Raw genomic sequence first — 144,179 nt, forward strand, 5'->3', positions numbered from 1 at the left:
ATGTTTTCCTTCACGTACGCGCTTTAAGTATAAGAACCCACAGTATTCATCGTTCAATCCATTCTGCAAAGAATAAAAAAAGAAGATGGCTTCTAACCAAATGGACAAAATACAAACATTACAAGACGTTTTAGACAACTTAGGAATGATGGAGCAGATGTTGATAAGACTGGTTGAAGACCATTATTCCTATAGTCCCCATCGTGTAAAGATGGAAATTAATAACTTAAAAAAGGTAAAGGACAAGATTAGTGGTGTCATGAAAGAGATAAAGGAGGAGAAGGAGGATGAAGAGGAAAGAATAAGAATAAGCAAATGGAACGAAAAGATTGAAAAAGAAGAAGAAAATGAGAAGAGGAAGAAAGAAGAGGAGGAAGAGAAGAAGAAAGAAGAGCAGGAGAAAAAAAAGGAAGAAAAGAAGAGAAAGAGTATTGGAGATAAAATAAGAACTTGGTGGAGAAAAAGAAGAAACTAGAAGCAGAAGAAAACCCAAAGGCCCTTTTCAGGGCCAGCCATATTTCTCGAAAAGAGATAGCCTTTCCATTGCCTACCCCTTTTCTAAATTTAAATTTAAATTTAAATTTAAAAAAAACTTTTTTAAAAAAAATTTTAAAAAATCCCATATTCAACTCCCCTTGTCCCTAGACAAACCCAAACTCTATTCCCATGTTAATTTCCCTTGTCCCTAGACAGACCCAAACTCTATGTTAAATTCCCATTGTCCCTAAAGTGACCCACGATTTTTCTCCATGTTAAATTTCCATTGTCCCTAAAGTGTCCCAGGGGTCTTTTTAATGCTAAGTCCCATTGTCCCTAATGTATCCCACTTAACTACTATTGTAAATTCATTCAATGACATTTTAGATTATATCATTGCATACATCAAGACTATTAATACATTAGCACATTTAAGACTACTTGTACCTCAGCACTTTCGAGACTACTGTTCCTTGTTGAATTTCACTAACTTGGTGATTTTGCTTTCTTTATGTTAGATAGTTTAAAATCTAAAGTATTAGCAATCCCAGTTAGTGGCACACTTAATGGTAGCCAGTTCGTTTCCTTGCAGATTGACAGCTATTTCATCAACTATGGCCCATATTTTTCACAGCTGTACGCTTTCGTCCTGTGCCGTCGATCAGAGCAATACTGAATATTAACATGGCGGTACCTGAAATCTAAAATTAATCCTATTATCTTGGTCTGTAGTTCCTGCGTCGACAATGTCGGTTAGAACTGGCCCCTACCTCTCTTTGACCAGAGACAAAGATGATTTGGCACCAGTTATCTTGTGGGTGGTATAGCATAGGTACCGGCATATTTAAAAGTGTTGTTCTTGCTTATCTAACAAGAGCTGCTGGTCCTTGTCACGCATGTTGATGTGAGAGACAAAGAGCATGTCAGCGGAATTCCACCGCTCCAGAAAGGTACCCCAGCCGAGGAAGGTGTTTAAGGCAAAGTCACATCTCATTGAGCCCTTTCGAACTGGAGACACATCACAGTTAAAGGCCTAGTTCTTGGCACGGTAGTCTAGTTCCACCTCTTGGTAGTAGCCATCGAGTTCTGCGGTGAACACAGCCCGTCATAGTCCTGGAGGGCAGAGACACTGATTGTACCCATGTCACTTCCAGCGACCTGAGGAGGATCTCGAAGATGTGATCAGGGAATGTCCAGATCTCGTCCCAGATGATGACCTGCGGAATGGACTTTTCTCCAATGCGTTATTGGGTCCACTCCGCACATTCGCAGCCATTTCAACGAAAGAAGCTATGATAGTTTTGTGAAATGGCGCGATACGCATCTATTTTGCGAGTCCAAGGGTCGGGGTGAGAAATAGAATATCAGCCACAGTTATGTTGGGAAAGACGGTGCGTTGCTAATGAAAGCAGATGACTCAGTACCCTGGCATGAGCAGCTGTGTGGCACTGTCAAGAGGGATAAGAAACGTTTGCTCCTCAACACGCCGCTGTCCCCATTTTCAGTTTTCTGTTTCAGCGCTGTAGACTTTACTCTGGAGGGCAGCACACTTGATACAGTAAAGCTTTTCAGTGAAGTAGGACTTAACATCCACACGCTTTGCTAATTGCATGGGCTAGATGTGGCTGAACTTTCACTGTCTTGGTGAGAAACCAATGTAGCATGCTAATAAGGCTGATGCCCACGTACCCTGGCATGGACGCTCGAAGATGTATGTAATGCGGCTACGTGCAATCGTAGTACGCGATGAGGTCTCCTGCAGATGCCTTGTCATAACTAACCAGAGCATTGGTCTCGTGGCAGCTGCTTGGTCTGTTGCCAGTCGGCGCGTCGTCAGCCTGCAACTATTGGCACTGTCAGCTGTGAACGTGCCGATGATAATGTGTCCTATTTCTTCGTCGTCCGGCAGCCCGATCTTTCGTTACCTTTTGTAAGAGATGATATCCTTGGCCATCTTAAGATTGTGAGCACCCAAGTATGAACCGTAAATATCAGCAGCGCGATGGGGGTTTGCAGCAACGTTTCTTTCTTGGTTTGCATTAGTGACAGTAAAACTAACAGGGATGACTGAGTGGATTCCGGGGACTAAGTCACACGATCGCGCTTGTGCAAACCCCGTTAAGTCTGTTTCAACTGTTAACCAGTTAACAGCTACACGCGTCATTTCATGGAATAGGTGGTCAAACTAAGCAAAATTAGGGACACAATTTTCCACAACAGAAAGTTGACGGGGCAACAGGCATCCATGTCAAGGTATGCAACCTATAGTTGCTAACACGTCCTTCAGTATGGTGGCAAGCGTGAGCTTTCAGCGAGTTCGTTCTCTAGCTGCGCTAACCGTGGGGGACAATTTTGAAAATACCTTTGTTGCCACCTCTTTGGCAACATCTGTGTACTTATTGCAGATCCTGAAGATCGTCTCATGTTTCGGTAAAGTTCTTAAACACCGACGATCTGCTATCATGAACCGGTTCACGAGCTTGGGGTCCAGCTGTTTACTCTCTCGAACACCCATTACGCATACAGCCATTGGTTCGTCTCTTGGCATCCTTTGAAAGGCCTTCAAAAGTCGTTCTCGCAGCATTTCTTTCATTTCTTCAGACATTAGTTTACCATGGATTTTCTATTTCAAGTGAATTCTCGTCAACTGAATTGTTACATTTCTTCCACATTTGCAATAAACAATTTTCTCTTCTCATGACGTTCTTATCCTTATTTTCCTTCTGCCTTCTTTTTATTTGAATATCTTTTGCATACTATCCATCCGGCTTTCTGTTATTATAATTTATCTCTAAATTCTTTCACGTTGCACTTTGAACATCTAATTTGCAAGATTAACACAGTGACCTTTCAACGAAAGATATTAGATCCTATTGGCTCGTGCTACAAACCATGACTGAAAGTGACTGCTATGTAATTGGAAGTGTCTACCTGAAATTACTTATTAGTGACTTCAGTGATTCAAACAGACGCTTAGTGCCTACCTAAGCAACTAACTTTCTCCTAGGTTAAATAAGGTAGGCGTGTCACAATGAGGCCCTTGAAAAGTAAACAGAGAGCATTATTATATAACAAGAGTTGAAAACTGTTGTTGAGAACAGTTTTGCCAATGCCGTAAAAAAAGCACAACGGAGGAGGCCTAAATTTACAATCAAAAAATTAAAGTTTCAAAGAGACACAATATTAAATAAATAAAAATAGAAGGAATGTTTCTAAAAAATAATTATCATTTGAGGTAACACAATTAGAAAAAAGTGAGCAACTATTTATAATACAGCTGAAAAACATCGAAGGCAAAATATTGTTTTGCATAGCAATATTGTACGTTTAAATTTTGCCCATGATTATAGATTGAAAAGGTCGTTCGAAAACAATATATTACATAGCTAACCTTTGTCCTTTATCTAGATTATACTTTAAAATAATGATCATTTATAAACAACACGTTTACATAGGTCCAGTGGGATGAATATAGGATTTAGATAAACAAAATTATTAATTCCTTCTTTGATATCAATCCTTGTGGAATCAGCTAGTTCTGTTCAGATTTAATTTGAGAGGAATAATTTATTTAAATTATTCATTGGAATTACAATGTGCTCATTACTTTTTGGACTAAAACACTAATTTGGGATATTTGTGAATTCAATTAAAGGCATTCAGGATTATATCAATTGGTACATCGTCACATTAAAGACCTGGAATTAATTCAGAACACTGAATACTTTTGGATAAAACTTTTATGACTATTCGAGACTTAATTCACAATACTGCAAGATCAGTTTAAAGTTTCACATTCTATGCTAGGGATATACATTATTTGTTGATATTGTTGGTGTTCGTTTTGGTTCATCTGTTACTTAGTTTAAGACGATAGGGTCGTACAAATGTAGTCTCCAACATGTAATCATATAAATTTTCACACTCCTAAAATGTCGTAGGTTTACTTGAACTTATAATACTTTAAGCGTAGTATTACTCTCTCACGGCATAATTCTGTCCATTTATTGTTCTAACTGAAAAGCTTGAGAGAAACAATACAACTAACCTGATGTATAGAGTAACGTTTAAAACAATATTAATTGTTGCATGTATATATATCTAAAACCAATTCAGTAAAAAATAGGTTCGCAATCAAATTTGTATATTAAAGAGATTCTTACATCACTTGTGCCAATAGTACACAAGTTAAAACCTGCTAAAATGCTTGTGATTTTTAGTGCTCATTTATTTGCGTGGATTTCGCTAGTGTGTACAATCTTTGCTGTCTTGCTCAAAGTCCATTGTATATTGCATTTCGTGCTGCATTGAACCTATGTATGAACTGAATCTTTAACAGTTTGGTTTGTATGATATTCCTGTGACTTTGTCTGGAACAATTGCGATTGTTACTAGTACGTTTTGTCTATCTATCGGTGAAAGAGCCAACTTAGATTTTGTAGTGGTTACTGGTACTCCGTAAATGTTCTTTGCGCATGATGAACTTCCGTCTGCATATGTAGCTGCTTCATCGCTTTAGTTTGTAATGCTCTTTTATATTAATTGTACTTTATATCTTTTTTTCCTTGTATGCTTTGCAAAACTTTAAATGCAGTCGTCCAGTGTATGCATTCTTGTTGATAATAATAATGTGACCTACAATGGCGTGTGCATTAATTCAACCTTGGAACACTTTTTTCAGGTCAAAGTCCATCTGCCATCAGGTTGTCGAGTATGAACTAAAACAAAAGGAATTATTTACAACTCGTAATATCCGTTATTGATGCTTTGCTGACTCCACTAGTTTAATCAAACCATGTTATAGGTAAAGTAAAAACAGTGTAATGTTATATGAGAAATTGTATTGATAATGTTTTCTTTTTTATTTTGCTTTCTGTGTTGCTATTGGTATTTCAGAGCATAATTGGTAAGCTATGCTATACATTAGCTGTAAGCTTGAGTGCGCCTTTGTAGTACATTGATTGATTGATTGGATTTACGTCGCGTGCGCCCAGAAGGGCGTGTGCGACGGGTTTATTCCCGCACAGCGGGATGCTAAATGTTCCTGGGGGAAGGAATTAGTGCCACATCCCCCAGGCTTTTATGTGCTCAAGGAGCACTGCTACTTTAGCCTTCAAGTCGTAGGACTATATGTCTCTAACGACCTGAATGAAGGGCTTTCATGAGTGGGAATGGGCCCAACACACACTCATGTTAACAATGAGTTGATTTCAGTTCGTATTTTCTGTACTAGGTGTCGATCCAAGCAGTATGTAACGCCCGTTGCGATTGGTCGCAATGATGACGTCACATCGGGACGCCTAGCATTAGGCGGGTGGAAACTGTTCCACATTTCCGCCGTTATACGATGTCCGAGAGAGGCAAGAGAGCAAGGAACTCGGCAAGCCAGCCATGGATGTCGTGCACTCCCAAGAACGTCAGTCCGTACTTAGTCAAATTTAGCCTAGTTGTACTAATGGACAATAAAAAATGCCAACAATGTGTTAGCCACCTGTGCAATTGTGTCAAATCAAAACAAGTTGTAAAATTTGCCTACGTCCTAACAGTCATAAAAATTCTAGTACATAGTGTACGTTGTAGATGCCCTACACATTTTTAATAACTAATATGTTTGAGCGACATGTAAAAAGCTTGGTCTGTGTCAGGTCACAAAAGGTTTGAATTTTGAACCGGTGGATTGACGGATTAAGTTAGAGTGCATAATGGTTTTATCGAAACGGGATACCAAGCCAAAATGGTTCCCTGGGTAAGAGGCAGTATTGGTAGCCCTTAGAATGGCTTTTTCTAGCAGAAGTTCCCCGTTTTTCTTCTGCTTCTTTACATATTTCCACAGTCCTTTTTCCTCTCAGGTAATTTCTAGGAAATGGTAGCTGTGTAGCGTAAAATTGTAGTTAGCTGCTTCTACTAGCTGCTGGACTGGGTAGTTCTTGTAGGCCTCTTGATAGAATTATGTAAGGATTCTGACAACATAGTGCCACTCGCTATTCATTTATTTTTGCTTTTATTTATGTTAGGTGTTTCATGCGCGCGTTGCACGCTTGTGTCCCACTGAGGCAAAGGAGGTAGTGACCAGGAAGGCAGGCGACCATCTGCAGGCATGAGTCCGCTCATTCCAGGGTACTGGTCAAAATGGATGTACTGGCACGAATTTTGAGTTTTGGTTCTTGTGTCTGAAATTGTTCTAAGATGAGCTAGATTACATTGGATGGAAAACTCTGTGCTGCTGTCTTTCATGTTAGGGCTAGGAAGAGAGCAGAGAAGTGTTTCTTTTTTTTTATAATAAATATTTTTGTTTATTTTTTAAGGATATATTTGGGATTTAAGAACACGGGAAACTTTGCTGAGTACTGAGGTCCCTAGGGACATGTAAAAAGCGCCCGTCTGTCTATGTATATTAATCTGGTTTTAGAGTGTATTTGGGTGGGTTATGTATGTTTTACAGGTTGTTATTTTTAAGCTAGAGGGACACCCTTGCTGAGTACTCAGGTCCTCCAGGACCTGTCAAAGGTGCCCATCTGCTAGTGGAAATTTATTTTTAAGTGAGGTCGGGTTGTTTATTTTATGATTTTAGGGTGTTTTATATTTTTTCTGTTAGCTTGGATGTGTCTATGAATTTACATATGTTTTGGTAGGTCATATTTATGTTGGGGTTGTTATTTTTAAGGAAATCTGGGTAAGTGGTACATTCCTTTGAAGTGTTAACATTTTGCGTAGTAAATGTATAATGCCCGATCAAATTGTCGATTCTGAATTGAGTTAGATTCAATGAAATCGTTTTTCAATTTTTCCAGTATTCTTATTTCGACAGTGTAAATATTTGAAATGTTAAATAATCATCTTCAAAAGCTCCATGTAAAATACGGTGAGATCACATCTAAATGCTTCATGGTAAATGAGTTAATAATATTTTGTTTGTTTCATTTTGTAGGTACAAACTATGCTATTTACTGCCCGAAGAGTTCAATCTTTTTCTGTGATCGGGTTGCACAAAGTTTCGATGTTGTATCTAAACAAACTCTTGTCAGGTTGTACTCTGGAGACTGAACAAAGTCAAACTTTGTACAGAGGGTGATGTTGTTTCTTAAGTCGTGTTGATCTTCTTGGTCTTCAGTATTAATTTTCACTAGGTTTCATCATTCATGGAGCTTCAAAAAAGATGCAACTTTTCTTCTAGACTAAATGTACAAGACACCTAAAACAGCAATACCATCGACAATTAGATAATGGATAATCCTTTTTGATTTACGTGAATTTGAGTGTTGTTTCACTGATGGTGGCATTCCCCGCCAGTGCAATGTGAGTCAAAGGCATACTTACAGTATCTGATAGTTATATTTTACTCTTGCTGTTCTTTTCTCTAACTCTCAGACGATACTACATAAAATTCACTTGACCATTTTCCATGTTGCTTCTCCTTCGGCTACGAGTATTTCTCGACTATTGGTGGTAATTTATTTTTGTAGTTTAATTGTCAAATGAAAGTCTGATTAATGCATCTTAAAAATCTTTATATCTTCACAAAGATAAACTTATACTGGTTTTTCCCCATTCATGTGGCGTACCAGATGATTCTTTATCAAATAATTTTAGCTGATTATTTGGGTTCATCTTTCTGATTTTTGGCTGTATAGGTATGTTAAAATTGTACATCATATAAATATTGACCAGGAAAATTTGCACTTTTTGTTGGACTGATTGTTATATCTTCTTTCAATGAAATCCAAAAGAAATTTAATTGCCGTCGTTGCATCAATATTTGTTTTGTTTTTAGTACTTTTTTTTTGTTTTCAATCGCATAGACTCGGTTGTAGTCTTTTAACGCTGTACCTATGTTGCAGCTTTTTTTTTTTTTCAGATATAGTTAGAAGCAACTTCATATTTTTGTAATCATATCTATTTCTTTTGTAACGTCATTTACTATCATGCTGCGGCATTGTGCAGATTGCTGTCGCCATATAACGTTCTATATGTGAACCATTTTGCTGCTTATGGTGATTTGTATGTATTCTCTTTTTTCATTCTAATACTATAAAATATATGACAAGTTTTAACTCATTTATTTATATTGTACTATTTATATCAAGACCTGCCGTATTATATTAACGCAGCATCTTTGTAAACGTGAAAGGTTTCTTGCTCCTATTAATTATGTATCGTGCGTCCTCTGTTCATTTTAATGATGTGCAATTTATTTGCAGCTGTAAAACGATTCATCACACCGTTATCATTCTATGAGTATGTCCTTTATTTCGTTCATTGTTTTGGTCTTCAGGATCTTTTCAGCTCGTAGGTGTCATCTTGTTTGTCATTTACCTTTAGCGTTGATAATAAGCATTCCATCTATATCCTCTCCCTTCAAGCATGGCAGTTTCTAAACAACCGTGTGACCTAACTTTACTTGCTTGTCCTAAAGTATTTATTCAGTAATGCAAAGAAGGTAGCCTTATTCAGAACTTGTTTTGTACTTTGAAATTCTCTCTAATCTTAAATTTACGCATTTCAAATTTTATATGTTGTCAGATAAGCCAGTATATTTATACATACTTTTAATAAGCCCTGATTGACGTTCCCTCCAAAAACTGCATCCAACAGGAAAGGTAAAACGACCATACTGAGTGTGACTATCACAGAATGTTTAAGTTAGCTTTTGAAAAAATAATTGTATGACTAAGATACATCCAAAATTCTATACTGATGACAATCTGATGTGATTTATCAAGTGTGCATTTAATTTTAGAAACTTTCCAGATACCTGTAAGGCTTTCTTACCTGAGCATTGTTTGCTCGTAACCAAAGTTCATTTGAGATATATAAAGAAGGCTTATTTGTATACAATTCTCACATTTTTATTATGACGTTATCATGTGTTGCAAATAAGGAGCGAGTAGATAATACTCACCCTTTCCACATACGAGCCCAAAAGTATTTCGAGAAGACATATATCACTATTAAAATATACTTGTAACCATTGACATATATTCAAGAATGTGTGCCTGCCTCTGGTCATCCACATGGTTAATATAAAAGTCTTTTGTAGTGGAACCTTCTCGCTTGCTTGTATAATGTACAGGTAGGCTGCTCATTAAGCTATAATCTCTTGACAACAACATTGTTGCTACCATGTTAAATGCACGACATATTTATATCATCCCTGTCAGTTCAGTACAGTGTAGGTTTACGCCATTATTCATGCGTATTGGAATGCAAGTTAGTGTTGCACTTCACAAAGGCTTTGCTATCTGCTGTTTATCTTCATCGTCTGATCTCTCTATAAATTTCATTGACTGATTAATCTCACAGGAGTATCTCTAGTGATTTTCAACTTTGATTTTTAAAATTCTCTATTTTTAATATTCTCTATTTTTAATATTCTGCAAACAAGATTGGTCTATTTTCTTGATTACTTACTACGGAGAGCAATAACAATTTTTCATTCTAAATTTTCATTCTTTATTTACAAACCAACCATATAACTGGTTAATACATCACAAAATCACAAACGAAAAACTTTATATAAAAAATGGTAATACTAAATAAAAAATGCAGCAAAACAAGAACAAATGTATCATTCTTTATTTATTTCATGAGAGAGAGGGAGAGGGAGTAATCCATTCACATCAAGTCAAACTTAAAAATAAGTAAACAATATTTAAAAGATGCAATAAGTGCGATTAAAGATAATTATATGGTGGTACAGACAAAGAGACAGATAGATAGATTAAACTTAATACTGATTCCACTGCAATCATTAATCTGCATTAAAAAGTTAATACGCAACTTTTTCAATGTTATAATCGCTTTTTTGATGAAATAATTCAGCGCATCGGTAGGTATTGTATCTTCTCCCAAAATATACTTATTTCAGTTTACTTCGTATATCATTATATCCGTACAGTCTCTCTTTCTCTCTCTCTCTCTGTCTCTCTCTCTCTGTCTCTTAATAAATAAATAAATAAAAATTGATAATAATCTCTGCAGAGTGAAAATGCCCAAATATTGCCTGAAAATAAATACCGACCTGACTAGTTCCACTTTGGAGATGAAAGTACCAGCGTAAAACCGAACACAAAATAAAAACCTGAATATTATAATTACATTTGAATCTGTCTGTCTGTCTGTCTCTCTGTCTCTCTCTCTCTCTCTCACACACACACACACATGAAATAAATGAAGGATAATACATTTTTGCACGGCTGAAACATTTCCGAATTCACAAGAACTTAATGTTAACAACAAGTAACTTACTGAACATAATTACTATCCTGTGTAGTTTGTTCGTTTTCTTATATAGGTTACAAGCAACACAAGCAACACTGTTTTTCAGATGTGTATTCCATAGTCAATGAAATTAAAATGCTGCGTGTAGATCTCACTGCGTCGAGTCTGTTTGAAAGAGATAACATCCGAAATTCTTACCACACAGCGAACTCCTAAGTTTTCTTCTGTTTGCTGCAGTGGCCTAATTTTCTATGAGTTTCTTCAGAGACAGAGTATTTCATTCCCGTTTCAGTAAGGAATGGGTATAATTTTGTATTTGACAACAGAGAACAACGTTGTTGGTCCTTTTTATATGTATGTTTTTATAGAGATTTAATCATTGTCCCGTAATTTCCAGAGCATCCAAAGTCGTGTTAGAATAAAGTTATCAGTCTTTATTGTACCTGACTGGATGCGTAAAATTCCATAACACTTCATGTTGATGAAATATATACGTGTCAAGAATTGGATAACAAGCATGGGTCTAAAAGTCAAATACGAAACTAGTGATATATTTTACGGAGAGTAATAAATAAAGAATAGACTGACAGGCACTGAGTCGTGTTACTTTAACCTGCATATTGTTGCACGTTGGTTCCATCCTAGATGTTGTTTGTCAATAAAGGCGCCTCCTCTGAAAGTTATAGAAAATTATTGTAGACATCAAAGTATCCAAGCCTAAAGTCAGTTAGAAGCGTATACACATTTGTAATAATCCATAATAACTGCTTATGTATACACGAGATACGTTTATAACATGAATATTATACAAACCAATTTAAGTAAAACAAAAACAAAAAATGAATTAAAGAAATATAAGATAACGTCAAGATGGGTTGAAGGTGAAATCTGACTTGTATGCTTAAGTTTTCTGTCTTATTTATTACGCTCATTTAGCCGTTATGATCCAAACTTTGAATAATTGTTGAAAACATTTAGTCTGTGTGTGAAAGTGTGTGTGTGTGTGTGTGTGATTTGGATTTTGAACGTAGCTTTAACAAACTGTGGCAGTTTATAGTGATATCTAGCACTGGGACATCATGCCGCAGACATGTAGGATGATGTCCCATCCAGTCACATTATCCTGACACCAGGCCAACCAGTCCTAACACTGACCTGCTAATGCTGAGCGCCAAGCGAGGCAGCTGTTAGTACCATTTTTATAAGTCTTTGGTATGACTCAGCCGGGGTTCGAACCCAGGACCTCCCGCATCCGAGGCGGACGCTCTAACCATTAGGCCACCGGAGCGATCCATTTAGTCCGTAATTAGGGTATTGATATTATGAAAATTTGCACGAACAATTAAATTTCATATATGTAATGGGGCGATCAAATGTTATAGCTTGTAACTGGTCTAACCCTTTGAGAACATCAACATTTTTACAGGCCATGGGTTAAGTCTTCGCGTCTAAATACTATTAACACATCAGGTCCATACAGCAGATCCTCAATGAACCAAACAATGCTAAGTTTTCAAACCCTCTAGTAAAACCTTTAGCGACATCTAAAAGTAGTTTAACTTAAAAAGTGGCATCAAAACAGTTTTCTAAGGCACGTCACCTCTTTGAGCGAACTAGCGAATATTGCATACACACTTGGGGTGAAGAAATAACGTAAATGCCACGTTGTTTGTGGAACTGCGCTTCCCATGTCCTTATTAAATGGGTGGCAGGTACCAATTCTTAAAAATCGTCTGAACGTACTGCCAAAAGGTTCAATACATACTTCAGAAGACGGAAACGATATTGAACAGCTGCAATTCAAAACTGACATTGCTGTCTCAAAATACATTCTTTGGTATAAAAGTTAAAATATAATATATTGTGTACGTACCCTTGAAAATGGCCTCCACTTGGCTCATTTGATCCACATTAGAAGTCCGACACACTTCTAGAAGCTTCTTAACACTGCCGGCCTCAGTTCCATGGTTCTGCTTCCTCCATTCAATCAGAGCATAGTAACATTTTTCAGTGGCATTTCTACGATCTTCTTTGATGCGGTCTATTTGTGGATCTAGAAGACCAAGTTGTTTTGCTAGTACCCACCAATTACCTATATACCGCACAAGTTTGAATAACTCATTGTTGGTTGGAGCTCTTACTTTGGGTTTATCTTAAAGTAAAGAAGGATGTTTATTTAATAACACAAAAGAAAATCAATTCAAACAACAAATATAAATGACGATTTATATGGAGAGGAGTTCAAGCATTCCTAAATAGCGACAGCCACCACCCTCGCGGGGTATGACTGAAAGGACAATGAAAATATATGGTTTAAATTTTAGAAGAAAATAAACAGCTACTGTGCATCACGAAAAAAGTGTTTTATCAGTGTACGCCTAAAAGGATGTCTGTAATTAATTGTATGCAAAACATGAAATTAAATGATGGATTTTACTGATTTGCTTATTGGCACTTTGTTATATGTCTCTTAGAATAAATAACTTCACGTGTTCCCTTTTGAATAACTGGTATAAACTCGAGTGTCAATTAGGTACTAACTGCCAAGTGACACTGATCATTCTCATGGGGTCATCTGCGGATCTTATCATATATCTCAGGAGTGGAAGTATGAGGATTCTCTGAATATTTTCGACAATATTAATATCTAGACTCTGTGAGGGTCATGCCAAATAGTTAATGCCATCATCTGACTTCCAGTGATGAGTCCTCAGAGACTCATGGAATGTGTCAGTTTGACGGGGTGTTGTGTGTCCTCCAGTCAGATCTGACTGATTTAATTCACTAGTCAGATTCACCAAAAAGTATTCCTGTCTTTTATCCAGCAGGACACTGTCACCATTATTGTTTTTACACAATAAAACTTACACACAAACGGGAGGACAGGGGAAACCCACACCAAAAACACTTTTTGAAAAACAGGGTGTCACTTCTAAGTTCTAACCAGCCATATATACTGGGATGGAGCTATGAGGTGTCAACAACATGAACACCATGCATTCATGGCCAGCCATGTTTATTGAGGTTTTCCGCAGAACGACAGGTTCAAATATTTGTTCAAAAATGTATGTACTGCAAACTGAGCTTTTCCCATAGTGTTAGCAATACCTCGAATACTCGTGCCTTCCTTTTTACAGTGCAGGAGGAGGATGTTCACGTAAGGTGCCATTTCAAGCTATTTTATTGCTACACAATTGGTTTACTTACGGTACTTAGCAGACGACATATCGAGTTCCCGATGACCTTACCCGTATTATTACTATTTGCTTAGGTATGTGTTAGTGCTCAGCTAATCAATAGTACCCAGCAGTTGAGTATTATTGCCCAGCTTATAATCTATACAACGTAAATAGCGTTAATGTGCTGCAACACTATTGCCATGACGATCCACTATTTCTTTAACGTCTGTTTATCATGTCATACACTGTTTTATAATTATTATCGAAATATATATTTACATACGTGAACAAAAGAAAGTAACGACTAGTTTTAATGAAGCTCTTAATTTCTACAGCATCTACTTAATCTGTTTTCTCAGAATATTTATTCAAGTCTGTATTACTGATTGGAAATTAAATACTATGCTTAAAGTGTTCCATTAATCTGTAGTGCACAAAATTTATCAAGGTCATCCACGTAAATATTTTGTGTTGTACAAGGACCATAAAATAAGCAAATTAAATAAATAACATAAATTTGTTTTTTCTTCCGATAGTATATTAAAAATCATTTTATCTTAAACTCGCTTCAAAAGATCTCATATGTGACATCTTAATGGACAATGGAAGTAATCACTATTCCTATGAGACATCTTAATGGACAGTGGAGGTAATCACTATTACTATAAGACATCTTAATGGACAGTGGAAGTAATCACTATTACTATGAGACATCTTAATGGACAGTGGAAGTAATCACTATTCCTATGAGACATCTTAATGGACAGTGGAAGTAATCACTATTGCTATCAGACATCTTAATGGACAGATGAAGTAATCACTATTCCTATGAGACATCTTAATGTACAGTGGAAGTAGTCACTATTCCTATGAGACATCTAAACGGACAGTGGAGGTAATCACTATTCTCGTGAGACATCTTAATGGACAGTGGAAGTAATCACTATTCTTATGTATTAGCCATCACAATACGGTGATATAAAAGTACATAATACATTATGTCGACAATATCTTTGAAGAAAATATTACCAATTCCGAGTATGCTTTCTACGCTCTGGGGGTCTAGTTCAGCTTCAACACAAACATTAAGTAGATGCTGTACACCTCCTTTATCCTTCTTTTTATTCTTATTTGCCCACCAATGTAGAATTTCATAAGCGATATTTTCAGTTTGTCTTGGATACTTTCTTTCCAATTGTTTAAACATTTTCTCCGGCATTTCAAGAGCGTTACCCAATGCCCATGTATTGCTGGTCTCCCTGGCAATTTTTCGCATCTCCTTGTCTGTCAGGTGCCTTGTGTAGACATGGTCTTGAATCATATTCACCGTGAATGGGATGAGACAACCTAGTATTATTAAAAAGGTTCTAATAATAATATGACTACTGTGCAAAATTTAGCAAACGGACCACAAATGACACATGATTTGCCCATCTGATATTATCCTTGCCATGCTTTTGACCTTTGAGCGATGGAGCTACCTTTCATATACCTGACAAAACGTCTAGTTATGATGTATATGAGACACACGGTCTAGTTATGGTGTGTATGTGACAAAATGTCTAGTCGTGGTGTATATGTGACAAAATGTCTAGCTGTGGTGTATATGTGTGAAAGATTCAAGGTAATATAATCCGGAGATCGCGAATTACAGATCAGAGAAAAGGTCCCTCAGAAACAGGCCATAGTATTACATTTTCCTTTGCAGCAACATTGAACTCTGAAGCAGGTGGGCTGACTATGGTGACATGCGACACACAGACTATCATGATGTACATCTAGGTAATTTTATCTTATATCTAGGTAAAGAAAGGTATTTTTAAATTACCTTACGTACGTCAACAATTGCTGCTTGGATAATAAAAAGTGTAATAGAGTATTTACATTGACCTAAAGGTAGAGAACGTGAATAAGTTGCACAAAACTCCGCCTATTCTTGATGTATATCTGAATAATAAGGTGTCATGCTAATATCTTCATTGATCCACAGTTTGCAGACGAGACACGGGAAACAGGTAAGATGTACATTTCTTTCCCGTGTCCTTGATATTGAGGTACTAGGCACTACCGAAGTAAACAATAAGCTGCCGATGGGTAATATTTCATGAAACTATCTTCCTTGTTTATGAAGTTACAGTCCAGACACTGAAACAGAGCAGTTACATTTCCCTTACCTCTAGCCATTATATATATATATATATATATATATATATATATATATATATATATATATATATATATATATATATATAATTGGAGAGAGAGAGAGAGAGAGCAACCCGAATATCGAATCTCTCCCAGCTTGTAAGCTTGTAAGCAAGCATATGACGAACGGTCAGTGCCATACAATAATGCCCTCGATATATAACTAGAGCATTTTTCAGAGAAAATTCGATTTGAAGAACAAATTCATAAGAAGAATGAAATATTACATCATTCTGGTCTGACTGGTAATTTTATAGTCGCTTAGTGATTCAATAGATTTCATTAGTTCACATATTGTCTTTTGAGACAGCACGTCCGTTCTATGTCTTTATCGAAACGAATGTACTTATCCAGTCAACTGCGTACATTGGCAGTGAGCAACGTATGTATATGATGTTGAGACAAATTTAAAATATCACGTCTTGACTCAGATATATATGTTACGTCTCCTTGTATTCTGCATGACAATACCATTGTCAGGAACAATAAGTATGGGTATCAGACAAAGCACGTGCATACCGTTTAGCATCGATTACTATCAATTGAATGCTTTTAATACTTTAAAAACAGTGGTTCCCAGAGTGGGTGGTACCTCCCCCCCCCCCGGGGTGGGGTGGGGGCGGTTGGATTACCGGTTGGGGGGTTATGCTGAAATAATGCTTTTATAGGGTAAGGTAGGTTGCGCTGAGGATAACCACTGCTTGGGAACCATTGCTTTAGAGTACGTTTATCTTCTAACTTTCATGTTTAGGATAATCTAAATATATGTTCTCTTCACTTTACGTGTCGCACAATCACACACACACACACACACACACACACACACACAGAGTAAAGCATTCTCCTGTAGAGTCCAGGGATAGCACTTTCCTTTCTGTTTGTTTTGTGTATATATAATAATAATAATAATGAGGACTTTGTATAGTGCATAATCTTTAGAAGCTCTAAGCGCTTTACAACATTAGACAACACCTATAACATGAAAACATATGTGATGATATGATTACAGAAAACAAACACCACGAAATTAGAAAAAATAAAAATAATGCTGAAAATATTTAAGGTAGGAAACATTATTAGGTCTTTAAGTTTGTTCTTGCAGTCGAAATCAATGAGTTTTGAGAGCACTCCTGAATGGGATCACTGTGTCTTTGTGTCTAAGTTCAGTGGGCAATTCATTCCACGTTGCTGGGCCCTGGTATGCAAAAGAACGCTGTCCATATGACTTTGTTTTAATACTGGGAATAATGAGTATACGATCGTCAGAAGAGGAGCGTAAGTATCTTGCTGGTGTGTACACGTGGGTGAGGTTTGATAGGCATGTTGGACTAGAGTCCGACAGTGAAACGTAGCACAGAGAACAAATTTTGTGTTTGATTCTGGATCGAAATGGATAGCCAGTGTAGGGTACAGAGCAGCGGGGAGGTGTGCTTTGATCGTGGTACTCTAAGTATAATCCGAGCAGCTGTGTTTTGAACGGTTTGAAGTTTCTGGAACAGATATTGAGATGAACCAGACATAATTGAGTTACAATAGTTCAGTCTTGAAAGTACTAATGAACATACAAGTGTTTTAGTGGCATCAACTGAAAGATATTTGCGAACTGAGCTGATTTGTCTCAGCTCAAGATATGCAGCCTATCATATGTTCATGACATGTTGGTACAATGTGAGAGTACTGTCCAGAGTAACACCTAGGTTTCGTACTGATTGTGTGAATTTAATGTTGGTGTTGCTGATATTTATTGTTTGAGGTAAATTATGTGAATGAGAAAGTTTTTGTGTTGTGATGAGAATGGCCTCAGTTTTATCATCATTTATCTGCAGCTTGTTACATGTCATCCATGATTTCACATCAGAAATGCACTTCTCTACGCCTTGGATGGTAGCATCAACTTCAGTTGGGTGGCTAGATTTGTATATTTGGGTGTCATCAGCGTACAATTGGTGAGACACTGGATGATGATCTATGACACCTGAGAGCGACTGAGTGTATAGAATGAAGAGAACAGGTCCAAGAACAGACCCCTGTGAAACACCACAACATAGATCAACTGGGCTGGAGTCTATTCCATTTGCAGATACAATTTGTTTCCTGTTGACCAAATAGGACTTGAACCACATTAAGGCTATATCATGAATGCCAAATACATGCTGGAGACGGTGAAGTATTATATCATGGTCTATTGTGTCAAATGCTGCAGACAAATCTAGGAGGGTGAGGACTGTAATCTTTCCGCTATCCAAAGCAGAGAGAATGTCATTAACTACTTTTAGAAGAGTAGTTTCAGTAGGCCTACTGTGGCAAGGGCGATATGCAGATTGCACATTGCTAAAAAGACTGTTTGAATTCAGATGAGATACAAGCTGGGATAGAACAACCTTTGCTAAGATTTTTTATATGAATGGGAGATTAAAAACTGGGCGGTAGTTCTTTAAATCGTTATGGTCTAGTGTTGGTTTCTTCAGCAGAGGCTTTACAATGGCAGTTTTGAAAAATGACGGGAATTCCCCGGATGAGAGGGGGATATTGATAACATCAATTAGTGAAGGCAATACTGGATCTAAGCACTCAGTCAGTAGTGATGTTGGAATTGGATCAAGTTCACATTACTTTGGTGCACGCTTCATCAGGATTGTACGTACTAAATCCATAGAGACAGGTTCAAATGCTGCTAATGGTTGCCGCTCAAATTCTGTATCCCAACTGCATGGTGACGACGAGTCAAATGAAATTGTGGTGCCAAGCTTATCTCTTATGGTTTGTACTTTGTCACGGAAGAAATTTGCAAACATGTCCGGAAGGTCGACTGGAGAGAAGGTAATTGGAAGTGGTGTAGATTTGTTCCTGATATTAGCTTGTTAGTAATCTCGAAGAGCTCTGTGCAGCTGGAACTTTCCATGATCTTAGTACCGTAGTGGGCTGATTTCGTTGCATGGACTATATTTGTGACATTCTTCTTAGCGGCTTCATAGATTTGCTTATGAATATTGAGTCTGGTGGAAAGCCAAAGCCTCTCAGCTTTACGGCGGTCTCTTTTAGCAGTGCGAAGCTGGTCCCTAACACTGCTATACCATGGAGAACACTTTTGAATTGATACTCTGCACTTGGTAGCTGGGGCATGTTTGTCGAGCAATGAACGCAGGCAGTTATCGAGTTGTTCTGCTGTAGGAGGTAAGCAAGTTGTTAGGTTTGCTTGGATGTCGTGCATTAGTTTGGTTCTATGTATCATACGGAGGTTTCTCTTAGCAGCAGATAAAGGTGGAGGATTAAGGACTGATACGTCAAGATGGCATATAATGCAGAGGTGATATGATGCAAGGTCATGGGATACCAAGGAGGACCGTAGAATGTTATCATCAGGTCTATGAAGAATCCAGTCTAAAATGTGACCATGTTTATGGGTGGGTTGGTTAACTGACTGTTTGAGGTTGAAAACATTAATGGAATCTATGAGTTTTGATGTGTCTGGGTTTCCGGGACAGTCAAAGTGAAAGTTGAAATCTTTAGAATAATCAGGTTGCCACCTATCGAATTTCCATACTTCATGAGATTCGGAAACTGCTCTAAAAAGAGAGATTCAGCCAGCTTGTTTTTTCTATTAGGAGGAGGGAGGTATAGGCAGAAAAAATGGACTGACCTTTGCTCTAGTGTGAGTGTGGTTTGGACTAGTTCCAACGATGTGTGGTCGAAATTGAATGTTGTGGTGTGGTTAAGACGTTTGATCACGGAGTTCTTTGTGATGACAGCAATTCCACCTCCGCGAGAGTTACGGCGGAACGACTTTTGATGGAGTAACCAGTGGGTGTTAGATCCGCACACTTGGGCTCATCGCCAGATGTTTTAGCCATGTTTCTGTCAGAAAAAGACGTAAATATTCTGGTCGTTGATAAAATTAGCTATTTCTGTGCGCTTTTTCCGGTGGTCCTACTGACTGGGCATTAAATAATGCAATACGCAGAGGTATCTCTTGGATAGTTGATACAAAGGTTGACGAATTAATGGGGATTTGAATTAGGTTATCTAAATTAACGATCGAAATTATTTTAAATTGTTGAGCCGAAATAAGGGAGATAAATGGAATTATTACTAGTTAAGTGGGGCACCCTAGCGTCAAGGGGAATTAGCATTAAAAACACCCCTGGGCAACTCTAGCTTCAAGGGAAATTTAACATGGGGAAAAATCGTGGGCAACTCTAGCGTCAAGGGAAATTTAACATGGGGGAAAAATCGTGGGCTTGTCTAGCGTCAAGGGAAATTTAACATGGGGAAAAATCATGGGCCACTCTAACGTCAAGGGAAATTTAACATGGGAATAAATCGTGAGACTGTCTAGCGTCAAGGGGAATTTAACATATGGAAATTGAACATGGTGGGTCTGTATAGCGTCAAGGGGAATTGAACATGGTGGGATTGTCTAGGGACAATGATGGTAGAGGGTCAAAAACAACAGAGACAGAGACATACATACACTAGTACAAGCGTGAGATTTATATATAAAGCATTACCAAGACCTGAAATCTTGCTGGGGTGTTCAAAAATTTGCATAATTGTAATGATGCTATAAATAGCTATAATCAAGGAAATGTTCAACGACAAAATGGATGTGACTAAAAGTAACGCTAAAATGACGAAATTGTCCCAGAATTTAAAGGAAAATAAACATATCCCCGAAAATTAAGTTACAATGGCTTAGACTAAAATGGATAAAATTAGTAACTACTTACAATATCAACTTGTGTGACGATCGTGGAGAAACACCCATGTATCTATTTATAGCTATAATCAGCTAAAATTCCTATGAAATCCCACTATCTATTTATACTACAACTTGTGGGTTATTCCTTTGGAAAACCCCAGTATCTTTTTATAGCCTCAGCTTGAGTGACGTTCCTGTTTATGAACTCTAGTACATATGTATAGCTACAACCTGTGGAAATCCCCAAGTCCATATTTATAGTCTTAAAATTTCCAGCGTCAGTGACGTCACTGTACTGAACACTAAGGGATAAATGTCAACAGTGTTGCAAGTGGCTGACCTGAATACGCGCTACTGTAGGTAGGTAGGTTGAATGTATTTGATAGGCATAAAGGGAGTTTTATAGGGACAAACAGAGACCAATACACACACACACACACACATACACACACACATACACACACACGCACACCACAGAGGGAAGAAGAAAAAACAAACCCAAAATATACTATTCACATAAGGAAGAGGAAAAACCCAACAAATATACTATCCAGACGTTCTTACACTAACACACACACACACACACACACACACACACACACAACAGATCGAAGAATAAAACCAAAATTAAAATATACTATCCATACAAACTTACGCGAACGCATACAAACCCCAAATATACTATCCATACAACGTCGCATACAAACCCCAAATATACTATCCACACAAACGTACGCTAACGCGTACAAACCACAAATATACTATCCACACAAACATACGCGAACGCATACAAACCCAAAATATACTATTCCCACAGGGAAGAGGAAAAACCCAACAAATATACTATCCAGACGTTCTTACACACACACACACACACACACACACACACACACACACACACCAGATCGAAGAATAAAACCAAAATTAAAATATAGTATCCATACAAACGTACGCTAACGCGTACAAACCCCAAATATACTATCCATACAAACGTACGCGAACGCATACAACCCGCAAATGTACTATCCACACAACGCCGCTAACGCATACAAACCCCAAATATACTATCCACACAAACGTACGCGAACGCATACAAACCCCAAATATACTATCCATACAAACTTACGCTAACGCTTACAAACCCAAAATATACTATCCACACAAACGTACGCGAACGCATACAAACCCCAAATATACTATCCACACAACGTCGCTAACGCATACAAACCGCAAATATACTATCCACACAACGTCGCTAACGCGTACAAACCCCAAATATACTATCCACACAAACGTACACGAACGCATACAAACCCTAAATATACCATCCACACAATGTCGCTAACGCATACAAACCCCAAATATACTATCCACACTCGGGAGGAAGAAGAAAAAAAACAACCAAATATACGATCTACACAACGTACGCACACACACACACACACATACACATACACAAACACACACACACACACACCACAGAGGGAAGAAGAAAACCATTATACACTATCCACACGGAGTGAAGAAATAACCCTTTATATATACTATCAACAGACAGTGAAGAAAATAACCCATTATATTCCATCAACACAGAGTGAAGAAGAAAAAAGTTTTTGAAAGCACCTAAGCCCTCACCTGCAATGACCAACTCTGCCAAACACCTACACCCCACCCCCCACTCCCAATACTACAAAACCCATTTAACCCGTTGTTTTATGGCATCAGTGTGTGATTTAGGAAACATCAAGACACACAATGATGGATGAATAGACTGACTATTGTTTACCGACTTGCATGCCTAAAGAGCGTGCGTGAAGGAAAACATCCTTCCATTTCAATTCTAACTAAAACATGATCCAGAGGGATAGAGAGAGGTGAAAGAGCACAATTTCATAAAGTGTGAGTAAAAGCAAGACACGCCATCCTTATTATACAATGTCAAGACCAAGAGACAATTACGTTTTCTTTCTGGTCTATTCTCTTTTAGAAGGTAGTATGAAATTTCACATCAGGGCCAACGCATCGGCTCACATTGTCAATTTTTCCATTTCCATGTCTTCACTGGCACAAGTTCTTCCTCATCTTCAATTTCTTCTTCTTCTGAATCCCTCTTCTCTTTTCCGTCTTGTTTCTGTTTCTTCTCTTTTCTCGTAGGGCACTCTGAATCCCAGTGTCCTTTCTCGTGACAACGATATTAGGTATCTTGACTTTTGTCTCTCTTTCTTAGACAAAGCAGGTATTCTGGAGACAAATACCCATTTACCTTTGCAGATATAGCAAACTTCATCAGCACTTACACACTTTCGTATGACTCTCATCAAATCAACGACCAAAAGAGTAAGTTTTGTTGCCAATTTCGCCTGTGAATTATGCTTTCGTATGACTTTTAGCATATATTTGACCAGCAGGTCGATCTGTGCTGATTCTTCCATCTTCTTGATCGTTTGAGAGTGGAATGAATACTCTGACGCTAAGACACTCTCCCTATATACAGGGACCTGCTGCATATGAAACCTAGTCAAATGTAATTTTGCAATAAGATGAAACGATTTCATTGAGAAAGTAAAAGGCAATGACGTGCCGTGTCGGCTCACACAAGACCTGAAGTGTTAGCTCAAATCCGTGTCAGCGATTTCGAAGACGACATAACTGAGCTTTAATCAATGCTCTCCATTTGTGCCACAAAACCACGAGTCCTGATTCACGCCAAAAGAAATTTCGTTCGGTCCATAAAAAATAGTATCAAATCTGAGAAACGCAAAAACGAACTTCCAGAAAACTGAGAACGACGGCTTACACCTACAACGTGAAATGTATGAGTTCAAGTAGTGCGTAAAACTTAGTCAAATTAAATTTTTATAGTCAAGACGAAACGATCTCTTTTCGAAGAAAAAAGCAGACACCAAGCGACAATGGCGATCCGTGTCACACAACACTTTTCAAAATGTGTATTATTAGAGGTTTGTTCTAGCGATCTGCACGGTTAAATTAAATGTTGATGTATTTTACAATAAGACGGACACAATTTCCATGGGATCGCCCATGGTACCATTGTTCGTGCATTAGTTTAATTTTTTTAAATATTTTTTTTATATAAATCGCCTATAGGATAGACCCAGTAAAGCATGGCCATTCTCGTCACTGTGTGAATAGCTACTCAAGTCAATTCGAAGTGAACGCGGTAAGAAAATAAGTATAGCCAATGAAATGGATTACAACGGGTGATGCATTGTTTTGCTCTAAGACTGTGTGGCATAATAATCCCTACGCTCTTGCGTTGTTACCATTACAGTGGAGACAGACTGGAATGTGAACTTACAAGCCCTCTTTGTGTATTGTACCATTTCTTCTTACCACATCAAAATACTGAGTGTCACAGTATTGGTTCGCGTTTTCAAGCTGACCATTTTTTTTATATCTTACTTAAACATTTTAACATAAACACTCACACTCATATCGGTAGAGTCAGAACAGACGTGTTACAGTATTGAGGGGCATGTTATCTTTTTTTTCTTCAAACAAATAAATTTGGGGTTTGTATGAAGTAAAGAACCTAAAGTACAGTGAAACTCAAGGATGATGACACAATCTGTCTGTCTATTGATGCGTGTATTTACTTAAGAAGAAATATGACCTCTAAAACACAAAGAGATACGGCAAGCATGATTAGAATAAACACAACGATGTTTTCCTTCACGCCCGTGTAATTTAGAGTTTCAATCCTCTTTCAAGACAAAATTGGTCTCCTTTTGTAGGGCTTGAAATAAAAAAACTGAAAAATCTTTAAGCACTTTGCTATAGATAATTTCATCAACAGACTAAACAACATAAATACCGTCACAACACCAGAAATCCTTAAATCTTCTATCAAAAAGAAATGCATCAAAAAATCAAAGATTAACGATAACTAACCAATGAAACCGAATTTAACAAAGGCAATGACATGTGAAGAAATGTCTCTCACTTTGGAAAGGTAGGCGAATGTAATCTGTCATGCACCATCAACTTGAAAAAATTATAAACAGAGAGAAATCTGAATTCAAAATTCATTTTTTTTAAAAAAAATTGTTTCGTTTCTTTTTTCTTTTTTGGAACAAATCTAAGCACTAATATAGAATGGAAAAGGGAAAATGCACATAAAAGCTTTGATATTTCTGAAAAAATGAGGGGATATTCCTAACGTTTATAATCACCTATATATGCTTGGACTTGTCTGTGACTTATCCACAAAACAAGATGTACATATTTCTGGTCAAGCTGCAAGTGTGTGCGTGTTTTGGAAAATGGTTAAAAAAGGATATACAATTTTCTCGTGACACTTATAAAGTGAAGAGTCTGTGCAAGTGTCAAAAGCCAAAGTCATATAAGTTTTGTATTTTGTACGGCTTGTAAAGATTTCCACTTTAGAAAATGTGAAGTATCACAAGTTATTATCACAAACAGAAGTGGAACATAGGGGCTTGCAAGAAAGAAAATAACCCAGACATTTGGTGTCATCAAGAGTGCTAGAGACGGTACCCGAACATGCTTGCTTGCTTACTTGAATTAAAGTGATTTTCGCTCCAATGGAGCATGTATCACTGGTTTAATCACGCACCGCGTGATTTTTAATTACTCCCGGGGAAGGAAAGAGAGCCTCATCCCCCAGGCTTTTATGTACTCACAGACTACTTTTAAATTTAGCCACTCAAGGTGTAGGACTAACTAGTCCTTAACAACCTGACGGAAAGGCTTTAAACATGAGTGGGAATAGTCTCACCACACACTCATTTTTCTTAGTTGGTTTGAAATGCCTCAGGTGTCAACCCGAGCAGTATGTAAAGCCCGCTACGTTTGGTCGGTAGCGATAACGTCACATTAGGACACATGGGCGTGTGGCAGGTGGAAATCGGTCCACATTCTGCCACGTGTACGATGTCCGAGCGTGGTAAAGGAGGAAAAAAGGTGCTCAGCAAGCCAGCGATGGATGTTAAGTACTCCCCAAAACGCCAGCCCGTACTTATTTCAAATCAAGTCCCGTTTTTGCTAATTGAAAATAAAAAGTACCAATTATGTGTTTTCCACCTGTGCAATTTGTTCAAATCAACGAGTCTGTTAAATTTCCTACTTCCTAACGTATCTATCTAATATTAGTACTTAGTATACATAAACATAACCATACTGGTCTTATTTAAATTAATATGTCTAAGCGACATATACATGTTTTGTCACTGTTAGGTGTGACAAGTTAAGTTTTTTGCAGTGTTCCAATGGGTCAAGTTTCGAGAATAGTTTAGTCAAGGAGGGATACCAAGCCAAATATGGTTCCCTATTTAATGAAAGGCAATCTTTTGGAGCCCAAAAAAGGGCTGTTTTTTCTGCTAGAAGGTACCACGTCTCTCTTTCGCCCTCACGACCTTTCCCGCACTCCTAGTCTCATGATTCTTGATATGAGGAAATGCGTAGCCATGATGGGCGACAATGTAAGCAGCGGCTTCTACAAGTTGACTGAGAGGGTATCCAGTGTAGGCTTGTCTGTAGAATTGGGGGAGAACTCTGACCCCAAATCCCCATTGAGAAGGTCTTGGTTTAAAGGTGTCTAGAGATTTGTAGGCAACGTATTGTATGGCTCTTATACACTGTCTTGCTTTGTGGACGTCATACAATGCTTGATCTAGCCCCATTTCGTGTACTTCTCAACGAGGGTCAGCGTCCCCCTCCTCCTCCTCAACCGCCTCTATTTCCTCTTCTGGTTCTGATACTAATTCTTCAGTTGAGGTAGATAGTTTAAATCCGCTGCTGTGGTATCTGTCGCTGTTATTGTTGTTGTGGTTGTTATTTCAGCTGGGATTGCCTGTAGTATCGGAGAGAGAGAAGAACTTAGTGCCTCCGATAATTGAGTCTGAGTTTGCCATACCGTTTGTCTAACATAATTGGCCCTTTGTTCTGCCACCACTCTTTCCGGATTGGGTTGTTTGTTAGGTATAGTCGGCTGTTGACTAGATGTTATTTGTGGTCTCGAGGTGGGTGGAGTGCTAACTGGCTGGGTCTGCATTTCTTGCTTCCGCTACTGTTGCGTATATTTCTTCCCTCCACACCGAGTTCTGGGTCTAATTATTTTAATTTCGTTGTACCCGAACTTACATTATCCATATTATCACCAAAAAAAAAAAAAAACAACAAAAAAAAAAACAACGCACAGACCTAAAAGAAACACTCACTCAGTTTTTACTGACCATCACTATTTAAAAAAGATTTGATAGGCGACGGAAACGAAGGGCTTAGAGTCACACTTTCTAACCAAGATAAAGAAATCATGTGCTTATAGACTCACTTCTGTTTTTTTTCTTTTCTAACTGACTAACATATCATAGGCAATGGAATATTATTTCTTTTCGACAGTATGGGGTAGCCCTGAAATTTTTTTTTTTTTTTTTTTTTTGTGAACTTGAAGCTATGGCGATCTTTCAGGTTATAAGATGGCGGCCTCCTCTGACGACAGGCTTTCTCACAGGATAAGGTCTGCTTCTTCGGAAAGAGAAGAACTCTTTGGTATCGATACGACAGTCGACAAAGCCTCTGTCAGGTTCATGCTGCTGCAGCTGTTGCTGCTCTCTCTGCTGTTTATGAAGTCTGTACTTCTCCGTCCATTCTTCTTTCTCCTTCTTGATTTCCTCCTTGAAGAGCTCTTCTTTCAGGTCTTCAGTGACTTTCAACATTCTCACATTCTCTATCTCTTCAGGTCGCGATATCAGACTTGTCATGACCCTATGCAAATTCACATAGGGTTCGTACAACTTAGCTAGTCTGGAGCACATCTTCGTAGGAAGATGAGTCGACAATGGATGGGCAGACTGGAGACTACCCCGTTTTTATGGTCAAAGCGCGGAGGTGAAGGAAAACATCCCAACACGGTTTTCGAGTCGGACCGTTCAATGCGTATCATGAGAGGGACAGTAAGAAGTCAAAGACCATGAATCAGAATACCTATAGCCAAACAAATTACAAAGGCATTTTTTCTTTCTTCAAAGCACAACATTTTTTACTCAAAATCACTTAACACTAACAATAATTAAACAATATAACATCAAACATTTTTTCAAATACTAAACATTTTTTCAACTCGCACATTATTTTGGACAGGGCTGACAACGTTGTGAATAAAATTGTGATTTCCACTGTTGGAAGTCATTAAGCCATTGATTGACACTACGTTTCCTAGCTTGAGACAAAAGATAAGCATACTGGTCACAAAACCATCGATCTACTTTCACATCATTTCTTGAAGAAGAACGAGGATCAAAATGAGTCACTAAATGTTCTAAGGAATAGCCCAGGCTGCGATGATGCAGAAAATACACACAGTACTGTCCAAACACCAAGGAATCTGTGCCTTGTAATTTCACATTATTGAATCGGGTGGTCTGAGCATTTCTTCTCATAAAGTCGATGATATCGTCTTCCAAAGGGGACAATCCGTACGAATCGAAATATTCCACACATCCTTCTTGAGGAAAGTAGACGGCTACCCAGTGGGTTCCTGGGAGATGACTGTCGTCGGTGTTGATCACATAAGCTTGATGGTCTTGAGGTTTGCGATGAGGGAGTTCATCTTTTCGCACAGACGACAGGATTCCAAGAAGCCGTGTACGAACTGTAGTTCAAAAGGTAATAAAGTTCCCAGGTACCCATGTTTATTTCTTCTTCACAGGTAATGATAAGTGATCAATTCGATCCTGACCTTTTGCTTGAAAATGTCTGACAAGTAACCGTTTCTACGTCTCGTCTCCCAACTCTGATCCAAGAGAACTTCGATGCCATGGATCTCTTGAGTTGTTAATGGAGGAAAAGAATGTTCACGCTAGCCTTTATACCATTGTTGCAACACGTCTTCTTCCGAGATGAGACTCCAAGCTTCGTCCAGATATTCGTCCAATTTTTCTTCTTGACTCAACATCAGGCATTTATCGTGTTGAATTTGACTGGGATGATCGTTATGACACCCATAGCAATTTTTCTTGATCAATTCCTTCATTTTCTCTGCCAAGACTATAGCATAACAGGAAACTAAATGGGCTTCTTGTTCTGGCCATCTAAATTTCATCATGGTGACTTCTTCGTCTTTGTCTTTGGGTTTTCCTTCCTCAGGATCTTCACATTCCATGTCCAAAGAATCCCTACTATATAAACATTGATAAAAGTTTTCCATGACTTCTAATAGTCTAGAATGACTTCTCTCAAACTGTTGATTTCTATCGTATTGTCAAATTCAGCTTACAGGATGACGTACACCATATTATCTGCGCTTAGATTTTCTGCAAACTGAATTTCCACACGAATCTGGTCGGATTTTATAGGGTGGAACTATCCATCGTCGCTGTCTTGACTTACAATTCGTTAGAGAACCATTTTCGAAAATGGAGTTTCACTGTAACTTTCCCTTTGGTGAATGGAATATTTTGTCTCAGATCTCCTTTTATAGCAATGTTGACAGTGTCCAAATACGACTTACTGACGGGCAAATAATGAGGATGTACAAATTCGCGGTGTACGTGATAGGTGTTTCCACCTTCCTGGTCACTGGTCGTGGCACTATCCACTTTGAAAGGAATGACACGCAGTAACGGTACGGAGGTGTGTCCCACCACGTTGTACTCCACCACATCGGAATACACAAAGATCAAATTCAGTCCTTGGTTCAGTTCTACCGGGTTTCCAAAAGCTCTGTAAAAATCCATATTACTGTTGATCTTGGGGCTCAAATTGTTTGCGACCATTTCTGCATGTCCACCCAAAATTTCAAACAAACTACCATTGAAAATGAGGGACAATGTGTCCGTATCTTGAAATTTGATCATGAGACGATGAGCCACTTTATGGTACTCAATCTTCACACTTTTTTTGGCTCTGTTCAGTGCTTTGCCAAAGGCTAAGTTGAACCTGTCCGCAATAGTGTCCACCAAATGTTCACCACTAAAATAATAACCTGAAGGAATTTTCAAGGTGTAGATAATGAAGGATGGATTGCTGGCTGGTCTTGTGGCCCCTAAAATCCCGATTTTATTGATTTCTTCTTCCAATTGGGCATTCAGGATTTCCACCTCGAAAGTGTTTTGCTTTACGGTGATGTTTTTGATTTGTGTTCGGTGAATGATTTCCACCAAAGCCACTTCCTAATGGGCTTCGTGATCTAATTGGATTGTTTGAGGTAACTTGACCGTGTAACAGCACAACGTGTTGTTGGGAAACACCTCCATAGAACTGTCACTGGGTAAGGTTAAGTAAAATTGGTTGTTATTGTTCATAATTCCAGAGTTCTGTGACTGTCCGAGGGTTACTGGAAGTCAGAGGCGTGTCTCCGCCCAAAATGGGGTTGTTGTTGTTGTTGTTGTTAGAGTGGTGACTGACACTGGACGCAAGATTCCCGTTCTTCCCGTTCGAGGAGAATTTCAGGAAGGGATTGGGAAACAGGTAACCGATGCAACTGCTCAATAAAATGGTCCACAATTGTTTGTCTCCTTGTTGCAAACTCAAATTGGCAATGGCTGCCCCGATGACACAATACACCACGAAGATTTGGCAGAAAAAGACGATTTAGGCACACGTTCTCCACACCACACCCACAAGGGTTGTTTTTACAAATCTTGCAGAGAAGAACTGGGTGAAGGAGTGATCGCAGTAGCTGAATCTGTGTGAAAGGGCATGATGGTCACTTCTTTTTATAGTCGATGACTTGCGAAGCGTCGATCCAAGACTCAAAACTGGGTGGATATCCATTCCAACGTACTTTGACTTCTTTGACACGTCGTTTGCCCACTTTACGGGCTCTGCGTTCGAGAATGCCTTCGATGTCGTACACCTCTTCTTTTTTGGTGACACGACTTGATTTGAAATAAGTACGGGCTGGCGTTTTGGGGAGTACTTAACATCCATCGCTGGCTTGCTGAGCACCTTTTTTCCTCCTTTACCACGCTCGGACATCGTACACGTGGCAGAATGTGGACCGATTTCCACCTGCCACAGGCCCATGTGTCCTAATGTGGCGTTATCGCTACCGACCAAACGTAGCGGGCTTTACATACTGCTCGGGTTGACACCTGAGGCATTTCAAACCAACTAAGAAAAATGAGTGTGTGGTGAGACTATTCCCACTCATGTTTAAAGCCTTTCCGTCAGGTTGTTAAGGACTAGTTAGTCCTACACCTTGAGTGGCTAAATTTAAAAGTAGTCTGTGAGTACATAAAAGCCTGGGGGATGAGGCTCTCTTTCCTTCCCCGGGAGTAATTAAAAATCACGCGGTGCGTGATTAAACCAGTGATACATGCTCCATTGGAGCGAAAATCACTTTAATTCAAGTAAGCAAGCAAGCATGTTCGGGTACCGTCTCTAGCACTCTTGATGACACCAAATGTCTGGGTTATTTTCTTTCTTGCAAGCCCCTATGTTCCACTTCTGTTTGTGATAATAACTTGTGATACTTCACATTTTCTAAAGTGGAAATCTTTACAAGCCGTACAAAATACAAAACTTATATGACTTTGGCTTTTGACACTTGCACAGACTCTTCACTTTATAAGTGTCACGAGAAAATTGTATATCCAATTTTTACCATTTTCCAAAACACGCACACACTTGCAGCTTGACCAGAAATATGTACATCTTGCTTTGTGGATAAGTCACAGACAAGTCCAAGCATATATAGGTGATTATAAACGTTAGGAATATCCCCTCATTTTTTCAGAAATATCAAAGCTTTTATGTGCATTTTCCCTTTTCCATTCTATATTAGTGCTTAGATTTGTTCCAAAAAAGAAAAAAGAAACGAAACAATTTTTTTTAAAAAAAAATGAATTTTGAATTCAGATTTCTCTCTGTTTCTAATTTTTTCTAGTTGATGGTGCATGACAGATTACATTCGCCTACCTTTCCAAAGTGAGAGACATTTCTTCACATGTCATTGCCTTTGTTAAATTCGGTTTCATTGGTTAGTTATCGTTAATCTTTGATTTTTTGATGCATTTCTTTTTGATAGAAGATTTAAGGATTTCTGGTGTTGTGACGGTATTTATGTTGTTTAGTCTGTTGATGAAATTATCTATAGCAAAGTGCTTAAGATTTTTCAGTTTTTTTATTTCAAGCCCTACAAAAGGAGACCAATTTTGTCTTGAAAGAGGATTGAAACTCTAAATTACACGGGCGTGAAGGAAAACATCGTTGTGTTTATTCTAATCATGCTTGCCGTATCTCTTTGTGTTTTAGAGGTCATATTTCTTCTTAAGTAAATACACGCATCAATAGACAGACAGATTGTGTCATCATCCTTGAGTTTCACTGTACTTTAGGTTCTTTACTTCATACAAACCCCAAATTTATTAGTTTGAAGAAAAAAAAGATAACATGCCCCTCAATACTGTAACACGTCTGTTCTGACTCTACCGATATGAGTGTGAGTGTTTATGTTAAAATGTTTAAGTAAGATATAAAAAAATGGTCAGCTTGAAAACGCGAACCAATACTGTGACACTCAGTATTTTGATGTGGTAAGAAGAAATGGTACAATACACAAAGAGGGCTTGTAAGTTCACATTCCAGTCTGTCTCCACTGTAATGGTAACAACGCAAGAGCGTAGGGATTATTATGCCACACAGTCTTAGAGCAAAACAATGCATCACCCGCTGTAATCCATTTCATTGGCTATACTTATTTTCTTACCGCGTTCACTTCGAATTGACTTGAGTAGCTATTCACACAGTGACGAGAATGGCCATGCTTTACTGGGTCTATCCTATAGGCGATTTATATAAAAAAAATATTTAAAAAAGTTAAACTAATGCACGAACAATGGTACCATGGGCGATCCCATGGAAATTGTGTCCGTCTTATTGCAAAATACATCAACATTTAATTTAACCGTGCAGATCGCTAGAACAAACCTCTAATAATACACATTTTGAAAAGTGTTGTGTGACACGGATCGCCATTGTCGCTTGGTGTCTGCTTTTTTCTTCGAAAAGAGATCGTTTCGTCTTGACTATAAAAATTTAATTTGACTAAGTTTTACGCACTACTTGAACTCATACATTTCACGTTGTAGGTGTAAGCCGTCGTTCTCAGTTTTCTGGAAGTTCGTTTTTGCGTTTCTCAGATGTGATACTATTTTTTATGGACCGAACGAAATTTCTTTTGGCGTGAATCAGGACTCGTGGTTTTGTGGCACAAATGGAGAGCATTGATTAAAGCTCAGTTATGTCGTCTTCGAAATCGCTGACACGGATTTGAGCTAACACTTCAGGTCTTGTGTGAGGCGACACGGCACGTCATTGCCTTTTACTTTCTCAATGAAATCGTTTCATCTTATTGCAAAATTACATTTGACTAGGTTTCATACGCAGCAGGTCCCTGTATATAGGGAGAGTGTCTTAGCGTCAGAGTATTCATTCCACTCTCAAACGATCAAGAAGATGGAAGAGTCAGCACAGATCGACCTGCTGGTCAAATATATGCTAAAAGTCATACGAAAGCGTAATTCACAGGCGAAATTGGCAACAAAACTTACTCTTTTGGTCGTTGATTTGATTAGAGTCATACGAAAGTGTGTAAGTGCTGATGAAGTTTGCTATATCTGCAAAGGTAAATGGGTATTTGTCTCCAGAATACCTGCTTCGTCTAAGAAAGAGAGACAAAAGTCAAGATACCTAATATCGTTGTCATGAGAAAGGACACTGGGATTCAGAGTGCCCTACGAGAAAAGAGAAGAAACAGAAACAAGACGAAAAAGAGAAGAGGGATTCAGAAGAAGAAGAAATTGAAGATGAGGAAGAACTTGTGCCAGTGAAGACATGGAAATTGAAAAATTGACAATGTGAGCCGATGCGTTGGCCCTGATGTGAAATTTCATACTACCTTCTAAAAGAGAATAGACCAGAAAGAAAACGTAATTGTCTCTTGGTCTTGAAAATGTATCATAAGGAGGGCGTGTTTTGCTTTTACTCACACGTTATGAAATTGTGCTCTTTCACCTCTCTCTATCCCTCTGGATCATGTTTTAGTTAGAATTGAAATGGAAGGATGTTTTCCTTCACGCACACTCTTTAGGCATGCAAGTCGGTAAACAATAGTCAGTCTATTCATCCATCATTGTGTGTCTTGATGTTTCCTAAATCACACACTGATGCCATAAAACAACGGGTTAAATGGGTTTTGTAGTATTGGGAGTGGGGGGTGGGGTGTAGGTGTTTGGCAGAGTTGGTCATTGCAGGTGAGGGCTTAGGTGCTTTCAAAAAACTTTTTTCTTCTTCACTCTGTGTTGATGGAATATAATGGGTTATTTTCTTCACTGTCTGTTGATAGTATATATAAAGGGTTATTTCTTCACTCCGTGTGGATAGTGTATAATGGTTTTCTTCTTCCCTCTGTGGTGTGTGTGTGTTTGTGTGTGTGTGTGTGTGTATGTGTGTGTGTGTGTGCGTACGTTGTGTAGATCGTATATTTGGTTGTTTTTTTTTCTTCTTCCTCCCGAGTGTGGATAGTATATTTGGGGTTTGTATGCGTTAGCGACATTGTGTGGATGGTATATTTGGGGTTTGTATGCGTTCGTGTACGTTTGTGTGGATAGTATATTTGGGGTTTGTACGCGTTAGCGACGTTGTGTTGATATTATATTTGGGGTTTGTATGCGTTCGCGTACGTTTATGTGGATAGTATATTTTGGGTTTGTACGCGTTAACGACGTTGTGTGGATAGTATATTTGGGGTTTGTATGCGTTAGCGACGTTGTGTGGATAGTATATTTGAGGTTTGTATGCGTTAGCGTAAGTTTGTATGGATAGTATATTTGGGGTTTGTATGCGTTCGCGTACGTTTGTGTGGATAGTATATTTGGGGTTTGTATGCGTTAGCGACGTTGTGTGGATAGTGCATTTGCGGTTTGTATGCGTTCGCGTACGTTTGTATGGATAGTATATTTGGGGTTTGTACGCGTTAGCGTACGTTTGTATGGATACTATATTTTAATTTTGGTTTTATTCTTCGATCTGTTGTGTGTGTGTGTGTGTGCGTGAGTGTGTGTGTGTGTGTGTGTAAGAACGTCTGGATAGTATATTTGTTGGGTTTTTCCTCTTCCCTTTGTGAATAGTATATTTTGGGTTTGTATGCGTTCGCGTACGTTTGTGTGGATAGTATATTTGGGGTTTGTATGCGTTCGCGTAAGTTTGTATGGATAGTATATTTTAATTTTGGTTTTGTTCTTCGATCTGTTGTGTGTGTGTGTGTGTGTTAGTATAAGAACGTCTGGATAGTATATTTGTTGGGTTTTTCCTCTTCCCTATGTGAATAGTATATTTTGGGTTTGTTTTTTCTTCTTCCCTCTGTGGTGTGCGTGTGTGTGCATGTGTGTGTGTATGTGTGTGTGTGTGTATTGGTTTCTGTTTGTCCCTATAAAACTCCCTTTATGCCTATCAAATACATTCAACCTACCTACCTACAGTAGCGCGTATTCAGGTCAGCCACTTGCAACACTGTTGACATTTATCCCTTAGTGTTCAGTACAGTGACGTCACTGACGCTGGAAATTTTAAGACTATAAATATGGACTTGGGGATTTCCACAGGTTGTAGCTATACATATGTACTAGAGTTCATAAACAGGAACGTCACTCAAGCTGAGGCTATAAAAAGATACTGGGGTTTTCCAAAGGAATAACCCACAAGTTGTAGTATAAATAGATAGTGGGATTTCATAGGAATTTTAGCTGATTATAGCTATAAATAGATACATGGGTGTTTCTCCACGATCGTCACACAAGTTGATATTGTAAGTAGTTACTAATTTTATCCATTTTAGTCTAAACCATTGTAACTTAATTTTCGGGGATATGTTTATTTTTCTTTAAATTCTGGGACAATTTCGTCATTTTAGCGTTACTTTTAGTCACATCCATTTTGTCGTTGAGCATTTCCTTGATTATAGCTATCTATAGCATCATTACAATTATGCAAATTTTTGAACACCCCAGGAAGATTTCAGGTTTTGGTAATGCTTTATATATAAATCTCACGCTTGTACTAGTGTATGTATGTCTCTGTCTCTGTTATGTTTGACCCTCTACCATCATTGTCCCTAGACAATCCCACCATGTTCAATTCCCCTTGACGCTATACAGACCCACCATGTTCAATTTCCATATGTTAAATTCCTCTTGACGCTAGACAGTCCCACGATTTATTCCCATGTTAAATTTCCCTTGACGCTAGAGTGTCCCATGATTTTTCCCCATGTTAAATTTCCCTTGACTCTAGACAAGCCCACGATTTTTCCCCATGTTAAATTTCCTTGACGCTAGAGTTGCCCAGGGGTGTTTTTAATGCTAATTCCCCTTGACGCTAGGGTGCCCCACTTAACTACTATTATTCTTCCTGTTCTACGCCGGCCAGCTTTGAAACAACGTTTCTTTTTTCGCTTCTGTTTACATTTAGGTAATGATGAATGTAGTCCCAGTTCGTTTAGTCTAGAGCACAATGTAGTGTGGAGACCCAAGGAGTGATCATTTAAAGCAATTAATGATCGTCCATCATAGCATAAACGGGTTGACTGGCGAGTATCACGTGATAGCTGAATGTTCAAAAACAGTGGAGCAAGACAGCTGAGAAAAAGTCTAATTGTTCTCATTTGCAAAACAAGGAGATGAAGAAACACATACGAATTGAACAGCCAATACACAATGAACACAAAAACGTAGATGAAGACAGGCAACAAGCACAAATATCATGAAAACGGCACTAAAAAACGGAACAGCTGCTTCAAGCCGGTTAAGCGATAGCGGCCATCTTGTTTATCTATATATATAATTTGTATTGTGTGTTATCTTATCTCAATGATTATTTGTGCATCTATATTGCGCGATTGACCTAGGGCATACCTGACTACTCACATGTGTTTGTTTTCTTTCTATAAGCACCATATTACATAGCAAATATTTATATACGATCTCTGATCATATATTAAGATCTTTATTAATTGGAAGTAAACATGTGTTCAGATGTTGAGTTTAAGGTCTCGTTTTATTTAGAAATTACGAATGTTCTAGAAGCAAGCTGATTACCAATTTGTTTGGAAAATGGCTGTCATTCTGACTCTGTTATTGATTCTTTACTTTTAACATTAATATTGTTTACGTGATAATTACTCATTCCCAATTTCAGCATCATGATTTAAGTAATTACTTAAATTATTCATTGGAATTACAAAGTTATCATTTATTTAGGACTAAATCGCTCTCATGGAGTTATTGTGGATTTATTCACGGACATTTTGGACTGTATCATTGCGATAAATCAAGATTGTTTGCGCATTAGCACATTCCAGGTTATTTACATATCAGCACATTCAAAATTGGAATTCATTAGGAACACCGCTGGAAATCATGCGGAACACTCTATACTTTTGGACTTGTGATAGAAATTTTAGGACTATTTGGGATTTAACTCAAACAGTCGAACTTCTTTTTTAATTTTCACTTTTGTATTCAAAGGAAATAAATTATTTGTTACATTTTGCAAAACTTGTTGGCTTTTGCCTTTTACGTTACTTAGTTTAAGTCCAACGAGTCGTATATATATATATATATATATATATATATATATATATATATATATATATAGGAAATATTACTGGTGACCTATTCTTTATTAAAAATATTATTTTTTTAATTTCAAAAGTTTCACATGTAGTATAGATTCAACCCATAAAAATAATGTATGTTCTTGTTTGTATTTTTTCCCTCTCTTTTTTTTTGTTTAGCTCTCATAATAACACAGACAACATTGGATTGGAAATTAAATGTTGTTTCCTCTGTATCTGACACGTGTTTACTACATAAAGCAGCAGTGACCTAATTATTGTCAATATTGTACAATAACAACAAATTTAAATAAACAGAACTGTTGACAATGCATATAAGAAACGTGTATGCATATAAATATAAGTGCGCGCATGTGCACAGAGTAAATTTCAAAGCTTATTGGAGCTGCTAAAGGCATTTTAACTTAGTGTTTACCTTCTTGTTTTCTCTTCCGTCTGTATAAGAAGCACCCTAAACCTGGGGAGTAAAAATTAGGATGGAATTTTATCACAGATAATCGAAGTATTTGAAGCAAAAAATGTAAAACATTACAACGAAGCATGCTGGAACACACGAGTAAAAAGTACATTTGAAGAGTTCTCTAAATTCGTGGTGTAAAAGAGGACGTAACCAGTCAAAGAATATGTCTACAGACAACACACATTCCACTTCTTGTGTACTTAAGTTGCAAACATCGACAATTGCATTTAAAAGTTATATATATATATATATACAGGTCGGGATAAGACATGCCCACCTACATTTCAGGTGCTGCTTTAGGCATGTGTAACACAAAACAAATGATTCTAACAAGATGTTTTTTTTATATAATGAAGTAGAGGAATTTGTTCAAACCAGTTATAGTGTCATACAAACACAAGGAGAAACAATGAATTGCATCAAGCAATATAGTTGATTCTGTTCTTACTATTGGTGGTACATTTCATGACGAGGGTGTATGGCCCCGTATCATGTTTGAAACAAAGTCAAATACCAAGTAGATAATTAGGAAACTGACGATAATATTCAACTACAAAGCTTCGTGCTGGCCAGTCATAAAGGGCATATACTAATGCTTACATGATCTGATTACTGTTTTTCATTTTTAATGCAAAACACTAAAACATTATAAAATGCGACACTCTACTAATTAGAAATATCAGCTAGGAAATACACATATGTACGAATAGATATACAATTGAAAGCGATGCATATACATAGCAGCAAACCTTCAGTTCAGTATATATACCAGCATGTGTTTGCAATAGTTCGAAACAATTTGCTACAGCAACTGGTAAGATAACGATTCTTACACCATTTATGGACACTTCATCGTCCAATGGCTTTCCAGTCATGCTGTTATTGTTTAAGTTCAATCATTACAATACAGAAGTGATTTGGAGTAATTATGACAAACACATGGTAGCATATGGGTAGCAGAGAAACCCAAAACTGTTTAAACACCGAATTCATCCTCGATTTCAAACGACGTGAGAAGAGAGAAAAGATGGACTTTTCCAAAACACCAAACCGCTTAGTCAGAGAGTGCATACACCTTAAATACTCACTTATAGGTCGTGTCCAACTGCAAACTGCATAATGCGATGGCAGATGTGAGTCTATGCGGCCTTTTAGTAATAATCAGTAGAGCAAACAGCATAGTCCCTGTTCTGAGGGCACATCAGGGTCTATGCAGTTTACAATGTAATCTTACTTATAAGCAAGTAGATTAAACCCAAATACTGGTGACTTCCAAGGAAAATCTGACAGGATGCATTGGATAGGATATGCAATGTCGGGTTTTAAATCAGAATTTTCTTTTACATGCAAAAATATAAAAAGAAGAACAAACCCATTAAAACTAAATTTAATTAAACAAAAATATTAAGATCGTCCGCTTAAAATGTTACAATACCTATTAGGATGAAGAAAAGCAAAGGTACACCAACTGCTAATGGTACAACGTAGGGCTTCGAGTCGTCTCCTACATGTATTTTCAGGGTGGATGTGGTATAATCTGACGGAGAAATGGATGCTGAAATAATAATAATAATAATAATAATAATAATAATAATAATTTGTATTGTAGGAAACCGGTAGGAAACCGGCCCAAAATTACATCCAGTTTAAAATATGCGGTGCATCTTTTCATGGTAGACCTATATACATGGCACATTTTACTGTTTCGAGCGTTCTATTTTGTAATTCATTAGTATTCATGCATGTTGGTATTCCTAGATACTAGATATAGTCATGGGGTAGGTTATTATAGTTGTCTAGTTTGATACATGCCCACTTCCTTATCAAGGCAGGGAATAATAGTACTTTTTCTAATTTTCAATGCTTTACAAATAAACCTAGCTACATTTTGACATTAACAGATTATTTTTACTCATATGCGAAGAATTTTCGGATCTTTTCATTTCTGTCAGAATATAAATGTAAATATTTTCACCTTAGTCCAACATAAATAAGACATATCACAATAAAGTGATACCCGTTCTTTGCTACATATCAGACATATTCTATCTTCAAAGCCAATATATTCATATCTTCCTGTATTTGCTCTAATTGGTAAATGTCCTGCTCTTAACCAACCAGAAACGTTAACTAAGTAAGTCTCACCCAGATCATCTAAATATTTTGCCGTAAAAATTACATTTAATACACGTATAAAAACTTAATCTGTCCATTCCATTAATCTCATCAATCAGTTCTAGCATGAAATTATCTTTTCATCGCTGGCTAAATATTTTACTACTACTACTACTACCAAAAACAATAATAATATTTACAACAAGAAGCAGAATAAATAAATAAATAAATAAATAAATAAAATAGTCACAAAATGATGCCAAATATTGTCGTAGGCATACAAATGCTATTAAGCAACGTGACTCTGACAACAACCAATATCTGTTCAATTATTTTCATCTATGTTGTTTTAAGGTACTTTTCAAATCACATGTTATCATATTTTTTAATCAAGACAGAGAGATCAAGAGAGAGATCAAGAGTGAGATATCAATCAATCAATCAATCAGTCAATCAATCAATAAATCAATAGAGAGAGAGAGAGAGAGAGAGAAATGTGTGTGTGTGTTACCATTATTACTTGACACTGATACAGTAGCCGAATTCACATTGCTCCCTTGCCCTGGGTTTGTCTTTATTCTGTAAATATAGAGTAGAAGAAAATGCAATTCTTTGGAAGTCATATTCCGCCCCTACCCCTATCCCCCAATCAAACAAACTCTCTGATTTAATTTTGTACTTTTATTCATCCTTTGACATATCTCAGTACATTTGCTTTTTAGTTATAACAGATTCCATTTAATCGGAAATAAGTGTAAACTGTGATTTTGTGTTGTTGTAAGGAGGGAGAGACCTAGGACTGAATTTTTAAAATCATTTTACTTCTACAATGTTGTTGCCACAAACAGTGTTATTCAAGAAATTATTTTAGAATGTAAAACAACTGAAATAATAATGTGATATACACAAATACAGACACAATACTCTCCCTTATTTAACACAATGTTTGTGAGATGGTTGAGTCTCATATATAACACATTCGTATGCATTTAATGTCTTTTAGTCAAACTTTTCGGCACTGAAAACCCATTTTTCATTTGCAATAGGTCACACAAAAATGTAACTATTATTAAAACAGAGGCTGTGACCTAAGTACTCATTTCTGATAAAAATTTATGTAACCTGTCGAATAATGTTTGCAAAGAAGGAATCTATTCCATGAGTTAGGTAAATTTAGGTGATATTCGTGTAAGATCGTGTTTATTACTTAACAAACATTAGTCTTAAAGAGACACAAACTGATGAAATGATTTTAAAGTATATTTAGATGCATCACATATTACGCCTTTTCAGTCTCAATCAGAACGTTCTCGACCTTTTCGTCACCTTCCAGAAAAAGATTCAGAACGTAAATAGTGACCGGTGATTGTTTTACAGCCTTTTTGATTGCCTGTCATCAATAATAAGAACATAAGCTTAAGGCCTAAGAATCAATGACCTCTTCAATTTTTTCTTCATTCAAAAGTTATAAGAATAAAATTTAAAAAAATAAAATGCAGATAACTTATTGATTATTGAAAGGTTGCCGGCGTTATTTTCAATGCCTGTCTCCCATTTGGGGCATCTATTTTCACATATCTAAGCAGACGCATATTAATTTGGGAACTATTACTAATATTACATTGGAGATTCTTCCAGAGAGTCAGAGTTCAGCTCTCTTCGGAGAGAGAAGAGTGTTCCAATTGTTTGCAGTTTCAAAACTGCTTTGCAAATGACGTTATACGCAAAGCTACTGCATGCACAAAGCTTTTGACCAGGGCTCAGCCTTCTTTTTAAAAAGTCACTCATGTTATTTTAACTATGAACTTCTGATGTAAATATCGGTTTTACTATGACAGCGCTAATACTGATTACACATTTCATTTCGTACTTCAGCCGTTTCTTTTGGCAATTTCTTTTCCTCCAAAACAACTGTAAACCGATAAAATGCCTTTCTGCATATTTCTTGTACATTTCAAGACGTGGCGTTATCCAAGCTGTACTGATGGTGGTGGTGGTGGTGGTGGGGGGTGTAACCCATTGTAAGGAGTTTGAATGCAGAGTTTGAAACAGTCAGCAAATATAATAGACCGGTAAAAATCTCTGTCTTGGGATTGGTTAGTCAGTGATGTCATTTCCACAATGACTAGTTTGGTGGATTCACATCAGCTCTGTTCATACTTAGATAAAAACGCACGGAGATGCCATACTTTCACTAAGATAGTGGATTCTTGTACCTGTGGTCCCAGGAACACCGAAAGTGTGACGCAATTGTTGTCGAATATCAGAGGTCGGGAAACAGAAAAATCTCTACTTTTGATTGGGTTATAGTGTATGTCGACGTGATCATGCAGGTGAATTTACTCATCTTCAATTAAATATTAATTGTTGTTCTAAAATAAAAAATAATATAGTTTAAACAAAGTCTATTCATTCCTGGTTATTGAATGCTTTTTACCGTAACTGTCATCAAGAAATTTCCAGATGAAAGGTTTTGATCGCTATGGACTTTTACAGTGGTGGCCAGGTACTAAACTGGGTGAAGAAAAGAGCACGTCAGGTCTTATCGTCACAATGTAGAGTAGTACGAATTTTATTTTCAACATCCGTATCTTTCATTATGACATTACAGTGCCCGACATTCAATCCAGTTTTTCTGGATCACACCTTGGTGTAAAAGGACCACGTATTTTAACATTGGCTTGTGCCTTTTGCATATGTGTTTATTGGGGCGTGTAAATAATACCTTCCAAAGGAACATGAATTTAGGAGGATCCAAATAAAGTGAATAATCACCATCTAAAGGCACGTATAAGCAAATTCTAAACAATGAAACCCGTTACTGAAATAGTCGGTCCAGAACGTATATCTGATATGTATGAATTTTGCTACAGTCAGTGACGTCAATCACACAGATATGATACAATGCCCGGTAAGTTTAGAAACTACAATTACTGGTTGACAGCTTGACATCTACAGGTACGATATTTTTGTACTTTGTTTAAAGAGAGTGCCTGGTGTTCATCTGCAGTCTCATGAGTGCTGAAAATGTGATGTGGTTGTCCGCAAATGTGCAGTCTCATTCTGACCGTCGCCTCTTTCCGATGCGAGTTCAATTGCTGACAGTCTTAGTCATCGACTTTCAAATGTATCCAAACAACTTGTTGACCCAGTTTCTCCCTTATGTAACATTTAGGCTGATAGGATACATCCAAATACGTTTTTAATTTTGACTTTAAAAAATGTTTACCCATACAGCAGACACGGGGCTATACTTAGGGAAACGCCAAGTCAAAGACAACAACATAGCAAAGGAAGAAATGAAACACTGTATTCACCTGAGAAAAACGATCCTTTCGAAACAATTTCTTTTAAAAGAAAAAACAGAGCAATTAGTTTGTTAATAAGAAAATTATTCCTTCATTTATAAGAAGAGTACTTAATGAGATTAAATCTTATTGGATTACATTTGTAAGAGTTGTGTATAATCTAAGATGACTTGGAAGTTACTTTAGTGATACTTGCCGAATTGATAAGATTTTTGAGGACGAATATCCATTTATATACAACTGACATAGATCGTCATGATGGAAGACTGACGTTGCAAATAATTTTCAGCACGTTTGAAGTATAGGATACTTGCACGCATTGAATATTTAATGTAATTCCAACAAACATTGAAGAAAAATAAATGTAGAAATCTTTTTTGTATAACTTAAAAACTACTGCAGCTAGGATAAGAACAGCTAAAAATGGCCGCTGTTAAACGCACACCCCACACAGTGCGTCCCCTTCCTTACGAAGGAACCGCTCCGGTGGCCTATTGGTTAGAGCGTCCGCCTCGGATGCGGGAGGTCGTGGGTTCGATCCCCGGCCGAGTCATACCAAAGACTTACAAAAATGGTACTAACAGCTGCCTCGCTTGGCGCTCAGCATTAGGAGGTTAGTGTTAGGACTGGTCGGCCCGGTGTCAGGATAATGCGACTGGGTGGGACATCATGCTACATGTCTACGGCATGATGCCCCAGTGCTAGACATCACTATAAACTGCCACATTGCAGACATCGTAGCGATATGACTGAAAAATTGTTAAAGGTACGTTAAAAATCAAAATCACATCACATCACATACTTAGGAAGGCTAGCACTTTTGCCGTAACGACAATTCCATAAATTCCTTGCGAAAATGCCACCTGAAGAAAGATACTTGCCTTGATAACTGCGTCACACTGAGATAAGATTGTAATTGCTGCTAGTTTTCTCTGCAAAAGCTTTAGCGAAGAATAGGAAGATTTTGCCAAAATGTATTACAGTGTAGTAATGAAGCACAGGGCTTATGATGTTACAAAATATGAGGTGGCAGACGTTGCAGTATATGGATGACATCGCAGTGAAGTGCATATTCGTATTAAGCTTATGGATATGCCATTAAAGTTCGTTGCAAACATTGATTTTACAACTGAATAGCTGGCATTTAACATCAGTGTCTGTATGTATAAGGTTTAACATATCACATTTCTGGATATATAGTCACGATAAAAAAAATTCTAAAAATGTGAACATAAAAATTTAAAAAAGTAAATAAATTAAGGAGCACGAAAGCCATGGTGTGGTATAAATGTTTATAGCATTTTCTGTCTATATTATATGGTTTTATTAAGGAGAATTAAAGGTCCCTCTAAAGACATTGATCGACAAAGACTATACACGAGATATTTTGATTGTCATTATCATACTCTTACTGGAATAAAAATAAATAGTTCCAAACACTTCTTTTCAGGCTGTTCATATGAAACTAATTAGTATACCCTCTGTATAATTATTGAGTGATCTACTTTAAAAACGTTATTCCTGACCGTGAGAGGAGGTTTTGATATGAATCACTGTTTCTCGAGAAGATCTCAGAGTAAGGATATCTGTTCTTAACCAGTGGGGTATTGCTTAGGAAGTAAAACCAGTCGCTAATTTTTGTATGAAATATACTCCCATTATATTAATATTTTAAACAAATAGTTCTACAAAAGTGAATAAATAAATAAATAAATAAATAAACAAATAAACAAATACATGTTAGAAAGGAGCTTGCAATAACCAAAGCACTGAACACCGATATAAACTAGCTGGCCAAAGCAGGAATGAAAATATACTTTCGCTGTATTGGTAAAAACAAAGTAGTGACAAGTCGGAGGAAGACACAGAACTCATCATCATCATCATCATCATTGGCGACTCGGTCTCGAAAGACCATGCGAATAGCGCCCTTGGGGTGTTGTCTGTCTCTGTTGGCATCGTCTGCTGTGGCTGTGCAGGCCTATACGGGGTATTGCTTAGGAAGACACAGAACTACAAATAATTTAGCTGTTAACAAAAGCAACAGCTTACACCAGTACACCACCACACTTGATATCTGCAGAATAGCACCATTTTACTAAACAACAGGCGATATCAAAACTATTTTACCTTTAGCAGCACTGTTGCACTATGTTTACCTGTGGTACAACGGTTACACATACAAGTTAATATATAATTTATTATTAGCAAAATTTGTATACAATGATTGATGTATATTGATCAACACATTAAAAAGTGCTGACAAACTATACAAAATCAGGTATCTTACCCATAGTAGAATTGTCAATGAATAATGTGAGATTCAGTACCCCGGTTATCAGACTTGCCCGTTGTTCGATCAATGACCAATACAATTTACGTCTGAACTTTATTGAAGAATATTTTTAAAAAAATCCTCCACAATGTCAAGTTCATAAAAGAACGGATGGCCCAGAATAAGGAAGATTTGCAGTGTTAGGGATGCTTATCTAGGAGAACGTGAAATCAGTAGCTTTAGTTACAAGTATGACTGCAACTTGCATTTTATTTTATAACAATGTACAGTTATGATGAAGCACTTAAACAATAATTTGATGATCGATCTGTTTAATTACGTACTGAAAATGAAACAAAAAGATTATTGAAAGAAACGTATCAACATTTTGTTGACTCAAAAATGAGTCATAACGTAGCACTGAATTACTTTCCAGCAATTTTGTATTTTTTCAGGATCTTATTAAACACACACAAGTAGTGAATGGGGATACCCTAGGGACAATGGGAATTACCATTAAAAACACCCTTGGGTCAATCTGGGGACTATGTAAATTTAACATTAACCACACTGGGTCACTCTAGGGACAATGGAAATTTAACATGGGCAAAAACCCTGGGTCACTCTGGGGACAAGGGAATTTAACATTGGAGAAAGGAAATATTCATGCTAGGGACATTCTAGGGACAAAGGCATTCGAACAATGGAAATTTAACATGGGAGATATTGCTGGGTCACTCTAGGGACAATGGGAATTGAACATGGGGAATAGAGTTTGGGCCTGTATAGGGACAAGGGGAATTGAACATGGGATTTTTTTTTTAAAAGAAAAAATAAAAACATTTTTTAAAAAAGGGGTAGGCAATGGAAAGTCAATCTCTTTTCGAGAAATGTGGGTGGCCCTGAAAACGGCCTTTGGTTTTATGTTAATATTAACATAGACGGCATCTGTCACTTCTTCTTCTTCTTAAACTCCTTCTAACTGCAGGTCCATACACAAGTATCCTCTTGAGGCATCCTTGTCTTTCAATGTAAACTCTTCTCATCCATAGAATAGTATCTGTCCTATCGACAACTTGGACCGGACATACATGGGTATGTCCGTCCTGAACATCATTGTTGACACAAGGGTGGAAGATTGAACGTCGGTCCACATCTTGAGGCTCCGAGAACAGGTGAGTGATTACGCTGAACTGCGTTTATTTATAGGGAGAGGAAGGATTGAAACGGATTGAGTTCATTCACCAATCCAAACACGCGTGACAAAATTCAGTCAGCCCGCATCCAATCCGAAGAGAGCAGTCTGTGACATCACGTGGTCTATATAGATTCGCTAGCGCCTGTGTGCAGTCAATCTATGCGACAGTGATTCAACATGACGGAAACTCAGACAACGATTCACTGGGGTGCACCAGCAGTGGAGACCGCCCAAGGGAACCCGGACTTACTTTCAGAAGAGGTACATTGGGATTTTGTGGATTTTCTTACCTCGCAAGAATTTGTTCCGGAACCTTCGTCTCATTCTTCATTAGCGCAAGTGGAGAATTTTAGACAGAGACAGAAAGAAGAATTGGAGAAATTTATGCAACGACAAAAGGAAGCGGAACAAGCTTTTCTCCTACAGCAACAGCAACAGCAACAAGAAGAGGTAAGAAAAAAACAACAACAAGAAGAAGTAGCAGCAAAGAAACAAGAGGGTGAAAATCAAACGGCCACGGTACTGTTGGACATTTTAGCGGAGTTAAGAAGTCTGAAACAAATGTATCAGACTTCTTTATCACGACCGAAGAGAATACGACCTTCCCGAGCTAAACACGCCAACCCTGTGACTACGCCTACCGTACCACCCTTAGTGATTTCAACCTAATCATCATCATCAGAAGTAAGCCTCGGCCGTGGCAAAGGCTTAAGGCAGTTAAAGTTGATTGCTTAAACTCACCCCTACACCAAAAAAGGCCCTTTTCAGGGCCACCCACGTCTCTCGAAAAGAGATAGCCTTTCAATTTGCCAATAACTAAAAAATCAACAAAAAACCCATTTTACCCTTATAGTACGTGTCTGTGTATGAGTGCGTGAGTGTAGCTTCTTATTTAAAATCAAAACTTAAAGACACTTACCTTATATAATTAATGTATTCTTTTCTCCATAGTTACAATCCAATTCACAATTTACAACAGAACACTTTATAAATTACATTCACTTCTTCTGTTTCTTTTTTTTACTCTCTCTTTTTTTTTCAATTTCACAGTCTTTTCCTCCTCTTCCTCCTCACTTTCTTCCCTTCTTCTTTTCTTCTCCTGTTTCTTTTTCTTCACCTGGCTGCTTTCTTCCTCTGAAGAATCTCTCTCTTCTTATGAAGAATCCCTCTTTTCTTCTGACTCCTCTTGTTTCTTTTTTGGGCAATCTGGAGACCAATGTCCTTTTTCTTGACAATAATAACAGGTATCTTGACTTCTGTCTTTTCTAGCCCCTGTTTTTTTTTCTTTTTTGACGGTCTGGACACTCTGAAGACCAATGCCCTTTCTTCTGACAGATATAGCAAGTATCTTGACTTTTATGTCGAAAGGAAGGAGAGTAGTCCGTCGGCTGGTCTGAAGAGAATTTTCTAATAACCCCTCGCAAAGCTCTGATGAAACGTTCCATCTGGGTAGTTTCTCCAATCGTTGTGCTCGGTTTGAGAGTGAAATGAATAGTGAAAGGACAAGACACACACCCTTTTATATACGCTGGTTTGTCATGACTATAAATTAGTCTATGGTGTTTAAACTTGAGTCATTTGACGTTTTGCACTCAAGATGAAACGATCCTATTCATTCGAGAAGAAAGAAGAAGAAGGTAAGAGGCAGAAACGTGATCTATCGCCTCGTACCAGAGCTGAAGTCTTGGCACAAATTCATGCCAGTGATTTTGAAGAGGACATGAGTGAACCAGAATCCGAACCCTCTAAACCAAGTTCACCACCCTTAGTCAACCCTGAAAAGTACTATTCCATTCGAGAGACGGAAAAGCGCTCCTCTAGAAAATTTAGAACCACGGCTTACACCTACACAGTGCAGTTTAAAGATTTCAAGTCCGACGTACCATTGGAGAAAGCAGAAGGGTTTATCACCGAGATGTGGGATTCTTTGCTCACCGCACTCAAGCGACAATGTCAACCCAAAGAAGACGATCGCTTGACACTATCCATAGATCACGAGAGCTTGAAATCCCTTGTTTGGATCGAGTTTAGCAGACCCGCAGAACTAACCCCTTCCAAAGTCATGGACAAGATTCAACACGTACAACAATCTAATGATCAGTTTGACATCACCGATGGTAAAGCCACACTGAAAATGGTCCACGTCTCTCCTCCTCAAGGGACTGGACGCAAAAAGGTCTTATTGGTGGACGACCTTCGCACCACCAAAACAAGTCTCGTCCGAATTCACAATTCTCAAGACCAGATGTGTTTAGCCCGAGCCATCGTGGTGGGACGAACCTATGCCAACAAGAACGACACGGTAGAATGGAAAAGAGCCTGGGAGAATATTCGAAAATCGGACCAAGCCAAACAACGAAGTGAAGCAGAACTCCTGTTACAACACGCCGGCCTGTCCACAGACACACCCTGTGGGATTCCTGAGATGCAAAAATTGCAAGATGTCCTAGCTCCACTCTACACCTTGAAAGTGCACCCTCAAGAAATGTGCGGACCTCTGTTGTTTCGAGGGAAAGACTTTAAGGACGGAAAATACATTCATGTCTATTATCACGATGACCATTTCGATACCATTACCAGTATCACCGGATTCCTGGGATATGGTTATTATTGTGAGAAATGTGACTATGGCTATAACAATCGAGAGCAACACAAACATTGCGGATGGAAATGCCCAGGATGTTTGGCCTCTCCACCCTGTCTGAGCGAAGGACAAGAAAGAGTACATTGTCCTGCTTGTCTGCGCACGTTTGTCAGCCCTGCCTGTTACCAACAACATCTGAAGACCCAAGGTTCACAGCAGAAATGTGCTTGTCAACTCCTGAGATTGTGCTCTACGTGTGGACAAGGCCTACGTACCAACAGTACCAAGACACACGTATGTTCAGGAAAAAAAAATGTCACATTTGTCACCACATCGTGGACTTGGAACACCAATGCTACGTGCAAAAATACCAACCCCCACCAGAGAAAGAGGACGGTCACAAGAAGAAAGGCAATTTCATCTTTTTCGATTTCGAATGCATGCAAGAGACTGGCATTCACATTCCTAATTTCTGCGTGGCTCATCGAGCGTGCGAGAAGTGCATTCAGGAACCTATCTTCAGTCATTGTCCTCACTGCAGTAAGATTCCCGGAGGGCGTGAAAAAATCTTTCGAGGACCGAACACGTTAGCCGATTTTGCCCAATGGGTCTTAGACCCCATCGACAAGACGTGGAGCCAAGAGGACATCGAACGTTACGGAGACTGTCATCGTCATGCCACAGTGATGGCTCACAATTTCTTCGGATACGATGGACAGTTTCTTTTGAGATACTATACGGAACAAGGCACCGAACGTCGTAAAGTGACTTTGAACGGAGCCAAAATCATTTTCATGCAAATGGGAAAAGTGCAGTTTAAAGATTCGATGAGCTACTTGGCCATGCCTTTTGAGTCGAATGCATAAAACGTTTGGAATGACAGAAATGGCTAAAGGGTACTTTCCACACTTTTTCAATACGGAAGCCAATCAACACGCCGTTCTACCCCATTTACCTGAGGCTCACTATTACGACCCCGACAACATACGTACCGAACAACGAGAAGCTTTCTACGCTTGGTACCAGCATCACGCCTCGGACCCTTTCGACTTTCAGGAAGAAATGTTAAAGTATTGTCTTTCCGACGTGGACATTTTACGACGTTGCTGTGGAAAATTTCGAGAACTGTTCATGGAACACGGAGGGGTCGATCCTTTGAAAGAAGCTTGCACCATTGCCAAAGCGTGTTCCTTAGTGTATCGACAACGATTCATGCCTGAAAACACCGTGGCTGTCATCAGTCCTCAAACGACCCACTATGTCAAACGTCAATACTCGGTCAAAGCCCTACGTTGGTTACATTACTTGTGCGACAAGGAAGACAAGTGGATTCAGCATGCCCGCAACGGAGGGGGTGAAAAGACCATCGGAACGTATTCGGTCGATGGCTGGGACTTAGAAAACCCCAAGATCGTGTACGAGTTTAACGGTTGCTTATTTCACGGATGTCCCGTCTGTTACCCTGATCGTAGCACTAAAAATCAGTTTTTACAACGAGCCATGGAAGACTTGTACCAGGACACTTGTCAGCGACGCCTAAAGTTGGAACAGGAAGGATACCAAGTGGTGGAAATGTGGGAACACGAATACGATCACCGTATGAAAACCGATCCCGAGTTTAAACGCCTCGTGGAAAGTTACCAGTTCATGGACCCGCTGAACCCGAGGGATAGTTTGTACGGAGGAAGGACCAATGCCACCTGTTTGCTGTACCAAGCCGACGAAGAGAAAGGAGAAGAAATCAAATACTTGGACGTGTGTTCGCTGTATCCCTACGTGTGCAAATATTGTCACTTTCCTGCAGGGCACACGCAATTGCCGACGGAACACATCGACCTGGAAAACATTCGACAATACGAAGGCTTGATCAAGTGTAAAGTTTTGCCTCCCACGGACATGTACCATCCCGTCTTACCTCACCATTGCCAAGGCAAACTGATGTCTCCTTTGTGCCTCACTTGTGCCGAAACGTGCAACCAAGACCAACCTTGTCAGCACACCCAGGAAGAACGTGCCTTGACGGGAACCTGGATCAGCGTAGAATTGTTCAAAGCTCTGGACATGGGATACCAACTGTTAGAAGTGTACGAAATTTGCCACTTTCCCAAGACACAACAATACCACAAGGGTGACCCCAGTCAGAAAGGCATTTTCGCCGACTACGTGGATGCCTTTTTGAAACTGAAGCAAGAAGCCAGCGGCTATCCTTCCTGGTGTCACACTTCCGAAGACGAAAAGACATTCAAAGAGAAATACTATGAACAAGAAGGCATCACTTTAGACCACATCGAGAAAAACGAAGGCAGGCGGTCGTTTGCCAAAGTGATGTTAAATTGCTTGTGGGGTAAAATGGCATAACGACCGTGTTTACCAAGACGGAATATTTGACAGAATCTTCCCGCTACTTTCAGATGATTCACGACAAAACCAAATACATGAAACACGTGGACGTCGTTCACGAGGATTTGATCTTGGTCAATTACGAAGAAGATCTGGACTTTGTACAAGACGACCCCTTTGGAAATGTCATCATTGCGGCTTACGTGACAGCTCATGCTCGCTTAAAATTGTACGAAGCTTTAGAACTGTTAGGAGAACGTGTCCTGTACTTTGACACGGACAGTTGCATTTACATCCATCACCCGAGTCAACAGCACCCTGACATCGAAGGAGACCGTTTAGGAGCCTGGACAGACGAGCATTCCGACGACAAGATTCTAAGTTTCGTCAGTGGTGGTCCCAAAAATTACGGCTACGAATACCGGGACCCAGAAGGAGAAGTGCACACGACGTGTAAAGTGAAAGGATTGACTCTGAATTATCGTACCAGTCGTGTGGTCAACTTTGGGGTATTGAAAGAAGCCTTGCAATCGGGAGAAGATGAACACTTTAAAGTGACCACCTATCAACCGAACAAGATTGTACGTTTACCCACTCACCACATCGTCAGTCAACCCTTGGAAAAAGTCTATCAAATCGTGTACCAGAAGCGAGTGCGACTTTCCAATCATTTCACCTTACCGTATGGACACGTCAGTATTGGTCTGTATATAAAAAAGGAACCCTAGGCAAGATCGATAGTTCATTGTGACTACCAAGACCAAGTGAACAAGATGAATACTTTCAGAGAAACACAAAACAAGTTTAGAAAGGCACAATTCAAGTGTGGGGCTTCTGAAGTGGAATGCGATTGTGAGCCTTGTGACTTTTCAATCTGTGTTAGTGACGGTGCCAGAAGAACCCGTCACCCAGGACTGTCGTGGACAGGCCTGAAAGGCCCTTTCGGGAGGACACTTGTGTGACCTTACCCCCTCTAGAACTGGTCAGAACATTACCCAAAACATGTTGTACAGACACTTGTGTTTATTCCACTTTGATGGTTATCATGTGCCTTTTATCGTTGTACTTAAGCCTTTGGCTTTTATGTATTTTTTGTCTTTCGTATTCATGTTTAAAACATTCAATAAACGTGTTCTGAAAAAAAGTATATAAACTCTTGTCTTGTTTGTTTTCGTGTCACAAGTGACATTCCTGACACTATGGCTGCCTCTGCTGTCTCTGCTCCCTCTTCCTCTACTGTCAAAGTCATCGACGAACACTTAGATCGTGCCAGTTGGGAGGCTTTGTATCTTCGCCATCCCTTTAACATGCTCATTGCTGGACCTAGCGGTTCAGGCAAAACCGAATTCGTCAAACGTTTGATGGAACATAAATATCATTTGATCGATTGGCCCCCTCAGCGGATCGTGTGGTGTTACAAAGAGTGGCAATCGGCGTACAGCCTCTTGCGAGAAAGTCGAGGCGATTCCATCGTGTTTGTGGAAGGCATTCCTAAAGAAGACGACGGCATCGTCTCTGACTCCCGTCAAACCTATTTGGTCATTTTTGACGACATGTTAGGAGAAGACGAAGAAGAAACTAAACTGTGGTTCACGCGCAAAGGGCATCACCGTAATGCCAGTGTCGTTTACATCACCCAAAATGTGTTTCAACAAAGTAAAGCCCATCGCACCATCAGTCTCAATGCGCATTACGTGGTCTTGTTTAAAAGCCCTCGAGATAAATCGCAAGTGCAAGTCTTAGCCAAACAGTTAGGGACACCTTGGCTGACTCAGGCGTACGACAATGCCACTCAAACTCCACACGCCTATTTACTCGTCGATTTGAAACCTACGACCCCCGAGGTTTTGCGATTTCGTACCCACTTGTTTCACCACTGGTGCCAAGACGGAGGACCTGTCCTGTACACGTCTCCGTCCTCGACTTAATTTCACTCAACAAAAAAATCTATAAAAACCTCAGACCCTTTTCGTCTGTCTCACACACATTTTGAACATGACGTCCCTTCAGTCGCATCTTCCCGTCAAATTGATTCGTGCCTTGTATGGCATCAGTCGAGAAAAAAATCCACAAACACGAGCTCGTGTCTTAGAAGCTAGTCTCAAAGAAGTCTTACGATGGTTCACGGTGACGGCATGTCAATTACTCCAAGGAATCATTCAGATTCCTCATCAAATCAAACGCTTTTTTGATCGAAACAAAGTCGCTTTGACCCAACTGGCAGCTCCCCGCATCGACACTCAAACCAATAAACATCATTTTGAAACCTGGAGGTAGCGGTACTCTAGGAGGGGTCATCATTCGCTCTCTCTTAAGATGGGATCCTAATGCCCCCAAAGTTCTCCCCAAGAAAAAAGTCAAACGAAGCTCCAAGAAGAAGAAAAAGACCAGGTCCCCAAGGAGAACTTCTCCAGTGGCGGGACCCTCCTCTTACCAGACACAACCCCGGAAAAAGAAAAGAAGCCCCCAGAAAAAGAAAAGTCCACAGAAGAAAACTAGTCGCGAGAGAGGCACTTCGGCCAGGACGCAACTTTACACTCGCAAACCACGACCTGCCACGACGGTGACCGTGTCTCCGTCAGCCTCAAGTTCATCCACTTCTCCGTTGATGACACCAAGAACTGAAGAGTACTTGGAGACGTTGATCACACCAAGAACTTCTCCGTTGATGACCCCAAGAAGAACTTCCCCAGTGGCAGGACCCTCCAATTTAGTGGCAGTGGCTGCTGCTCACAAAGTACCTTCTCCCAAAATAAAAGTCCAAGAAAGATCGGGCATGTTACAAAGTTTACTGGATTTGTCCAAGCAAGAACTGGCTCGATTTAGTCCGTTACGTACCCCTGCACGACGTGTCATGCCTGTCCTCAAATTGATACGACGTAAAGACAATCAGTGGCGACGCGTTCCAGTATAAAAAAGGTGTGTGACCAAGTAGGGTATCAGTGTTTTTTGGTGCTCCTGAAGACTCAAAGATGTCACCCTCCAGAAAACATCCCTCTTCTAAACAACCCCAAGGAAAGAAAAGGAAAGGACTACCTCCTCGTTTAGTCAAACATGGGGACATGTTATCTGTCTTGTCCAAAGCTTCTCCACCCCTACGAAAAAACTCATTCAATCGGGCTCCAAAGAGGTCATCGATACCGTGTGCGAATGCTGTTTGAACATCTTGAAAGGCACGATCCCTTTTTCCAAACACCAGAAACAATGCTTAGAAGATTCCCATTCGTCAAAAGAAGAAGATGTTGGTCCAACATGGAGGCATTTTACCCCTCTTGTTAGGTCCCTTGCTGAAAGGAGTCTTGGGAACCATGTTGGGAGGACTGGTGGAAGCAAGATAAAAAGGCCCTCGGAAGTCCCAACATCTCAGAATCGACCCCTGACAACCCCATGGAAGGACGAAAACTAGCGTTAGTGCCTTACAAACGATGGATGGAATACCATCGTTGGCAAGAACAACGCACCCCGCATTTACCTCCCAATTCCCATTTGAGCGAGATGTCCCAGTCACAACACGAATTGCAGTCCTTGATGGATCGCCAAGATTTTTCCGAAACAGAAAAATCGCAAAAGTACGGTCAACTCTTGCAACGACTGCAACTCTTTCACCAGAAAGCTTTAGACGAAACAGCTCTACCCACTCTGAAAGATTTTAAGACCTTGATGAAAAGTCCAGCACCATCACCAGTACCAGTACCAGTACCACCAGTACCAGTGACCAAGACAGAAAAAGGAAAAGAAGAAGAAGAAGAAGGGTTTCAAACTCCACCAGAAAAAGTACGCAAGTTAACAACACCACCTACCTCCAGAATTGGATGGATTAAAAAGATGATGACACCCCTTCTTCATCACAAGAGAAAAAGAAAGTGAAGACAGAAGTGAAGACAGAAGTGAAACAAGAACCGATATCCCCCGCTCAGACATCCTCCTCTTCGACACCTATTGCCGGTCGCACACGCAAAGTATTGCAATCCAAGAAAATACTCCAAGAGAAAAAGAGTAGCATCCTCCAAGAGTGGGTGTCTTATTAACACACAAACACAAAAAAATGGAAAAAGTCTTAGCCAGCATTTACTACGATCCCTCGCATCCTGCAGGTTACGTAGGAGTTCAAAAATTGTATCGTGCTGCCAAAATGCGACTGAAAAGTCTCCGTTTACCTCAAGTGCAACGATGGTTACAAGAACAAGCTACCTACACTTTACACAAACCCATTCGACTCAAGTTTTCCAGAAGTCGCACCCAAGTGGAAGGCATCGATCATCAATGGCAAGCCGATTTAGCCGATGTCTCTCATTTGGCCAGCTACAATCGTGGCTACAAATATTTGTTTTGTGTCATCGACGTCTTTTCCAAATTTGCCTGGGTCGTACCCTTGACTTCCAAATCCAGCAGTGAGTTAGTGCGAGCCCTCCAACGGGTGTTGAAACAAAGCGGTCGTCACATTCTTCGATGGTAAACGGACAAAGGTACCGAATTTCTGAACCAAGCTTTCCAAAAAGAATTAAAGAAACGTGACATTCAGTTTTTTACCACCGAGAATCCTGAAACCAAAGCCAGCATCGTGGAACGTTTTCAACGCACTTTGAAAGAACGCATGTGGAAATATTTTACGCATCACCACACTCTGAAGTTCATCGACATCTTACCGCACCTGGTGCAAGCTTACAACCAATCTTACCTTCGAATCATTGGACGTGCCCCGCAAGAGGTGACTCCCGAGAACGAAGTGCTGGTGCCTGATAGCCTGTTTGGTACGTCCAAGACAAGTGCAGTCCCCAACAAAAGTGGAGTGTTGACCGTAGGAGATTGGGTACGCATTGGCAAAACCAAACGCACTTTCGACAAAGGTTACTTACCTAACTGGACTACCGAATTGTTTCGTGTCACTGAACGAGTGCATGGCCGTGATCCCACCGTCTATAAATTGGAAGACATGAACGGAGAAGTGCTCAAAGGAACGTTTTATTTGCCCGAGTTACAACGTGTCACCAAAAAAGAAGACGACGTGTACGACATCGAAAGCATTCTCGAACGCAGAACCCGTAAAGTAGGCAAACGACGTGTCAAAGAAGTCAAAGTACGTTGGAAAGGATATCCACCCAGTTTTGATTCTTGGATCGACGCTTCGCAAGAAATCGACTATAAAAAGAAGTGACCATCATGCCCTTTCACACAGACGCAGTTACGTCGACCACTCCTTCACCTAGTTCTTCTGTGCAAGATTTACAAAAACAACCCTTGTGGGTGTGGTGTGGAGAACGTGTGCCTAAAACGCAAATCGTCTTTTTCTGCCAAATCTTCGTGGTGTATTGTGTCATCGTGGCAGCCATTGCCAATTTGAGTTTGCAACAAGGAGACAAACAATTTTGGACCATTTTATTGAGCAGTTGCATCGGTTACCTGCTTCCCAATCCCTCCCTGAAATTCCATGGAAGTGTTTCCCCACAACACGTTGTGCTGTTACACGGCCAAATTACCTCAGGCCATCCCATTAGATCACGAAGCCCATTGGGAAGTGGCTTTGGTAGAAATGATTCACCCAACACAAATCAAAAACATCACTGAAACTCAAAACACTTTTGACGTCGAAATTCTGGACCCAACAGTGCAGCAAACCATGACGACCACTTCTCAACATAAATCACTTCCCAAGACCCCAATACTCCACAGCAGTGACACTTCTCCTCCTTTTTACTTTTATCACTTTAAAATTAACTCAGGCCATTATTTTAGTGGTCAACATCTGGTGGAGGCCATCGCTGACAAATTCTATGCAGCATTTGACAAAGTTCTGACCAAACTAAATAAACGTGTCACCATGGAGTACCACAAACAGTCTCACCGTCTACTCATCAAATTTGAAAGTGAGGATAGAAGTATACGTATTAAATTTTGCCCAGAATTGTATGACATTTTGGGTGGAGACCTCAATTTGGTCACGGATAAGCAGACCAAAAAGATTCACATCGCAAACATTGACAACAACGGGCATTTTGCGAGGTATTTTCGTTTCCCGGTAGAACTGAACCAGGGACTGAATTTAATCTTCGTGTACTCCGATGTGGTGGAGTACAACGTGGTGGGACATACCTCCGTGCCGTTACTGCGTATCATTCCTTTCAAAGTAAATTCTGCCACGGCTACTGACGAGGAAGGTGGAAACACTTACCACGTTCACCGAGAATTTGTACATCCTCACTATTTGCCTGTCAGCAAGACGTATTTGGACACGGTCAACATTGCTATAAAAGGAGATTTGGGACAAAATATTTCATTCACCAAAGGTAAAGTCACGGTGAAACTCCATTTTCGAAAACGGTTCTCTCACGATTCGTAAGTCATGTATCCAGTGTACCGAGGGGTTGCTCGACAGCGAGGACACGGTTTAGGAGATATGTTAAAATCGGCCTTTCGTTCGGTGTCCCCTGTGTTGAAACCGATGGTGACACGCGGATTGCACGCCTTGAAAGATGCGGCACTGACGCAAGGCAAAGAATTTCTCCAAAATGTCATCATCGACAAACAAAACACTAAAGAAGCTTTCATGAGGGCAGGCAAAAATGTCTTGCTGCCAACGGGTAAAGACCTTTTGGGCCAACGAGACACACCTATAAATGCCCTGCACGCTACCGAGTCAGGCATTCAGCAAGGACAAGGCAGAAAGAGACGACGAAGAAAACACCCTTTCACCAGACTTCACACGTCTAAAACTAGAAAGGCCAAGAAAAGAAGAACCGTTCGAGACTTAGACGTTTTCGATTATTGAGACACAGCAACAAAAAAATGATGCACCGAGAGTCATGTTCCTGTTCCATGTCGGAACTGGATCTGTTTGCCATGCCGCCCACAATGATGACCATGCAAGAATCCCAATGGGTGGAATTTCATCCCGTCTCCTCACTGACCGATTCTGCTCCCATCGAGTTTGAAATCAAGGGACAGCCCGAAGATTACATCGATCTGAATAGCAGTTACTTGTACTTGAAAGTCAAAGTTCTAGATAAGGATGGTAATGGAGTAGAAGACAGTGAGAATATAGCTCCCGTCAACAATTTCATGCATTCCTTGTTCAGCTCAGTGGACTTGTACTTGAATAACAAACTGGTCAGCAGCAGCATGGATACTTACCCTTATCGTGCCTACCTGGAAAATCTCTGGACGTACGGAATAGATGCCAAGAATACTCATCTCAATGCTTGTGTGCTATGGGAACCTGACGAAGCGGGCATGTTCGACAAAATAGATGAAAGCAATGACGGCTTTGAGGAAAGAGAAAAAAAAATCTTAAATAAGAACAGTTTAGAACTGATGGATCGTTTGTATTTGGACATGTGGTTGCAAGAGAAATATTTGCTGAACGGGGTAAATGTTCGCTTGAGACTGAATCGCAGCAGTGCCGCTTTCCATTTGTTGGCTGATACTGCTGCTGGCAATCCCAAAAGTCAAATCGAGGACGTCAAACTCTATGTACGACGCGTGGAAGTGTTACCCAAAGTGGGAAATGACATCAGTCAAACGTTAAGCAGAACGACCGCCAAGTATCCCATACGACGTGTGGAAGTGAAAACCTTCAAAATTCCCGCTAACCATCATTCCATGGTCGAAGATCATCCGTTTCAAGGACAGTTACCCAAGCGTTTAATCCTTGGTATGGTCCTGAATTCAGCCTTCAACGGAGCCTTCAAAGAAAATCCTTTCAACTTTCAACACTTCAACGTGAAGAAAATCGAAGTCAGTCGCGATGGCAAGACCTTGTGTACCAGACCTTTCGAACCTAACTTTTCTCCCAATAAAATGAATTACTTGAGATCGTACTTGTCCTTGTACGAAGCCACCGGACAGTTAGGAACCAACACCAGTCACGGCATTACGTACGAAGATTACGCAGGAGGCTATGCTTTGTGGGCTTTCGATTTCACTCCAGACCAGGGCAGCGACGAGGGACATTTCCACCCTATAAAATCTGGCCAGATTCGTGTGGAACTTCAGTTTACAGAACCACTGGACAAGACAGTGAACGTCATCCTGTATGCAGAATTCGATAATACGATAGAAATCAACAGTTTGAGAGAAGTCATTCTAGACTATTAGAAGCTATGGAAGACTGTTGTCCCTCTTTACCTAGTGGAGAAGCTTTGAAGATGGAATGTGAGGAGACCGTGGAAGAAGAATCCCAACACAAAGACGAAAAGGACATCGTGATCAAGTCGAGATGTCCAGAACAAGAACAGCAATTGGTCTCCTACTGTGCTACATACCTGGCAGACACAATTACGATATGGATGAAGCATGATTACTATGGATGTCAAAACATCAGTCAACGAATATCTGGACGAAGCTTGGAGTCTGTTTAAAAAAGACGTGTTACGTTGGTGGTATAAAGACTTGCGTGAACATTTCTGTCCTCCATTAACGACTCGAGACATCCATTACATCAAAGCCCTCTTTGACAAATTCAAAGAGAAAGTCGAGATCGAAATTGATCACTTATTATCAGCAAAAGAACATTTAGTGATTTATTTTGATCGTGATTTTTCTAGAAACGATGAGAAAGTAAATCGTTGATTTTGTGACTAGTATGCTTATTTTGTTGTCTTCAGCTAGGAAACGTAGTGTCCATCCATGACTCAATGACTTGCAACAGTGGAAATCACAATTTCATTCACAACGTTGCCAACCCTGTTTAAAGTAGAGTGTAAATTGAAAAAAATGTTTGTCATTTGAAAAAAATGTTTGATGTTATATTGTTGGATTATTGTTAAAAAATGTTAGAGTTGTTGGTTAATGTTAAGTGATTTTGAATAAAAAATGCTGTGTTTTGAAAAAAATGACTTTGTGGTTTGTTTGGCTATAAGAATGTTGATTTATGCTCTTTGACTTCTTACTATCCCTCTCATGACACTCATTGAACGTTGCGGCTCGAAAACCGTAGAGGGATGTTTTCCTTCACGTCCGCGCTTTCACTTTAAGAACCGGGACAGTTTCCAGTCTAACCATCCATTGTCGGCTCATCCTCCTACGAAGATGTGCTCCAAACTAGCTAAGCTAAACGAAGCCTACGTGAATTTGCACAGGGTCAGACACAGTCTGATACCGAAGCCAGAAGAGATAGAGAATGTGAGAATGCTAAAATCACTGAAGACCTGATAGAAGAGCTCTTCAGAGAAGAAGTGAACAGGGAGAAAGAAGAATGGGCAGAGAAGTACAGACTTCAGAAACAGCAGCAACAGCAACAACAACAACAGCAGCAGCAGGAACCTGAACCTGACAGAGGCTTTGTCGATTGTCGAATCGACACCAAAGAGTTCTTCTTCTCTTTCAGAAGAAGCAGACCTATCATCAGAAAGTCTATCCTCAGAGGACATCGCATTCTTAGAAACTAAAAGATTGCCATAGCAAACAAAAAAAAAAAACAAAAAAAAAAAAACAAAAAAAAAACAGCCCTTTTCAGGGCTACCCCAATACTCTAGAAAAGAAATAACAATCGATTTGCCAATGTGTGTAGGTAGAGTTGTGTAAATATAAACACTAACTCTTTTTTATAGTGAGAGGGTATGTGTTTGTATATAGGATTGTGTGTTTGTAAGTGCTCACGTACGTTTGTGTGGATAGTAGATTAAGATCATGTTTTTGACTGTTTGAGGTGTGGGGAGAGTAGATTTGGGGGTTTGATTGGATTGCTTTGCGTATGTGGATAGTATATTGAAGTGATTAATGAAATTTTTTTTAGAATAGTAATGGGTAGTATAAAAAAGTGAGTGAGTGTTTCTTTTAGGTCCGCACGTTGTTTTGGTCATGATCTAGGTAAGATCAATTTTGTTTTAGGGGATGTTTTCTTTCACGTCCGTGCTTTTACTATAAATTGAAACTCGCTGGGCAGTCTAGCTACCCTTGTTGATTGATGAAGAGAATGAATACCAGAATTGTAAAGCTTCTAGAACTCCAGATGCACCTGGAATATGCCAGGCGCCTGTTGAACGAACTGGCCGCGGAGGCCATTGTCGAAGAGGGAAGGATGAGAGAGGAGGAGGAAAGAAGAAAAAAAGAAGAGGAGGAAAAGGAGAGAAGAAATTTCAGAATACCAGAGACAGAAAATTGGGATTCTGAAGCCACATATCCCGCCTCTGCTCTTCCCCAAAAAAGAGTGAAAAGAGACTGGGGAAGAAGATGTGTGTGTGTGGCGCCAGGCCAGGAAGGTGCCAGCATTAGATAGGTGCATCTGGAGTTAAAAACCAACAGCCCTTTTCAGGGCTACCCCAATACTCTAGAAAAGAAATAACAATCGATTTGCCAATGTGTGTAGGTAGAGTAGTGTGAATATAAACACTGACTCTTTTTTCATAGTGTGAGTGTATGTGTTTGTGTGTTTGTGTTTGTGTTTGTAACCGATCACGTAAGTTTGTGTGAATAGTAGATTATGGGTTTGTTTATTGTTTCTTAGCGTATGTGGAGAGTATAGTTTGGGTTTTGTAACCGCTCACGTACGATTGTGTGAATTGTAGATTATGGATTTGTTTATTGTTTCTTAGCGTATGCGGAGAGAATAGTTTGGGTTTTGTAACCGCTCACGTACGATTGTGTGAATAGTAGATTATGGATTTGTTTATTGTTTCTTAGCGTATGTGGAGAGTATAGTTTGGGTTTTGTAACCGCTCACGTACGATTGTGTGGATAGTAGATTATGGATTTGTTTATTGTTTCTTAGCGTATGTGGAGAGTATAGTTTGGGTTTTGTAACCGCTCACGTACGATTGTGTGGATAGTAGATTATGGATTTGTTTATTGTTTCTTAGCGTATGTGGAGAGTATAGTTTGGGTTTTGTAACCACTCACGTACGATTGTGTGGATAGTAGATTATGGATTTGGTTTTAATGATTTGCGTGTGTAAATAGTAGATTTGGGGTTTGTTAAATGTTGCTTCACTTATGTGGATAGTATATTATATGAAATGAGAAAAGTAGGGGATGTTTTCCTTCACGTCCGCGCTTTCACTATAAGAACCCAAAAGGTTTGATGTTCAAACCATTCTACAAAGAATAAAAAAGAAGATGGAAGTGTCCCAACTGTTCAATGATTTAAGGCATGTTTATTTTTGGATGGTAGATGGTGAATATGGAGTTGAAAGGATTGAAAGAGATTGGAGGTTAAGAACCAGTGTGTACTATGTGAACGAACTAAAATTAGCCAGGGAGATGATAGAAGGATTAATTGAAGAAGAAGTGAAGAGACTGAGAGGGCTAATAAATCCCCCTTATGTCAGAGTGGGAACATTAAAAGAGGCCCTGGAGAAGGTAGAAGAAGTAAGAAGGTTTTTGGAAGAGATAGAAAAAAGGTCAGAGTGGCCCTTTGTCAAAAGGAGTGTTGAAAGATTGAAAAAAGGGGAAGAAAAGATGAGAAAGGTGATAGATGAAGAAGTGGAGAAAATAAAGGACAGGTGGGCAAAAGATAGAAAAGAAGAAGAAAATAGAAAGAAAAAGGAAGAACTAGAGAAACTGAACGCTAACTGGATAAAAATCCAACAGAAGTTCCGAGCCATGGGTCACCCGGACTGGATACCGGAAACAGAAAAGAAGAAAGGAATGATGGAAAAAATAAGAGGATGGCTACAGAAGTGGAGGAAATAAAAGAAGAAGATGATGATGAAACCAAAGACACTTTTCAGGGCCACCCACATTTCTCGAAAAGAGATTGACTTTCCATTGCCTACCCCCTTTTTTTTAAAAAAAAAAATCCCATGTTCAATTCCCCTTGTCCCTATACAGGCCCAAACTCTATTTCCCATCTTCAATTCCCATTGTCCCTAGAGTGACCCAGCAATATCTCCCATGTTAAATTTCCATTGTTCGAATGCCTTTGTCCCTAGAATGTCCCTAGCATGGATATTTCCTTTCTCCAATGTTAAATTCATTTGTCCCCAGAGTGACCCAGGGTTTTTTGCCCATGTTAAATTTCCATTGTCCCTAGAGTGACCCAGGGTGGTTAATGTTAAATTTACATAGTCCCCAGATTGACCCAAGGGTGTTTTTAATGGTAATTCCCATTGTCCCTAGGGTATCCCCATTCATTACTCACACACACACACACACACACACACACACACACAAGCACACACAAGTGTGGAAATAAGTATTAATTTTAGCAGTCCGTTTTCTACTAAAAAACTGGGCCTTTTATCTGAAATGTTGTATAACTTTCAGGCTCGATAAAAGTCTACGGTTTTCATTTATGATTTCGCAAAACAAAAATAATTCAATCATTTATGTTAATATTTGCTTCATACTTGTGGACGTGTCCTGTGATGACCAAAACAAAAGAATCATTTAGTATGGAAAAAGGCAACTTACTCAATGACAGCGCATTCGCCATTATCATCTGGGTACTCCATGCCTTCTGGGCACAGGCGCACACAGGAATAATCTGAAAAAAATACAGCATGTTTTGGTTTTGTGACTTACAGCCTCAGTCTAACTCCACAAAGAGGACACAAGCTCAAGTGACGATCTCATATCCTTTTATCACTACACTAGTTGTTCTCACGAGATTATAATTACAGTGCAATAAAGTTTGATGTATGCAAAAATGATTCCGTCCCCCACCACTTAAAAAAAAAAAATTGCTATCAGATGAGTACTGTCTTGTGCATGTAATTCTTAAATTAAAGAAATTCAGCTGATTAGAAATTAAAGCCTTGTACACTGAATGACTACTGTGCGCTCCAGTAAGTGCCCATTATTAATTCCGGACTCTAGAGACGACGACAACGAAGGGGGAGAAATACTCAAGGCAAAGATAAGGAGGTTGAGCAGTGGCGTCACTAGGGTTGGTGTCACCCAGTGCAGTACATCATGGTGTCACCCCCACGGACCCCCTTCCTGCAGAAAAATTCAAAAATTGTATAGACAGTCATTTTGGCGTCACCCTCTCCCCATCTAATGGAATCACCCGGTGCGGCCCGCACTCCCCGCAACCCCCCACCCCACCCCCAGTAACGCCACTGAGGTGGAGGAGGAAGGAAAATATAAAATGGAATCTTGTATATTTACTTTGAAGTCTTGTTCCTTCACACGGATGGTGTGAACATTGCACGTAGTCGTGGTTTTTGGAAAATCCCATGCTAACCCCTTGAGATGCGCGTAATGCGTAGTCTGACTCTACATAGTTCCGCTTATAGTCACACTTGCACATTCTATCGGTTGTCTCATTGCCTGGTAACCACTCCACCTCCCCTTCACCATTACAATCTGAGCGGTCATAAGCACATATTTTTACGATTGTATTGGACCACCTATGGCTTGGCTGGTAGATGTCCCGTGGACATTTCTCTATTCTCAGTTTTGAAATCTCGGTATCAAATACCATGTAGTATCCTGGTTCATAAAGGTAAGAACTTAATGTTAAGCCAACATTTTATATTTTTTAAACAATTGAGCACGAATTTATAAATAAGATTTTGATTTATTTAATATAAATTTTAATGTCAAATATAAGCAATTAAACAATAATAAATTCCTCGTAATTTTATTCCCCAACACACACACACACACGCACAAACACACACACACGCACAAACCCACACATATATATACACACACAAGCACACACAGAGAGTGACATATCTGCATTTGTTACAGAACATTATTATATAAATGTAATGTACATAACACGTGGTAACACATGTCTTACATAACACGAGGTAACGATCTTATTCTGTACAAAACATGTTGTAACTTAATTACACTGAATATAGCATGTTGTAACTTAATTACACTGAAGATAGCATGTTGTAACTTAATTACATTGAACATAGCATGTTGCAACTTAATTACACTGAACATAGCATGTTGTAACTTAATTACACTGAACATAGCATGTTGTAACTTAATTACACTGAACATAGCATGTTATAACTTATTAGTTTGTATATAAAATAAAGTTACATTTTCATACTGGATATACCATATGGTAACATAATTATTCTGTATACAACGTGTGATAACACAAGCAAACTGAACATAACATGTAGTAACATTTTTATGTGTTTAGGCTCTAATAAACAGTTACAAAGAAAAAGTGAAGACAACAAGCATTGTAAAATTTAACAAACAATTTCTAGAACATCGCAGAAGCTATTTACGTTTAAAGGTACGTAGTCCCAGTCAGCCTCGATGTCACTATTATCAATCACAGATTAAGAATGAATTAAGAAAGGGAGTTGTTTATTTGATTCTCAATCAAGGTCAGGAACTAGGTCAGCATTAGGTGTTTACGATTAAACAGTCATGTCAAACTAATTCCTGGAAAATATCAAATTCCAGTAAACACAGTTATATTACTTTAACATGTAATGAAATAAATAAAATAAAAAATTGAAAACTTACAAATAGACAATTAAATTAAATCAAATATAAATTAAGCCAAATATACATATCAACAATAAATATAGCATGCAATCTGATGGTAACATAATTTAGGGAAGAAAGAATCCTTGTCACAGATTGTATAAATTTGATATGCGTTAGAAACACATACAGTCAGTGAATACATACCTTCCTGAATATATACAGGTTTCATACATAATTCTTTATAAATTCCTTTGGTTGTTGTTGGTAGGCAGTGATACCAGTCCGTTGCAGTGCAGTTTAAATCAAACTCTCTAATATGTCTTTCCCATGTGTCAATGTACGAGCACGTTGTCTCTGTTAGGCGACCATTTGAGAGGCTTGCAAATAGTAGGAACTGAAAAATGTCACCAAGGATCGTTTTAGCAAGTAGATGTGTACGTACGGTAAAAGCATTTGAGTCGACAAAATATCAGGAGGAGATTAAAACAAATAAAAAAGACTTTTAGTTAGACAACGATGTATGATTAAACCAAGGATAATTTCAATGCGGACCCTAAATTAATTCAGCCATTATCCTGAGTGGCAAATCCTGACCAAGTTGACCACTTAAGGTATTTAGTGCACGATACACATACACGCAGAATTATGATAAGAGTCCTATGTCATAACGGTCATGGGGGTAATCTGAGGTAATTTTGTCACTTGGTGTGATTTTTGTCCTTCATGTTATTGCTTTGTTTTAAATTAAACTCATCTCAGCCACGTGTGGACTCTTCTGTCGAATAGTGCAATCTTTGGATTGATCTATATTTTATTTACATTTATTTTGATGAAGTTAGAGCTATATTTTTAAGTTGAAATGGAACAAAATGCTAACTTTGTATGTGAATCTTACTTAATTTCAGATAATGACTTTTCATATGTAAAAACCATACTATGGACATATCAGAATGAAAATAAAACGTTTCATGCAACATTTTGCATTTTTTTTTAAAAAGTTCTTCCTGTTGAATTTGAAGAATTAGTTTACATGAAAACTTTTTTAATTGAATGAAGTTGAATTTTAAGCAATTGGTGATTTCAAATTATGAACACACAAAAGTATTTTGTAATGAAGATCAATGCCTTCATTTATTATCTAATTGTTGTAGTCTATGACATCAGTTATGTCGGTATTTCTTTACTATTAGTGAAACTCTTGAGGACTGTTCATTAATTTTAATTTTCATAGCAAACTTTAAAACGGTTCGTTACATTTAAAGTTCACATGCATTAAATGGCTTTACCGCAACTCACCACGTAAGTGACTATATGATCCCAACTAAAGGTGTATGTTCGAAAAACGTAAAATTGAATTTCACAAAAATCCCAAGATGACAAGCCCTTCCAACTGAATGTAAACGTAAAGTACACAAAAAAAACTATAAAACGTAAAAATTGTCAAGATTGTGTAAATGTATATAACACAAAAGGTAAAGGTAATACATGTAAAATCCTTAAACAAATGATTAAAATGTCTTGTATAAACAACATTCCCTAAACAAGTCTACGATGGTGGTACGTCGTCATACAATTCCTCAAGGAGTTAACATCAAAATACGCCTGTCTTGCAGCCAAAATACGTCTGTCTTGCGGCCAAAACGCGTGTCTTTCAGCCAAGATACGTCTGTCTTGCAGCCAAGAATGACACACTCAACAACAATTCGCTCCACTGCCAGTGGATTCAAATATTTCCTATACAATATTTTTGGCGGTTAGATAGGTTCTTTCTGGGGTTGAAAATGGTGTATTTTAGCGATATTCACGAGTTGTCGAGTGTGTGTATGTGTGTGAATGTGTCTGTGCGTGTGCGTGATTATAAAGGCTAATCTCAGAAAGATCAGCTTTGAAGTGCCAAACTTTATACTGGTTCTGTTTCTCCATTCTATGTCGAGTTTGAAACGTAAATTTGTTAATGGTTATGCAGCTTTAGCATGATAGTGACTTAAGAGCGGAGAAGGCACATCAAGCTGAATGAAAACATCCCAGGAGTAAAGTATGATTAAGAAAATGAATCCTAATGAAAGACAATTTCTACCCCCAACTTTTCGTACGTATTGTTTGAAAGAAAAATACAATTTTCAGTACGCGAGTTTCATCCTAACATCGTGAGTAATGGCAATAGACAGGAATTTGATATTGTCATCAGATGTCTCAGATGTTTAAGATGTCTAAGATTCATATTATTATTATGTTACCACCATAACTAATCATAAGGTAAATAGGGTCAAAGGTCAAAAAGAGCAAATGCATGATATTTCATTTTTTAGGCTAAACTATGAGGTATACCAGTTTGTAAAATTGGTATTCCTGTATACTTTCTGAAGAAAAGACTCGGAATCTCGTGAGTTTCTATGATGGTCTTTATTTACATATTTTGTGACATATAACTGAAATTTCATATACTTGGGAAATGCCAATGTCACGAAATGTACTCAAAAATAGCACTTTTCATGAGTTCATAGATTCATTGCGTACAGGAATGCACGGTATTGCACATAATGAAGCATATTATAACGTAGCTAGGAGAGAGAGATTTCGACAAACTTTTCGATTTTCTGAAAGATATCATCAATCAGCATGGACAGTGAGGTACATGTTTCACTGAAGAGACACGCATATTTTATATCCATATTTCTATCTCGTTATTTACAGTGATGTTATGATAACATATTCCTATCTCGCAGCTTTTCGTGAGTATGCTCGATAGAAAAAATAATAATTTTCATGATAATGTGAGTATTAGGTGATTCTAGTTCAAAAACACACTTGTGCTAGTTTAGTTTGAAATCGAGCTTTGTCCTAAAATGTGCATGAACTGCAGCCCATTTTCTCACAACTGTTTTTTACGTTTTTAATAAAATGTTAATAGGGTGCTTTTGTGGAAATCGGCCGCTTTAAGGTCCACTAACCTCTACATTAAAACTAAATCCTGAACGTAGAATGACGAGTTAATGATTTTCACGCAATACGGAAATGGGGGTTACGGTGACTATACAGGTGGAATCATAGAAGGATTAACTTTCTCGTGACCATCTATTGCTAATTCGGTTAGATGTATGATACTAAGAGTTATGACGTTTTAATTTGGTTGTAAGCGGCTTCAGGATTGAAATGGTAAATCATCGATAAAAGCTTTAGCTGAAAACTGTTTAATACTTCATAAAGAATGGCATTGTCAGCGGTGAGTCTCGCAGTTGGGGATAATTGTACAGTCAACTCCACTTAACTGCACATCGGTTAACTGCACACTCCGGATAACTGCACGTAGCCACGCCGGTCCCGTTTTTTCCCAATGCTTTTCAATGGGAACAAACTTCTGATAACTGCACATCGCTTAAATGCACACTCCGGATAATAGCACGATAAATGTTCTGCCCGTGGCACATTATTCATTACAATTTTACTCCGGTTAACTGCACAATGTATAGTCAGGATCAGTTTATTGCCATTCCGCTGCTGTAGCGCTTCAAATAAGCCGACAATTAAGCCGGTAAATGCGACTTTGTAAATGATTGACATGTAAAGGACGCCATAGGTGGTAGATACATGTATATTCCCGCCCACCAGGGAGCAATAGCGTGGGAACAATCATATGTTGCAATAGATGACGGTCTTCACACAGAAGGTGAAATCGAAGACAACCATCGTTGCAGCTCTTACAGAGACAAAACAAGAAGAAAATGACGAAAGAAGTGATGACGCAGTAGATGACCAGGTTTCATCTAAAGTCGCTATTCAGTCACTCCAGAATTTACGCAGATTCATGGAACAGAGAGAATGTGAGCTGTTTGAACCGTTTTACAAAATAGAGTCGGCAATTCACCAACTTATTAGGAAAACTTGTGCATACATCAATTACCGATTTCTTTCGGAAATCGTCAATTTCATTGTGTTTGATTTAACAATATGACGTTAGTGCTGCTCATTGTAGACTCTTGTTTCATTTAAGTAAACGTTGAAAGAGTGGATTCTAATCATTTTTATACATTATTCTTCACCTATATTTGTGCCATGCTGATTTAAAGCTGTACTGTACCGTACTTCGGTTAACTGCACACTCCGTTTAACTGCACAGTCCTGTGATGGGCCCGAGGATGTGCAGTTGACCGGAGTTGACTGTATTGCACAAACTGGGGCCCCGGATGGCCTAGTGGTCTGAGGCGCTCGCCTTGAAAGACTAATGACATCCCATAGCTGTCTGCGTGGGTTCTAGTCTCGGCTTGACTAACGTCGATATGTTAGTAGCTTCCCATGGGTCGGTGGTTCTTCCCGGGGTTTTCCCGTGTTCTTCCTCCACCAAATATTAAATGGCGTGAACCTCCAACCACCCAAAACAAACAAGCAAAACCACGCGCAGAATGACCAATGACGTGTACTTTTTCAACAATTGGTATGTTAAGTATCTAATGTAATCTCTCTCTCTCTCTCTCTCTCTCTCTCTCTCTCAGGCCCCTTTTGCAAGCGGTGCACAGGTAATTGTCCTGATTGCTAACGACCGTAAAAGCCGTCTTCTTAGAAAGAGACAAAAGTATCTAGCTTATATCCAGATCAATCTATCAAAGGTATTTGACCGCCTAGTATAAAACCACTGCTTCTGAAACTATCGACATTAGGATTTTTGATACGCAGTGAAAGAAATCAAATCTAAAAGCAGGGACATATGGCAACGTAAAAAATCCTATCAGTTCTCGTTACAATATCTATTAGGGAATACATTACCAATTAATTACTGGACACATATTCTATCGCGTTTTAATACTATGTTGTGCGTTTTAATACTATGTTTTTCTACTACATTGATTACTGTGAATTAACTAGCTTGCTGGCGAAAATATACTAGACTGCGTTCAGCACGATTTCTTCGGAATGACCATGGAATCTGACTTTTTAATCTGTTAATGGAGATTTCAAAAGTCAATATAAAGCTAACCATACTATATTGTAAACCAGTGGCGCCATTTGAATTTTCTTTTTATTAAGTTGGGTGGGTGGGCAAGATGTAGTGGTCAGGTATATGTTTTAGAGGTGAAATCCGGGTAGGAGCGGCTTGCCCCTATGTGCGGGCGCCCATGTTGCAAACCATTGCCTTTGGGAAGATTTAATTTCACTTTTATTTACAATTTTATTGTAGAATTTATATTTTATCTTTATGGTTCATTTTTTCTGTAATAAGTAACATTTTATTTAGTAATTAGTATGTATATTAGTATGTGGTTTAAGATATTTTTCAGTTTTATCCATGAATATTATTATATTTTAAAGGCAAAGTCATGTAAATTCTACATGTTACCGTTTGCAGTAATCATTATTGTAGTTTTAATCAGTTTAACACGCTATATATATATATATATATATATATATATATATATATATATATATATATATATATGCGTGACGTAACATAGGTAAAAGACAGCGACGTATACCTTTTGGAGAAGAAAAATTATATTACTGTGGAAACAGCATACTTTATTGTGTGTGCGATGTTATGGTTCTCCTTGACTGACATCAAGCCAACCTGGATGAAGTGAACGGATATAATTCTTTGCCATATGTTACAATACAGTTTATTTCATCATTTAAAAGTTGCCTGCGAATCCCTGGGATCATCCATGTTCTGGTAGATACCCATCTACGACTGGTGAGCGTGACGTGGTTGCTGTGAAAATGGTAATTGATGAAGATGCTCGATACACAGTGGTATATATTTCGAGAATTAATTCATCAGAAGTTGTTAATATACCGAGGATTCATTTGGCCCTTAGAAAGGTTTGTGCAAAATGGGTTGCTGACGGCTGATAAAAAAAAAGACACGGGTTGAAATCAAACAGTAACTCACCAAAATATGAAAAGAGTGAGCATATCATTTGGAATTACATCAGGCAATGAAATAAAGATTGATTATTTTCAACCCGACTTTAGAAAAAATAATAAAGTTTGTAGGAAAAAGAGCGTAGGCAACAAATCAAAACAGTTTTATACACATTGTTTGTTCATTGTAACACGGGGCATTTTTATGCTTCCAAGGTTTTGCCAAGAGTTGTGGAATACTACCGAACCACTCGTCCGGGCACCGCTAACAGAAGTAGGCATCTACATCAAGACAACGCACAGGAGCATAAATCCGCCGTTGTGACAGACTTTTTCTGACGGAGTACAGAATCCAAATTTGCTTCATCTTCCACATAGCCTTGATTTTTTTTTATCCAAGTGAATTTTGGTTGAATCCCATTATCAGAGATTCGATGAGGGGCAGACGATTTGAAAGCCGCCAAGCGGTTGAAGTGCCCTTTTTCCAGTGTTTGAGCATGATACCGAAACGTGAATACAAAATGACATTTAGTAACTGGATAATCAGACTGAGAAAGTGTGTAGAGGTGTATGGGAAGTACTTCGAGAGGATGCACTGATGTACTGTTCCCTACTAAAAAGCTTGTTGTTCAGCACACTGATACTGTGAACTTTATAAATACCCCTCGTATGGAACATGAACTTATCATCAAAATTTAAACAGCCACATGAAATTGCATACAATATTGGCACATGCATTTTAGGTGTGTGTTTTTCTGTGCGTCTTTGTGTCTAAACATTATATAAGAAACTTATATTCCTGTGACAATGCTCAAAATGTTGTATATACATACAAATAACACCAAATGTACCCTGAAAAAAATGCACCATTTAACGCCTTGAAAAATAAACCTGACATGTTCATATTTTGAGCTCCTAAATCACATCTATGTGACCATTAATGAACAGTGGAGTAACCAGTTTCACGGTACGTTATATCCACGTTATGGATGATTGATGAACAAATGCAAGTAAAAGTGGCTTGCAAGAGATTCTGTGCCATGAAAAAAGCGACCTTACGTTATGAAAAGGTTTGGACGTTTTACGAAGAGATTTGCTTCGTAAACTCTGAGTCAATCTGTTTCTCAAAACCCGAGAGAGAGAGAGAGAGAGAGAGAGAGAGAGAGAGAGAGAGAGAGAAAATAAAGGAAGTTCAATCCTCTTGAAAGAGGTGTCTCATGTTGATGTTATAAATACAGCTACATGTTTGGGGCATGCGAGAGTACTCGGGATCGAGCTGTAAAGACAAAAGTCTGTCTGAGCTTCTGGCCAGCAAAACTTTATTGAAATACTCAACATATAAAATTACACTCTAATATCAATCTGCATAAGCTTACATTGCAGATACAAGAAATACATATAAACTACGATCTTCTTTCACTTACCAACATCATACATTGTATAATATCTGCCGTTTAGAATATCATACAGATAATTAAATATCGAATAAATTCACGATAGCAAAAGAATCTAAATTTCAATATTTCAGACCATTACCGTAATTGAAATATATTTCACTGAATTTATTCTAAAAAGTCAACATATTAAACTCTATCACTTAAAGAGTATTTTATTTCTAACTTAACTATTACTGAGTATGAAGTTGGTAGCAAACGTTGCTTTTACTATAATCAACAATATAATTATAAGTAAATATAAGTTCTTCAAACAATTAAACTTTCCGATACATTATATTAAATAATAGTAAAGAAATATTAAAATGATCTAATGTTTAAACATACTGATGTTAGGTTAACATCTTAACACTGACAATTCTTATAACACTAAAAAGTCTTATACTATGAAAAATTGTACATAGATCATAATCTTACTTGTAAAGACAAAAGTCTGTTTGAGCTTCTGGCCAGCAAAACTGTCACAGCCCGTGGCTGGGGCTTTATATACCAGTTTCTTAAGACAAAGACAAATATGGGTATGAGTCTTAGTTCTTTTGAGTTGGCCAGAATCTCAAAACGAGGCTTCGTAGTCTCTATAGATTATCGTCTGGGTCTATGTACATTATTACGTAGGTACTTCTGCAAGATCAGCGCATTTGCCCTCTAGAAAAATCTATGGAATCTGTCTAGTTCATCTATTTACGTAACCTAATGAATGTACTCTTTTTGTGCTGAGTCTGAGATACAAGTAATGTGTGTGTAAGACGGTTCGTACTTGATCATAATAGCGTAATCATTGTTGAATAGTAGTATATAATTGTAATACCGAAATAAATGGATTCAATCTCAATATATTTTAATAGAAATTTACTTTCAATATAATTTATCAACTTACGTTTAATACAATTAAGAGAAAATTTCAATCCTGTTAATTGTACTAAAAAATTCTGTCCTAATAGACGCATTACTAAGGTACGAGTGATGCATAAGATCTTTAATACCAAGGTTGAACTATAGTATTCGTTTACTCCTCTCCCCGCTACGCCGCGGGCAGTTAGTACCACCATTCCAATTTTAAAAACTAAAAGCACTACGAAGTTAGTTGTTTCATTCATCGATATATAATTCCTAACCCGATTTCCGCAAGGTGTTCTCTAACAGTGTCATCTTGTCCACGTTTCAATCCAAAAAGAGAATTTCTTTACTAACACAGCCTCCATATATGCTTTCTGGAGTCCACGCCTTCACACAACAGGGGCTGTAGTTCCTCGTCTTAGACAAGATCAGAATATTTCCGTAAATTTTCCGTGATTTCGGGAGTTACAGCCTTTGAAACGATTTACATTAGATTTGCACCGTTTTCCCGGTTTACTTTGGTCAGTCAAAACATATTAAAACTAGACATTAAAATATTGGATGAAGACGACGACAGCTTTTGCATTCTATGTATGCGTTGTCCAAGGAACCTCAGGCCCAACTGAGAATCGACTTTTCCAGAAACTCAAAAGGACAGTAAACAGACTGGTTGTTTGCACTGAAAACTCAACTTTGTTTTCATACAAACAGGAATACAGTGTAAGAAACCACCTGGCGACAGTCAGGTTAGAAATGTTAAATTGTTTAATGACATGGTTATGTTCTGTGCAATTTTGTACGTCTTGATGAGTTTCGTTTATGAAATCGCAAGAGGGTGGGCATGGGTGGGAATACAAACCGCCAGTGTGTGCGTGTGGGGTGTGTATGTAGATGAATACAATAGCCGTTTAAAGTCTAACAACTACAACTACAACGATGACAGTAACAACAGAAACAACACTAAAGACAACAATTGTAAAACAACAACATGGATACTGCTACAATTATTATTATTATTATTATTATTATTATTATTATTTAAATTACATGCAATTTTTGATTTGTAAAGTGTAAGTTGATATTGCCAAGTGGACTAGAAGTTTCACCTACGAAACCCTGAAGCCTTGGGATTTCGTTTATGAAATCGCAAGAGGGTGGGGATGGGTGGGAATACAAACCGCCAGTGTGTGCGTGTGGGGTGTGTATGTAGATGAATACAATATCCGTTTAAAGTCTAACAACTACAACTACAACGATGACAATAACAACAGAAACAACACGTTAAGTAAATACTTTCAAAATAATTAAATAAAATCCCAGTATCAGCGTACTGACAATGTTCCCGCTAGCTCCCTCCCCCCTTCCTCAATTCAACGCCTTATTGTAAAGTGAGTTTTAAAATAAAAACAACCCTTGGTTCTCGTCTATATTTAACCGCATTTAATATAAATACACAGTCAATTTTCTTCATTCACTGAATAAATGTAAAACTTACAACGTTGGTTACACGTATTAGGGTGAAGATATTCTTTACAGACGGCATGTTTAGTCCATCTGTCTTTCTTCTGAAAAGAAAGAATAGAGAAGGACAAACGTTAAGTAAATACTTTCAAAATAATTAAATAAAATCCCAGTAAGACTTGTATGTCGGAGTCTCAGAAACGTTTCAGGCTTTCAGTTTTGCTAATTAACCATAAACAAGGATGGTTTCTTTGGAGAAAGGTGTTATTCTTAAGGACTTTGGGGTGTCCTCAAACATGTTTGTAAATATAATATTAAGATAAAGAGATAGTATGCCACCCCCTAAACCCCTCCCCCAATATGCAAGAACAAACAAAGCAAGCAAAATTATTAGACCGCTGAAGAAAGGTTAAAAATGTCTCTTTTGATGAATGATTCTCCTCCCTAAGAAATATAATTTAGCGTCTACTAACACACGGAATTAACTAAATCTACTCTTGGAATATACTGCGATTAACACGTGAGCGCGCCGATGGTTCAGTGGATTGGTTGCCAGACTTGTGACCAGACTGGTGCCGATTCGAATGCATGCTATCATCTGATCAATGCAGTTCGGCTACCGTGATTCAAAGAGTTGCATCACATATTGTGTTTTATGATTTTGTGAAACCAGTGAAACGAAGGAGCGAAATGCCTTGAAATCCTTTCGCTTTTTAAAAGTATTTTAATTTTTACAACAATATAATATATGGAAAAGCCGTGCCATCCAGTTTTGTGACAATACTATCACGAGGGATAGGTGAAATCAAGAGGCGATAAGTTTAATTAGAAGTACGTTGCTGAAGATCTGTGTGATATTTTGTTTATATAATACTTAATGCAGTTTGAAATGATGATACTAGTCATTTAATTGATGCAACTGATTCAGTTATTGTCTAAAATGAGCACTGCTATTACATCAGCCGGAAAGTAAGTTTAACGATGGCGGCTTTGTCACGATTATACGGATTATACGGTGTTCAATGATAAATGTGGTTGAATCATCAATGTAATCAAACAAATTTGTCAGATATCATATTACTATATTTACCGCTACAAAAACAGTACAAGTGCAAAATTAACTGTGATGACACTCCCATGTGTTACGCAAAATGTTTGCTAGTAACACAGAACAATATAATATATGTTGGGGTTTGAACCGAGACAAGGAAATCCCAGTCAAGGGGTTATATTATTTGTCTCCCCACGATGCTATTGTGCTATCTAGAATATGTTATTTGATTTGATTGTTTGTAAAACGTTTCATGCTGTCACCCATTAATGTTGACAATGTTTCCCTTAGATTTACTGTTAATTTTATTTTTTGTTTGGAAGTTGAAATAAATTCATTAAATCTCAAGGATCTCTTAAAACATATACAAAGATAAACAGAACGCAAACCAGGCTTTCTGTTCGTGTCCTTATTTGTAATTTATAAGTTGATTTTGCCTCATTGTGCTTTGTTTAAAATGGCCAAATTTGGTGGTCGCTTATAAGAGAAATTGCCAGGATGCCAATTGTCCAGGTTAAATGGGCAGAAAATCGTCTGCTAGTGACCTTATCGGGAAGCATCTATAGTAAAGTCATTGGTCAAGCTGATTACGGACAATGCAAATAAATGCCACAGAAAGCTATGAAAAGACTTCAGTGTAATAACTCACTGTACAATGATTTTTGGATCTCAAACCTACTGTTAGGAAACGTAGATCTCAAAACCAGCGTCGCCACAGCAACGCTATGAATGGTAACACTTTAAATCATGGGAATCTCACTCGCGTTATTGAACAGACGGAAATGGTTTGGGAATGAATGTGTATGTTTGGGGATGAGTGTGTATGTTTGAGGATGAGTGTGTGTGTTTGGGTATGAGTGTGTATGTTTGGGGATGAGTGTTGCATGTTTGGGGATGAGAGTGTATGTTTGGGGATGAGTGTGTATGTTTGAGGATGAGTGTGTGTGTTTGGGTATGAGTGTGTATGTTTGGGGATGAGTGTGCATGTTTGGGGATGAGTGTGTGTGTTTTGGGTATGAGTGTGTGTGTTTGGGTATGAGTGTGCATGTTTGGGGATGAGTGTGCATGTTAAATTGAAATTTAAAGGCACATTTACGTTAGTAGATTAAAATAAACATAAACACTGTAATCTATAGCGGGACCGTTCATTATCTGTATTTTTATACGTTCAGAGTTTTATACAGGTCGTTGATCACGATTCATCGCCCAACATGTGGAATCCTATCAACACAAAAGACCACTCCTACCTAGAGTAAAACACAAAGCAAAGAAACTAAGAGCCGAACGTAAAATATACCAGGGCCTGATCAGGTTAACTATTGGGTGGGGTGGGGTGCGTGCTTTCCAAAATTTCACAGGGCCCTGACTTTCCTCGAAAAGGCCCCAGAGCAAACATCTACGTGCCTATATACTTGGAGGTGTGCATCATACCCATGAAACGTGCGCAATAATAAAACGATGGACAAATTTAAAACGACTGTACATTTGTATGTGTGTACGTTTTAGCCGGGGGTTTGGGTGGTCCGGAAATTCTAGACCCTTCCCCCCCCCCCATCTAGCCCTGAATATAATAACGATTGTTTTGGACGAATCTGAAATTGTTTCCTGACAATATAGGAGATGTAGACATTACACGACATAGACGTTCAATACATTTAGACAGGAACCATCAGTGAGCTGCTTTCCAAATGTTTGAGAAGAATGATACATAACAGATCTAGATTAGACAGAAGTGGGATTTTTTTTTTCCTTTCAGCAAGAACCAGGTATGTGTAAAAAGGTTTCAAACAGCGTCGTGACTTCAGCGACCTTGAATTAATTGTAGAGATTACTAAATAGCATTGATATCAACTGGAATGAACTTAAAATGTTAAGTATCGTATTTTCCATTATGTCCATTATGTACGTATATAAGTAGTGAAGTGGGGCGATATAGGGTCTATGGGAATTAGCATTAAAAACACCCCTGGGTCACTATAGGGTCTATGTAAATTTAACATGGACAAAATCCCTGGGTCGATATAGGGTCTATGAGGAATTAGCATTACAGACTTCCCTGGGTCTGTATAGGGTCTATGTAAATTTAACATTAATTACCCTGGGTCTGTATAGGGTCTATGTAAAATTGAAACAGGGAGGGGTCTCTATTTTTTAAAAAAAAAAAAAAGGGGGTAGGCAATTGAAAGTCTATCTCTTTTCGAGAGATGTGGGTGGCCCTGAAAACGGCCTTTGGTTTATGTTAATACACCCTTAACATAAAGAGCATCTGTGACATCTTCTTCTTTTTAAGCTTCGCCTCACTGTAGGGCCATAGATTAGTACTCTTTTGAGGCATCCTTGCCTCTCCACATAGACTCTTCGTATCCATAGGCTGGTGTCGGTCCTATGGACAACTGTCCACTTGGATCGGACATACATTGGTATGTCCGTCCTGAACATTATCGTTGACACAAGCGTTGAAGATTGCACATCGGTCCAGATGTTGAGGCGCCGAGAACAGGTGAATGAATGCAGTGAACTGCACTTATTTATAGGGAGAGAAAGGATTGAAACGGATCGAGTTCGTTGACCAATCCAAACACGCGCTACATAATTCAGTTAGCCCGCATCCAATCCGAAGAGAGCAGTCTGTGACGTCACGTGGTATATATAGATTTGCTAGCGCCTGTGCGCCGTCAATTCATGCAACAGTTATTCAACATGACGGAAACTCAGAAAACGATAAATTGGGGTGCACCAGCAGTGGAGACCACCCAAGGGAACCCGGACTTACTTTCAGATGAGGTAAATTGGGATTTTGTGGATTTTCTTACCTCGCAAGAATTTGTTCCGGAACCTTCGTCACCTTCTTCATTACCGCAAGTGGAGAATTTTAGACAGAGACAGAAAGAAGAATTGGAGAAATTTATACAACAGCAAAAGGAAGCGGAACAAGCTTTTCTTCTACAGCAACAACAGCAAGAAGAAGAGGTAAGAAAAAAAACAGCAACAAGAAGAAGCAGCAGCAAAGAAACAAGGGTGTGAAAATCAAACGGTCACGGTACTGTTAGACATTTTAGGGAGTTAAGAAGTCTGAAACAAATGTATCAGACTTCTTTATCACGACCAAAGAGAATACGACCTTCCCGAGCTAAACACTCCAACCCTGTGACTAAGCCTATCGTGCCACCCTTAGTGATTTCAACCAAATCATCATCAACAGTACGCAGTCCAGAAGTAGGCCTTGGCCGTGGCAAAGGCTTAAGACAGTTAAAGTTGATTTCTTAAACTCACCCCTACACCAAAAAAGGCTCTTTTCAGGGCCACCCACGTCTCTCGAAAAGAGATACACTTTCAATTGCCAATAACTAAAAAAAAAAAACATTTTACCCCCATATCACGTGTGTATGAGTGTGCGTGAGTGTAGGTTCTTATTTTAAAATCAAAACTCAAAGACACTTACGTTTTATAGACTTTCTATTCTGGTACAAGTTTTACAATTCAATTCACAATTCACAACAGAACACTTTAAAAAGTTCATACACTTCTTCTGTCTCATTGTTTAGTCTCTGTTTTTTCAATTTCTTCACAGTCACAGTCTTTTCCTCCTCTTCCTCCTCACTTTCTTCCCTTCTTCTTTTCTTCTCCTGTTTCTTTTTCTTCACCTGTCTTTTTTCTTCCTCTTCTTCCTCTGAAGAATCCCTCTCTTCTTCTGACTCTTCTTGTTTCTTTTTTGGGCAATCTGGAGACCAATGTCCTTTTTCTTGACAATAATAACAGGAATCTTGACTTTTGTCTTTTCTATCCCCTTTTTATTCTTTTTTGACGGTCTGGACACTCTGAAGACCAATGCCCTTTCTTCTGACAGATATAGCAAGTATCTTGACTTTTATCTCGAAAGGAAGGAGACTAGTGAGTCGGCTGGTCTGAAGAAAATTTTCTAATGACCCCTCGCAACGCTCTGATGAAATGTTCGATCTGTATAGTCTCTTCCATCGTTGTGCTCGGTTTGAGATTGAAATGAATAGTGAAAGGACAAGACACATACCCTTTATATACGCCGGTCTGCTAGGACTATAAATTAGTCCATGGTGTTTAAACTTTAGTCATTTGACGTTTTGCTATCAAGATGAAACGATCCAATTCATTTGAGAAGAAAGAAGAAGAAAGTAAGAGGCAGAAACGTGATCTATCGCCTCGTACCAGGGCTGAAGTCTTGGCACAGATTCATGCCAGTGATTTTGAAGAGGACATGAGTGAACCAGAATTCAAGCCCAGAGAGTCTTCCTCTAAACAAAGTTCACCACCCTTAGTCAACCCTGAAAAGTACTATTCCATTCGAGAGACAGAAAAATGCTCCTCTAGAAAATTTAGAACCACGGCTTACACGTACAGGGTGAAGTTTAAAAAATTCAAGTCAGACGTACCGTTAGAGAAAGCAGAAGGGTTCATCACCGAGATGTGGGATTCTTTGCTTACCACACTCAAGCGACAATGTCAAGCCGAAGAAGACGATCGCTTGAGACTTTCCGTACAACACGACGGCTTGAAATCCCCTGTTTGGATCGAGTTTAGCAGCCCTGCAGAATTGACCGCTTCCAAGGTCATGGACAAAATTCAACACGTACAACAATCCAATGACCAGTTTGACATCACCGACGGAAAAGCCACACTGTTTATGACCCACGTCTCTCCTCCTCAAGGGACCGGACAACGCAAAAAGATGTTATTGGTGAACGACCTTCGCAGCATTAAGCGTAGCCTCGTCCAAATTCACAATTCTCAAGACCAGATGTGTTTAGCCAGGGCTATCGTGGTCGGACGAACCTATGCCAACAAGAACGACACGGTAGAATGGAAAAGAGACTGGGAGAACATTCGACAATCGGACCGAGCCAAACAACGAAGTGAAGCAGAACTCCTGTTACAACACGCTGGCCTGTTAACAGACATACCCTGTGGCATTCCTGAGATGCAAACATTGCAAGATATTTTAGCTCCACGCTACACCTTGAAAGTGCACCCTCAAGAAATGCGTGGGCCTCTGTTGTTTAGAGGGAAAGACGTTAAGGATGGAAAATACATTCATGTCTATCATCACGATGACCATTTCGATACCATTACCACTATCACCGGATTCCTGGGATATGTTTATTATTGCGAGAAATGTGACTATGACTATAACAATCGAGAGCAACACAAGCATTGTGGATCGAAATGCTCAGCATATTTGGCCTCTCCACCCTGTCTGAGCGAAGGGCAAGAACCAGTGCATTGTTCAAATTGTCAGCGCACGTTTGTCAGCCCTGCCTGTTACCAGCAACATTTGAAGACGCAAGGTTCACAGAAGAAATGTGCTTGTCAACTGCTGAGATTGTGCCCTACGTGTGGCCAAGGCATAAGTACCAATAATGCCAAGGCACACGTATGTTCAGGAAAGAAAAAATGTCACATTTGTCACCACATCGTGGACTTGGAACATCAATGCTACGTGCAAAAATACCAATCCCAACCAGAGAAAGAGGATGGACACAAGAAGAAAGGCAATTTCATCTTTTTCGATTTCGAATGCATGCAAGAGACCGGTATTCACATTCCTAATTTCTGCGTGGCTCATCGAGCGTGCGAGAAGTGCATTCAGGAACCTATCTTCAGTCATTGCCCTCACTGCAGCAAGATTCCTGGAGGACGTGAAAAAATCTTTCGGGGACCGAACACGCTAGCCGATTTCGCCCGATGGGTCTTAGACTCCACCGACAAGACATGGAGCCAAGAGGATATCGAACGTTACGGAGATTGTCATCGTCATGCCACGGTGATGGCTCACAATTTCTCCGGATACGATGGACAGTTTCTTTTGAGGTACTATACGGAACAAGGCACCCAGCGTCCTAAAGTCACTTTGAACGGAGCCAAAATCATTTTCATGCAAGTGGGACAAGTACAGTTTAAAGATTCGATGAGTTACTTGGCCATGTATTTGAGTCGAATGCCTAAAACGTTTGGAATGACAGAAATGGCTAAAGGGTACTTTCCACACTTTTTCAATACGGAAGCCAATCAACACGCCGTTCTACCCCATTTGCCTGAGGCTCACTATTACGACCCCGACAACATGCGTACCGAACAACGAGAAGATTTCTACGCTTGGTACCATGCTCACGCCTCGGACCCTTTCGCCTTTCAGGAAGAAATGTTAAAGTATTGTCGTTCCGACGTGGACATTTTACGGCGTTGCTGTGGAAAATTTCTAGAACTGTTCATCGAACACGGAGGGGTCGATCCTTTAAAAGAAGCTTGCACCATTGCCAAAACGTGTTCCTTAGTGTACAGACAACGATTCATGCCTGAAAACACCGTGGCTGTCATCAGTCCTCAAACAACCAACTATGTCAAACGTCAATACTCGGTGAAAGCCCTACGCTGGTTACATTACTTGTGCGACAAGGAAGACAAGTTGATTCAGCATGCCCGCAACAGAGGGGGCGAAAAGATCATCGGAACGCATTCGGTCGATGGCTGGGACTTAGAAAACCCCAAGATCGTGTACGAGTTTAACGGTTGCTTATTTCACGGATGTCCCGTCTGTTACCCTGACCGTGGCACTAAAAATCAGTTTTTACAACGAACCATGGAAGACTTATACCAGGACACTTATCAGCGACGCCTAAAGTTAGAACAGGAAGGATACCAAGTGGTGGAAATGTGGGAACACGAATACGATCACCGTTTGAAAACCGATCCCGAGTTTAAACGCCTCGTGGAAAGCTACCAGTTCATGGACCCCCGAACCCGAGGGATAGTTTGTACGGAGGTAGAACCAATGCCACCTGTTTGCTGTACCAAGCCAAAGAAGAGAAAGGAGAAGAAATCAAATACTTGGACGTGTGTTCGCTGTATCCTTACGTGTGCAAATATTGTCGCTTTCCTGTAGGGCACCTGCAGTTCGCGGAACACATCGACCTGAAAAACATTCGACAGTACGAAGGCTTGATCAAGTGCAAAGTTTTGCCTCCCACGGACTTGTACCATCCCGTGTTACCTCACCATTGTCAAGGCAAACTGATGTTTCCTTTGTGCCGTACTTGTGCCGAAACGTGCAACCAAGATCAACCTTGTCATCACACCCAGGAAGAACGGGCCTTGACGGGGACGTTTGTCAGCGTAGAATTGTTCAAAGCTCTGGACATGGGATACCAACTGTTAGAAGTGTACGAAATTTGCCACTTTCCCAAGACACAACAATACCACAAGGGTGACCCCAGTCAGAAAGGCATTTTCGCAGACTACGTGGATGCCTTTTTGAAACTGAAGCAAGAAGCCAGTGGCTATCCTTCCTGGTGTCACACTCCCGAAGACCAAAAGACATTCAAAGAGAAATACTGGGCACAAGAAGGCATCACTTTAGATCACATAAAGAAAAACGAAGGCAGGCGATCGTTTGCCAAAGTGATGTTAAATTGCTTGTGGGGTAAAATGGCACAACGACCGTGTTTACCCAAGACGGTTTATTTGACAGAACCTTCCCGCTACTTCCAGATGATTCACGACAAAACCAAACTCATGAAACACGTGGACGTCGTTCGCGAGAATTTGATCTTGGTCAATTACGAAGAAGATCTGGACTTTGTACAAAACGACCCCTTTGGAAATGTCATCATTGCGGCTTACGTGACAGCTCATGCTCGCTTAAAATTGTACAAAGCTTTAGAACTATTAGGGGAACGTGTTTTGTACTTTGACACGGACAGTTGCATTTACATCCATCACCCGAGTCAACATCACCCTGACATCGAAGGAGACCATTTAGGAGCCTGGACAGACGAGCATCCCGACGACAAGATTCTACGTTTCGTCAGTGGTGGTCCAAAAAATTACGGCTACGAATACCGGGACAAACAAGGAGAAGTGCACGTGACTTTGGGGTATTGAAAGAAGCCTTGCAATCTGGAGAGGATGGAAACTTTAAAGTGACCACTCACCAACCCAACAAGATTGTACGTTTACCCACTCACCACATCGTCAGTCTACCCTTGGAAAAAGTCTATCAAATCGTGTACCAGAAGCGAGTGCGACTTCCCAATCATTTCACCGTATGGACACGTCGGTATTGGTCTGTATATAAAAAGGAACCCTAGGCAAGATCGATAGTTCATTGTGACTACCAAGACCAAGCGAACAAGATGAATACTTTCAGAGAAACACAAAACAAGTTCAGACGGGCACAATTCAAGTTTGGGGCTTCTGAAGTGGAATGCGATTGTGAGCCTTGCGATGGGAACGATGCTGTACGTTGTGACCTTAGCGATGCCGTAAAGCATCATGGGAACTTTGTTCTCACTGCCCCTATCATGAAAAGTGATGCTGTGCGTGTCAAACCTGATGGATGCGAAAGCGATGCCGCTCGTCCTCTTGGACACTTTACTGGGTTTCGTTTTAAAGGTGGATGTCCACCTCCACGTCTACCCCCCTACGGATGTCATCCAACCCTGAGAAAACTCATGTCCATGTCACCCAACCCTCATCGAAACGAACCTGTGAAAGACGAATATTCGTTTCCTGTGCGTTTGTCGGAATACTGCGACTTTGAAAATCGTCTTCAATCGTTCAAAGGAAAATGGCCTAAGTATCTGGGAGGACCGACCCCCGAAGAATTAGCCAGAGCCGGATTTTTCTACTTGGGCGAAGGGGATAAAGTCAAGTGCTTCATTTGCGGTGTGTCACTTCACCACTGGGAACCACAAGATTCGGCCTACCTAGAACATGTTCGATGGTCACCGAATTGTCATTACTTACCCTTAGTGGGACCGAGACATTGAAGTAACTTACCATGTCGTTGACGGAGAAGAAACCAGATTGGCTAGGAGTCAGATGTTGGACATCACCGAGACCAGTATTTAAACTCCATTTGAAAAGCGATATTGAATCATTACCTAAAGAACTGCAAGAGAAGATTTACAAGGAAGTTTGGCAGGGGCTTGCCAGAGTGAAATCTCAATGGGTGACTGTAGAACTTTTGTGCCGAGAAATTCACAAGAGGAAAGTGAAAAAGTCAATCAGTGTGTTAGATTGCTCTGGGTCAAGGGTGCATTCATCCTATTATATTACTCTAAACTGTTTACATCAAAAGAGTTCAATGAGATTCTTGAACGTTACCCTGAATGGCAGTGGTCAGAAATTACTGACTATGTGGATTACTTGCTCTAGGAGAAGATTGTGAATTGTACGGACTGACCTATTCATGGATACTTTACACGAGAACATTCGCACTTTGCCTGTGGAGTTGAGAGAACGCATTTACCGAGAACTGGTCAAAATACAAGTGAAATGTAAAGAACAGTTGCATCCGTTACGTCACCGGTGTTTAAACCACTGGTACCTGAATGCTATACAAGGACTGATTCAGTTGAAAGTGTTCCATTGGACAGACATTGATCAACGACCCCATGGTTTTAAAAAGGATTTGTTTGCTGTTGATGATTCGATCAACTACATTGTAAACTTACTGCATCGAATTTAAGAGGAAGAGTTAACGAATTACCAACATCTTTTACACAATGTCAACTTAGTGAAAGAGGAAACTTCTGAACGAATTGTAATGTGTAAATTAGTGATTAAACGATTTAAATTCGACATTGAAGTAAAACCATGTCTGTGCAAACGGTACATTTCTTGTGTCAGAAAGAGAATTTAGTATGACCTATTCATGGATACTTTACAAGAGAACATTCGTGCTTTGCATGTGGAGTTGAGAGAACGCATTTACCGAGAGCTGGTCAAAATACATGTCAAACGTAAAGAACAGTTGCATCCGTTACGTCACCAGATGTTTAACCACTGTTACCTGAATGGTATAAGAGAACTGATTCGTCAGAAATTGTTTCAGTGGTCAGACCTTGTTCAATACTTCCAAGCCACCGATGATCCATGTGTTGATAATTTTGGTTACTTCGAGATTCACCTAGTGCAACGCATTGAGGAAGACACGTTAAAGGATTACCAACATATTTTACGTGGAATCTATTTAGCGGAAGAGGAAACTTCTAATCGAAGTTTGAAGTTTAGGTTACAGTTTGGAGCATTTAGATTCCCCACTGGAGAACGAAGATCTCTGGGTAGAAAGTACGTGTATTGTTTCCGAAACAAAGAGAGTATAAAAACAGGCTGCCATGCCACGACTTTTATCACATGCGATTGAACAGATTCCGTGGAAGGAACTCAATGACCATATTCAAGCCGTGGATCATTACCATCGATTATTACAAGAACTGTATCCAATCACTTTGGGTCGACAAGTGGTGTGTGTCTTAGTGACTTGTTTTCTGGGATTTCGTTTGCCTGCCGATTCCTTGTGGACTCTTTACGAACAGTACTTACCACCCAGATGGCCTTAAATGGTCACGAAAGACTCCTTTTGCTCAAAGCCTTGCGTTTTCATCTGGATACTTCTCGACCTCTACGGGAAAAAAAGATTCGTCAACTTTTAGCTGCCCAAGACGTGTATGACGATGTGTGTGTAGCTTGTGACTTACACCCCCATTGGACAGATGTCCGTGACTGCACAAATGGGGGTTTTGAGGCTTGGACCCAAGAAGTGGCCCAGCATGCACGAGAGTTGTTCAAGGAAAAAAGTTACTTTTCAACCTGTGTTAGTGACGGTGCCAGAAGAAGAACCCGTCACCCAGGACAGGACTGTCGTGGACATGCCTGAAAGACCCTTTCGGGAGGACACTTGTGTGACCTTACCCCCTATAGAACTGGTCAGAACATTACCCAAAACATGTTGTACAGACACTTGTTTTTATTCCACGTTGATGATTATCATGTGCCTTTTATCGTTGTACTTAAGCCTTTGGCTTTTATGTATTTTTGTCTTTCGTGTTCATGTTTAAAACATTCAATAAACGTGTCCTGAAAAAGTATATAAACTCTTGTCTTGTCTGTTTTCGTGTCACAAGTGACATTCCCAACACTATGGCTACTTCTTCTGTCTCTGCTCCCTCTTCATCCACTGTCAAAGTCATCAACGAACACTTAGATCGTGCCAGTTGGGAGGCTTTGTATCTTCGCCATCCCTTTAACATGCTCATTGCTGGACCTAGCGGTTCAGGCAAAACCGAATTCGTCAAACTCTTGATCGAACATAAACATCATTTGATCGATCGTCCACCTCAACGCACCGTGTGGTGTTACAAAGAGTGGCAATCGGCGTACAGCCTCTTGCGAGAAAGTCAGGGTGATTCCATCGTGTTTGTGGAAGGCATTCCTAAAGAAGACAACGGCATCGTCTCTGACTCCCGTCAAACCAATTTGGTCATTTTCGACGACATGTTAGGAGAAGACGAACAAGAAATTAAACTGTGGTTCACGCGCAAAGGGCATCACCGTAATGCCAGTGTCGTTTACATCACCCAAAATTTGTTTCAACAAAGTAAATCCCATCGCACCATCATTCTCAATGCGCATTACGTGGTCTTGTTTAAAAGCCCTCGAGATAAATCGCAAGTGCAAGTCTGAGCTAAACAGTTAGGAACGCCTTGGCTGACTCAGGCGTACGACGATGCCACTCAAACTCCACACGCCTATTTACTCGTCGATTTGAAACCTACGACCCCCGATGATTTGCGATTTCGTACCCACTTGTTTCACCACTGGTGCCAAGACGGAGGGCCTGTCCTGTACACGTCTCCGTCCTCGACTTAACTTCACTCAACAAAAAAATCTGAAAAAACCTCAGACACTTTTCGTCTGGCTCACACATTTTGAACATGACGTCCCTTCAGTCGCATCTTCCCGTCAAATTGATTCGTGCCTTGTATGGCATCAGTCGAGAAAAAATCCACAAATACGAGCTCGTGTCTTAGAGGCTTGTCTCAAAGAAGTCTTACGATGGTTCACGGTGACAGCACGTCAATTACTACAAGGGATCATTCAGATTCCTCATCAAATCAAACGCTTTTTTGATCGAAACAAAGTCGCTTTGACCCAACTGGCCGCTCCTCGCATCGACACTCAAACCAAAAGACAAATCATTTTGAAACCTGGAGGAGCGGTACTCTAGGAAGGGTGATCATTCGTTCTCTCTTAAGATGGGATCCTAATGCTCCCAAACTTCTCCCCAAGAAAAGAGTCAAACGAAGCTCCAAGAAGAAAAAGAGCCACGTTGCCAAGACCAAGTCCCCAAGGAGATCAGTGTCTCCAAGAACTTCTCCAGTGGCGGGACCCTCCTCTTACCAGACACCACCCCGGAAAAAGAAAAGCCCCCAGAAAAAGAAACAGAGAAAAAGTCCCCAGAAAAAGGCGGTGACCGCGTCTCCGGTAGCCTCAGGTTCATTCACTTTCCGTTGATGACACCAAGAACTGAACAGTACTTGGAGACGTTGATCACACCAAGAACTTCTCCGTTGAGAACCCCAAGAACTTCCCCAGTGGCAGGACCCTCCAATTTAGCGGCAGTGGCCGCTGATCACAAAGTACCTTCTCCCAAAATCAAAGTCCAAGAGAGATCGGGCATGTTACAAAGTTTACTAGATTTGTCCAAGCAAGAACTGGCTCGATCTAGTCCGTTACGTACCCCTGCACGACGTGTCATGCCTGTCCTGAAGTTGATACGACGTGAGGACAATCAGTGGCGACGCGTTCCAGTATAAAAATAGGCCTGTGGCCAAGTAGGGGTATCAGTGTTTTTTGGTGCTGAAGACTCAAAGAATTCACCCTCCAAAAAACATCCCTCTTCTAAAACCCAAGGAAAGAAAAGGAAAGGACTGCCTCCCTGTGTAGTCAAACATGGGGACATGTTATCTGTCCTGTCCAAAGCTTCTCCACCCCTGCTAAATAAACTCATTCAATCAGCCTCCAAAGAGGTCATCGATACCGTGTGCGAATGTTGTTTGAACGTCTTGAAAGACACGATCCCTTTGTCCAAACACCAGAAACAATGCTTAGGCAAACATCGTCACGTTCTTCGCCAAATGGTTCAAAAGAAAATCCCCATTCGTCAAAAGAAGAAGATGTTGGTCCAACGTGGAGGAATATTACCCCTCTTGTTAGGCCCATTGCTGAAAGGAGTCCTGGGAACCATGTTGGGAGGACTGGTGGGAGCAAGATAAAAGGGACCTCTGAAGTCCCAAGATCTCAGAATCGACCCCTGACAACCCCATAGAAGGACGAAAACTAGCTTTAGTGCCTTACAAACGATGGATGGAATACCATCGTTGGCAAGAACAACGCACCCCGCATTTACCTCCCAATCCCAATTTGAGCGAGATGTCCCAGTTACAACACGAATTGCAGTCCTTGATGGATCGCCAAGATGTGTCCGAAACAGAAAAATCGGAAAAGTACGGTCAACTCTTGCAACGACTGCAACTCTTTCACCAGAAAGCCTCAGACGAAACAGCTCTTCCCACTCTGAAAGATTTTAAGACCTTGATGAAAAGTCCAGCACCATCACCTCTACAACCACCACCAGTGACCAAGACAGAAAAAGGAGATGAAGAAGGGTTTCAAACTCCTCCAGAAAAAGTCCGCAAGAAAAAAACACCACCTACCTCCAGAATTGGATGGATTAAAAAGATGATGACCACTCCTTCTTCATCAGAAGAGAAAAAGAAGGTGAAGACAGAAGTGAAACAAGAACCGATATCCTCTGTTCAGACATCCTCCTCCTCGACACCTATTGCCTGTCGCACACGCAAAGCATTGCAATCCAAGAAAATACCCCAAGAGAAAAAGAGTAGCATCCTCCAAGAATGGGTGTCTTATTAACAAACAAACAAACAAACAAAAACTTGAAAAAATGTTAGCCAGCATTTACTACGATCCCTCCCATCCTGCAGGTTACGCAGGAGTTCAAAAATTGTATCGTGCTGCCAAGACGCGACTGAAAAGTCTCCGTTTACCTCAAGTGCAACGATGGTTACAAGAACAAGCTACCAAAAATAATTAAAGAAACGTGACATTCATTTTTTTTACCACCGAGAATCCCGAAACCAAAGCCAGCATCGTGGAGCGTTTTCAACGCACTTTGAAAGAACGCATGTGGAAATATTTTACGCATCACCACACTCTGAAGTACATCGATATCTTACCGCACCTGGTACAAGCGTAGAACCAATCTTGCCATCAAAGCATTGGACGTGCCCCGCAAGAGGTGACTCCCGACAACGAAGTGTTGGTGTTTGAGCGCCTGTTTGGTACGTCCCTGACGAGGGCTGCCCCCAAGAAAAGTGGAGTGTTGGCCGTAGGAGATTGGGTACGCATTGGCAAAACCAAACGCACTTTCGACAAAGGTTACTTACCTAACTGGACGACCGAATTGTTTCGTGTCACTGGACGAGTGCATATCCGTCATCCCGCCGTCTATAAATTGGAAGACATGAACGGAGAAGTGCTCAAAGGAACGTTTTATTTGCCCGAGTTACATTACAACGTGTCACCAAAAAAGAAGACGACGTGTACGACATCGAAAGCATTCTCCAACGCAGAACCCGTAAAATGGGCAAACGACGTGTCAAAGAAGTGAAAGTACGTTGGAAAGGATATCCACCCAGTTTTGATTCTTGGATCGACGCTTCGCAAGTCATCGGCTATAAAAAGAAGTGACCATCATGCCCTTTCACACAGACGCAGCTACTACTGCTACCACTCCTTCACCCAGTTCTTCTCTGCAAGATTTACAAAAACAACCCTTGTGGGTGTGGTGTGGAGAACGTGTGCCTGAAACACAACTCGTCTTTTTCTGCCAAATCTTCGTAGTGTATTGTGTCATCGGGGCAGCCATCGCCAATTTGAGTTTGCAACAAGGAGACAAACAATTGTGGACCATTTTATTGAGCAGTTGCATCGGTTACCTGCTTCCCAATCCCTCCCTGAAATTCTCCTCGAACGGGAACAACGGGAACATTGTATTCAGTGCCAGTGTCACTCACCCCTCCAACAACAACAACAACCCCATTTTGGACGGAGACACGCCTCTGACGTCCAGTAACCCCTCGGACAGCCACAGAACTCTGGAATTATAAACAATAACAACCAATTTTACTTAACCTTACCCAGTGACAGTTCTATGGATTTGTTTCCCAAGTACACTTTGTCCTGTTACACGGCCAAATTACCTCAGGCCATCCAGTTAGATCACGAAGCCCATTGGGAAGTGGCTTTAGTAGAAACCATTCACCCAACCCAAGTCCTCAATGTCCTTCCCAATCAAAATTTTTTTGATGTGGAAGTTCATGACGAACCATTGCAACAGTACTTGGATACCTATGGCAAATATAACATAAAAATCCCTGGCACAAAATATCAAAAGTACACCACCTATCACTTGTCCATTCCCGCAGGCTATTATTTTAGTGGTCAACATTTGGTGAGCACCATAGCCTCCAGGTTTAATGTCGTGTTTATGAAAGCATTGGAGAGTGTCAATAAAAGAGTCACCATGGAATACCACAAAGTAGCTCGTCGCTTCTTGATGAAATTTCCTGAGGGGGGTAAAATCATGTCCATTTTATTTTGTCCTGAATTGTTTGACATGTTGGGCGGAGACATGAACATGGGGATGGCCATGCTCAAGAAAAACGAATTGCCAGTCATTTCCGACAACGATTCTTTTGCCAAGCTATTTCGTTCCCCAGTAGAACTGAACCAAGGACTGAATTTGATCTTTGTGTACTCCGATGTGTTGGAGTATAACGTGGTGGGACACACCTCTGTGCCGTTACTGCGTGTCATTCCTTTCAAAGTGGATTCTGTCACGAACGCTGACGAGGAAGGTGGAAACACTTACCACGTTCTCCGCGAATTTGTACATCCTCACTATTTGCCTGTCAGTAAGTCTTATTTGGACACGGTCAACATTGCTATAAAAGGAGATCTGGGACAAAATATTCCATTCACCAAAGGAAAAGTCACGGTGAAACTCCATTTTCGAAAACGGTTCTCTCACGACTCGTAAGTCATGTATCCAGTGTACCGAGGTGTTGCTCGACAGCGAGGACACGGTTTAAGAGATATGTTAAAATCGGCTTTTCGTTCGGTGGCTCCGGTGTTGAAACCGATGGTGACACGCGGATTGCACGCCTTGAACGACGCCGCAATGACGCAAGGCAAAGAAGTTCTCCAAAATGTCTTCATCGACAAACAAAACCCCAAAGAAGCCTTCTTGAGGGCAGGCAAAAATGTCGATTTCACTCCAGACCAAGGCAGCGACGAGAGACATTTCCACCCTATAAAATCTGGCCAGATTCGTGTGGAAATTCAGTTTACGAGTGCACTGTCCCCAGAGAACACAGTGAACATCATCCTGTATGCAGAAGTTGACAATACCATAGAAATCAACAGTTTGAGAGAAGTCATTCTAGATTATTAGAAGCTATGGAAGACTGTTATCCCTCTTTACCTAGTGGAGAAACTTCGAAGATGGAATGTGAGGAGACCGTGGAAGAAGAAGAAGTATCCCAAGCGAAGAAGTTATCATGATGAAGTCAAGATGGCCAGAACAAGAAGCCCATTTAGTGTCCTGTTTTGCTACAGTCCTGGCAGATATAATGAAAGAATTGATCAAGGAAGGGTGCTATGGATGTCACAACGATCATCCCAGTCAAACTAAACACGACAAATGTCTGATGATGAGTCAAGAAGAAAAATTGGACGAATATCTGGACAAAGCTTGGGGTCACATCGAGATAGAATTCGTGTTGAACGAATAGAATAAAGGCTTCGATAAACATTCTTCTCCTCCATTAACGTCTCTGGAGCGCCGTCGCATCGAATCTCTCTTTGACCAGAGTAAGAAGTCGGAGCCAAACACCTTTTACTTGTCAGACATTTTCAAGCAAAAAGTCAGGATCGAATTGATCACTTATCATTACCTGTGAAGAAGAAGAAAAAAAAACCCCACACAAATCAATGGATACCTGGGAACTTTATTACCTTTTGAACCACAGCTCGTACACTGCTTCTTGGAATCCTGTCGTCTGTGCTAAAGATGAACTCCCTCATCGCAAACCTCAAGACCATCAAGCTTATGTGATCAACACAGGCGACAGTCATCTCCCAGGAACCCACTGGGTAGCCGTCTACTTTCCTCAAGAAGGATGTATGGAATATTTCGATTCGTATGGATTGCCCCCTTTGGAAGACGATATCATCGACTTTATGAGAAGAAATGCTCAGACCACCCGATTCAATAATGTGAAATTACAAGGCACAGATTCCTTGGTGTGTGGACAATATTGTGTGTATTTTCTGCATCATCGCAGCCTGGACTATTCCTTAGAACATTTAGTGACTCATTTTGATCCTCGTTCTTCTTCTAGAAACGATGTGAAAGTAAATCAATGGTTTTGTGACCATTATGCTTATCTTTTGTCTTAAGCTAGGAAACGTAGTGTCCATCAATGGCCTGATGACTTCCAACAGTGGAAATCACAAATTCATTCACAACGTTGTTAACCCTGTCCAAAATAATGTGTTAGTCGAAAAAAAATGTGATTTGAAAAAAATGTTTGATGTTATATTGTTGGGTTATTGTTAAAAATGTTAGAGTTGTTTGTTAGTGTTAAGTGATTTTGAATAAAAAAATTTGTGTTTTGAAGAAAAAAATGCCTTTGTGTTTTGTTTGGCTATAGGAATCTTGATTCATGCTCTTTGACTTACTCACTCATTGAACGGTCCGACTCGAAAACCGTGTGGGGATGTTTTCCTTCACGTCCGCGCTTTCACTTTAAAAAACCGGGGCAGTTTCCAGTGTAACCATCCATTATCGACTCATCCTCCTACGAAGATGTGCTCCAAACTAGCTAAGCTAAACGAAGCCTACGTGAATTTGCATAGGGTCAGACACAGTCTGATACCGAAGCCTGAAGAGATAGAGAATATGAGAATGTTAAAAGTCACTGAAGACCTGATAGAAGAGCTCTTCAGAGAAGAAATGAAGAGGGAGAAAGAAGAATGGACAGAGAAGTACAGACTTCAGAAACAGCAGAGAGAGCAGCAACAGCAACAACAACAGCAGCAACAGAAACCTGAACCTGACAGAGGCTTTGTCGACTGTCGTATCGACACCAAAGAGTTCTTCTTCTCTTTAGGAAGAAGCAGACCTATCGTCAGAAAGTCTATCGTCAGAGGACGTCGCATTCTTAGAAACTAAAAGATGGCCCTAGCTTCAACTTCGCACATAAAAAAACAGCCCTTTTCAGGGCTACCCCAATTTCTTGAAAAGAAATAACAATCGATTTGCCGATGTGTGTATGTAGAGTAGTGTGAATATAAACACTCACTCTTTTCTGGTGTGATTGTATATGTTTATGTGTGTGGGTGATTGTAAGCGCTCAAGTACGTTTGTGTGGATAGTAGATTATGATAATGTTTTTTTTTGCTGTTTGACGTGCGTGGATAGTAGATTTGGGGTTTGATTTGACTGCTTTGCGTATGTGGATAGTATATTATTTGTTTAATGAAATTTTTTAGAATAGAGATAGGTAGTATGAAAAAGTCAGTGAGTGTTTCTTTTAGGTCCGCGCGTTGTTTGGTCATGATCTAGATAATATAAATTTTGTTTTAAGGGGATGTTTTCCTTCACGTCCGCGCTTTTAGTATAAATTGAAAACTAATCGTCAGTTGGGCTACCCATCGTCGACCTGTTAACAGCAAGACAATGAATACAAGAATTGTGAAACTTCTAGAACTCCATATGCACCTGGAATATGCCAGGCGCATGATAAATGAACTGGCCGCGGGGCCATAGTAGAAGAAGTAAGAATAAAGAAGGAAGAGGAGGAGAGAAGAGAGAGGGAAGAGGAGGAAAAGAAAATAGGAGAGAGGATGGCTTACAAGATACCAGAGACAGAGGATTGGGGTGATGAAGCCAATCATCCTCCCTCTGCGCTCCCAGTCAAAAGAGTCAACTGGAAAGATTGGAGTGGAAGATGTGTGTGTGGTGCCAGGCCTGGAAGGTGCCATCATTAACCAGGTGCCCTGGAGTTCAAAACAAACAGCCCTTTTCAGGGCTACCCAAACCTATAGAAAAGAAATAGTAATCCATTTGCCAATGTGTGTATGTAGAGTAGTGTGAATATAAACACTGACTCCTTTTTTCCTAGTGTGAGTGTATGAGGTTATGTATATGATTGTGTGTTTATAAGCGCTAGCATAGGTTAGTGTCAATAGTAGATTATTGGGATTTGATTTTAATGCTTTGCGTGTGTGGATGGTAGATTTTGGGTTAGTTTATTGCTGGTTAGCTTATGTGAATAGTAGATAATATGAAATGAGAAAAGTAGGGGATGTTTTCCTTCACGTCCGCGCGTTTTAAGTGATAATCTAAGTAATATAAGTTTTGGGTCTTAGGGGATGTTTTCCTTCACGTCCGCGCTTTTCGTAATAGAACCCACACTGTTCGTCGTTCACACCATTCTGCAAAGAATAAGAAAGAAGATGGCTTCGAACAACCTTGATAAAATGAAAAAATTGCAAGACGTCCTGGACAATTTGGGCATGATGGAGCAAATGTTAGTTAGGCTAAACGAGGATCACTATTCTTATAGTCCCCATCGAGTGAAGATGGAGATTAACAACTTACGAAAACTAAAGGAAATCATCAGTGATCTGTTGAAAGAAATAAAGGAGGAGAAGGAGGATGAAGGGGAAATGATAAGGATGAGAGCATGGAATGAAAAAATTGAAAAAGAAGAAAATGAGAAGAGGAAGAAAGAAGAGGAGGAGAAGCAGAAAGAAGAGAAAAAGAAGAAAAAGGAGGAAGAAAAGAAAGAAAAGAAGAGAAAAAGTGTAGGACAGAAAATAAGAAGCTGGTGGAGAAATAGAAGAAATTAGAAGAAGAAACCCAAAGCCCTTTTCAGGGCCACCCACATCTCTCGAAAAGAGATAGACTTTCAATTGCCTACCCCCCTTTTTTTTTTATAAAAAAAAATAGAGACCCCTCCCTGTTTCAATTTTACATAGACCCTATACAGATCCAGGGGTTTTTGTCCATGTTAAAGTTACATAAACCCTATACAGACCCAGGGGTGTTTTTAATGCTAATTCCCATAGACCCTATATCGCCCCACTTCACTACTTATATATATGCCATTGTAATGCGAGATTCACTTGTTCACTTATTATAATATTGTAATCAGGTTTCAAGCGAAATCCGTATAATTTCTGGAGCGATTTATTTTCATCAACCTAGACTTTAATATTGTTTTGGCAGTGGTACCAAATCGAGTATTGGCGACGTTGTTTCTAGTATGGACGATATTGAAATCGAACCTTAGTGGAAACTACCACAAGGATAAAAGTATAATTAGGAACCTAACAATTTGTCTTGCATCTAATCATATTTTTTCAGGGGTTGAAACCATAGTTAGGCTATTCAAATATCGTTCATTTTTCAACTGGAAGGATCATGTGAGGGTTGGTGATTCTCTGGCGACTCCAGTATTCTTTTACGTTGCCAACCGCTTTGAGACGAGAACCTGCGCCTTCATGAGACTGACAGTTTTAGATTATCATGGTGGAAGGAATAAAAACAAACATAAATATTTAAAATAAAAGTAGCAAATAACTGATGTTATATAAACTTACTAGAAATGGTTTGAAATCGTGTACGCGATTATACATAATGATCTATTTTTAACAGGGGTTTTCCATGTTATATATAGCACTGAACGGTGACTTCGGTGTGACTTTAATATGCATTTGTTTTCTTTCATAACACTACTACTACTACTGCGGTTGCTGCTGCTACTACTACTAATACTGTTTCTGCCACATAACATATTCGCTCCATAGTAAAAGAACCAGCAATTTTAATATATAAACTTTACCTGTACGGGATTCTTTGTGATCTCATGTTTGTTTGTCTTCTATAGTCTTCTATCTTCCAAATTTTTAAAAGACGTTTCACATAATTTCTATAGCAACTTTAAAATGTGTTACAAAGAATTGCGAATATTATACAAACCGTGTGCAACATGTTGACATGACTAAATGAATCTGGCACATGTCTCTACTTGTGTTTCCTGCCAACAAAACGCAGATCGATTAAAAGAAATATATATAATTTGTAGGTATATTAAAACGAACATTAATATCAGACATTTTGTATACTTACTTATGGCCGTTATGAACAAAGATAATTTCCATATCAGTATGCTGTAAATATAGTCATTACCTGTGTAAATATAGCCATTACCTATGTGAAATCCCAAGTCACTTATAATATACAAGTACATACTGTACCCGTTTGAACTTCTTACCTACAAATATCCTTTTGCTGATATCAAATGTTGGTACAAGTAAATGGGCATAAATGGTTACTTGTTCATTCACTTACCTTCTGGTATATCTGCCTTGAATACTACAGTACATATGCAAAATTGGCGTGTGTATATACTAAATATATACTCGTTAATAGACGGTGATTAGAAACACAATAATTATAAAACATGTGGTTGTTGTTCTGTTAGTTTTATATTTTTGGCATGTTTAATTTAGGCTGTGTCTTGTTTAACGACGACATATAAGCAGAATTAAGGCTGTTAAGGGGCATTAAAAGATGGAAAATGGAATTCTTTAATGTGGAAAAGTCTGAAAAGATCGAAATATTTGCAAGGTATAATTTACACAATCTACAATTTAATGCACATACTACATGAATAGCTTCATGAATACAATTAAAACTATGCAAAACAGATCCTACACATATGATACAAACCAGGCACACAAATCTTGGTCAACTGACTTGCTCAAAGAATAATAAAGATGGATGAATTTAAAGCATTTTTCAAAAGTGTTCTCAACAGTTGGAAGCTCCTGAAAGATACAGATATATTTATTTAGAAACAAACATATCATGTGTGTACATCAACTTTGTCTACAGCCAATTTAACATAACATCAACTTTGTCTACAGCCAATTTAACATAACATCAACTTTGTCTACAGCCAGTTTAATATAACATCAACTTTGTCTACAGCCAATTTAACTTAACATCACTTTTGTCTAAAGCTAATTTAACTTAACATCAACTTTGTCTAAAGCCAGTTTAACATAACATCAACTTTGTCTACAGCCAATTTAACTTACTGACGTTGTAAAATCATTGACGTATATATTTGAAGTCCACGCGTTCGACGACAAGAATGGTTTCGCTATCAGCGGGACTTGACACGAATCGGTAAATGAGAGTGAAAATTATTATTTTTGACCCATTCCAAGATGCTTTGTACATAGCTATTGATTGATATAATATTTTAACCCATTCCAAGATGCTTTGTACATAGCTATTGATTGATGTAATATTTAAAATCACAAGGTAAAAATCAAAACCTTTCAATGTTTCAATACTGAGTGTCCACTTAAAACAGTCTCTGCTATTTCCTTGCATTTAATCTCTAAAATAACTGGTAGAATTGAACATGACACGTATTACATAAATGGCTTTACTGAATTAAAACTTTCTATGTAATCGATTTGTCATATTCCGATGTTTTGTAAAGCCTGGATTTCAGAGAGGGAATCTAATAAAATTATAAAATTATTCTGCTTCAATATTTCTATGAAATCTCTCTCGAAGATAAATGACTTAATTTAAACTGAAAAGATAGAGTTTTGATTTTAAAATCGACTCTCCATTACGTGCTCTCAACAGACGGCAACTGTACCATCTCTCTGTCTTTCTAACTATTCCACCTTTCCGTAATTGTACCATCTCTCTGTCTTTTTAACTATTCCACCTTTCCCTAATTGTGCCATCTCTCTGTCTTTCTAACTATTCCACCTTTCCCTAATTGTACCATCTCTCTGTCTTTCTAACTATTCTACCCTTCCCTAATTGTACCGTCTATCTGTCTTTCTAACTATTCCACCTTTCCCTAATTGTACTGTTATACGCACACGGGTATTTACTTGACCGAGCGGTTGTCAAACCCTGGTGCGATTCTCGCTAGAAGTCATAAGTTTCCCCGACTTTCCAAAGACTTCCATACAACCTCAGTTGTAAATCAGAAAGCCCGACGTGTCCATTCTATACCTAAATTTTCCTCTAATTAATGCAAGACCACAGAAAAACCAAACTGTCAACTATCCATCAACCGTACATCTGCGTGTGTTGGCTTCATTATGTTTCCGTACCACCAACCGTTCACGCCTTAGAACCTATGTGAGTACTCCCTAACAATGGGAACTATTTTAACTCCGCCACCTTAGGCCAGTCAATGCATGCTTTCCAGACACATTTCGCCGATATAACTGCACCATATTCGCCCGCATGGCGACATAAACGGTCTCTGCCAAGTCCCTTTTTATTTATGCCCTTGTGTAATTTACCGGTTTAATACCGTAAGTGCTGTCCTTGCAGGCACGCTACCAATGTATACCACTAGCTTTTAATATGTACTATTTTACGACAGGGACAGTCATTCGGTTCTGGTTGGAATTCACTACTAGTGAACCAGGACATCATGGAAACACACTAACACTTCACTCCGTGACGTTTGCTCCTATTGATTAGCTCATTAGTTCGGGCCAGGAATATTTCCATGGCGCCAAATTCCAATAATCAAACAAGTAATCACACAAATCTAAGAATTGCTTAAAACGGGGCACTACAACCACGTGCACATACTCTAAATTTACTACATTACCATCTCTCTGTCTTTCTAACTATTCCACCTTTCTCTAATTGTACCTTCTCTCTGTCTTTCTAAATATTCCACCCTTCCCTAATTGTACCATCTCTCTGTCTTTCTAACTATTCCACCCTTCCCTAATTGTACCATCTCTCTGTCTTTCTAACTATTCCACCTTTCCCTAATTGTACCATCTCTCTGTCTTTCTAAATATTCCACCCTTCCCTAATTGTACCAACTCTCTGTCTTTCTAACTATTCCACCCTTCCCTAATTGTACCATCTCTCTGTCTTTCTAACTATTCCACCTTTCCCTAATTGTACTATCTCTCTGTCTTTCTAACTATTCCATCCTTCCCTAATTGTACCATCTCTCTGTCTTTCTAACTATTCCACCCTTCCCTAATTGTACCATCTCTCTATCTTTCTAACTATTCCACCCTTCCCTAATTGTACCATCTCTCTGTCTTTCTAACTATTCCACCTTTCCCTAATTGTACCATCTCTCTCTGTCTTTCTAACTATTCCACCTTTCCGTAATTGTACCATCTCTTTGTCTTTCTAACTATTCCACCCTTCCCTAATTGTACTATCTCTCTGTCTTTCTAACTATTCTACCCTTCCCTAATTGTACCATCTCTCTGTCTTTCTAACTATTCCACCTTTCCCAAATTGTACCATCTCTCTGTCTTTCTAACTATTCCACCTTTCCTTAATTGTACCATCTCTCTGTCTTTCTAACTATTCCATCCTTCCCTAATTGTACCATCTCTCTGTCTTTCTAACTATTCCACCCTTCCCTAATTGTACCATCTCTCTGTCTTTCTAACTATTCCACCCTTCCCTAATTGTACCATCTCTCTGTCTTTCTAACTATTCCACCTTCCCCTAATTGTACCATCTCTTTGTCTTTCTAACTATTCCACCCTTCCCTAATTGTACCATCTCTCTGTCTTTCTAACTATTCCACCCTTCCTTAATTGTACCATCTCTCTGTCTTTCTAACTATTCCACCTTTCCCAAATTGTACCATCTCTCTGTCTTTCTAACTATTCCACCTTTCCTTAATTGTACCATCTCTTTGTCTTTCTAACTATTCCACCCTTCCCTAATTGTACCATCTCTCTTCTTCTTCTTCAGATCCAGTTGTTTATAGAAAAGTTTCATTTCGTTAAAATGGTTTCCATTGTGGTTGAATTTTGGTTATTGTTCAGGAGTAGAGAAGAAAAAGACTGTGTTTGCTATTTTGTCAAACGACGTACGCTTTACTGTTAGACTAAACATATCAACATTAATAATTTATCAAAGATAATAACGGACATGAAAAATATTCTTCACCACTCTTATGTTTATATGCCCACGGCTGACATCTTTTATATTTGTTTTACGTTTTACTGATTATTCTGGTGTCTTCTCTCTTTGAAACTGTCATATTTCCAGCTAACATTTATTTACCATACTAAATTTGCAATAGCCGAAGTAGTGAAAACCACTAGTTGGATGGTGATAATTACCAGTCACCTTCTTCTGCCGTATTTTCCTCGTGTATGACCCTAATTACACAGTAAATCTTAGATGGTGGATTTATAGGCGGAGGTTATTTACTAATAGCAGAGGGTAGGTGTCAAGTTATTATCACCCATATTATTATCACTGGTGAACTGAGTCACTAAACATGAGAGCTGATATTGACTAGACTTCATATGCTGCTGTTTGTCAATAATATCTTTAACGATTTTAAAACTCAAAATTCAAAAGGAAAACAAGGGTAAAAACAAAAAAGCGATGAAAAGAGCATCTTTTTTAGAATCCTTAAAAATCTTTTAGGCAGACAAACAAATATTTACGGTCCAGTTATTTAAAGCGACTCTTTTACACAATAAAGGGTATATATTTTTAGATCATACAATATGAAATTATTTCTTCTCTAAATTTCTTTTCAGGGTGCTAAACGAATACATCGATGCGGTTTGAAAGTGAAACTACGTAATTATTGAAGCAGGTTCTTGTTTGATTTAATACTATTTTGCACTTTTTAATTTATAAAACAAAATATATTTGCACTGTTACAAATAAACTGCTTCGACCAAAGCAATGACATTAAGTAGGCATAAGTTTATGAATATGTAAGAAAAGTTGAGTGTATTTTTGTATACTATTTAAGCAATGTTTGAGGGGCCCCTAGTGGCCGAGTGGTTCTGCCTCCACCAGTTATACTGGCCGCTATGTATAGCCTATCTTGTGCTGAAAAATGGCGTTATACCCTACAACAACATAAGCAATGTTTGCAGTTTTTTAATCTTGCTTCTTGCAGTTTCCCACTATCATTACAGTACTTCAGAATATACTCAAACTAGGCAAAACAAATTTGAGCGGTCTATTTATATGTATATATAGATGAGTTGTTTATATTACGATACAAGTATTTTTAAATGTTTTATCAGTTTACTGTTCAGGTATAAATGGTCTTAGTGAAAAGCATGTTGAACGGATCGTCAGAAAAACGACATGATCAATGCAAGTAAACTTTAGAAGGCCTGATTATATAAACGTATTTTTATTTTATTTAATGAAATGAGATTTGAAAATTTGGATAGTTCTTTTGGACATGCTGGTTATATCTGTCAGTTGCAACATGGGTCTACACTATTATGAACCAAATACAACGTGGTGGTATGTACTCAAAAAGAGAGAAACACATTTATTTTATGGTTGTTTTTCCTGCACAGATATCGTGATACACAATATATTATCAACTAAGGAATTTTGACAAGCTCTAAAGCAATCAAATCAAAGTCGTTGTAATGGCAGGACAACTTATATGTTTGAGCACACGTGAATGTAAGCGACCCACGGTTTCTTTGTAGAAACCTTGCACAATGTCCCCTCTTCTTGCAAGAGGTTTGTGGGTTGGCGGATTGTACCTTCTTTCAAGGTGTCCGCTTAATTTGGTTCTCGTTATCTAGAGTTTGACTACCCTCGATGCCATTGCCCGGTTCGAGTAAATGTAAATATAAGTGGTGAAACTTATAGGTGGAATAGATAGAGATCTGAGCAGAGATACAGAACAGACCAACACGAGTCCCCGTACATGTAAACAACAATTTAATCAATTACATAAAACAATTGTGAGAATTCATTACATCAGGAATATACTCTGCTTCTAGAAATAAAACTTTCACCGAATTACAAAACACGAATATATTTAAATAAAGTAGCCGATCTGTTTTACGTGATAGACTTAATTCATCATAGGAAAGAGTGAACAATCGAAGTCAATGCCTTGTACAATTGCATAACCTGCTTGTCCGGTTCACTCCACCTCCACTGTGGCTGTTCCTTCGACTCCCCACAGTCTTGTCTCGGTCCTCAACTCTGAGCGTAGCACGTAGATTCACAGATACCTTGATCTCTGGATAATACGTATCACTATACGTCTCAGGATACGTCTCAGAGATAATACGTCACAGGATATGTCTCAGAATACGTCTCAGAGATATTACGTCGCAGGATACTTCTCAGAATAAGTCTCAGACATAATACGTCGCAAGAGCTATTTTCTCCTTTCGATCTTTCGGCGTTCCTCGCTTCTACCGCCAAATTTGTTCGTCGGTTTTCGTCGACAACAGCCCTCTTGAACAAACAGTTTTACGAGAGAATTTCTCCCAAATTTACTCTCGGGATATTCTTACACGTGTTTTCTCTTGCAGAAAAGCTTAGACAGATTAAAATTTTTGATGTGGCGATATTAAAACTAGGAAACTTAGTGTGGGAAACACGTCCCTTATTTAGCGTAAACAATCAGAATCAGATATATCTGCCGCCTTTTTCCAGAGGCGCTAAAGTCGTGGTCAACTTGACTTGTAGTTTGAGTAACAGTGTTCTGTAATCTTTCAATCCTGACATTTACACTATGGAATCGAAGTTAGCTTTTGTCTCCACCAGTCTTCTATTGGCTAAATAAACCAATGCTTAATTAAGAATGAAATTCTCCCATCGAAAAGACATTACCCATCATGGCAGTATGGCGATTTGATACGCGCCTGTCCATATAAATCTAATTAATTGTTCTCTGGCCCAAGTTAATGTGTACTTCATAGATCGCCAGAAATTTGCCCCTTCACAGTGAAGCAGCTGATAACATGGTTTTCAATATCTTATGACATTCCATCCAAATACAGCATTTGGCTGATTTCGTACTGTTGAATTTGAAGAGACACAGGTGTGATTAATTGATCCTGATAGACAGGTAATTTTTCTCCAATGATATTATCAGTTTGCAGATGTGGTGACGCTCGATACAGTGGTTTCACATAAATGTCGTCTTGAAGTCTATCTCAGCTTGCACCTCTCTAGAAATATGTATTGATGAAACTTCTGGCATCCGAAGACATCCGAAGGCATCCGAAGACATTTTATCTTTATCGATTAGATGTTATTTGCAGTGAATCCTGGTGAAGGATCTTGAGGCAAATTTGATGGGTCTGCCAATTTTATAACGACGTCTTCTAGACCTTTTGGATTTGCATCAGCTAAGAAAGCGAGAGGATTTCAGGTTTGTTGTACTGTATTACTGTGAATTGTTATTTTTCTGCTTTTTAAAGCTTTTATGATTGTTTTTGCTCATAAAGCTAAAGAAGAAGTGAAATAATCCTTGCACGAATGAAAATGTATGCTGATAACTATGGTTTGCACTAATACATAACAAAAACTAGAAAGTAATTTCCTCTGATATACCAGCAAACCCCTCGAACCCTACAACTTAAATGGTTCTGTTCCAAAATCATGACAACCTACATATGTACATCCAAGTGACACGAAGCCGACGTCTGCATTGTTGACCTTAAATAAAATAACGAAACGGATAGTATTAGTTTTTAACAAAGCCAGTTACTACGTTCAGCCTTAAGAAATGGATTGGTGGTATAAGGAGCAATATCAATGAAATGAACAATAATAACAATAACTCCTATGTATAAAAGCACATGTCTCTGAGCGGGAATTATTCGTGATGTGATTGAAATAAATATGGTATGAAGAACTATTCAATATATGTCAGAAAACAGCGACGAAGGTTTATTTTAATTTTTCTTTAATCCGTGTTTATGACTGAATTTGTGGAATGAAATATTTTGGGTCAATATTTGAACGAACAGAAGATACTTTATTCATCTTCTGTGTTCAAAATTTTCCAGCCACCAATTTCACGAAATGACACATGCAGATTGTCATTACAAGGGAAAGATCTCTGCAAATCTTAATAACTTAGTTTAAAAAGGTTTTCTGTGTTCAACATTTTTCAGCCACCAATATTGTAAAAAGAAAATTACCCGAAACTACAGACATGCAGATTCTCGTTACAAGGGAAAGAACTGTGCTACTGTTATAAACTTAGTTACAAGGTTCACCTTGTTTACATTGGTAATATTTTTGTGCCGTTTGTCAACCCTTAATCATAACATTTTCACGTAAACGCAGCAATCTGTATACATATAGTAAATGCTGTCAGACTGTGTCGAATATGTCTCTGGAGAAAAATTATTGTCTAGACGTAGAGTGCAACGAAAGTCCCACAGTGTCTCTGTTTAAGTGAAGATGGCATCTGAGTCACCCATTTAGACCGTCTTCTGCTCTTGAAATAGTTTTTCAGAGTAGCCAGAAAAAAATTAAAATTTTCACTCTTCCAGAAATAAATACTGTAGCAACGAACTTTGCTCATGATTGGCTGCGGCGAGGTGACACGATGAGCAGCAGGGAGGGCGAATTCTACAAGTTTTCAGGCAAAGGGAGGGCGAAATAAACCCTTTATAAAACTGCGATGACGCTTTATGTAAACGCAATTGTCGCCGTCGTTGCTGCCCTTTGTTGTCGTTGCCCTCCCTGCTGCTTGCTGCGTCCCTTTTCGAAAACTAGGGTCTTTATCGAGATACGAAAAATTATCCAAAAATCGTATCTAACCCGACTCGATACCGTGTTGGAGGATCATGTAGATTTATTGTCATAAATCCGTGCGGGGTTGATTGGGCATGACTAAATAAATTTCTAAACTTATTTATATCCATATCACCATCGCACCAATTCTGATGAATATATCTTAGCGTGTGTATACCAGCTCCATTAAACACAGCAAGAATATTACAATTCTCTCTTATTACTGGCGGTATTTGTGTTAATTTTTGAGTAACATAAATCACATCTGTGTTTTTATGTCTACCTCGTGAAAATATTCTAGCTGGATTTGATTGTTTATCCAACATCACATCATCGTACACGAGTAAATTGTTAACTGACTCGTCAAGATCATCCACAGACGGTGATTCATCAATGCTAGTAATAAATTCAACAACATCATCACGTCGTTTAATGATTTTGCACATTCATTAAAATCTTTTAACACTTTGTAGCATCGTTGATCGTCCACAGATGGAGCTACCAAATACAACTTGTTCCACTTCATCCAATTCATTATTAAATTTCGCAACAACTGAGTCTTACCCGATCCAGATGGACCCGTGATAATCATTCGGACAGAATTTGGTAGCATCGGATGATGCTTAACTGGTTCTTGTTTCCTTGTAGCAGAAAAGTAAGTGATCTCCATTAGAATAATATAATATAAATATGGATTTATATTGTGTGAAATGCAGGGCGCGCACGCCAACAAGTGATCTAACAACCATTACAACAAAAAATAATAGATCTGCGGTTACGGGCAAGTGTGAGCGATGCGGTATAAAATAGTTCGAATTTATCTCCCTGACTCCGTCAGGTGGTAAGTCAACGCCAAAACCAAAGTCAGCGCCAAAACCAAAGCCAAAACCAAAGTGAAGTAAAAAAAAAAAAACGAGGTGGTGATATTGCCGCCAAGTTAGGAAAATTACCAGGAGCTCCGTGGGCTAAATACCCAGGAGAAAAACATCTCCCAGGATATAATTACTGTGGTCCTGGAACCCGACTTGATATCAGACTTGATGACCAAGATCGACCAAAACCCGGAGAAGAACCAATAAATGCTATCGATAAAGCATGTCATGTCCATGATGTAGCTTATAAAAGTAAAAATCTACAAGATAGGCATCTCGCCGATGTGAAATTAATTCACGCACTAAATTCCATCACTGATAAATCTTTCAAGGAGAGGTTAGCCAGTTGGTTAATAAAATCTGCGATGAAATCTAAGCTTGTATTAGGTGCTGGTAATTAATTATAATGGAGTCGATTTATTATTCCCCAAGAGGATACTGGAGGGGTAGCGCAGCAATTAATAAACTAGCTGAAGCAGCAAAAGTCACACGTGATACTGCAGCAGATTGGTTATCCAAACAGGCAATATGGCAAATTTATCTACCGCGTCCTAGAAAAATTAATTTTGCACATTTTAATGTTAGTGTTCCTAATGAAGTTCATCAGGCTGATATATTATTTCTACCACATGATACCGTTCGTCGTCGAACATATAAATACGCGTTAACTGTCGTTGATGTGCAAGTAAATACAAAGATGCAGAACCGTTAACGACTAAAACAGCATCTGAGGTTGCTTCTGCTTTTGAAGGAATTTATCAACGAGGTGGTCTGCGATGGCCAAATCTATTACAAGTTTATCCTGGCAAAGAATTTCAGGATGCAGTATCATCGCTGATGAAGCAACATAATGTCACCATCAGACGAGGACATATTGAGATTCATCGTGATCAGGCAGTTGTTGAACGACTTAATCGAACACTTGCTGAGCGGTTATTTGGATATCAATACGCGAAGGAATTCATTCAGGACAAGAGATCGTGTGAATGGGTTGCAAGATTACCAAGTGTGATAACTGCATTAAATGATGAAATTACTCGAACAACCAACATGGAACCTATTAATGCAATTACCAAAAGAAAATATACCACAACAACGTGATTTTCAGCACAACCAATACTGGGTAATGTCACTGTGAGATATTTATATGAACCAGGAGAACTTGAAGGTGGTAAAAAAAAGAGAGACTGATCCTATCTGGAGTATTACCACACACAAGATATCTAACATAACTAGATCCACTGGTAGACCAGCAATCTACAGACTGGATTCAACTGCTCCTCAACGTGGATTCACACGTGAACAATTACAAGTAATTCCCGAGGACACACAATTACCGCCCAGATCACTTAACTAGCACCAAGGGTGTCAGGCCACGACGTCGATTACACTCAAGACATGTTAACATCACATTTTGTCGTGTATGACCGCGACTATTATCTTTTCTGTCTACGGTAAATTGTTTTGGATTTTTATCAGTGTAACACCACAAAATTATACAATTACAGCTCGCACAGTGATTATTCTGTTGTTGTTTCAGTGTCATGATAAATTCAACAGCAAGGTCAAAATCGCGATTATTTTTTTGTCACTCTGTTTGTACCGGTGAGTTTTTTTCTTATTATATCACTGTTGTTTTCATTATTAATTTCATCAGCCATTGACTCGTCCAAGACAATAATCCGTAGTTGAGATATTCTTCTGACTCTGGACACAGCTAGGTAAACTAAGTTTGACCACTCGATGCGATCATCAACGATCCAAACAACTATATCAGAAATAGTTAATCCTTGAGATGAATGAATCGTCATTGCGTATCCTAGCGTCCACGGGGATTTGTTCATTTTTAGTGCATCTTCAACAACATTGACATCAACTGTGACAATTCTGTTTTCTCCTTGACTCTGTCAAGGGTCCTGGTATATTAACGTCAATATTCTGTAACCGCGTATCAGCTGGTCTATAACACAATGGCACTGGCAACATTGGAAACTTTTCTCGTTGCAATTGAAATAACTGCTGTTGAAGTGTGTCTCTGACTATCTTTCTACTTGCCACTATCAAATCGTTTGGTTTCCACGTTTTCCAAAAGTCGCTCATTGAAGTCTCTGAAATTATTTTACGCATAATTTCACATTGAATTTTATTCGGTTGTAGTCTGATTAATGTTTTAAATTCCTTCAACGTTGCATCAAGAGATCTATAATCATCAGACACTTCTTCATAATAATCTACAAAATCTTTTAACCACAAATGCGGAGATGGACCAACAAAAGCGGGTGGCTGACCGTGATCGCCGCACATAACCACTGCAGTACTTTTTGTTAGCAGCCAATCAAGAAATATTTTTAATATATCTAACGGTACCGTACATATTTCATCCCAAATTATAACTTTTGGAATATATTTTGTTCCCATTCTGTCAGGAGTCTACGCACCACCACTGTATTTAAAAAAGCTGTGATAGGTACAAGAATTAACTCCTCGTTGTTTCATCTCCCTGGCGAGTCTGTGTGTAGGTGTTAGCACAATTAAATCTGAATCGAAAATCTTCGATTTTCCACGAAATATCTCAATCGCTCGAGTTGTCTTACCCGAACATCCCGCCTCGTTCAAATAAACGGTTTTGTGTCTGGTGATTGGATCATTCACAGACGGCGCCAACGACATTTCTGATAATTCTGATTTACAATAATTATCTTTAATCGCAACATCAGCGGATTCACAATATCCATGTAACATTTCCTTTTTTATTCTCCACGAACTCCATGATTCATCAGTGCTTGTAAAACGAGCCAGTGATTCTGAATATCTTTTATCGATATAATATGAATCCGTTGCAACTCTAACTGCAGTGTCGGGAAATCTATTTACTTGCGATAGCAAATTTATAGAAACATAAGCGGGCATCGAAGATCTTAAATGTGTGTACTGAGGTGATTCTCCATTAATATAACTAACAATTGTGCCCATCCGTGTTCTGTCGGACAAGAAAGCGTCCTCCCGATTACAAAATATATTTCTCTCAGCGGCATCAGCAATTATAAAATTTAATTCAGCATCATCCATAATCAATCGTGAGTGATGTCGTTTATGATCATATGCACCACCTTGAGTGAATTTACCGATTATTCTTCTACCGAGATCTTTTGTTGATTTTTCACTATTGTTGAGTTTAATCCTAAGAATATTAGGAGCGTTATTGTTAATGACATCCATGGTCTGATGGGGACACTATCGTGCATATTCTTCAATGACTTAATCGAGACTGATACACTCCGGTGTTGGTAACCAAACCGAAGTCTGCGGTCGATATGATATGATTGCTTCACTCACCGTCAACGATACCAGTATTCGGCTGTCAAGCATATATCGCAACAACGCTATTGGTGTCCAAGAATTCTCTGAGAAATGTCTGCCACGCCAAACATAACAGCATGGATGAAGCTCTTCAGCTAGCGCAAACGATATCACACGAGCAAATCCTGTCAAGTCAAAATTCGGGTAAAGGACCATTTATAGCAACTCGCGTCATAGAGTTCGTGGGATGTCCAAATCTTTTAAAATATCCACTACACTCGCCAATCCCAAGAAAGCTTCCCGGATAACACGCAACCATGTCTACGGAAATGATATCCTTGTGGTCATACTTGGTATTACACAAACCGCCATGTCCATACTCGACACAACTCAATTATATATCCTCGAAAAACTCACTTCGGGTTGGCTTCCATGAATTTCTTTCTCTGGCGGCGTGGGCGGCAACACTCGGAACTGTAAAATAATTAGTTAATAACTGATCAGTGTTTTCTGAATATCTCTGTGCGAGTTTTTTCATTTCCTGTTGCAGAGATTCCGTCCGGTATAATTCACAGTTAGGTCTTACAAATTGATCATACTCGCCATCTTCGGAACTTTTAAACAACCACACCGACAGAGGATCGTTTTTGCTTATCTGTTTAATAAAATCAAACATATTTTTACCAGAGTTCTCCCCGGAAAACTCCGGGGTGTAATATTTCACAACACGATCCCGCGGAAATATCGTAACTGCGTTAGTCCAGGCGTGAGCGTTATGATCAATGATATTTATTGGAGCTCTGTTCCGATTATATTTCAATTAGTATAATACTTCCTCTGTTATCGTTGTTACGGTTATGGGAAATCCAAGTGCTTTTTCTAGCTCGGCAACATCGTTTAATGACGCTCCTGTATCCTTGACTTTTTCAGTCCACGCTGCTATCTTGGAACGTCTTAGATCAGTTAGACCGTTTCCGGGCATCGCATTTTTGAAATGTTCGATTACTCGCTCGGCTACACAATTCAGCCTTGACTTTGTCAAGGATGAAAATCTCATTGGGGTAAGTTTGTTGATTTTTGTTTTTTTTTTATCGGATAGATTCCATAAATGACCGCGGTCACAGGATACGCTCGAGCGTAATATGGTTTATCAATCCCAGTCAACATTACTGGTTTGGAATCTTTACTTAACAAAACGGTTTTTCCATTGACAAGAACAGGAACACGTTTGTCACAGATAATCCACGTATCGGAATCTGCTTGCACAATAAATTTTATTCCGAAAAAATATTTCTGATTATCAAAGTAATCGATAATTGTTTTCGCTCGTGCATCATTCATTGTAGCGTCCTTGACAGAGTCAACACTGACAGAGTCGACAATGACTTCGTCAATGTTACGTATAATTTTAAATGTAGACCATACGTGAGATGCTCCATCATTACGAAATTCTTTTTTGGCATTCCTGATAATATCAAGCAGATCAGTCAGGGCTCGTCTCCGCGAGTCAGGAGTTAGTCTGTCAAGATCGAATCTAGAAGTTTTCCAGGGCTTGATTGCAGATAATCTTTCAAGCTCCTCCATATTATATTTAAGACAAACATTTACATAAGAAATATTATATATATATATAATGAATCAGTGCAAGTGGTTAAAAATGGGATCCGTTACTGTTTGTAACAAATCCTGCAGGAAAGAATTCTGCGGGGGACATTCCCAAAGCATCCGAAGGGGGAGTTTAGGACTAATACCGTGTCTGTGATGTGGTGTTGGGGTCAGGAGTAAAACACAGTTATGTGCGAGTTGCAGGGGAAAAAGATACCGTGAACTTAAGAGATATTATAAAAAAAAATAATAATGTCGCGCTAAAATGTGAGCGCGATTATATAACTAAGTTTGCAGACAAATTATAAATTAGACACATACCTTATATATATATAAAATGAATCAAGAACTTGTCCCACATCCTATCATCAAGAATTATGAAGCGAATCGTAATGGAATAGTTAGGCATTGTAGGCTGAAAAAACCAGGTGGTGCTGTTAATAATTTTGGTTATCTTAAATTTACTGTTGCTGGAAAACATTATTACTGTCATCGTTTTATGTTCAAGGTATTTAACGGAGAGATCAAAGATGGTCTTGTGATCGGTCATATCAATGGTGTGAAAACCGACAATAATTTATCCAATCTGAGGGTTGTCACACAAAGCCAGAATTGTAAGTCTGGTAATACTGGCTGTGGTGATAAGAGCGCCAAGAGAGTTGTATCCATAAATTTATATACGAATGAAGAAATAATATTTCAATCGATGAACTCAGCTGGCAAATATTTTGATATTTGCATGCCATCAGTACGAAAAGTCGCAGAAAATATATACAATTCTGCCATCTCAAAAAATTGTAATAAACAAAGGATTGTTTTTCATTATTGTTAAGTACTTCACTAAAATCTTGAAGTTTTTTAATGTAAATGGGAGATAACTCCGTTAAGCATATCTCATGCAATTTGTTCCCTCCCCTTGTCAAGGTGATTGTGCAACACACATCCAGCGAGCAGAACTGTATACAGTTGTTTTTTTTTTACGGCCAATTGTATACACACTGCGCCACAGCCTATTTTCACATTAACACTTCCGCGTTTGTCAGTACAGGTAAGTGTTATTTTCACAATTAAAATCCAGTTCAGAACTTGCTAACTGTTTGTCAATGGTTACCTATATGATAATTTTTTAAACCCTGTATTATTAGATGAGATCCTGGTACAGTTGTAGAGAGTTTGACTTTCGTCCCGACTCTATCAAATGCCAGCGGTTCGAGTCTCGTCACGGACATATTGTCGACGGTGCATATTTTGGTTTTTATAATTGGTGGCTCCAGCAGGGCCCTCGTGTGTATATCTCCTCCACGTCGAATCGTGGTGGTGTTTTTCTCCCCTGGGATTTTGATCTTGGGGGGTATGTACACAGACAGTTTCACTTTCGCTTTGGAGCCCCAAAAATAAACAGTAACCTTGGATGCAGAAAGCTCTATGTCACATGGGTCTCATTCAGAAAGAATGCGGCCATTGACTCTGTCACGAGGATGCCGAGAAACCATTAGAAAGGTTCTGTAAGACTGAGATGAAATCGCCTTGATAAAATCAAGGAAGTAAAAAAAATTCAAAAATCTCAAGTCTGAAAGGACCTCGTGAAACACATAGGCCAGTGAAAGACCCATGACTGATAACCGCTCATCATGGTTACTATTTATTTTTTTCTTTTAAACATATATATATGATTTACGAAAATATCAATGATGTGATTGTTGCTATTTAAAAATTAAAAGAGTGTGGATTTAATATATCCGATGAACTAAATCCTGAAAAAATCATGTCTGATTTTGAATCACTACATGAAGCTGCAGGGCGTTATATTTTTCCTGCTCAGTATAGTGTATCCAGGCGGATTTATATAAATCGCTGGCTACAGTAGAAGAAGCACAAATAAATGAATTTGTTTCGTTGTCTCGTGCAATTGAAAATTTTAGGTTGGAATTAGCCCAATAATATCAAACAAGGAAGGTGATAAATACTCGTGTAAAACAACTAAAAAATGTATGTCCCTTCCTTGACTTTGTCACCTTGATGAAATCAAGTACTTGGAAATAAAATTGAAAGTAAAAAAAGTGATATATTTTTTTTTACTTCCTTGATACTTGGTTAGATAATATTGCCCTTAGTCGATCGAATTTAATGCAAGAGTGCGCATAATTGAGAATTTGATCTCGGTCACATATAGTTGAAATAATATGCTCGCGTCTGTTGCTGTGTTAGTAAGAAATCTTCGTTTCCGTATTCGTCAGTAATGAATTTAACGTTAATTTCTTGGGCAAATGCGGCCTTAACTGCTTGCTCGAGCGCTTGTTTGTCATACACTAAAACATTTATGTGGTGGTACATATTTATAAATCTAAGATCTAAATACGCGGATATACTCTAAAATTTGAGGTATACTGCAATACGCGATCACAATATGATCTTTTGTAGTCTTTGTAGTTGTGTATCAGTCAATGTAAAATCGTCAGTGCCGTATTCGTCAACAATTATTTTTTCCGGGGTAACTTTTCCGGTTTTGACAGCTTCATCAAGAAGTTCTTTGTTATGTATGAAACATTTTACGCGGTGATACATTATATAATACTCGCTTGATTAATTGTCAGTCTAAATTTTCCTGCAGATTTCTATTATATTTTTACTCTACTGAATTCGCATGATTTTGACTAGCAAATACCCTATCAAAATTAACAACTCGGTCGATGTGTACAAAATATATATAAATAAAATATTCGTGCATAAAAAATAAAATCATTATACTTACTTGTGATTTTCAGTCGATTTCTATGATTTTTACTAGTAAACACCCTATCAAAATTAACAAATCGGTCGATGTGCACAAAATATATATAAATAAAATACAATCCACCTTGAAAGTCTCTAAGATTTCACAAGTAAATTAATATGTAGTGTTTCATTTTGAAAATCAAGAAGGTGGCCAGTCTGGTCTGTTAGTTTGAAATGTATTCTGGTCATCCACGGATTATGACACGGTAGATAGACTGGATTGATGGGCTCTTGCACGATTAGATATCCAGGTGGATCTTTCGGGGTGAATGAATAAAGAATAAATCCTTGCTGGGCTTGATTTTATACTGTCGTGTCCGTGCTGTAGCTGCCATCAATGACATCAACACACAAGATTGTCCGCGACCACTTCAGTTATGTTTACGATGCCCGGAGATACATGTCGGCCTTCTCCGGTTGGGCTATTGTTATGTCTGAGGATAGTTGGCACCGGTAGTGATCGCCTGTGTTGTGCGAGTATGTCATCAAAGAACTCATTGATGAGGTCAGTGACTGATTTCTTTAGCTCGGGTGCATTATATCCAGGAGGCTTAAAATTCGGTCCTCCTAGTCGCATAAAAGATCGATAAACGGTTTCCATGTCAAATACAAGCTGATTTAATGTTTCAATTTGCTTAATACAGTCAACTCCGGTTAACTGCACAGCCTCGAGCCCATCACAAGACTGTGCAGTTAAACGGAGTGTGCAGTTAACCGAAGTACGGTACAGTACAGCTTTAACTCAGCATGGCACAAATATAGGTGAAGAATAATGTATAAAAATGATTAGAATCCACTCTTTCAACGTTTACTTAAATGAAACAAGAGTCTACAATGAACAGCACTAACGTCATATTGTTAAATCAAACACATGAAATTGACGATTTCCGAAAGAAATCGGCAATTGATGTATGCACAAGTTTTCCTAATAAGTTGGTGAATTGCCGACTCTATTTTGTAAAACGTTCAAGCAGCTCACATTCTATCTGTTCCATGAATCTGCGTAAATTCTGGAGTGACTGAATAGCGACTTTAGATGAAACCTGGTCATCTACTGCGTCGTCATCACTTCTTTCGTCATTTTCTTCTTGTTTTGTCTCTGTAAGAGCTGCAACGATGGTTGAGTCTTCGATTTCACCTTCTGTGTGAAGACCGTCATCTATTGCAACATATGATTGTTCCCACGCTATTGCTCCCTGGTGGGCGGGAATATACATGTATCTACCACCTATGGCGTCCTTTACATGTCAGTTATGTACAAAGTCGCATTTACCGGCTTAATTGTCGGCTTATTTGAAGCGCTACAGCAGTGGACTGGCAATAACTGATCCTGACTATACATTGTACAGTTAACCGGAGTAAAATTGTAATGAATAATGTGCCACGGGCAGAACATTTATCGGGCTATTATCCGGAGTGTGCATTTAAGCGATGTGCAGTTATCCGAAGTTTGTTTCCATTGAAAAGCATTGGGAAAAAACGGGACCGGCGTGGCTACGTGCAGTTATCCGGATTGTGCAGTTAACCGATGTGCAGTTAAGTGGAGTTGACTGTAATTTCATTTTTTGCTGACGACGTATCAAGGAGATACTCAGCAAATAATTGACGTAATGTTTTTGTTGTGTTTTATGCTCGCGACTAATATCTTCTAAAGTAATTTTGATATCTTGCTCAAGATACGGTCGCAACGGTGATCCATAATACCTCTCCAATGGAAAACCATCCGTGTTAACACGTATTCTGCTATTATCCGGTTTTGTATTTATGCCTTTCCATAACGGATTATTTTCATATTTTGGGATATAATTATGATACGATTTTTTATCGGAGGTATAATCAGACTTCATAGGTTCACCAGGTAACGTTGGAGCTACCAGTGGTGGAATTTCAGGCCATCCTAACACTGTTCTGATCGAACTATTCTATATATCTACGGTGTAGTCAGGAGAGTTTATTTCGATGGCAGAAGACAGCGTTGGCTCATGAACAGTTATTGTTATCTTAGATTCTTTTCCTGTGATATTTTTTATTCGACGATGTAATTCCTCGTTGATTTCTTCGATTTGATAAGACCCGGTTGGTAACCCAATAACGTTCCAGTCGGGAGTACCATCGGGTTTATTTTTTTTGTGAAAACACAAACGAATTATTCGTTGGCAATCTACCAAACGATTTTGATCTGATATTGGGCCAACTGTGATATACTCGTAATTGTGCTAACGCGATCTCGTTTACTGGAATCGCAGTTGAAAAATTAATACTGAATTCTGGTTTAGTTGATGTTACTGTGATCATTGAAGTTCTCACCGGATTTGTATTTTCGACTATATCGAGCAGAGCTTGATGAAGTAATTCCAACAATATTATTTATCTTTTGTCGCTTCAAATGACTGGTGTAGTCTTCGTATATCCTAACCATTTGCGAGAATTCGAAATCTGATATTACTGTATCGTTGAGACTTGATGCTATCAGCGACGATAATTTCGAGTAGGCTGTCGTGGCCGCATTGTTAAACTTTTCATATTCGTGCAATTTTGTTTGCGCGCATGAGGATATTTTTTTCGCGATAATATTGGCAACGCCTGCAATTGTTGTTGATGTTGAACCTGTAATTGTGACCGCGATTGCAGTTGTCACCGGTGTTAGCGCTGATAATAATACTCCAGTAGATGCAACTAACGCGGATACTGAATACACTATTGTGTCTAGGATGATTACACGTCGCTTGTATTTTTTTTACTTTTATTGCGCATTCGTTAATGGCATTTTTTAACTCTGATTGCCATTCGCGTACTTGATCGTACCTATATTGCTGAGCATCTGACATCATTTATTATTTTACGCAGTAACCAATTGAGGCGTTTCAGCTACAAATTCTAAACACCACCAGTAAGATGTTGCGGTTAATTTCTTGCCGGCGGATTCCAGTATAAATGTTTCTTCCGTTCCATTGTTTAATATGATAGTTACAACCCCGGAATACTTGTCAGTGGAATGTTACCAGGGGTATGTTGTGAAAATTTCAAATTTTGCAGCACTGAACACAGACAGCCTGCACACTCCAGTGACTGTTGCTGTATATTTGATAGTATTATTTTATTTAGACCATGTTGCGAACCCGGATGATACTGTGTATACTATGTTGGTAATATGCCCGGCAGTTACTGCAGATGGGATTTTAATCAAACTGGTTTTGTTAACGATCTCAGGAATCCCACTTACGATATCTTGCTGAGTTTGTTTGATCGTGTCAATGTTAGTTTTGATATCAGAAAGCTTCATATCAGCGGTGGGCGGAGTACCAAAGAATTCCTCTGCGGTTTCATTAATTTTTCTATAGTTTCTAAGGAGATTTGTAAACGCGTTTACATGAACATCATACTCGGCCCACAACGTGGATAATTTACCGTCAACGGTGTCAACATAATTTTTCGTCGCGGCATCTTCCGAGGATGTTGGATCCGCTAACACCACTATTTTATTTTTGTTCATGTTGAGTTCATCTGTCATTGTGTCGCCGGTATTTTTTAAACGAGTAGCGAATATGGTTCCGACGGATGTAAATAACGCGTCAACATACTGTTTGTTTGCGGCATCTTACGGGGATGTTGGATCTCTTAAAACCACAATTTTGTTACCGTTCATGCTGAATTCACCTGTCATTGTGTCGCCGGTCTTTTTTACACGTTCCCCTGCAGCTTTCTGCGTATCATCTCCTAACACCGCATTTGATATCAGCGAATCTTTGATTTTTCCGCTGTCAGTTAACACAGGGATGTTACCCGGAGTAGCTCCAATAACCCTACGAATTATTTCATGCCATTTGATATCGCTGGTTTTTAGTTTTCCGTGTCGGTCCTGAAAAATAACAACTTCATCTGGGTCAATTCCGGTCAGACTTAAAAGATTATCGATTTCATCTTTGGTCGCATATTTTGATAAGTCTATATCGGTGCGCTTCACTTTTCTGTTGAGAAGAGATGTTCCGTATATATCAACCATTGTTATCTAACGATTGTTTAAATCGACCCGCGGTATACTCATCAACGACTTTGTGAGGTGGTTTGGTTGACGCTGATATCGCATCGAGGACATTTAATACTTCACGACCATATATCGGAGGATCGGTCAGTGTTTGTGTTGGTAACGTTGAGTACCAAACTTTCGATGGGATGTCTTTTGTATATTTTAGAAATTCAACTGGCGGTGCTAACCCATACGAATCGAAATAGATAATTCCACGTGGATGTATCGCAATCAATGCTGGTATTGCGGCAAGAAGAGGAAATATTCCACCGATCTTAATCATGTCTTTGATAGCTTTGGGAGCAAGATCAAACTGAACTCCAGTCTTTGCCTGTTTTGCTTTGTTAAGGCGACTAAGTTGTATTTTAGTCAGTGATAGCTTGTTCGCCCCGCCAGTGAGTTGACTTTGTGATAGTTTTATTGTTACTCCGGTTGTGCTTGCGTTTTTCGATTGCAACTTCTTTATCTGACCAGGAGTCAAAGTAACATTAACATGATTGTATGACATTTTATTTAAATTGAGTTGTTCTAATTGTCTACATGTTTTCCACTGGTGCATCAATAATTCTCATTCGGCCACTGATACCTTCAAGTACCATTGCCCTATCAGAAAGTATGACCGCAATTGCTTTGTAACCTTCTGCTGGTGGATTATTAACTTGATTTTTTTGTTGTTGTAGTGTTTAACGCCATTTTTCAGCACACGATAGGCTATACATGGCGGCCAGTATTAATGGTGGAGGAAGAACCCTGAAAAACCCAGGGAAGAACCACCGACCCACGAGAAGCTACTGGCAGGCTTTCCCACGTACCCACGCTAGCCGAGCCTTGGACTCGAACCCACGCAGACATAGGTGAGATGGCAGTGATCCGTAACGGAGAGCGCTTTAGACCACTCGGCCACTCGAGGCCCCTTATTAACTCGAGCTCGAACATGTATATCAACGACAGTTTGTTTTGATAAATCAAGATGCTCCAGCGGAAGGTAATAAATCGGATACAGAGTTGTGAAATCAAATTGTGATATCGATGTTCCAGTATCTATACTTGTATTATGTGCCACGAACGACAACCAGCGACTATATGCACGGGCTACATGATTGTGTTCAAAGTTTAGTATTATATCTTCAGATGGTTCTTGCTGTCTGTTTATTCTCAGCGAGACATCAGTAATATCACACTGATCAAATATCATATAAGATCGTCGCTGGTTGTTTGATCCATTTTTTATTTTGAAACGCAAGAAAAATATGTCGTGGCGCAAAAAACTCTTTGTTGCGATGCTATATGCCAGGTGAACAAACCCTTAACGGTACCCACAATAGCGTCTTTGGTTACTGATTGTCATGATAACAATCCCTTGCCACCTTGGTTCATAAAAGCAAGTAACCGTGGTTCTGTCGTGACTGACGGAGTTAATACTGGCATCCACGGTGTAAATTTTGTCAATTCTACTCTGCCGGCAAAGACGGCATCAGCAACATCATCACCCATATTAACAATACCATCTTCCCGCCAGAGTGCATCATTATCGTCAGATTTTCAAAAGAACACAAGTGTGTGTTTAACACCAAAGATAACTTTTCGTATATCCCGGCAAAATCCAAAGATGTGAGATAATGGAACCGCACATGAAAACTTTCTATCGTTGCCTTTTAGCATTGCCCGACGCGATGCAAATCCTAGATTGTAAGTCCCGCTAGCACTCATAACTACCGGTTCCACGTCTGCGTCAGCATTAGCAGAGGCTTTTTTTGGTATTCTTGTAACATATTGAATATGATCGGCATTGTCGGTAATATCCTTAGCAAACATATTGACGGTCCAGATGATCTTGTAAAATCGTCAGAGTATCTTGCCAGACCGATTATCGTTGTGGCAACGTCAACATCACTCTGAATTGTTTCAATGTTTCTGCCATCGATGAGATAAGTAGCGCTGTGAAACAGGGAAATGATTACATTGTTGACAAATCCAATTCGGTCACCGGGGTCATAGTTATTACCATCCAGTTTTAAATTTCTGCCTTCTACTTCAATAAACGCCTCGCAAGGTAAAAAATATCTACATGTATCATGGACCTGAAGTTCATTACGACCTCGCTGATCTGGTTTAACTGAGTCATAAGAATAAAATTGAAAATCGCGCACTGAGTCATCTTTTTCAACTGGGACATCGATATCAAATGCTGTATCGGATATGCATTTGTACATTTTATACTATTGTGTATTTTTCCAAATAGTTATCGTCGCAAACGAAGTCCACTTCCAGCTATCAAATTTGCTGTTATATTTTTATCTGCGTCAATCAACGACGCTAGTTTTTGATTTGCAGCCTGATTTATTGTTTTGCTAACATCCGCTGGCATGACTTCAGTACTTGATAATTTTACTGGTCGTTTTCGCCGTATTAATCTCGATAATCTCTCTTTGACCGCCGAGAAAGCTTTGCCAGCAATGTCAGTAATTGCGCCAAGAGCTTTTTCACTAATAATATTAATAGCTTTCATCGATAATTGTTTTGCAAGAGGACCAACTTTGTGAGCTACTCCAGCAAATAATCTCTGAGCGGTATCACCAAGTCTCCGTAAGTTGCTCGATATACTGGTAATCGTTAATTTACTACTCTGACTCGCATGGGCATCTGTCTGTTGTACATAACCACATTATGTTATTTGTTGTTATATATCTAATCGCTGTCAACAAGCTCATCGACAAGTTCTTGGTATATGTGAGCATCCATAACACCACATTGAAATAATCGCCAACAGATATCAGCGGCTTCATTAATTATCTCTGGTGAGTTATTTCCAGCGCGTTTTCCTCCGATGAGAACTTCTAACCGCGACACATCATTGAAGATATTCGCAGGGCAGGGAATTCCAAAACCACTGCCAGTGGCCACTTCTCCTTCGCCCGGCTCCTGACCTGAGTACGGTTCGTCGGTCTCCTGACCTGAGTACGCGTATGGGTCGTATTCTTCTTCAGTTGGTACGCGCTTTGGTTCCAACAGCGGAAAAGAATCTGCGTCCATGTGTGGCACTGTTATTGTTTTTAGTTCCTTTTTGGGTCTTCCTGGTTTTTTCTTCGGCGGAGATTCATCCTGCAGCGGTGGAGAAAGTGAAAGGACCACGGGTGGCACTTCTTTTTTGGTCTTCCTTGTCGTTTTTTCTCTAGTGGCGGAGGCGGTTGAGATTCTTCTTGCAACGGCGAAGGATCCTCCTGTTTTTTCTTTACTGGTTGTCTTTTAGCTTTTTTTCGTTCTGCCTTTTCCGCCGCTTTTTGTTCCCGCGTTATTTTTTGTTGTTCAGTCTTCTCCGCCAGTTGCTGTTTTCGTAGTGTTTTAAAATGTTCTTCTTCCGCTTGCAGATACAGTGGATGATGAATATCCTTGTCGTCTATGGTAATAATGTCTTTATTTATTTTGTACAACCAATCACTCCAAGCCTTACGAGTTAACGGTTTCTTAGAATAATCGGGTTTTAAAAATAAATCCCTCTGATGAATATTTTCTGCAGCAAATTTACCAAATGTGTCTATGTCAGGGAAAGATTCTAAATTATATTTTCTAATTGTTTCTATGGCCGCTTCAGTAAATCTCTCTTTGGCAGCTATATTTCTTGTGAGAGGTCCTTTAACACCGGTTTGTCTACTTAATATTTGAATAAGACTCTTTTTCTTCCTCTGGCCCTCTGATGGCAGTAAAAACTCTCTCAGTGGCCGCAGTAACGGGTTTAAATAATTCTGTTGCTTCAGTTGCATACTCAGCTTGTGCTTGCTGTTGCGACTGCACGTTCTTTTTAAATTCTCTTTTTACGGGAATTTATTTCTTGAGTGCTTCTTCCCGCTCTCTAGCTAGTCTAGCTGTGTAAGATTCTGAATGTACCATTATTTGACATAGTAATGTTTAATTTATTTCCTCGAACACGGTATCGAGTCGGGTTAGATACGATTTTTGGATAATTTTTCGTATCTCGATAAAGACCCTAGTTTTCGAAAAGGGACGCAATAAGCAGCTGGGAGGGCAACGACAACAAAGGGCAGCAACGACGGCGACAATTGCGTTTACATAAAGCGTCATCGTAGTTTTATAAAGGGTTTATTTCGCCCTCCCTTTGCCTGGAAACTTGTAGGATTCGCCCTCCCTGCTGCTCGATGGAAACGAGAATCGCTTCACAATGTTGAGACCAAGCACGTGATGCTATACACGTGCGTGAACACAGGGCTGTAGAGAGCGATCACGGGCTCTGGGGTAAGAAACACTCGGGCCTCTCCTAGCTTTTGTTCAAGCAACATTTTTCTGTTATAAAATTAATAAGTGCTGTTCGGCAAGGGGCCCCCTTTCGGGGATATGTCCTCCCCCCCCCCTTGTCGGCCCTGCGTGAACAAGGTAAATCCAGGTTACGTTAATGACGACAAAAAAGCTAAAATTCTTGAAACAAGTTCTATTAATAAAATATTTATAAAATAAGCAGTCTATTAACAGGAATTTCTTCACTTTAAGTTTTGTATTTGTAACAATCATCTTATAGCTAAATCAAACGGACAATAAAGAGGTTACGATTCATCCAAAAGTCTTAAATGGCACCTGCAACTTGGAGACTGATAGGCTGGATTATATACCATTTAGACTAAAAAGAAATGTATAAAGAAGTTTGCTAGTAAAATATACTTTTCGTTCTTATCTAGTAAAAGAAATAGCAGAATCATTACGTTTGGGCAATATCTTTAAAAATATTTTTAATAATACATATAAAGACATCGTGCATAACAATATTTGAAGACGACTTGGAGAAAACATAAATTTCTATTTTCTTACGCATGTCATAATATGGCCAACTTACATCTAGCGGAACTGTCAATCAAAATATGTGTTTTCGCTAGCCCGAAGATGATTAAATGTATTAACATCAGATATAATTATGTCAATGTATTAACATCAGATATAATTATCTTAATGTATTAACATCAGATATAATTATCTTAATGTATTAACATCATATATAATTATGTCAATGTATTAACATCAGACATAATTATGTTAATGTATTAACATCAGATATAATTATGTCAATGTATTAACATCAGGTAAAATTATGTCAATGTATTAACATCAGATATAATTATGTCAATGTATTAACATCAGGTATAATTATGTCAATGTATTAACATCGGACATAATTATGTCAATGTATAAAGATCGGATATATTTATGTCAATGTATTAACATCAGATATAATTGTGTTAAAGTATTAATATCAGATACAATTATATCAATGTATTAACATCGGACATAATTATGTCAATGTATTAACATCAGATATAATTATCTTAATGTATTAACATCAGATATAATTATCTTAACGTATTAACATCATATATAATTATGTCAATGTATTTACATCAGATATAATTATGTAAATGTATTAACATCAGATATAATTATCTTAATGTATTAACATCAGATATAATTATCTTAATGTATTAACATCATATATAATTATGTCAATGTATTAACATCAGATATAATTATGTTATTGCATTAACATCAGATATAATTATGTCAATGTATTAACATCAGTTATAATTATGTCAATGTATTAACATCAGATATAATTATGTCAATGTATTAACATCAGGTATAATTATGTCAATGTATTAACATCAGATATAATTATGTCAATGTATTAACATCATATATAATTATGTCAATGTATTAACATCATATATAATTATCTTAATGTTTTAACATCAGATATAATTATATTAATGTATTAACATCATTTATAATTATGTCAATGTATTAACATCAGATATAATTATATTAATGTATTAACATCAGAAGTATTGAATAGGGACGGTTTAGGGTCTAGGGTCATTACTATGGAAAATATTGCATATTGACTATAGGGTCTATGTAAATTAACATTAGGCAAATAACATTAGTTTTCCATAGACCCTGACACACTTTTCTATACAACATATCCACTATAGGGTCAATGGGAATTTAACATAAGAAAAGAAAATTAGTTTTTCCCATTGACCCTATAACTGGACAAACAGGACAAACATCATATCCATTATAGCGTCAATGGGAAATGGAACAGGGTCAGGACCCTATTTTAATATGGTCCCGACCTTATGGGTCTATGGAAATTGAACATGGGAAATTTAAACAGGGAGAGGTCTCTATTTAAAAAAGGGGTAGGCAATGAAAGTCAAGGTCTTTTCAAGGCATATGAAGGGGCCATGAAAAGGGCCTTTGGTTTTATGTTAACGGACACTACTGTTAACATAGAGGGCATATTTGAGATGTTCTTCTTTTCCTCAAACTGCGTCTGACTTCAGGGCCGTAAATGAGAACCATCTTTAGGCATCCTTGCCTCTCCACGTAAATCCTTCGAATCCACAAGCTTGTTTCTCTCATCCTGACAATAGTCCACTTGGATCGGACATACATCGGTATGTCCGTCCGGAACATCATCGATGAGATTAAAGCTGATGATTCCACGTCGGTCCACATGTTGGGGTGCCGAGAACAGGTGAAGGAATGCAACAAACGGCGGTTATTTATAGGGAGAGGAAGGATTGAAACGGATTGAGTTGGTTAACCAATCCAAACACGCGTTTCAAAATTCAGTCAGTCCACGTCCAATCCGAAGAGAGCAGTCTGTGACGTCACATTCCCTATATAGATTATCTAGTGCATGTGCGCAGTGAATCCATGTGACAGTTTTTCAACATGACGGAAACCCAGAAAAAGATAAATTGGGGTGCACCAGCCATGGAGACTACCCAGTGGAACCCGGACTTACTTGCAGAAGAGGTGAACTGGGATTTTGTGGATTTTCTTACCTCGCAAGAATTTGTTCCGGAACCTCCGTCACCTTCTCCTTCACTACCGCACGTGGAGAATTTTAGACAGAGACAGAAAGAAGAATTGGAGAAATTTATACAACAGCAAAAGGAAGCGGAAGAAGTTTTTCTACAGCAACAGCAGCAAGAAGAAGAGGTAAGAAAAAAAACAAGAAGAAGAAGAAGCAGCAGCAAAGAAACAAGGGTGTGAAAGTCAAACGGTCACGGTACTATTAGACATTTTAGCAGAGTTAAGAAGTCTGAAACAAATGTATCAGACTTCTTTATTACGACCGAAGAGAATACGACCTTCTCGAGCTAAAGACTCTAACCCTGTGACTAAGCCTACCGAACCACCCTTAGTGATTTCAACTAAATCATCATCATCATGAACATTACGCAGTCCAGAAGTAGGCCTTGGCTGTGGCAAAGGCTTAAGGCAGTTAAAGTTGATTGTTTAAACTCACCCATACACCAAAAAGGCCCTTTGAGGGCCACCCATGTCTCTCGAAAAGAGATAGTCTTTCAATTGCCAACATCCATTCAAACTAAAAAAAAACATTTTACCCCTATAGTACGTGTCTTTGTATGAGTGCGTGAGTGTAGCTTCTTATTTTAAAATCAAAACCCAAAGACACTTACCTTTTATACTTAATTTATTCTTTTATAAATATTTACAATCCAATTCACAATTCACAACATATCACTTTAAAAAGTTCATAGACTTCTTCTCTCTCTTTGTTTACTCTCTCTTTGATTTCAATTTCTTCACAGTCACAATCTTTTCCTCCTCTTCCTCCTCACTTTATTCCCTTCTTCTTTTCTTCTCTTGTTTCTTTTCCTTCACATGTCTGCTTTCTTCCTCTTCTTCTTCCTCTCCATAATCCCTCTGTTCTTCTTGCTCCTCTTGTTTCTTAGGGCAATCTGGAGACCAATGTCCTTTTTCTTGACAATGATAACAGGTATCTTGACTTTTGTCACTTTTAGCCCCTGTTTTGCTTTTTTGACGGTCTGGACACTCTGAAGACCAATGCCCTTTCTTCTGACAGATATAGCAAGTATCTTCACTTTTATCTCGAAAGGAAGGAGAGTAGTCCGACGGCTGGTCTGAAGAAAATTTTTTAATGACCCCTCGCAAAGCTTGGATGAAACGTTCGATATGGGTAGTCTCTTAAATCGTTGTGCTCGGTTTGAGAGTGAAATGAATAGTGAAAGGGCAAGACACATACCCTTTATATACGCTGGTCTGCCATGACTATAAAGTTGCCCATGGTGTTTAAACTTTAGTCATTTGACTTTTTGCTATCAAGATGAAATGATCAAATTCATTTGAGAAGAAAGAAGAAGAAAGTAAGAGCCAGAAACGTGATATATCGCCTCGTACCAGGGCTGAAGTCTTGGCACAAATTCATACTAGTGATTTTGAAGAGGACATGAGTGAACCAGAATCCAAACCCACAGAGTCTGCACCTAGTTCAAGTTCACCAGTCAATCCTGAAAAATACTATTCCATTTGAGGGACGGAAAAGCGTCCCTCTAGAAAATTTAGAACCACGGCTTATAAATCCACGGTGAAGTTTAAAGATTTCAAGTCCGAAGTACCGTTAGAGAAAGGGTTCATCACCGAGATGTGGGATTCTTTGCTCACCACACTCAAGCGACAATGTCAACCCAAAGAATACGATCGCTTGAGACTTTCCATACAACACGACGGCTTGAAATCCCCTGTTTGGATCGAGTTTAGCAGCCCTGCAGAATTGACCGCTTCCAAAGTCATGGACAAGATTCAACACGTGCAACAATCCAATGACCAGTTTGACATCACCGATGGAAATGCCACACTGGACATGACCCACGTCTCTCCTCCTCAAGGGACCGGACAACGCAAAAAGTTATTGGTGAACGACCTTCGCAGCATTAAGCATAGCCTCGTCCAAATTCACAATTCTCAAGACCAGATGTGTTTAGCCAGTGCTATCGTGGTGGGACGAACCTATGCCAACAAGAACGACACGGTAGAATGGAAAAGAGACTGGGAGAACATTCGACAATCGGACCGAGCCAAACAACGAAACGAAGCAGAACTCCTGTTACAACAACCTGGCCTGTCCAAAGACACACCTTGTGGCATTCCTGAAATGCAAACACTGCAAGATGTCCTAGCTCCACGCTACACCTTGAAAGTGCACCCTCAAGAAGTGCGTGGGCCTCTGTTGTTTCGAGGCCGAGATTTTAAAGATGGAAAATACATTCACCTTTATTATCACGATGGAATTTCGATACCATTACCACTATCACTGGATTCCTGGGATACAAATATTACTGTGAGAAATGTGACTATAGTTATAACAATCGAGAGCAACACAAACATTGTGGATCGAAATGCTCAGGATGTTTGGCTTCTCAACTTTGTTTGAGCGAAGGACAAGAACGAGTGCATTGTCCTGCTTGTTTGCGTACGTTTGTCAGTCCTACCTGTTACCAACAACATTTGAAAACACAAGGTTCACAGAAGAAATGCGCTTGTCAACTGCTGAGATTGTGCCCTACGTGTGGACAAGGCCTATGTACCAATACTGCCGAGGAACACATATTTAGAGGAAAGAAAAAATATCACTTTTGTCACCACATCGTGGACTTGGAACATCAATGTTACATGCAAAAATACCAACCCTAACAAGAGAAAGTTGACGGTCACAAGAAGAAGAAAGGCAATTTCATCTTTTTCGATTTCGAATGCATGCAAGAGACTGGCATTCACATTCCTAATTTTTGCGTGGCTTATCGAGCGTGTGAAAAGTGCATTCAAGAACCTAACTTCAGTCATTGCCCTCACTGTAGCAAGATTCCTGGAGGACGTGGAAAAAATCTTTCGAGGACCCAAGACGCTAGATGATTTGCCAAATGGGTCTTAGACCTCATCGACAAGACATGGAGTAAACAGAACATCGAACGTTATGGAGATTGTCATCGTCATGCCACAGTGATAGCACACAATTTCTCCGGATACGATGGACAGTTTCTTTTGAGGTACTATGCGGAACATGGCACCGAACGTCCTAAAGTCACTTTGAACGGAGCCAAAATCGTTTTCATGCAAATGGGACAAGTACAGTTTAAAGATTCGTTGAGTTACTTAGAATTGCCTTTGAGTGGAATGAGTAAAACGATTGGAATGACAGAAATGGCTAAAGGGTACTTTCCACACTTTTTCAATGCGGAAGACAATCAACATGCTGTTCTACCCCATTTATCTCAGGCCCACTATTACGACCCCGACAACATGCGTACCGAACAACGAGAAGATTTCTATGCTTGGTACCAGGATCACGCCTCAGACCCTTTTGACTTTCAGGAAGAAATGCTGATGTATTGTCCTTCCGACGTGGACATTTTACGCCGTTGCCGTGGAAAATTTCGAGAACTGTTCATGGAACACGGAGGGGTGGATCCTTTGAAAGAAGCTTGCACCATTGCCAAAGCGTGTTCCTTAGTGTACAGGCAACGATTCATGCCTGAAAACACCGTAGCTGTCATGAGTCCTCAAACGACCCACTAAGTCAAACGTCAATACTCGGTCAAAGCCCTACGTTGGTTACATTACTTGTGTGACAAGGAAGACAAATGGATTCAGCATGCCCATAACGGAGGAGGCGAAAAGACCATCGGAACGTCTTCGGTGGATGGCTGGGACTTAGAAAACCCCAAGATCGTGTACGAGTTTAACGGTTGCTTATTTCACGGATGTCCCGTCTTTTACCCTGACCGTGGCACTAAAAATCAGTTTTTACATCGAATCATGGAAGACCTGTACCAGGGCACTTGTCAGCGACGCCTAAGGTTAGAACATCAAGGATACCAAGTGGTGGAAATGTGGGAACACGAATACGATCACCGTTTGAAAACTGATTCCGAGTTTAAACGCCTCGTGGAAAGTTAACAGTTCATGGACCCTCTGAAACCGAGGGAAAGTTTGTACGGAGGACGGACCAATGCCACCTGTTTGCTTTACCACGCTAATGAAGAGAAAGGAGAAGAAATCAAATACATGGATGTGTGTTTGCTGAATCCTTACGTGTGCAAATATTGTCACTTTCCTGCAGTACACCCGCAATTGTTAACGGAACACATCGACCTGAACCGCATTCGACAATACAAAGGTTTGATCAAGTGCAAAGTCTTGCCTCCCACGAAACTGTACCATCCTGTGTTACCTCACCATTGTCAAGGCAAACTGATGTTTCCCTTGTGTCGTACATGTGCCGAAACGTGCAACTAAGACCAACCTTGTCATCACACCCAGGACGAATGTGTCTTGACGGGAACCTGGGTCAGCGTAGAATTGTTTAAAGCTATGGACATGGGATACCAACTGTTAGAAGTATACGAAATTTGCCACTTTCCCAAGACACAAGAATACCACAAGTGTGACCCCAGTCAGAAAGGCATTTTCGCCGACTACGTGGATGCCTTTTTGAAACTGAAGCAAGAAGCCAGGGCTATCCGTCCTGGTGTCACACTCCCAAAGACCAAATTAAATTAAAGAGAAATACTGGGTACAAGAAGGCATCACTTTAGATCACATCGAGAAAAACGAGGGCAGATGATCGTTTGCCAAAGTGATGTTAAATTGCTTGTGGGGTAAAATGGCACAACGGCCGTGTTTACCCAAGACGGAAAATTTGACCGAACCTTCCCGCTACTTCCAGATGATTCACGAGAAAACTAAATTCATGAAACACGTGGACGTCGTTCGCGAGGATTTGATCTTAGTGAATTACGAAGATCATTTGGACTTTGTACAAGCCAATCCATTTGGAAATGTCATCATTGCGGCTTACGTGACAGCCCATGCTTGCTTAAAATTGTACGAAGCTTTAGAACTGTTAGGGGATCGCGTGCTGTACTTAGACACAGACAGTTGCATCTACATCCATCGCCCGGGTCAACATCACCCTAACATCGAAGGAGACCGTTTAGGAGCCTGGACACACGAACATCACGGCGGTAAGATTCTAAGTTTCGCGAGTTGCGGACCTAAAAATTACGGCTTCGAATACCGGGAGAAGCAAGGAGAAGTGCACATGGAGTGCAAAGTGAAAGGATTGACTCTGAATTATCGTACCAGTCGAGTGGTGAACTTTGGCGTATTGAAAGAAGCCTTGCAGTCTGGAAAAGATGAACACTTTAAAGTGACCACCTATCAACCCAACAAGATTGTACGTTTACCCACTCACCACATCGTCAGTCGACCCTTGGAAAAAGTCTATCAAATCGTGTACCAGAAGCGAGTGCGGCTTCCCAACCACTTTACTTTGCCGTATGAACATGTCGGTATAAAACATTGGTTGTAAGAGGATAGTCACCCACCAGAAGGATGACTTCGCCACAGCAAGAATCGTGTGAGAAACCCGATGAGAACTCCAAGTTCAAACCCCACCATTTTCCGGTCTTCTTGCCTGACTATTGTGATTGTGCCGGTCGATTGGACACGTTTCAAAAATGGCCCACGGATAGGGAAGGATTACCTACTTCAAATGTTTTAGCTAGAACATGATTTGTCTACTTGGGACCTGAGACTACATTGGGATACGAAGTACAATGTTTCAGTTGCGGCCTGAAGTTGCGAATGGATCTATGTATCTATAAAGATTCAGCTATTCTGGAACATACTCGATGGTCTCCGCACTGCCCTTACCTTTGTGTGGCCTTTCCACCCATTACACTACGGTACAGTTATGACGGCACCTTAGAGACGGTACCTTCCAAAACAAGACATAAAAAAGGAATGATGTACAAGCTTGAGACTTCATTGCGACTAGTATAAAAGGGAACCCTAGGGAAGATCGATAGTTCATTGTGACTACCAAGACCAAACGAACAAGACGAATCTTTTGAAGGAGACATCGTTCCAGTTTGGGGATTGTAAAAAAGTTTTACCTTCCCCTAGTGTGACTAATATTGGATGGATAAGACCCATGCATTGCGACGGAAAATATCCGGAAGGAAACTGCAAGTGTCCATGCTGTTACCATTGTAATTGCGTAACGGAGTTTGCAGACGAGTGCGAATGTGAGCCTTGCGATGGGAGCAATGCTGTACGTTGTGACCTTAGCGATGCGTAAAGCATCATGGGAACTTTGTTCTCACTACCCCTAGCATGGAAAGTGATGCTGTGCGTGTCAAACCTGAGGGATGAAAAATCGATGTCCGTGGTCATCGTGGACACTTTATTGGCTTTCATGGTCAATGTGAATGTCAACCTTCACGTCTACCACCCTACGGATGTCATCCAGCCCTGAGCAAACTCCTGTTCATGTCACCCTTCCCTCATCGAAATGAACCTGTGAAAGACGAATATTCGTTCCCTGTGTGTTTGTCGGAATACTGCGACTTTGAAAATCGTCATCAATCGTTCAAAGGAAAATGGCTTAAGTATCTTGGAGGACCGAACCCCGAAGAGTTTACCAGAGCCGGATTTTTCTACTTGGGAGAAGGGGATAAAGTCAAGTGCTTCAGTTGCGGTGTGTCACTTCACCACTGGGAACCACAAGATTCGGCCTACCTAGAACATGCTCGATGATCACCGAATTATCATTACTTACCCTTAGTGGGACCGAGACATTGAAGTAACTTACCATATCGTTGAAGAAGAAAAAACCAGATTGGCTAGGAGTCAAATGTTGGACATCACCAAGACCAGTATTTAAACTTCATTTCAAAAATGATTTTGAATCATTACCTAAAGAGCAAGAGAAGATTTACAAGGAAGTTTGGCAGGGATTTGCCAGAGTGAAATCTCAACGGGTAACTGTAGAACTTTTGTACCGAGAAATTCACAAGAGGAAAGTGAAAAAACCAGTGTGTTAGATTTCTCTGGGTCAAGTGTGCATTCATCCTATTATATCGCTTTAGGCCGTTTACACCAAAAACGATTTCAATGAGATTCTTGAACTTTACCCTGAGTGGCAGTGGTCAGAAATTACTTGCTATGTGGATTACTTTTGCTCTAGGAGAAGATTGTAAATTCTGAATGACCTATTCATGGATACCTTGCTAGAGAACATTCGTGGCTTGCCTGTGGAGTTGAAAGAAAGGATTTACCGAGAACTGGTCAAAATTCAAGTGAAATGCAAATGCAATGTCATTCATCCGTTTTTAAATTATGCTCTTTTCCAAAGTATAAGAAGACTGATCATGAGTGGATATTACAAAATACAAGTCAAACGTAAAGAACAATTACATCCGTTACGTCACCAGATGTTTAACCACTGGTACCTAAGTGCTATAAGGGAACTGATTCGTCAGAAATTGTTTCAGTGGTCAGACATCGTTCAACACTTTGAGGTGGCAAACGATCGACATGTTCATGTTTTTCGTTACTTCGAGATAGACCTACTGCAACGATTTGAGGAAGAAAAGTTGAAGAATTACAAACATATTTTATGTAACATCTGTTTAGAGAAACAGGAAACTTCTGAACGAACTGTAGAACGAACTTTGGAGTGTAGATTAGCACATGGAGTATTTACATTCCTTACTGGAAAACGAATATCTCTAGGCAGAAAGTACATTTATTGCATCCGAAAAAAGAGTATAAAAACAGGCTGCCATGCCAAGGCTTTTATCACATGTGATTGAACAGATTCCGTAGAAGGAACTCAATGACCATATTCAAACCGTGGATCATTACCATCACTTATTACAAGAACTGTATCCGTTCAATTTGGGTCGACAAGTGGCGTGTGTCTTAGTGACTTGTTTTCTGGGATTTCGTTTACCTGCCGATTCCTTGTGGACTCTTTACGAACAGTACTTAACACCCAATTCGACATGAAAGTGGTGGCTTTAAATGGTGACGAAAGACTCATTTTGCTCAAAGCCTTGCGTTTTCATCTGGATACTTCTCGACCTCTACGGGAAATAAAGATTCGTCAACTTTTAGCTACCGAAGACGTGTATGACGATGTATGTGTAGCTTGTGACTTACACCCCCATTGGACAGATGTACGTGCCTGGAAAAAAGGGGGTTTTGAGGCTTGGACCCAAGAAGTGGCCCAGTATGCTCGAGAATTGTGATCCTTCCTTTCAACGTCCAAAGAAAAAAGTCACTTTTCAACCTGTGTTAGTGACAGTACCAGAAGAACTCGTCACTCAGGACAGGACTCTCGTGGACATTCCTGAAAGACCCTTTCAGGAGGATACTTGTGTGACCTTACCCCCTGTTGAACTGGTCAGAACATCACCCAAAACATGTTGTACAGACACTTGCTTTTATTCCACGTTGATGGTTTTCATGAGCCTTTTATCGTTGTACTTAAGCCTTTGGCTTTTATGTATTTTTGTCATTCAATAAAGGTGTCCTGAAAAAAGTATATAAACTCTTGTCTTGTCTGTTTTCGTGTCACAAGTGACATTCCTAACACTATGGCTACTTCTGCTGTCTCTGCTCCCTTTTCTTCCACTGTCAAAGTCATCGACGAACACTTAGATCGTGCCAGTTGGGAGGCTTTGTATCTTCGTCATCCCTTTAACATGCTCATTGCTGGACCTAGCGGTTCAGGCAAAACCGAATTCGTCAAACGTTTGATCGAACATAAACATCATTTGATCGATCGTCCACCTCAACGCATCGTGTGGTGTTACAAAGAGTGGCAATCGGCATACAGCCTCTTGCGAGAAAGTCAAGGCGATTCCATCGTGTTTGTGGAAGGCATTCCTAAAGAAGACGACGGAATCGTGTCTGACTCCCGTCAAACCCATTTGGTCATTTTCGACGACATGTTAGGAGAAGACGAAGAAGAAATTAAACTTTGGTTTGCACGCAAAGGGCATCATCGTAATGCCAGTGTCGTTTACATCACTCAAAATTTGTTTCAACAAAGTAAAGCCCATCGCACCATCAGTCTCAATGCACATTACGTGGTCTTGTTTGAAAGCCCTCGAGATAAATCGCAAGTACAAGTCTTAGCCACACAGTTAGGAACGCCTTGTCTGACTCAGGCGTACGACGATGCCACTCAAACTCCACACGCTTATTTACTCGTCGATTTAAAACCTACTGCCCCCGATAATTTGCGATTTCGTACCCAATTATTTCACCACTGGTTTCAAGGCCTGTCCTGTACACGTCTCCGTCCTCGACTTAATTTCACTCAAAAAAAGATCTATAAAAACCTCAGACTCTTTTCGTCTGTCTCACACAGTCTCAACATGACGTCCCTTCAGTCGCATCTTCCCGTCAAATTGATTCGTGCCTTGTATGGGTCAGTCGAGAAAAAAATCCACAAAATCCACAAATACGGGCTCGTGTCTTAGAAGCTAGTCTCAAAGAAGTCTTACGATGGTTCACGGTGAGAGCACGTCAATTACTGCAAGGGATCATTCAGATTCCTCATCAAACCAAACGCTTTTTTGATCGAAACAAAGTTGCTTTGGCCCAACTGGCCGATCCCCGCATCGACACTAAGACCAAGAAACAAATCATTTTGAAACCTGGAGGGAGCGGTACTATAGGAGGTGTCATCATTCGCTCTGTCTTAAGATGGGATCCTAATGCTCCCAAACTTCTCCCCACGGTGTCAAGACCAGGTCCCCAAGGAGACCCGTGTCTCCAAGAACTTCTCCAGTGGCGGGACCCTCCTCTTACCAGTCACCACCCCACGAAAAGAAAAGCCCCCAGAAAAAGAAGCAGAGAAAAAGTCCCCAGAAAAAGAAAAGCCCACAGAAAACTAGTCGCAAGAGAGGCACTTCGGCCAGGACGCAACCTTACACTCGCAAACCACGACCTGCAAGGCAGTGACCGCGTCTCCGGTAGCCTCAGGTTCATTCACTTCTCCTTTGATGACACCAAGAACTGAAAAGTACTTGGAGACGTTGATCACACCAAGAACTTCTCCGTTGATGACACCAAGAACTTCCCCAGTGGCAGGACCCTCCAATTTAGCGGCAGTGGCCGCTGCTCACAAAGTACCTGCTCCTAAAATCAAAGTTCAAGAAAGATCGGGCATGTTACAGAGTTTACTGGTTTTGTCCAAGCAAGAAGTGGCTCGATTTAGTCCGTTGCGTACCCCTGCCCGACGTGTCATGCCTGTCCTCAAGTTAATACGACGTAAAGACAATCAGCGGTGACGCGTTCCAGTATAAAAAAGGCCTGCTACAAAGTAGGGGTATCAGTGAACTTCCAAAAGATGTCACCTCAAAGAAGTGCACACCGTCACTATCGTCAAAAAAGAAAGAGACAAAGGCAGACTCGTGATCCGACAAAGCTTTTAGCCAAGCATCGACGTTACCCTGAGAAAAGATACAGTCGTTCAAAGAAAAAGAGGCGTGAACAAAGGGGAGGATTCCATGGCGATTTTGGAAAAAACATTGTCACCTTTATGACAAAGCGATAGCACCAAAAAAAAGATAAAAGGGCGTGTGTTAAGTCATCGACGTTAGTGTATGTTTGGTGAATGTCCCGGAACCCACACGCGAAGATGTCACCCTCCAGAAAACATTCCTCTTCTAAACCCCAAGGAAAGAAAAGGAAACGACTGCCTCCACGTTTAGTCAAACATGGGAACATGTTATCTGTCCTGTCCAAAGCTTCTCATTCAATCGGCCTCCAAAGAGGTCATCGATACCGTGTGCGAATGTTGTTTGAACGTGTTGAAAGGCACACGATCCCTTTGTCCAAACACTGGAAAGAATGCTTAGGCATACATCGTCACGTTCTTCTCCAAATGGTTCAAAGAAACTTCCCATCGGACAAAAGAAGAAGATGTTGGTCCAACGTGGAGGAATTTTAACCCTTTTGTTAGGCCCATTTGTGAAAGGAGTCTTGGCAACCATGTTGGGAGGACTGGTGGGAGCAAGATTAAAAGGCCCTCTGGAGTCCCAAGATCTCAGAATTCACCCCAGACATCCCATGGAAGGACGAAAACTAGCTTTAGTGTCTTACAAACGATGGATGGAATACCATCGTTGGCAAGAACAACGCACCCCGCATTTACCTCCCAATCCCAATTTGAGCGAGATGTCCCAGTTACAACACGAATTGCAGTCCTTGATGGATCGCCAAGATTTGTCCGAAACAGAAAAATCGCAAACGTACGGGCAACTCTTGCAACGACTGCAACTCGTTCACCAAAACGCTTTAGACGAAACAGTTCTACCAACTCTGAAAGATTTTAGGACGTTGATGAAAAGTCCATCACCATCACCACTACCACCACCACTGCCAGTGACCAAGACAGAAAAAGGAGAAGAAGAAGAAGATGGGTTTCAGACTCCACCAGAAAAAGTACGCAAGTTAATAAGACTACCTACCTCCAGAATTGGATGGATTAAAAAGATAATGATACCCCTTCTTCATCAGAAGAGAAAAAGAAGGTGAAGACAGAAGTGAAATAAGAACCGATATCCCCTGCTCAGAAATCCTCCTCCTCGACACCTATCGCTGGTCCGACACGCAAAGCATTACAATTCAAGAAAATACCCCAACCCAAGAGAAAAAGAGTAGCATCTTCCAAGAGTGGGTGCCTTATTAACAAACAAAAGAATGGATAAAGTGTTAGCCAGCATTTACTACTATTTTTCCCATCCTGCAGGTTACGCAGGAGTTCAAGAATTGTATCGTGCTGCCAAAACTCGACTGAAAAGTCTCCGTTTACCTCAAGTGCAACGATGGTTACAAGAACAAGCTACCTACATTTTACACAAACCCATTCGACGCAAGTTTTCCAGACGTCGCACCCGAGTGGAAGGCATCGATCATCAATGGCAAGCCGATTTACCGATGCCTCTCATTTGGCCAGCTACAATCGTGGCTACAAATATTTGTTTTGTGTCATCGACGTCTTTTCCAAATTTGCCTGGGTCGTACCCTTGACTTCCAAATCGAGCAGTGAGTTAGTGCGAGCCCTCCAACGGGTGTTGAAACAAAGCGGTCGTCACATTTTTCGATGGCAAACGGACAAAGGTACCGAATTTCTGAACCAAGCTTTCCAAAAAGAATTCAAGAAACGTGACATTCATTTTTTTACCACCGAGAATCCTGAAACCAAAGCCAGCATCACCACACTCTGAAATACATCGACATCTTACCGCACCTGGTGCAAGCTTACAACCAATCTTACCATCAAAGCATTGGACGTGCCCCGCAAGAGGTGACTCCCGAGAACGAAGTGCTGGTGTCTGATCGCCTGTTTGGTACGTCCAAGACGAGTGCTGTCCCCAACAAAAGTGGAGTGTTGACCGTAGGAGATTGGGTACGCATTGGCAAAACCAAACGCACTTTCGACAAAGGTTACTTACCTAACTGGACTACCGAATTGTTTCGTGTCACTGAACGAGTGCATGGCCGTGATCCCGCCGTCTATAAATTGGAAGACATGAACGGAGAAGTGCTCAAAGGAACGTTTTATTTGCCCGAGTTACAACGTGTCACCAAAAAAGAAGACGATGTGTACGACATCGAAAGCATTCTCGAACGCAGAACCCGTAAAGTAGGCAAGCTACGTGTCAAAGAAGTTAAAGTACGTTGGAAAGATATCCACCCAATTTTGATTCTTGGATCGACGCTTCGCAAGTCATCGACTATAAAAAGAAGTGACCATCATGCCCTTTCACACAGACGCAGCTACGGCAGTCACTCCTTCACCCAGTTCTTCTCTGCAAGATTTACGAAAACAACCCTTGTGGGTGTGGTGTGGAGAACGTGTGCCTAAATCGCAAATCGTCTTTTTCTGTCAAATCATCGTGGTGTATTGTGTCTTCCGGGCAGCCATCGTCAATTTGAGTTTGCAACAAGGAGACAAACAATTGTGGACCATTTTATTAAGCAGTTGCATCGGTTACCTGCTTCCCAATCCCTCTCTGAAATTCTCCTCGAACGGGAACAACGGAAACCTTGTGTCCAGTGCCAGTGCCAGTCACCACTCCAACACCAACAACAACAATCCCATTTTGGGCGGAGACACGCCTCTGACTTCCAGTAACCCCTCGGACAGCCACAGAACTCTGGAATTATGAGCCACACTAACCAAGTTTAGTTAACCTTACCCAATGACAGTTCCATAGAGGTGTTTCCCAAGAACACTTTGTGCTGTTACACGGCCAAATTACCTCAGGCCATCCAGTTAGATCACGAAGCCCATTTGGAAGTGGCTTTAGTAAAAATCATTCACCCGACCCAATTCCTCAATGTCCATCCCAGTCAAAACTTTTTTCAGTGGAAGTTCATGACGAACAATTGCAACAGTACTTGGATATCAACGTCAAATATGATAAGAAAACCCCTAGCACAAAAACTCAAAATTGGACCACCTATCACTTGTTCATTCCTCCAGGCTATTATTTTAGTGGACAACATTTGGTCAGCATCATTGCTTCCAGGTTTAATGTCGTGTTTCTTAAAGCATTGGAGAGTGACAGAAAAAGTGTCACCCTGGAGTACCATAAAGTAGCTCGTCGCTTCCTGATGAAATTTCCTGAGGGGGGTAAAGTGTTGTCCATTTTATTTTGTCCTGAATTGTTTGCCATGTTGGGCGGAGACATGGAGCTGAGGAAGATAGTAGAACAAAAACCCGAATTACCAGTCATTTCCGACAACGATTCTTTTGCGAAGTTTTTCCGTGCCCCGGTAGAATTGAACCAAGGACTGAATTTGATCTTTGTGTACTCTGATGTGGTGGAGTATAACGTATTGGGACACACCTCCGTACCGTTACTGCGTGTCATTCCTTTCAAAGTGGATTCTGCCACGGTCGGACGAGGAAGGTGGAAACACTTATCACGTTCACCGCGAATTTGTACCTCCTCATTATTTACCTGTCAGCAAGTCTTATTTGGACACGGTCAACATTGCTATAAAAGGAGATCTGGGAGAAAATATTCCATTCACCAAAGGGAAAGTCACGCTGAACCTTCATTTTCGAAAACGATTCTCTAACAACTCGTAAGTCATGTATCCAGTGTACCGAGGCGTTGCTCGACAGCGAGGACACGGTTTAGGAGATATGTTAAAATCGGCCTTTCGTTCGGTGGCCCCCGTGTTGAAACCGATGGTGACACGCGGATTGCACGCCTTGAAAGATGCGGCATTGACACACGGTAAAGAATTTCTCCAAAATGTCATCCTCGACAAGCAAAACCCTAAAAAAGCCTTCTTGAGGGCAGGCAAAAATGTCTTGCTGCAAACACGCAAAGACCTTTTGGGTCGACGAGAAACTCCTATAAATGCCCTGCACGCTACCGAGTCAGGCATTCCTACTTCCCTGAAGCCACAGCACGGATAAGGCAGAAGGAGACGACGAAGAAAACACCCTTTCACCAGACTTCACACGTCTAAAGCTAGAAAGACGAAGAAAAGAAGAACCGTTCGAGACTTAGACGTTTTCGATTATTAAATTATTGAGAAAGAGAAAAATGATGCACCGAGAGTCTTACGCCTGTTCCAAGTCGGAACTGGATCTGTTTGCCATGCCACCCACCATGATGACCATGCAAGAATCTCAGTGGTTGGAATTTCACCCTGTCTCCTCTTTGACGGATTCCGCTCTCATCGAGTTTTAAATCAAAGGACAGCCGGAAAATTACATCGATCTGAACAGCAGTTACTTGTACCTGAAAGTCAAAATTCTAGATAAGACAGGAGGTGATATAGACACTGAAGCAGTAGCTCCCGTCAACAATTTCATGCATTCCTTGTTTAGTAGAGTGGACTTGTACTTGAATAACAAACTAGTCAGTAGCAGCATGGATACTTACCCTTATCGTGCCTACCTGGAAAATCTCTTGACGTATGGAATAGACGCCAAGAACACCCATCTCAATGCCTGTGTGGTGTGGGAACCTGACCATGCGGGCGAGTTTGAAAAATTGGAAACTGATACAAAGAAAGACCACAATGAGGGATTTGTAGAATGAGGAGACAAAATAAAAAATGGACAGAGTTTAGAACTGATGGATCGTTTGCATTTGGACATGTGGTTGCAAGAAAAGTATTTGCTGAACGGGGTGGATGTCCGCCTGAGACTGAATCGTAGCAGTACCGCTTTCCATTTAATGGCTGACAGTGACGATTACAAAACCAAAATCCAAGAAGCCAGACTCTACGTACGACGTGTGGAAGTGTTACCTAAAGTGGGAAACGACATTAGTCACACGTTGAGCAGAACGACTGCCAAGTATCCGATACGACGCGTGGAAGTGAAAACCTTCACCATTCCCAAGGGTCAGCGATCCATGATCGAAGATCATCTGTTCCAAAGACAGTTACCCAAACGTTTGATCTTTCGTATCGTCGAGAATACAGCCTTAAACGGAGCTGTCGATAAAAGTTCTTTCTACTTTCATCACTTTGGCGTTTCCAAGATTGAAGTCAGTCGCGATGGCAAGACCTTGTGTACCCGACCTTTCGAACCTGACATTGACAGGAAGAATTACTTGAGGTCGTACTTGTCCCTGTACGAAGCCACCCGACAGTTAGGAACCAACACCAGTCACGGTATTACGAGCGAAGGTTATGCAGGAGGCTATGCTTTGTGGGCGTTTGATTTCACTCCAGACCAAGGCAGCGACGCGGGACATTTCCACCCTATAAAATCCAGTCAGATTCGTGTGGAATTTCAGTTTGCAAACCGAGTCCCTGATGAAACGGTGAACATCATCCTGTATGCAGAATTTGATAATGCGATAGAAATCATCAGTTTGAGAGAAGTCATTCTAGATTATTAGAAACCATGGGATACTGTTATCCCTCTTTACCGAATGAAGAAACTTTGGACATGGAATGTGAGGAGACTGTGGAAGAAGAAGAATCCCAAGACAAAGACGAAGAAGTCATCATGATGAAGTCAAGATGGCCAGAACAAGAAGCCCATTTAGTGTCCTGTTTTGCTACAGTCCTAGCAGATAAAATGAAAGAATTGATCAAGGAAGAGTGCTATGGATGTCACAACGATCATCCCAGTCAAATTCAACACGATAAATGTCTGATGTTGAGTCAAGAAGAAAAGTTGGACGAATATCTGGACAAAGCTTGGGGTCTCATCGAGATAGAATTCGTGTTGAATGAGTGGTATAAAGGCTTGGATAAACATTCTTCTCCTCCATTAACGTCTCTGGAGAGCCGTCGCATCGAATCTCTCTTTGACCAAAGTAAGAAGTCGGAGCTAAACGCCTTTTACTTGTCAGACATTTTGAAGCAAAAAGTCAGGATCGAATTGATCACTTATCATTACCTGTGAAGAAAAAATCACACAAATAAATGGATACCTGGGAACTTTATTACCTTTTGAACTACAGTTCGTATACTGCTTCTTGGAATCCTGTCGTCTGTGCTAAAGATGAACTCCCTCATCGCAAACCTCAAGACCATCAAGCTTATGTGATCAACACGGACGACAGTCATCTCCCAGGAACCCACTGGGTAGCCGTCTACTTTCCTCAAAAAGGATGTGTGGGATATTTTGATTCGTATGGAGTGCCTCCTTTGGAAGACGATATCATTGACTTTATGAGAAGAAATGCTCAGACCACCCAATTCAATAATGTGAAATTACAAGGCACAGATTCCTTGGTGTGTGGACAATATTGTGTGTATTTTCTGGATCATCGCAGCCGGGGATATTCCTTAGAACATTTAGTAACTCATTTTGATCCTGGTTCTTCTTCTAGAAACGATGTGAAAGTAGATCGATGGTTCTGTGACCATTATACTTATCTGTTGTCTCAAGCCAGGAAACGTAGTGTCCATAAATGGCCTAATGACTTCCAACAGTGGAAATCACAATTTCATTCACAACGTTGTCAACCCTGTCCGAAATAGAGTGTTATTAGAGAAAAAATGTTTGTTCTTTGAAAAAATGTTTGATGTTATATTGAAAAGTTAATTGTTAGTGTTAAGTGATTTTGAATAAAAATGTTGGATTTGAAAAAAATGCCTTTGTGGTTTGTTTTGCTATAGGAAACCTGATTCATGCTCTTTGATTCTCTCTATCGCTCCCATGACACTCATTGAACGTTCCGACTCGAAAACCGTGTAGGGATGTTTTCCTTCACGTCCGCGCTTTGACTTTAAAACCGGGGATACTCTCCAGTCTAACCATCCATTATCGACTCATCCTCCTACGAAGATGTGCTCCAGACTAGCTAAGCTAAACGAAGCCTAAGTGAATTTGCATAGGGTCAGACACAGTCTGATACCGAAACCAGAAGAGATGGAGAATGTGAGAATGTTAAAAGTCACTGAAGACCTGATAGAAGAGCTCTTCAGAGAAGAAATTAACAGGGGGAAAGAAGAATGGACAAAGAAGTACAGACTTCAGAAACAGCAGAGAGAGCAGCAACAGGAACGACAACAGCACCAGCAGCAGCAGCAACCTGAACCTGACAGAGGCTTTGTCGACTGTCGTATCGATACCAAAGAGTTCTTCTTCTCTTTCCGAAGAAGCAGACCTTATCCCGCGAGAAAGCCTGTCGTCAATAGAATTGAGGGTATAAGCACATGAATTCTTTATCTTGCTTAGAAAGTGTGTGTGTGTGTGTGTGTGTGTGTGTGTGTGTGTGTGTGTGTAAGTATTTTCTTTAAGTGGCTTGTCAACATGTTTTAGAATAGTGATGGGTAGTATAAAAAAGTGAGTGTTTCTTTTAGGTCCGCGAGTTGTTTGGTCATGATCTAGGTAATATAAGTTTTGTCTTAGGGGGATGTTTTCCTTCACGTCCGCGCTTTTCGTATAAATACAAAACTTGTCGGCAGTCGGGCTACCCATCGTTGACCTGTTTATAGCAAGACAATGAACACAAGACTAGCTAAACTGTTGGAACTTCAGATGCACCTGGAATATGCCAGGCGCCTTCTGAATGAACTGGCCGCGGAGGCCATTGTTGAAGAAGGGAGAATAAAAGAGGAAGAGGAGAAAAAAGGAAAAAAAAGAGGAGGAAAAGAAAATAGGAGAGAGGATGGCTTACAATATTCCAGAGACAGAGGATTGGAGTGCTGAAGCCAATTATCCTCCCTCTGCGCTCCCAGTTAAAAGAGTAAACTGGGAGAAAGACTGGAGGTTTAGATGTGTCTGCGGTGTCAGGCCGGGGAGGTGTAACCATTAACCAGATGCCCTGTAGTTGAAAACAAACAGCCCTTTTCAGGGCTAGCCAAAAACTTGAAAAGAGATAGTAATCCATTTGCCAATGTGTGTATGTGAAGTAGTGTATTTATAAACACTCACTCTTTTCCTGTTAAGATTGTATGTGTTTATGTATATGATTTTGTGTTTGTAAGCGCTAACGTAGGTTTGTGTGGATAGTAGATTATTGGGTTTTGTAATCACTCACGTACGTTTGTGTGGATAGTAGATTTGGGTTTCATTTTAATGCTTTGCGTGTGTGGATGGTAGATTTTTGGTTTAATTTTGCTGCTTAGCATGTGTAGATAGTATAGTTTGGGTTTTGTAAGCGATCACGTACGTTTGTGTGGATATTAGATTAATGGGTTTGAGTTTTTGCTCATTGGCGTGTGTGGATGGTATATTTTGGGTTTGTT

At 39.6% G+C, this 144,179-nt stretch overlaps 1 protein-coding gene across 4 annotated transcripts; it reads right to left on the minus strand.

Moving 5' to 3' along the window:
* Positions 1-10,036: 10,036 nt before the first annotated feature.
* Positions 10,037-97,865, minus strand: LOC149773009 (uncharacterized). Of its 4 annotated transcripts, none has more exons than XM_089946969.1 (11): positions 97,770-97,865; positions 75,659-75,728; positions 66,224-66,413; positions 64,721-65,044; positions 64,022-64,094; positions 40,492-40,550; positions 39,292-39,411; positions 37,812-37,853; positions 14,904-15,221; positions 12,569-12,847; positions 10,037-11,368 (listed from the first exon to the last, which is right to left on the minus strand). In XM_089946969.1, exons 1-11 carry the CDS (start codon positions 97,799-97,801, stop codon positions 11,337-11,339), a joined length of 1,539 nt encoding a protein of 512 aa, XP_089803095.1. In that variant the 5' UTR covers positions 97,802-97,865; the 3' UTR covers positions 10,037-11,336. The 4 variants fall into 4 exon arrangements, with proteins under 4 accessions (XP_089803095.1, XP_089803096.1, XP_089803094.1 ...); XM_089946970.1 differs by having other exon boundaries at positions 39,292-39,393; positions 40,483-40,550; XM_089946968.1 differs by having other exon boundaries at positions 40,483-40,550.
* Positions 97,866-144,179: the final 46,314 nt, after the last annotated feature.

The sequence above is a fragment of the Sinohyriopsis cumingii genome, unplaced genomic scaffold, assembly GCF_028554795.1.
Source record: "Sinohyriopsis cumingii isolate HCF-2022 unplaced genomic scaffold, ASM2855479v2 utg000938l, whole genome shotgun sequence".
In the NCBI taxonomy this organism is placed as follows: Eukaryota; Metazoa; Mollusca; class Bivalvia; order Unionida; family Unionidae; genus Sinohyriopsis; species Sinohyriopsis cumingii.

Bases quoted from the DNA above. Each gene is read 5' to 3' on its own strand.
- LOC149773009 (XM_089946968.1), bottom strand. From the start codon at position 97,801: ATGGAAATTATCTTTGTTCATAACGGCCATAA. The intron at 75,729-97,769 runs GTAAGTATACAA...CTTTCTTTTCAG, and splicing joins TTTGTTCATAACGGCCATAA to AAGAAAGACAGATGGACTAA. The intron at 66,414-75,658 runs GTAAGTTTTACA...GACATTTTTCAG, and splicing joins TAATACGTGTAACCAACGTT to TTCCTACTATTTGCAAGCCT.